The 144,179-nt window shown below is 40.9% G+C and overlaps 1 protein-coding gene, 1 non-coding gene and 6 pseudogenes across 2 annotated transcripts; 2 read left to right on the top strand and 6 right to left on the bottom strand.

Moving 5' to 3' along the window:
• Window positions 1-18,451: 18,451 nt before the first annotated feature.
• On the bottom strand, window positions 18,452-19,376 carry LOC150068269 (olfactory receptor 7E178-like; annotated as a pseudogene).
• Window positions 19,377-24,610: 5,234 nt separating this feature from the next.
• Window positions 24,611-42,664, bottom strand: LOC150068267 (olfactory receptor 7E178-like; annotated as a pseudogene).
• On the bottom strand, window positions 40,341-40,447 carry LOC150068268 (U6 spliceosomal RNA). Its single transcript, XR_016538627.1, has one exon. It is a non-coding gene; the product is annotated as a U6 spliceosomal RNA (small nuclear RNA).
• A 29,233-nt stretch (window positions 42,665-71,897) lies between the features above and the next one.
• On the bottom strand, window positions 71,898-72,823 carry LOC150068266 (olfactory receptor 7E178-like; annotated as a pseudogene).
• Window positions 72,824-78,112: 5,289 nt separating this feature from the next.
• Window positions 78,113-81,188, bottom strand: LOC150068265 (olfactory receptor 7E178-like; annotated as a pseudogene).
• Window positions 81,189-84,209: 3,021 nt separating this feature from the next.
• On the top strand, window positions 84,210-91,399 carry LOC150068264 (olfactory receptor 7D4-like). Its single transcript, XM_090355848.1, has 3 exons — window positions 84,210-84,228; window positions 86,492-86,583; window positions 90,437-91,399. Exons 1-3 carry the CDS (start codon window positions 84,210-84,212, stop codon window positions 91,397-91,399), a joined length of 1,074 nt encoding a protein of 357 aa, XP_090211974.1.
• A 20,229-nt stretch (window positions 91,400-111,628) lies between these two features.
• Window positions 111,629-112,652, top strand: LOC150068263 (L-lactate dehydrogenase A chain pseudogene; annotated as a pseudogene).
• Window positions 112,653-121,319: 8,667 nt separating this feature from the next.
• LOC150068262 (olfactory receptor 7D4-like) lies at window positions 121,320-122,267 on the bottom strand (annotated as a pseudogene).
• Between the last annotated feature and the right edge of the window lie 21,912 nt (window positions 122,268-144,179).

Raw genomic sequence — 144,179 nt, 5'->3', positions numbered from 1 at the left:
GTTTAATATCTGGATCTTCAGTTCTATTCCATTGGTCTTCAGGCCTGTTCCTGTGCCAGTACCAAGCTGTTTTGATAATTATAGCTCTGTAATAGAGTCTAAAGTTTGGAATTGAAACTCCTCCAGCGCTGTTCTTTTTGCTAAGAAACCAACACTACAGAGAATTCTCAAAGATGTTCTATACATAGAAAACCAAAATAAATTCAATATAGGGAAAGAAATGGCACCTACACAGCATACCATCTAAGGACCACAAGAACTGTCAAGACACAGGCCCAAATACAAGCTTTTAAATATGGTAGGACCTAATAAATATCTCTCATTACTAACTCTCAATATCAGTGGACTTAACTCTCCAATTAAATGGCATAGGCTGTCTAGTTGGATCAAAAAGGAAGAGCCATCGTTCTGCTGTCTTCAAGAGACACATCTTACCCAAAAAAACAATCATCTCTTGAAAGTGAGAGGTTGGAATAAACTCTCTAAAGCTAACAGACTGGAGTTGCCATCCTCATATCAGATAAAATAGACTTCAAATTAAAATTAGTAAGAAAAGACAAAGAAGGTTACTACATCCTACTAAAGGGATCTTTCCTCCAGGAAGACATAACCATCCTAAATATATACACACCCAATGCCGGAGCTCCAAACTTCATCAAGCAAACTTTACTTACACTAAAACCATACATAGAACGAAATACAATGATTGTCGGTGACTTTAACACACCACTCTCAGCTATGGACAGATCAACAAGGCAAAAACTCAACAGAGAAACCTTAGAACTGAACAACTATATAGACCAACTAGATCTAACAGACATCTGCAGAATATTCCACCCAGCAACAACACAATATACGTTTCTCTCGGCAGCACATGGAACGTTTTCCAAAATAGATCACATCTTAGGCCATAAAACAAACCTGGACAGATTCAGAAACACTGAAATTATTTCATGCACACTCTCAGACCACAAACGCATCAAACTGGAACGGAACACACATCTCCACCAACGAAAACCCTGTAACTCATGGAGACTGAACAACACATTGTTGAATCACCAATGGGTCATCGAAGAGATCAGAACCGAAATCCAACAGTTTATGAAATTTAACAGTAAGGAGCACACAAAATACCAACTCCTTTGGGACACAGCATAGGCAGTACTCAGAGGAAAATTTATAGCGTTGAGTGCCTACAACAACAAGTTGGAAACATTGCAAACCAACAAGTTAATGTCTCACCTTAAGCTCCTGGAAAAAGAGCAAAAAAGCAACCCTACTCCCAGTAGAAGGAAACAAATAATTAAAATCAAAGCAGAATTAAATGATTTGGAATCCAAAAAAACTATAGAAAGAATCAACAAAACAAGGAGTTGGTTCTTTGAAAGAATTAACAAAATTGACAAGCCCTTAGCAAATCTTACCAAAAAAAGAAGAGAGCATATCGAAATAAACAAAATCGCAGATGAAAATGGTAATATCACGACAGAAATTACCAAGATCCAGAATATCATGAGGGAATACTTCTCAAACCTTTATGCCAACAAATTTGAGAATCTAGATGAAATGGATGAATTCCTAGCCAATATTAACATACCCACACTGAACCAAGAAGAACTAACCCAACTCAACAGGCCTATTTCAAGCTCTGAAATAGAAATGGCAATTAGAGAACTTCCACCTAAGAAAAGCCCATGGCCAGATGGATTCACAGCTGAATTCTATAAGGTCTTCAAAGCAGAGCTCACACCAATACTCCTCAAGCTCTTCAACAAAATTGAAAATGAAGGTTCCTTACCAAACTCATTCTAGGAAGCCACTATAACCCTCATCCCCAAACCAGACAGAGATTCATCAAAGAAAGAGAACTATAGACCTATATCTTTGATGAACATCGATGCAAAACTTCTCAACAAAATAATGGCCAACCGTCTACAACAACTCATCAAAACAATTATACACTATGATCAAACTGGATTCATCACGGGGAGGCAAAGCTGGTTCAACATACGCAAATCAATTAATATAATTCAACACATCAACAGGAGCAAAGACAAAAATCACATGATTGTCTCAATAGACGCGGAAAAGGCATTTGACAAGATCCAACACCCCTTTATGTTAAAAGCTCTGGAGAAACTAGGAATCCATGGAATATTCCTCAATGTAATTAAGTCTGTGTATGAGAAACCCACTGCTAGTATTACACTTAATGGTGAAAATCTAAAGCCATTCCCTCTAAAATCAGGAAGGAGACAAGGATGCCCACTATCTCCACTCCTCTTTAACATAGTACTAGAATTCCTAGCCAGTGCAATATGGCAAGAAGCAAGCATAAAGGGGATCCAAGTAGGGAAAGAGGAAATAAACCTATCCCTCTTTGCAGATGACATGATTCTGTATTTAAAGAATCCTATAGACTCTACTCCAAAGCTCCTTCAGCTGATTCAAAGCTTTGGAAGAGTAGCAGGCTATAAAATCAACCCTCAAAAATCAACTGCCTTCCTTTATGACAACAGTGAGAGGAACGAGGCAATAATCAGGAAAGAAACTCCTTTCACAATAGCCTCAAAGAAAATAACGTACCTAAGAATTAGATAACTAAGAATGTAAAGGAAAAGGACCTTTTTGACGAAAACTTTAAAACCCTAAAAAAGGAAATTAAAGCCGAACTAAGGAAATGGAAAAACCACCCATGCTCCTGGATTGGAAGAATCAACATTGTGAAAATGACAATCTTGCCAAGAGCTATCTACAAATTCAATGCAATACCCATCAATATCACAATGTCAATCTTTAACGAAATAGAAGAGGCAATCCAAAATTTTATATGCAATAATAAAAGATTTTAATTTCAGGCTGAGTGCCAGTGGCTCACGCCTGTCATCCTAGCTACTGAGGAAGCTAAGATCTGAGGATGGCAGTTCAAAGCCAGCCCAGGAAGGAAATCCCCTGAGACTCTTTTCTCCAATTTAGCCACCAAAAAACAAACAAACAAAACAAAAACTGGAAATGGAGATCTAGCACAACTGGCAGAGCACAATAGCGCAAGGTGCCCAATCCCTGAGTTCAAGCCTCAGGACTGGCACCAAATTTTTTTTAAAGATTTTAATTTCAGGGGCCGGGAGATAGGCCTAGTGGTTAAAGTGCTTGCCTAGCATGCATGAAGACCCGGGTTCGATTCCTCAATACCACATATAGATAAAAACCGGAGGTGGTGCTGAGGCTCAAGTGGGAGCTCTAGCCTTGAGAAAGTCCAAGGACAGTGCTCAGGCCCTGAGCTCAAGCCCAAGAGTGGCAAAAATTTTAATTTCAAAATAGAATTTTCTCCCTGAGTAACATATTAGTGTTACAGGAAGTCTCAACAGCCTTGACTTTCAGGATCCCATTTGTACCAAAAATGAACTGTATGAGAAATAACCCATAATCACCATCTTACAATGAGCAACCACAGTTCCTCTGGCTCTGCTACTGAGCCATCAAGCATATTGAGGACTAGAAATGTCTTTAAGGACTTAGGCGGTGCAGCTCATACAGGTGCTAGCATCCTGGAAGTAGGAAGACAAAATGTGAATGAATTTGAGGAATGAAGTATCCGTGCAGAAAGTAGAATATAAAGTAAAAGCAAATCCCCCCCGTGCCAAAAATGAGGCAATACCCCCAAAGAAACCATACAGCAATGCATGTGTTTCATGTTATGCACATTATGGGGGTGCAGTGTGTGTGTGTGTGTGTGTGTGTGTGTGTGTGTGTGTGTGTGTGTGTGTGTGTTCCAATCCTGAGCCTTGAACTCAGGACCTGATTGCTGTCCTTGAACATTTTTGCTCAAGACTAGTGCTCTAAAACTTGAGACATGTCTTTCTTTCTTTTGCTGGCTAACTGGAGGAGAGTCTTATGGACTCTCCTCTCCTGGGCTGGCTTCCATCTGTGAAGCTCAGATCTCAGCATTTTTGAGTAGCAGGTTACAGACATAAACCACCACTGGCGCTTAGATAAAGGAATACTTTTTATTGTTTATGTTTTTTGTTTTTCTTACCAGTCCTGGCGCTTGAACTCAGAGCTTATCTTGAGCTTTCTTAAGGCTAAAGCTCTACCACTTGACCCAAAGCACCACTTCTGGCTTTTTCTATGTATGTGGTACAGAGAATCAAACCTGGGTCTTTGTGCATGCTAGGCAAGCACTCTACCACTAGGCCAAACTCCAGGCCCCTTTTTTATTGTCTATGGACATAATTTATCAATGTATGATTCATCTATCAAGTAATTCACCCCTTTGAATAATGGCCTATTGTATAAATATTTCTTGTTTTGCCTATCTAGTCATCAGTTAATGGGCATTTTGGATTATTTCCAATTTGATGCTATTATACTTCTGCTATCGATCAATCCTTGAGGGCTAGACATTCTCTAAAGTCTTGGCTTCTTTTGGAATGGATGAATAATGAATGTAAGGATCAAGTTCTTAAATTTCTCTCTGTCTGTCTGTCTGTTTGTCTCTCTCTCTCTCTCTCTCTCTCTCTCTCTCTCTCTCTCTCTCTCTCTCTCTCTCTCTCGTGTGGGTCATGGAGCCTAAGCCTTGTCCCTGTGCTCTTTTTGCTCAAGGATAACACTCTTCCATTTGAGCCACAGTGCCACTTCCAGTTTTCTAGTGGTTAATTGGGCATAAGAGGCTCACAGACTTTCCTGCTTGGGCTGGCTTTGAACCATTATCCCCAGATCTCAGCCTCTTGAGTAGCTAGGATGGCAGTCATGAGCCACTGGTGCAAAGTAATATTTCTTGACCTGGTTCAAAATTATTACACAGGCCCTTGCCAACAGCAAGCACAACTGTTCACTGAGCCTTGGACACAAGATCCATAGAGAATGGGTAGTCAAGATCGCTTTGCGTTCCCACTTCAGACCCAAGTGGGAATGCATTTAATAGCATCAAAAATGACTTAGTCAGACACCAGTATTCATACCTGTAATGCTAGCTATCCAGGAAGCTGAGATCTGAAGATCATGGTTTAATGTCAGCCCAGGCAGAAAAGTCTGTGAGATTCTTATCTCCAATTAACTACCATAAGTCTGAAAGTAGGGCTATGGTTCAAGTGACAGAGTGCTAGCCTTGAGAAAAAAAACCCTCAGGAATAGTGCCCATTCCCTGAGTCCAAGCCCCAAGACCTGCACAAAATACAAAATCCTTCAATTACATTTGACCACATTATAGGCAAATATAGATGAATAGGAACAAATAAACAATTGATAAAGTTCCATGAATGTCAAAAAGGGTGAGCTACACACTAAGTTGGAAAACAGATTTTAGCAAAAATAAGTTTAATGGGAAGGTTGCTAGTTGGGGCCAGGACAGGTGGATGAATCAAAAAAGAACAAAGTGGCAGGGAGTTTGTTTTAGTGGTAGAGTACTAGCATGCATGAAGACCCAGGTTTGATTCCTCAACACCACATACATAGAAAAGCCAGAAATGGTGCTGTGGCTCAAGTGGTAGAGCTCTAGCATTGAGGATAAAGCCCAAGGACAGTGCTCAGACCCTGAGTTCAAGCCCCAAGGCTGGCAAAAAAAGAACAACAGACAATATGGATCTGTGATAACAGAAGTGGGAAACCTCAAATTAATTTTTTGTGGGGGAATAGTCAAGATGGGAAGAATGATGGTGAAGGTAGCTGTGATGAAGTACTGGGCAGGTCAAATTTAACACTAAGTAGAAATGAGTACCAGTGGTTTAACACCTGTAATCTCAGCTACTCAGAAGGCTGAGACATGAAGATCAAGGTTCAAAGCTAGCCTGGGCAAGAAGAGACTCTTATTTCCAACTAGCCAGCCAAAAGCCAGAAGTGGTGTTGTGGTACAAGAGGTATGTGACTTCAGGAGAGCTCTGAATCTCAGATGAGTGAACAAACCCCTATCTTGCGAGGAACGATGGTTCACACCTGTAATCCTAGCTACTCAGTAGTCTGAGATCTGAGGATGCAGGCCTGGAGAAGCACAGATTTGGCATAGGATGATAAGCATAAAAAGCCAAAAATAAATACCTTGGACAGTGCAACAAAGGTAGTGAATGTCATTGGACTAGTCTGCCCCCCGCTTAAATAAAGCAGACTTGATGTCCCTGTTCCTCAGGCTGTAGATGAAGGGGTTCAAATAGGGTGGCCACAGCATACAGCACCAAATCTTTAGGAGACTTTGATACTGTTGACCCACACCAGTGGCGCTTTTATAAAATAAGCACACCACAGAGAGATGAGAGCCACAGGTGAAGAAGGCTTTGTATTTCCCACCTGAGAAAAGGCCTCATGATGGATGAAATAATTCTATTATCGGAGAAGAAGATTCTTGACATGGGGCAGAAACCACAGAGAACAACTAGAAAATCGTTGACAAGGTGACTAAAGAAAAGTGTCAACACAGCTGAGATGAAGAATTCAAGAAGGGTCACAAGAGAAATTTGAAATTTCCACATGCTTGAAGTTTTTAAATTGCATCACAAGCATATTGTGTAAAAAGCTAGGATTACAGGTGTGAACCACCAGGGCCCTGCAAGAAAGATAATTTCTTGCTATCTGATAAAAAAACATACAGCAAGCTAATTAAAATTCCTACGTTTCAGGACAGCGCTTATGGGCTTACATAAGTGCTTTTGGTTACATTCGAAGGGTTTATTTGTAAGAACCTCTCTTTCTTGCTCCATTTGTGAATGGAAGCAACTGAGAATAGGATTCACAGAAGTGGAGCTGTGGCTCAAATGGTAGAGCATCAGCCTTGAGTGAGAAGGTACCCATAAAAGAGACAGTGCCCAGGCCCTGAATTCAGTCCTCCCAAGATATGGCATATACATGCATACACACAAAAATGCTTTACTTTTGCTACTTAAAGGTAACTCAGATTGATTATTTGGTTTCCTTTCACTATGGTTTAACTGAGAAGAGGTAAAAGAAAAAAATGCATGAATACTTGAAAACACATATGGGCAACTTCTTATTGGGAAAATGAGGGAAAAAATATCTAGCACAGGAGCATTGTAGTAAGGATCTTTAAAGTTTTTAAATAGCTTAACTAGTGGTTCTAACTCTCATGTATGCATATATCCACTTGTCTACATTTTCAAATACTCACTGGACTGTGATAGCTTATAACTGTAACCTAGGGATTCAAGAGCCTGAAATCTAAAGAACATCATTCAACGTCAGCCCAGGTAGAAAAATGCATGCGGCTCTTTATCTCCAATTAGAATAATAAAGCCCAGAAGTCCAGCTGCAGCTCAAGTAGTAGATTACTAGACTTAAGCGAAAGAAAATCATCCCTAGGATCTGAGTTTAAGCCCTAGAACTAACACTAAACAAACAAAAGCAAAGAAACAAGTATATATGTCTGACTTTACTAAATACCCCAATATAAACAAAGAACACAACCATGCAAAAGAATAAAGAACACAGATGCCATCATTTACCATAGCAAAGATAGGTGCCCCTTAGTGCATGATTGGATCAAGAAGATGTGGTATCTATACACAATGGAATTCTATGCTGCCATCAGAAAGAATGGCATCAACCCACTCAAAAGGAAATGGAAAAACTTGGAAAAAATATTAAATAAAGTAAGCCAGACCTAAAGGATCATAGCTCCCTGGTTTCCCTCAATTGCAAGAAATAGTACACATCCAGGATTCTCCTAGCTGAGGGTCACAATAGCTCAAAAGCTACGTGCATATGGCCATACAGGATGAGGATACGCAAAATGAATTCCAGGATATGGAAACAAGAGGTTTATCTTTGTGTTTGTTGTTCTTAACCTACCTATGAATGTATTTCTCTTCTCCTTCTCTCTCCCTCCCTCCCTCCCTCTCTCAATATGATTTATCTTATGTTGTTACTGTATCTGACTTTGGTACCTGGTATTTTGCATAAATGTTTATTTGTTTATTTGAAATGGGAAGGGAAAGGGGGAAAATCAAGATAACTGGGAGAGGGTGGAGGGGGGAAGCTGGGAAAAAATGGGAAGGGGTATCAATCTTCAAGAAGTAACGTACCTGCTATCTGTAACTCCTCCATACATCACCCTAACGATAAAATACAATTTAAAAATAGAAATAAACAGGGATGCCAGTAGCTCACGCCTCTAATCCTAGCTTCTCACTAGGCTGAGATCTGAAAAAAAAAACATAGTTTGAAACCAGCCTGGGATGGAAAGTCTGAGAGACTCAGATCACCAATTAACCACCAAAAGGCTGGAAGTAGAGCAGTAGAGTGCTAATCTTGAACAAAAGAAAATCAGGGATAGCATTCAGACCATGAGTTCAAGCCCCAGGACTGGCAAAAAACATCACCCAAATAAGCTGGGTGTGGTGGCTCACACCTGTAATCCTAGCTATTAAGGAGGCGGAAATCTGAGGATCAAGGTTCAAATCCAGCCCAGGCACAAAAGAACCAGAGTCTCTCTCTCTCTCTCTCTCTCTCTCTCTCTCTCTCTCTCTCTCTCTCTCTCTATATATATATATATATATATATATATATATATATATATATACATATATATATACATATATATATATTATATTTAAAATGAATTTATTTTACTTTTTTATCTACTTTTTATTTTTTATTGTAATTAGTAAAAGGGTTACATGATATTTGCCAGATAGAAGGTGCATTAATTCACATACATTGATACCCTTTCACATGTCTTGGTACCCGTTTCCCTCCCCTCCACACCCCCCACCCATCTTGGTTTCCCCCCTTCCCTATCAAATTTCAAATATTCAAATACAAATAAATTCAATATATTAGATAACAAAGTGAGATACTATTCCAATATGAGATAAGCAAGGGACAGCAAAGGAGATGAGAGACAACATAGTACATTAAGGACAACAATCATTCATTATATGACTTTTGTTTCACTATCCTGGAGGTCCTTTCAATTAGCTTCACATTATATGTTCTTATGTATCAAGATTTTGCTCTATTGCAAATCTCTGCTAGTAGAGCCCAAGGTTTCTACTGATTATGATGAATGAGGGAAACCATTGCGCCTAAGTTCCTTTCAGTCTGGCTTACTTCACTTAATATGATTTTTTCTAAGTCTTTTCATTTCCTAACAAATGGGGCAATGTTCTGACAGCAGCATAGAATTCCATTGTGTACAAATACCACAACTTGTTGATCCACTCATCAACTGAGGGACATCTAGGTTGGTTCCATATCTTTGCTATGGTGAATAGTGCTGCAATGAACATTGTTGTGCTAGTGGGTTTAGTATGTCCTTGTTTCTGGATGGTTGGGTAAATGCCAAGTAGTGGAATTGCTGGGTCATAGGGGAGTTCTATGTTTAGCCTTTTGAGGCACTGCCACACTGCTTTCCATAGTGGTTGAACGAGTTTGCACTCCCATCAACAGTGCAGTAGTGATCCCTCCTGGCCACATCCCCTCCAGCATCTGTTGTCATTCATTTTCCTAATCCTGGCCATTCTAGCTGGAGTGAGGTGGAATCTTAGAGTTGTTTTGATTTGCCTTTCTTTTATGACCAGAGATGTTGAGCATTTCTTCAGAGAAGACTCTCTTTAAGTCTTTGGCCCATTTTAAATGGGATGGTTGTTACTTTGGAGGTTAGTTTTGGAGTGATTCAATTTTTTGAGTTGTTGATATATTTTAGATATGAGGCCTTTGTCCGTTGTTTGCTTGGTGAAGATCTTCTCCCACTCTTTAGGCTTTCTAATTAATTTACTAGCTATGTCCTTTGCCATAGAAAAGCTCCGCAGTTTAATGCAGTCCCACTTATCCAGCCTTTCTCTGATTTGTTGTGATTCTTGGTCCTTATTAAGAAAGTTTCGACCTGTGCCAAGGAGGCCTAGTGTATCTCCTATTCCTTCCTGTAGAGTTTTCAGTGTGTCAGCTTTTACCTCCAGGTCTTTGATCCATTTGGAGTTAATTCTAGTGCAAGGTGACAAAGAAGGATCCAACTTTATTTTTCTGCAGGTGCTTAACCAGTTCTGCCATCACAACTTGTTGAAGAGGCTGTCTTTCTTCCATTCTATTTTGTTGGCTCCCTTGTCAAAGATTAGGTGGCCATAGGTCTGTGGTTTAATATCTGGGTCCTCAGTTCTATTCCATTGGTCTTCGGGCCTATTCCTGTGCCAGTACCAAGCTGTTTTGATGATTATAGCTCTGTAATAAAGTCTAAAGTTTGGAATTGAAATTCCTCCAGCGCTGTTCTTTCTGCTAAGAAGAGTTTTTGCTATACGGGGTCTTTTATTATTTAATATGAAATTTTGGATTGCCTCTTCTATTTCTTTAAAGAATGCCATTGGGATGTTGATGGGTATTGCATTGAATTTGTAGATAGCTCTTGGCAAGATTGTCATTTTCACAATGTTGATTCTTCCAATCCAGGAGCATGGGAGGTTTTTCCATTTCCTTAGTTCGGTTTAATTTCCTTTTTTAGGGTTTTAATGTTTTCATCAAAAAGGTCCTTTACATTCTTAGTTAAGCTAATACCTAGGTACTTTATTTTCTTTGAGGCTATTGTGAAAGGAGTTTCTTTCCTGATTATTGCCTCGTTCCTCTCACTGTTGTCATAAAGGAAGGCAGTTGATTTTTGAGGGTTGATTTTATAGCCTGCTACTCTTCCAAAGCTTTGAATCAGCTGAAGGAGCTTTGGAGTAGAGTCTATAGGATTCTTTAAATACAGAATCATGTCATCTGCAAAGAGGAATAATTTTATTTCCTCTTTCCCTACTTGGATCCCCTTTATGCTTGCTTCTTGCCTTATTGCACTGGCTAGGAATTCTAGTACTATGTTAAAGAGGAGTGGAGATAGTTGGCATCCTTGTCTCCTTCCTGATTTTAGAGGGAATGGCTTTAGATTTTCACCATTAAGTGTAATACTAGCAGTAGGTTTCTCATACACGGGCTTTATTATATTGAGGAATGTTCCATGGATTCCTAGTTTCTCCAGAGCTTTTAACATAAAGGGGTGTTGGATCTTGTCAAATGCCTTTTCCGCGTCTATTGAGACAATCATGTGATTTTGGTCCTTGCTCATGTTGATGTGTTGAATTATATTAATTGATTTGCGTATGTTGAACCAGCTTTGCCTCCCTGTGATGAATCCAGTTTAATCATAGTGTATAATATTTTTGATGAGTTGTTGTAGACTGTTGGCCAGTATTTTGTTGAGAAGTTTTGCATCGATGTTCATCAAAGATATAGGTCTATAATTCTCTTTCTTTGATGAATCTCTGTCTGGTTTGGGGATGAGGGTTATAGTGGCTTCCTAGAATGAGTTTGGTAAGGAACCTTCATTTTCAATTTTGTTGAAGAGCTTGAGGAGTATTGGTGTGAGCTCTGCTTTGAAGACCTTATAGAATTCAGCTGTGAATCCATCTGGCCATGGGCTTTTCTTAGGTGGAAGTTCTCTAATTGCCATTTCTATTTCAGAGCTTGAAATAGGCCTGTTGAGTTGGGTTAGTTCTTCTTGGTTCAGTGTGGGTATGTTAATATTGGCTAGGAATTCATCCATTTCATCTAGATTCTCAAATTTGTTGGCATAAAGGTTTGAGAAGTATTCCCTCATGGTATTCTGGATCTTGGTAATTTCTGTCGTGATATTACCATTTTCATCTGCGATTTTGTTTATTTCGATATGCTCTCTTCTTTTTTTGGTAAGATTTGCTAAGGGCTTGTCAATTTTGTTAATTCTTTCAAAGAACCAACTCCTTGTTTTGTTGATACTTTCTATAGTTTTTTTTGGATTCCAAATCGTTTAGTTCTGCTTTGATTTTAATTATTTGCTTTCTTCTACTGGGGTTAGGGTTGCTTTTTTGCTCTTTTTCCAGGAGCTTAAGGTGGGACATTAACTTGTTTGTTTGCAATTTTTCCAACTTGTTGTTGTAGGCACTCAACGCTATAAATTTTCCTCTGAGTACTGCCTTTGCTGTGTCCCACAGGAGTTGGTATTTTGTGTGCCCCTTACTGTTAAATTTCATAAACTGTTGATTTCTGTTCTGATGTCTTTGATGACCCATTGGTGATTCAACAATGTGTTGTTCAGTCTCCATGAGTTACAGGGTTTTCATTGGTGGAGATTTGTGTTCAGTTCTAGTTTGATGCCTTTGTGGTCTGAGAGTGTGCATGGAATAATTTCTGTGTTTGTGAATCTGTTCAGGTTTGTTTTATGGCCTAAGATGTGATCTATTTTGGAAAATGTTCCTTATGCTGCTGAGAAAAACGTATATTGTGTTGTTGCTGGGTGGAATATTCTGCAGATGTCTGTTAGATCTAGTTGGTCTATATAGATGTTCAGTTCTAAGGTTTCTCTGTTGAGTTTTTGCCTTGTTGATCTGTCCATAGGTGAAAGTGGTGTGTTAAAGTCGCCGACAATCACTGTGTTTCGATCTATGTATGGTTTCAATGTAAGTAAAGTTTGCTTGATGAACTTTGGAGCTCCGGGACTGGGTGTGTAAATATTTAGGATCGTTATGTCTTCCTGGAGGAAAGATCCCTTTAGTAGTATGTAGTAACCTTCTTTGTCTTTTCTTACTAATTTTGGTTTGAAGTCTATTTTATCTGATATGAGGATGGCAACTCCAGCCTGTTTATGGGGGCCGTTAGCTTGATAGAGTTTATTCCAACCTCTCACTTTCAAAAGATGCTTGTTTTTTTGGGTAAGATGTGTCTCTTGAAGACAGCAGAACGATGGCTCTTGTTTTTGATCCAACTAGACAGCCTATGCCATTTAATTGGAGAGTTGAGTCCATTGATATTGAGAGTTAGGATTGAGAGATATTTATTAGGTCCTACCATTTTTAAAAGCTTTTATTTGGGCCTTTGTCTTGACTGTTCTTGTGGTCCTTAGGTGGTATGCTGTTTAGGTGCCATTTCTTTCCCTATATTGTATTTGTTTTGGTTTTCTATGTATAGGACATCTTTCAGAATTCTCTGTAGTGTTGGTTTTGTTGCGACATATTGTTGCAGCTTTTCCCTGGAATGGAATGTTTTTATTGTTACCTCAGTTATGAATGAGAGCTTAGCTGGGTACAGGATTCTTGGTTGGTAGTTATTTGACTTAAGTGCATGACATATATGCTTGCAGTCACTTCTTGCTTGCATTGTCTCTGCTGAGTAATCTGGGGTTATTCTGAGTGGTTTTCCTTTATAGGTTACTGAACCCTTTTCCCTGGCTGGCTTTAGGATCCTTTTTTTGGTTTCTACTGATCCAGTTCGGATTACGATGTGGCGGTGAGATGTTCTTTTCTGGTCAGGTCTGTTTGGGGTTCTAAAAGATTCTTGTACCTGGATGGGTCTGCCCTTCTGGATATTTGGGAAAATCTCTGAGATGGTTCCCTGAAGTATATTTCCCATACCCTTGACCTCTTTCTCCAGACCCTCCTCAATACCAATTAGCCTTAAATTAGGCTTCCTAATTGTATCTTGGACCTCCTGATGCACTCCCTCATTTTTCCTAGATTTGGATTGACTCATTTTCTGTTCTTTCTCTATAATAACTAAATTATCTTCAGCCCCGGAAATTCTCTCCTCTGCATTGTCTAACCTGCTATCAAAGCTATCTACTTTATTTTTCATCTCCCTTGCTACTAATTGGTCATTTTTGATGCCTTGCATCTCTTCTTTTAGATCATGTATGGATTTCTTTATCTCCTTGATTTCCATTTGGGTGGTTAGCTCAGTAGCTTTATTTTCTTTGAACATTTGCTGGAGTTCGGTCACCTTTTTATTTGTGGATTCTATGAATTCATCCATCTTTCTTTGAACAGCCTTTATTATGGCTTCCTTTATGGCTCCTTCTTTTTCACTTATCACCTTGTTTATGGTTTCCTCTTGTTCAGCTATGGCTTCTTCCCTTATCTATTTATTTATATTTTCCCATTTTTCATTAATGATGTTTATCAATTGCATTTGTGCAGCACTTGGAAGACTCTCCTCTAGGTTTGCCAGTGACTGCTCCATTGGCTGTTTACTTTGGGTGTGGTAGGTGGGAGATGTTGTTTCTTGATTTGACATTTTTCTTGGGTTTTTTGTTCTGCCCATTTGAAAATGGGAGCAAGATTAATACTAAAAACGATTATAGTTTTTCAGATAAAACCAACCTACACATCTGTAGCTGGCAGACTCTAGATGTTCACAAGTTTTGATTGGTGTTATCACTCTTTCTTTTTGTGCAGTTACTGACTAGTCTAATTATTCACTGATAAGCGATTTATATCCAAAACAATAAGCCTCTCAATCCAATCTCTATTGTCTTTAAGTCCCTCTGAGCATAGAGAATAATTAAACACCTAGATATACAATGTTGCTCAACAGCCATCAAGTGTAGATCCATGCAGTATAAGGGTTGAAAGAGGAGCAGAGGTCCAGAGATAGAAAAATAGAATGAGAGAGGTCAGGGGGTAAGTAGGTAGAGTATTTGAGTACAAAGTTTAGAAAGTATTAGAATAAAACTTATGTGTTGCTGCACGACTAGCTCTTAGCCCAGCCAGTGGCCTCACCATGGACCATGGGATGGATCTGCGAGCTTCCGTCTGAGCATGGTTGGCGGACGTTTTCCTGTGCTGCTTCCAGGGGTGGCCCCAAGCCAAGGGTCCGGGGATTGAGAGTTTCAGGAGCTCTCAGCAGGACCAGCAGGAGGCCCCTCTGTTCCCAGGGGCGGGGCCCAGCTGGGGACTTGGGCTCCAATGGTGGAGCCGTGCCTTTTTGGTTCTCAGAAGGGGAGCTTGGCTGCTGGTCAGCCCTTCAGATCCCTGCTGTGTTTCCACTGCTTTGTCAGAGTCTGTGACTGGGGGGGGGGGCCCTCGGTGGTGTCTTGCTCAGGATTCCCAGCTGGAGGATGCCCCACTCGAGATTTGAGGGGGGGCAGATGTTGGCTCCTATTTACCCGCACCCCCTGCCCACTGTTGTAAGGCAGGGTACGAAAGCCCTCCACTCTCCAGATCCAGTGACCTGGGTGAGGAGCCTGGTGGGTGGGTGGGAGCTGGGACAGCTCCGCCTCCCCTGGTGGGGTGCTGAGTCTTAGGGTCCGCCCGCTTGTCAGTCTCCAGTCAGAGGGCTGGGGGTTGAGCCCGTTGGGCGGGTGGGAGTTGGGACAACCCCGCCTCCCTTGGTGGGGTGCTGGGTCTTATGGGTAGCCCGCCTGTCAATCTCCAGTCAATGGCCTGAGGGAGGGGGCTGTTCAGGGGAGGGACAGGATTCTAAATTCCTTGACTCCCTGCTCCCGCCAGTCTTTCTCGGGCAGTGTGTTGGGGTCTGAGTTAAGTTCTATTGCTTGCCACCCGCTCGGCTTTCCCCATGTGTTTGGGGATGTGCTGTATTACTCATGCCTCTGCGTCCATCTGTGGGTGCTTCACGGTGGTGGGGAGTCTTTCACTCCCCTCGGGTCTCTGCCACCGCCTGTGTTCTGCGTCTGGGTTCCACTGCTTGCTGTTCTGGTTCCGCGTCTGGGTTCAGCTGCTTCTGCCTTTCGCTGGCCCGGTTCTATGCTGGTTTCTGCAGCCGTTGGGCTCCCAGCCTGGTGCCCTCCACTGCCGCCGCTTTTCGTGGATTAGAGCCGGTGCCCGCGCCCGCCGCATGCAGCCGGCGCCCGCTCAAGCCGCTTTTCCTGGCTTGGTCGGCACCAGCTGCCGCTTATGGCAGCTTTCCGCGGTTTTGGGCAAGAGGTGGGGGAGGGGTTCTCATGTTCCGAATTCTTTGAGAAAGTTGGATGTGAGCTTTATCTGGATTTCTTTTCCGGTTTGAGTCCTTCTCCGTTGCTTTTTGAGTTTGTTGTTTTGGATTTCTTTAGATAGTTGGCTCGTGGGACTCCCTGGTTCTCTCTTTTTGTCAGAGGAAGCTAGGCAGCGTCCCTATTGTCTCGGTGCCATCTTCCTTCTCGAACCAGAGTCTCTTATCTCCAATTAACCTCTAGAAAATTGAAAGTGGGGCTTGGCTCAAGGGTAGAGAGGTAGCCTTGAGCTGAAGAGCTCAGGATTACAACGCCGAGGATGAGTACAAGCCCCATTACCCATCAAAAAAGAACAATCTTGCAAAATGAAAGGGTGGGGGCAAACGCAAACCACGTCAAGAAATACATTAAATTGTTGAGAAAATATTTATGTTCTTCCCACCTATTTTAATAAAAAGCATCCATCAGTTATAAAGAAGGTTCGATTTCACATGTCCACATGAGAAGATGAGGTAGCATGATCAAAATCAGCCCCACAAGAACTCTCTCATCTGTTCCTCTTCTGAAATCAATCTCAACAAGCTTCATTGTCCCATTTTCACAAATGTACATAAAAAAGTATCAAGTCTTCCTTAAAGAAATAGAGATCTCTAACTTATCTGACAGCAAGTTCAAAATAACCATCTGAAAAACTTCCTAGGTGAGATCAGGAGTTTGGCCCAGTGGTAGCATGCTTGTCTACCATGCACAAAGACCCAGGTTTGATTCCTTGGTACCACATACATAGAAAAGTGCCAGAAGTGGTGCTGAGTCTCAAGTGGTACAGCTCTAGCCTTGAGGAAGAGGCCCAAGGACAGTGCTCAGGCCCTGAGTTCAAACCCCATGACTGGAAAAAAAAGACCCACCGAGGGGCTGAATACAAGTACACACAAACATCAAAAAATGATGCTTAAAAAAATAAGAGTAAAAATTTAGTCTGGCGCCTGTGTTTCACACCTGTAATTCTAGCTACTTGGGAGGCTGAGATCTCAAGATCATTATCTAAATCCAGCCTATGCATCTCTCAGTGTAAATCAAGATACCATGAAAATATTACAGGAAGAGGTAGGGAAAGCACTAGGTTCCTAGGCACAGGTCAAAACTTGTTAAGAAAGATCCAGTATGACAAGAAACAGAAGATCGCATCAAACTGAAGAGTTTCTGCATGGCCAACATGGCTAACAAGATATATAGAAAGCCCACAGAATAGGAGATTTTTACCAGCTATGCTTCAGACAAGAAGGGTCTCATATCTAACATTTACCTACTGCTCAAAAAATTAAACCCTCAAAAAAATCTTCAGATAAACAACTACCCATTTAATAAGGAGGTAAAAGAATTAAAAAGAGGCCCGGAGTTTGTCCTAGTGGTAAAATGCTTGCCTAACATGCACAAACATGCAGATTTGATTCCTCAGTGCCACATACATGGAAAAAACCAGAAGTGGTGCTGTGGCTCAAGGGTAGAGCTCTAGCTTTGAGAAAGCCCAAAGACAGTGCTCAGGCCCCAAGTGCAAAGGCCAGGACTGGCAAAAAATAAAGAATTAAAGAGAGACTTCTCAGAAGAAGTAAGAATGGCCAATAGACACATGAAGAAATGTTCAACATCTCTTGCCATAAAAGAAATGCAAATAAAGACAACATTGAGATTCCACCTCACCCTAGTTAGATGGTTATTATCAAGAAATAACAATAACAGATTCTGGTGGGAATGTAGCCAAAATGAAACTCTGCTACACAGTTGGTGGGGATGTAAACTTGTTCAACCTCTCTAGACAACAGTATGGAGGTTCCTCAAAATAATATGACCCAGCAGTCCTAGTCCTGGTCACCTATCCAACTGGCCACATACAAATCCACCCTAAGGCTACCAGGGCAACCATATTGGTTCCAACATTGTTTGCCATAGCCAAGATATGGAATCAACCCAGATGCCCTTCAATGGAGAAATGGATCAAGAAAATATGGTGCTTATATATACGCAGTGGCATTCTATGCTTCCATCAGAAAGAATGACTTTGTGCCATTCATAATAAAATGGAAAGGCTTATAACAAATTATATTCAGTGAAGTAAGCCAGATCCAATGAAACATGGGTTGCATGGTTTCCACCATTTTTAATCATTAGAATGTGCCTATAAGTCTACAAGTAAACACACTGGATGATAAAAGACAAAGACACATTTGAACATGATAAATTTACAGGACTATACACATTCACACAGTGAGACCAAAGAAGGCTATTCTTAGGAGAGGATCTCAAAGGCTCAATAGCTCTGTGCATACGGTCATATAAAATGATATTTATAGACATGAACTCCAAGAAATGGAGACGAAAGGGTTTTTTTGTCTTTGTTTTCTATCTGTTGCTATTTTTGTTTTCTGTGCCTTTTGTCTTGCTTATAAGTTTACCTGTTTGCAAAGGGTAAGCGGGAAGCACTAAAATGGTAGGACAAAAGATGAACTAATTCAGCAGTGATACTCACTACACACTATGCTGAAAATGAACTCTACAACTTGTGGATGGTGGGAAGGAAAGGGAAGGGTTTACGATGTCCAAAAAGAAAGGTGTTCATTACCTGACTTACCTGACTGTAACCTCTCCATACATGACCTCTACAATAACAATTTTTTAAACATGAATGACATGGTCAGCGACGGGAGATGTTTGTTGTTGTTGTTTTCTGAGTCTCAATGTGGGCTTGCTGCTTTCTCCAGATGGAAGACTCTGATCCCACTGAGATTAGACTTTCCTCAGCAGTCTCCCTATGGCCCGTTTGATGTCCCTGTTCCTGAGGCTGTAAATGAAGGGGTTCAGCATGGGGGTGACCACTGTGTATGCCACAGAAGCCACTGCCCCATCCTGAGAGACACTGACACCGCCGAACTGAGGTACACCCCAAGTCCTGTGCCATAAAACAAGCACACCACACACAGGTGAGACCCACAGGTGGAGAAAGCTTTCCACCTCCCGCCTGGTGATGACACACTGAGTATGGAAGAAACTATTCTAGAGTAGGAAAAAAGGACTCCCGAAATAGGGAGGAAACCAGACATGGCACCCACAAAATACATGACAAGGTCATTGGTGAAGGGGTCAGAGCAGGCAAGGCTGAGGAGCTGGAAAGGATCACAGAAGAAATGAGAAATGGCCACACTTCTGAAGAAAGTGAGCTGTAAGACCATAGAGTTTTGTAACTTGGGCACCAGCAGGCTGATGACAACAGACACCACAACCAGTGAGCCACAACGTCGAGGGTCCATCATGACCTTGTAATGCAGGGGGTGACAGATGGCCACAAAGCGGTCATAAGCCATGACGGTCAGAAGCAGACTGTCCAGACAACCAAAAAGCATAAAAAAGGACATCTGAGTCAGGCACCCACTAGAGGAGATGGCTCTGTTGTGACTCCGTGTGTCCACCAGCATCTTGGGGACCGTGGTGGAGGTGAAGTCAATGTCAGCCAAGGAGAGGATGGAGAGGAAGAAGTACATGGGGGTGTGGAGGTGGGGGGCAAGGGGACGGCCAGGATGATGAGCAGATTTCCGAGCACAGTGATCAGGTACATGGACAGGAAGAGCCCAGAGAGGACGGGCTGTAGCTCAGTGTCATCTGAGAGGCCCAGGAGATGGAACTTGGTGACTGGGGTCAGGTTGTGGGCATCCATGTTGCCTGGGCACCTTTTGTAGATTGAAAAAAAGGTGTCAAAAGAAAGAAATGTAAGTATACCAGAGTGTGACACTAAAACTACATTCAGATTAAATCAATCCAACAGGGAAGTTCTCAAGGGAGGAAAATCTCGTCCAAAATATAGATTTCTGACAAATCCCATCGTCCACAAACAGCTTATGAATACAATGCATCTTGACCAGTGTCACCCCTGTCAATATTTTCTAATTCCCATGAATCTTTTTTTGTTGTAATTAGTAAAAGGGTTACATGATATTTGCCAGATAGAAGGTGCATTAATTTACATACATTGATACCCTTTCACATGTCTTGGTACCCGTATCCCTCCACCCCACACCCCCCACCCGTCTTGGTTTTCCCCCCTTCCCTATCAAATTTCAAATATCCAAATACAAATAAATTCAATATATCAGATAACAAAGTGAGATACTATACCAATATGTGATAACCAAGGGACAGCAAAGGAGATGAGAGACAACATAGTACATTAAGGTGACTCATGCCTATAATCTCAGAACTTCAAATACTGACATAGGAGAATGAAAGGTTCAAAGCTTGGCTACCTGCTAAGACCCTACCTCAAAAATAATAAAATAGAATCCTGGAGTTTGGCCTAGTGGTAAAATGCTTGCCTAGCATGCGCGAAGACCCAGGTTCAATTCCTCAGTACCACATACATAGAAAAGTGGTGCTGTGGCCCAAGTGGTAGAGCAGTAGCCTTGAGGAAATCCCAAGGACAGTGCTCAGACCCTGAGTTCAGTCCCCAGGACTGGTATAATAATAATAATAATAATAATAATAATAATAATAATAATAATAAAAAATGAAATTTTTTAAAAAATTGTTAATGACACAAACAGCACACAAATTATATATAAATTTGGAGAGTTAGATAAATATCAAGAATTTTTATGCATTCTTATGCATTCTTAGTTTTATCTCTAAGTAAAATTTCTTTTTCGTGGTTGTGGTTTTTTTGTGTATGTGAATGACAGCCCTGGGGGTTAAACTTGGGGTCTGGGCACTGTCCCCAGTCTTTTACTCAAGGCTAGTAGTCTACCATGTGAGTTACAGCTCCACTTCTGGATTTTCTGGTGGTAAACTGGGGACAAGAGTCTCACAGACATTCCCACTCTGGCTGGCTTTGAACCACAATTCTCACATCTCAGCCTCCTGAATAACTAGATTAGAGGTGTGAGCCACCAGTGCCTGAATCACAGTATCATTCTTAAATTTTTGTTTTATCCTATGAAAGTATTTACACACAGGTTTTATATTTCTATACAGTTATATAACCAGTTTAAATGAAATTCACACCCAGCATTACTCTTTCTTTCCCTCCTCCCTTATCCTTCCTTCTAGAATCTTCATGGTTTCAATTGTGTTATTTTCATAGCTACAATCTGTTTCAATACTATTCAGATGTGCATGTATATAGCATCTGCATGTGCCATAGTAGACAAATCTTGATACTTGTCTTTCTTCTTTTTATCTGTGTCTTTCTACCAGACTTTGTTAACTTTCTTAGTAGCATCAATGAGTCATGTATATACAAGGCTGTTTCATTTTTACACACTTATTGGTGAACACAATGCATCTTGATATCTGTCCTTGTTTCACTGAACAAGATAGTCTTTAGTTCTATTCACAAAATAATGATATCCTTCTTATAGCATTGTGTATATGTACCACAATTTTTATATCCATTGAACAGCATTGTGTATATCCATTTTTATATCCATTTTTATATCCATTGAACAGCATTGTGTATATGTACCACAATTTTTATATCCTGAACAGATTCACAGCTTAACTATTGTGAACAGGGCCCTGATAAACTTGGGTGTGCCTGCGTCTATATGCCAAGTTACATTCCTTTGCATGTATTCTCAGGAGTGGTAGATAAGATTGTGATCTGAGGTTTGTGTTTGCTTTTCCTGCAGTACTAGAGATTGGACTCCAAGCCTGGTACTTATTTAGCAAGTGATCTGCCATGAAAAACCATGTGTCTGTCCTGTGGCTTTTAGCAGGTAGGGTCTCATGTTTTTGCCTGGGGTATACATTTTTCCCTCTGGGTATGGTTTACTTTGCTTTTACTGCAGAGGTAATGTACAGGGGAGTTATATATGTTATGCATTGAGTACATTTCTTTATGAACAGTGTCATCTCTTCCCTCATTTTCTCCTGTTTTTGTCCCTTTTGACCACAAGTTTTATAGTTCATTTCCAACATTGTGTCTAGCAAGTATCAATACTGAATTAGTTCACTCTTTGTCCCATCATCTCTGTGCTTCCCCTTTCCCTCCCCAAAGCAGATAAACTTATAATCAAGATAAAAGTATAGAAATCAAAAAGTGAGAAAAGAGGAAAAACAGGAGGAGGGAAAAAGCCCACAAAAAGTAAAAAATTTAAAAAAACTTCATTTTGGCTAGGAGATTGGCATAGTGATAGAATGCTTGCCTAGCATGAACAAAGACCCAGGTTCAATTCTTCAGTACCAGATACACAGAAAAAAAGCCAAAATTGTGCCAAGGCTCAAGTGTCAGAGTGCTAGCTTTGAGAAAGCACAAGGACAGTGCTCAGGTTCTGAGTCTGAGACCCAGGACTGGCAAAAAAATTTTCATTTCTATTTCTTGGAGTTCATTTTGATAAACATGAAATGATATTATTATATGTGCCTAAATATTGAGCCCTTGTGATTCTCTCCTAAGAATATCCTCATTTGTTCCCACTGTGTGGATGTTTAGAGTCCTATTTAATTAATCATGTGCAAGTATCATTTTTTGTTTTTTCCTATCCATTGGGTTTACTTCTAAATTTACAGGCATATTCTGATATTACAAATGAGGGAAAACACCAGTCATGGTGGCTCATGCCTGTAATCCTAGCTATTCAGGAGACTGAGATCTGAAGATTAAGGTGCAAAGCCAGCCTGAGCACAAAAGGACCAGAGACTATTATCTCCAATTAACCACTAGAAAATGGGAAGTGTGGCTTGGCTCAAGTGTAGGGTGGTAGCCTTGAGTTGAAGAGCTCAGTGAAAATGCCAAGGCTCAGGGATAGAGTAATGGCCTTGAGTTGAAGAGCTCAGGGACAGCACCTAGGCTGAGTTCAAGCCCCATGACCCACAAAAAAAAGAAAAAGAAACCATGAAGCCTATGCTTCTTTGGGTCTGGCTTACTTTGTTTAATATAATTTTCCCTAGTCTTTCCATTTCCTTACAAATGGGGCAATGTCATCCTTTCTAATTGAAGCATAGAATTCCATTGTGTATATACACATATACCATATTTTCTTGATCCATTCATCCACTGAGGGGCATCTGGATTGATTCTATATCTTGGCTATTGTAAACCTTAACATGGTTGTGCCGGTGGCTTTAGTACAGCCTGGTTATAGTCATTTGGGTAAAATATCCAGGAATGAGATTGCTGGGTCATAAGGAAGTTCTATGTTTATTCTTTTGAGGAATCTCCATATTGCTTTCACAAGTGGCTGAATAAGATTACATTCCCACAGTGTAGTAATGTTTCCCTTTTGGCCACATCCCCACCAATATCTGTTATAATTTGTTTTCTTGATAATGGCCATTCTAACTGGAGTGAGATAAAATCTCAATGTGGTTTTTATTGACAAATGTTTTATGGCCAAAAATGGAGAACATTTATTTGTGTATCTATTGCCTCTTCTTATTTCTTCATCAGAGAAGTCTCTCCTTAAATGTTTAGCCCACTTATTAACCAGGTGCTTGTTGTTGTTCTTTGAAGGACTTCTTTTCATTTTTTGGCCAGTCCTGGGACTAGAACTCAGGACTTGGCTCAGGAGTGAGCTTCTTTCTTTTGCTCAAGGCTAGCATTCCACCACTTGAACCACAGCACCACTTCTTGGCTTTTTCTGTGTATGAGGTACTAAGGAATTGAACCCAAGCTTGGTGCATGCTAGGCAAGCACTCTACCACTAGGCCATGCTCCTGGCCCTTTCAAAAATTTCTTTGGGGTTGGATTAATTTTTTAGCTCTAAGTATATTTTAGATATGAGATTCTTGTCTAATGTATAGCTAGTAAAATCTTTTCCCATTCTCTTGGCTTTCTAGTTATCTTGCTATCACCCAATCAAGAAGATACAACTTTATCATTAATGTTCAAGAGGTAAACTTTTTTCCTATGTGGGGCTTGATCTCTTTCTATCTTTTTGTTAACACACACTTTGGAAATCATTATGATGATCCTTATATGTGTGAAAAGGATTGTGTATATAATTAATCGCAATAAAGAAAAAAGCATCCATCTCTTTTCATGAACCATTTTTAGTCTGGTAAAGTACACAGAGAAAAAGAACTAACATTCTGACCCATTTAAATTTTTATTAGAGGGTGTGGGGGTGAGGGTAATGGGTACCAAGACAAGTGAAATCATATCAATGCATGTGAATTAATGCACCTTCTATCTGGCAAATATCATGTAACCCTTTTACTAATTACAATAAAAAATAAAAAAAGAAATTTTTATTACATATTAGTTATTATTATAATATGGTATGGTATTTTATTACAACATGGTATGTTTATTACACTTCATCTCAGGAAATTTTCTATCTGAAATTTCTACACCTTTCATACCTTTCATAATGTGTATAAAGGAATGTACATTAAAATAGAACATTTATACATACCAAATAAATGCATCATTGAACGATGTCATTAAGGAGTGAACATGATCAGCAATTATAACCAAAACATGATTTTTTTGAAATTATATGTGTACATATTCATCTTTTCTTTTCCAAAACAGGATTTTTACTGTCTGGCTGAATTTAGAGGTCTGCATGCACAGATAGATTCACTTTTCAAAAAAAACACTGCAGGTGATGCTTTACACCTGTATTCTTTCTCACCCAAGAGGCTGAGATCTGAGGATCCCAGCTGAAATCCAGCATCAATAGGGAAATCTGTGAGACTCTTATCACCAATTAATCACCAAAGTTTAGAAAGTGGAGGAACGGTTCAAGTGGTAGAGGGACAACCACGAGCATAAAAGCTCAGGAACAGTGCTTAGGTGCTGAGAACAAGTCCCAGGAACAACACACACACACACACACACACACACACACACACACACACACACACACACGCAGGCACACACACACACACACACACACACACACAAATGAACAGCAAGAAAACCAACAACATAACCAAATGTAACCTATCTTGTCACCAGCTTGCTGCCTTGTAGAGTCTCCTCAGGGCTCTTTTAATGTCCCTGTTCCTCAAGCTGTAGATGAAGGGGTTCAGAAGAGGAGTGACCACTGTGTACATTGCTGAGGGCACTGCAATATTCCTGGGAGAATGTGACACAGCAGATCCAATGTAGACTCCAATTCCTGTCCCAAAGAATAAGCAGACCACAGACAGGTGAGAGCCACAGGTGGAGAAGGCTTTGTACTTCCCTCCTGATGTTGGAATTCTCAGTAGTGAGGTAGTAATTTTATAATAAGAGAAAAGAGTCCCTAAGGTGGGAAAGAAACCAAATAATGTACCTATAAAATATTTAATGATGTTATCTGTGAAGCTGTGAACACAGGCAAGATCCAGGACTTGAGAAGGGTCACAGAAGAAATTCAGGATTTCCACCTCTCTGAAAGTGGTGATCTGTAATGCCATCAACACATGAAGTTGAGATTCCAAGATGCTGGCTACAAATGATATCAGAACCAAGGAGACACAGAGACGAGGGTTCATGATGAGAGGGTACTTCAGGGGGTGACAGATGGCCACAAAGCGGTCATAGGCCATCAAAGTAAGAAGCAAAACTTCCATACTGCCAAAAATGAGAAAAACAGATATCTGGGTGAGGCAGCCCACATAGGAGATGGTTCTGCTGAGACTCTGAATGTCCACCAACATCTTGGGGACCGTAGTAGAGGTGAAGCCAATGTCAACACAAGACAAGATGGAGAGGAACAAGTACATGGGGTGTGGAGGTGGGGGTCAGAGGTGACTGCCAGGATGATGAGCAGATTTCCAAGCACAGTGATCAGGTACATGGATAGGAAGAGCCCAAAGAGCATAGGTTGTAGCTCAAGGTCATCTGAGAGTCCCAGGAGATAAAATTCTGAGATGTGTGTTAGATTACGCAGCCCTATATTTATTGGACACCTTTGATGCAAAAAAGAGAGCAATAACTACTGAAGAACTCAGAATTCAGCAATAATTTTGAATTCAAGTGTTTTAGTTGAGGACTCTTTTGAGTCCATCAATAATAGTTTCCGTTGTCATCTACCCAGTCATCCTGGATTTCTTCTTTCTCATATACCCCTTTTATAAATGCATTTTAGATACTCAACTACGTTAGAACATTACAGGAAGTGCTTTCTTATCACAGAAAATATAGCATATTCTTGTAAGATTATTACAAGATATTCCACAGTGGTCTTCTTTCTTTGTGAGATTCATTCTCATACATTCTATAAAGAAACATTCTTGCTGGACATGGTGGCTCACACCTGTAATCCTAGCTACTCAGGGGGCTGAGATCTTAGAATCAGCCCGGGTGCTAAAGTCCATGAGACTCTTATCTCCAATTAACCACCAGAAAACCAGAAATGGCACTGTGGCTCAGGGGTAGGGCTGTAGCCTTAAGCTGAAGAGCTCAGAGACAGTGCCCAGGCCCAGAGTTCACGTCTCCCAACCAACAAAAAGAAAGAAAGAAACATTCCTACAAACTTTATTTTATCATAAACAAATACTAAAGTCATGAATAGTGAAATTTCTAGAGATATGCTACTTAAAACACTTCATAAAATATACACAACTGAATTATCAAACATTAATTTCATACAAACAAATCAGGTCTAGAAAATATTGTACAGCACCTGTTCTCCCAGGAAATTTCTTCCTCATTCTTTCATTTATTAATTTCCATCTTGATATTCTGTGTGTGTGAGTGTGTGTGTGTGTGTGTGTGTGTGTGTGTAAAAGAGAGAGATAGAGAGAGATAGAGAGAGAGAGAGAGAGAGAGAGAGAAACAGAGAGACAGAGACAGAGACAGTGAGTCCTAGAATTTGAATCTTTCCTTCCTGCCCAAAGTAGTGCTCTTCCACTTTAGCCAAAACTATACCTTTTTTGGGAGTTCAATATCTGTTGTTTAATTGAGAAATGAAAACAATGTTTTTCCATAAACATTCAGGTCTTCATTTCTTTGTAGACAGATATAATAGACATTGCTTTAGATTGGCTCTAAAGAGAGCCAATCTGATGCACAGCTCCACTTTTGACTTTCAAGTGACTAAATGGAGATAAGAGCCTCTGGGGTTCTGCTACCTGGGCTGGCTTTGCACTTGAATCCTCAGAACCTCTCTCAGCCTCTTTATTAGCTAGGATTGCAGGGGTAAGCCACCAGTTCTGGGAATAAAGTATGCATTTTTAACTCTTTGCATTTTTCTGAACATGACTAAATCAATACCTGATGTTATATCTACTTTTCCCTGAACCAATTTCAGGAATTTAGGAGTATGTTGATATGAGCAATGGTGGTTGACATTTAGTCCTTCCTGTTCTGCCATCGATCGAACCTTGCACTTCCTGTACTGATTTCAAGCCATGACTCCTGCTTTTCTGTTTTGTGACCAATTAGGAATCTCCCAAAGAAGAAATCAGCAACCTCTTCTTGGATGTCAGAGAGAAGTGAGACAGATGCTCTGGTTTCCACTGTGTACCTATCAAAGTCTTTAACAAATCCCACTTTCCAAAATTTGATATTCTGTGTCAATAGACAAACAGAACTATGGCTTCACAGTTTTCTTTTTTTAACCTTACCATCTACCACAGCTTCTATAAGAGTAGTGTGTTCAAGCTGGGCACAGTGGCTCCCACCTGTGATCCTAGCTACTCAGAGGGTTGAGATCTGAGGATCACGGTTCAAAGGCAGCCTAGGCTTGAAAGTCCCTGAGACTCTTATCTCCAGTTAGCCACTAACAAAAACAGAAGTGACACTGTGTCTTTAGGGCAGTAGCCTTGAGCTGAAGAGCTCAGGGACAGAACCCAGGCCCAGAGTTCAAGCCTCATGACCGACAAAAAGAAAAAAGAAAGAATACTGTGTTCAATCATACTCTATTAGGAAACATTTTCAACTACAGGAAAAACAAAACACAGTAGAAAGCTTTGAAGTCAGATTTCTGTAACCTTCAGCAGAACAAAAGTCCTAAGAAAGTTCTCATTACTGCTATTCCTCATCCTCCTCCAGTTGCATATTGCAACTGCTGGCTTGTCCTTGTTATGTAGCAATAGCTGTTCTACTCTCTAGTTAAGGACAGAAGACATAGAACTGTGTTTTTCTATATTAATGAAACCTGTGGATCACCAGGAAAGTTATACAAAGCATGCTTGCATATTTACTGTGATATCACTCTCTACTTACTGGGTTGAACTGCTTCTCTGTTGGGTCATGGTCATGAAGTACAGATCAGAAGATCCCTGGGTGCCTGAAGTATAATAAAATCTCAGCCCCACTCCTCACAATCAATCTTATGTACGTTGACACAGGAGAAATTTCAGCTGTAGAATAATATAACATTGGAGATATTTATGGAGATGTCAGAGGACAGGCTGATAATCAGCTTTCCTTTGATCTTAGATGCTTAATTCCCAGAGCTCACAATTAAACAGATTGTTTCTAGGCATACAAATCTCTATGGACTCACTAAAGTGGAAAGAATGTCCAAAAGAATAGATTTGAGGCTCTTCCTCTGATAAGAAAAGCTTGTGTGTTCTATACATAGATGAGAGGATGAAAAGTATGGTTCAGAATGGAAGATGCAGGAATGCAGTGGTGTATTGTAAGGCCTTAGAACAGCTCCCAGACATTTTAACCAAAGACATACATAGAGGTAGGAAGATGGCGCCAAGGCAATAGGGACACTGACTAGCTCTCTGTCACAAAAAGAGAGAACCAGGGAGTCCCACGAGCCAATTATCTTAGGAAATCCACAACAACAAACTCAAAAAGCAATGGAGAAGGACTCAAACCGGAAAAGAAATCCAGGTAAAGCTTGCATCCAACTTTCTGAAAGAATCTGGGTCGTGAGAAACCCTCCCCACTGGCTCCAAGTCGAGAAAAGCTGCAGCGGAGGGCTCTAGGCTGGGCAGCCCGACTGCTGGAGAAACCACCACAGGTCCAGACCAGACAGCCATGGAAGCAGCGGAACCCAGACGGAGAACCAGAACAGCAAGCAGCGGAACCCAGACAGGGAACACAGGTGGCTGAGGAGACCCAAGGGGAGTGAAAGACTCCCCACCACTGTGGAGCACCCACAGATGAAACGCAGAGGCGTGAGCAATACAGCGGGTTCCCAAACACATTGGGAAAGCAGAGCGGGTGCCAAGCAATAGAACTTAACTCAGACTCCTCCACCCCGCCCGAGAAAGACTGGCAGGAGGAGGGGGGCAAGGAATTTTGAATCCTGTCCCTTCCCTCAACAGCCCCCTCCCTCATGCCATTGACTGGAAATTTACAGGCGGACTACATAAGACCCAGCACCACACCAAGGGAAGGGGAGCTGTCCCAACTCCCACGCACCCAACGGGCTCAACTCCCAGCCATCTGACTGAAGACTGACAGGCGGGCGGAACCTAAGTCCCACAGCCCACCAGGCTGTCCCAGCTCCCACCCAACAACCAGGCCCCTCTTAGGTCAGTTATCCTTACGCTATACCTTTTCTACATTGCTATAATATTCTTACACTACTACGTTAATCCTCTTGTACTTCCCTGACATCTCTCATTCTATTTTTCTATCTCTGATCCTCTGTTCGTCTTTCAACCCTTATCATGCATGGATCTACACTTGATGGCTGTGAAGCAATACTGTATATCTAGGTGTTTAATTACTCTCTAGGCTCAGAGGGACTTAAAGACAGTAGAGATTGGATTGAGAGGCTTATTGTTTTGGGTATAAGTCACTTATCACTGGTTTTATTAGACTGGTCTGTAAGTGCACAAAAAAAGGGTGATAACACCTATCAAAAATTGTGATCATCTAGTGTCTGCCAGCTACAGAGGTCTAGGTTGGTTATATCTGAGAACTATAATCGTGTTTAGTATTAATCTTGCTCCCATTTTCAAATGGGCAAAACAAGAAACTCAAGAAAAATGTCAAATCAAGAAACAACATCCCCCACCCAATCTAAACAGACAATGGGGATCAACTCCCAGGCCTCTGACTGGAGACTGACAGGCGGGCAGAACTTAAGACTCAGCACCTCACCAGGGGAGGAGTAGCTGTCCCAGCTCCCACCTGCCCACCAGGCTTCTCTCCCAGGCTACTGGATCTGGAGAGTAGAGGACGCTGGGACCCTGCCTTACAACAGCGGGTAGCATGTGAGGGAAAAGAGGAGCCAGCATCTGTCCCGCCTCAATACTTGAGCGGGGCATCCTCTAGCTGGGAATCTTGAGCAAGACAGCACCGAGGGGGCCCCCCACAGTCACAGACTCTCTGACAAAGCAGTGGAAACACAGCAGGGATCTGAAGGGCCAACAAGCAGCCAAGCTCCCTTTCTGATAATCAGAAAGGCGAGGCTCCACCCTTGGAGCCCACATCCTCAGCTGGGCCCCTCCCCTGGGAACAGAGCAATCTCCTGCTGGTCCTGCTGAGAGCCCCGGGAAACTTTCAAACCCCAGACCCTTGGCTGGGGGCCGCCCCTGGAAGCAGCACAGGAAAACGTCTGCCCAGCTCGCTCAGAATGAAGCTCGAAGATCCATCCCATGGTCCACTGTGAGGCCACGGGTTGGGCTAACAACTAGTCATGCAGCGACACATAAGTTTTATTCTAATACTTTCCAAACTTTGTACTCAAATACGCTACCTATTTACCAACTTACGGCAGTTATCCTTATGCTATACCTTTTCTACATTACTATAATATTCTTACACTACTATGTTAATCCTCTTGTACCTCCACTGACCTCTCTCAGTCAATTTTTCCATCTCTGGTCCTCTGTTCATCTTTCAACCCTTATAATGCATGGACCTACACTTGATGGCTGTTGAGCAATACTGTATATATAGGTATTCAATTATACTCTAGGCTCACAGGGACTTAAAGACAATAGAGATTGGATTGAGAGGCTTATTGTTTTGAGTATAAGTCGCTTAACAGTGGTTGTATTAGACTGGTCTGTAAGTGCACAAAAAGAAAGGTTGATAACACCAATCAAATATTGTGAACACCTACTGTCTGCCAGCTACAGAGGTCTAGGTTGGTTATATCTGAAAAACTATAATTGTGTTTAGTATTAATCTTGCTCCCATTTTCAAATGGGCAGAACAAGAAACTCAAGAAAAATGTCAAATCAAGAAACAACATGCCATACCCAATCTAAACAGACAATGGAACAGTCACTGACAAACCTAGAGGAGAGTCTTCCAAGTGCTATACAAATGCAATTGATAAACATCATTAATGAAAAATGTGAAAATGTAAAGAAAGAGATAAGGGAGGAAGCCATAGCTAAACAAGAGGAAACCATAAACAAGGTGGTAAGTGAAAAAGAACAAGCCATAAAGGAGGCCATAATAAAGGTTTTTCAAAGAAAGATGGACAAATTCATAGAACCCGCAAACAAAAAGTGACCGAACTCCAGCAAATGTCCAAAGAAAATAAAGCTATTCAGCTAACCACTCAAATGGAAATCAAGGAGCTAAAGAAATCCATACATGATCTAAAAGAAGAGATGCAAGGAATCAAAAATGAGCAATTAGAAGCAAGGGAGATGTAAAATAAAGGAGATAGCTTTGGTAGCAGGTTTGACAATGCAGAGGAGAGAATTTCTGGGGCTGAAGATAATTTAGTTATTATAGAGAAAGAACAGAAAATGAGTCAATCCAAATCTAGGAAATATGAGAGAGTGCTTCAGGAGGTCCAAGAAACAATTAGGAAGCCTTATTTAAGGCAAATTGGTATTGAGGAGGGTCTGGAGAAAGAGGTCAATGGTACTGGAAATATACTTCAGGGAATCATCTCAGAGAATTTCCCAAATACCCAGAAGGGCAGGCCCATCCAGATACATAAGCTTTTAGAACCCCAAACAGACCTGACCAGAAAAGAACATCCCACCACCACAGTGTAATCTGAACTGGATCAATAGAAACCAAAGTAAGGATCCTAAAGGGAGAAAGGGAAAAGGGATCAGTAACCTATAAAGAAAACCAATAAGAATAACCCCAGATTTCTAAGCAGAGACCATGCAAGTACGAAGTTACTGGAAGCAAATATATCATGCCCTTAAGTCAAATAACCACCAACCAAGAATACTGTACCAGCTAAGCTCTCATTCATAACTGAGGGAACAATAAAAACATTCCATTCCAGGGAAAAGCTGCAAAAATATGTCGCAACAAAACCAACACTACAGAGAATTCTCAAAGATGTTATATACATAGAAAACCAAAATAAATGCACGGTAGGGAAACAAATCGCACCTAAACAGCATACCATCTAAGGACCACAAGAACTGTAAAGACACGGGGCCTAACAAAAGCTATATAAGGAATGATTGTTGTCCTTAATGTACTATGTTGTCTCTCATCTCCTTTGCTGTCCCTTGGTTATCTCATATGGGTATAGTATCTCACTTCGTTATCTGATATATTGAATTTATTTGTATTTGGATATTTGAAATTTGATAGGGAATGGGGGGAAAACCAAGATGGGTGGGGGCTGTGGGGGGGGGAGGGAAATGGGTACCAAGACATGTGAAAGGGTATCAATGTATGTGAATTAATGCACCTTCTACCTGGCAAATATCATGTAACCCTTTTACTAATTACAATAAAAAATAATAATTCAAAAAAAAAACATTGCATTCCAGGGAAAAGCTGCAACAATATGTCGCAACAAAACCAACACTACAGAGAATTCTCAAAGATGTTCTATACATAGAAAACCAAAATAAATGCAATATAGGGAAAGAAATGGCACCTAAACAGCATACCATCTAAGGACCACAAGAACTGTCAAGACACAGGCCCTAATAAAATCTTTTAAAAATGGTAGGAACTAACAAATATCTCTCAATCCTAATTCTCAATATCAATGGACTTACCTCTCCAATTAAACAGCATGGACTGTCTAGTTGGATCAAAAAGCAAGAGCCATCGTTCTGCTGTCTTAGGAACACATCTTACCCAAAAAACAAACATCTTTTGAAAATGAAAGGTTTGAATAAACTCTATCAAGCTAACGGCCCCCATAAACAGGCTGGAGTTGCCATCCTCATATCAGATAAAATAGACTTCAAACTAAAATTAGTAAGAAAAGACAAGGAAGGTAATTACATACTACTAAAGGGATCTTTTCTCCAGGAAGACATAACGATCCTAAATATTTACACACCCAATCCCGGAGCTCCAAACTTCATCAAACAAACTTTACTTACACTGAAACCATACATAGATCGAATCACAGTGATTGTTGGTGACTTTAACACACCACTCTCACCCAGGCACAGATCAACAAGGCAAAAACTCAACAGGGAAACCTTAGAACTGAACAACTATATAGACCAACTAGATCTAACAGGCATCTGCACAATATTCCACCCAGCAACAACACAATGTACGTTTTTCTCAGCAGCAAATGGAACATTTTCCAAAATAGATCACATCTTAGGCCATAAAACAAACCTGGACAGATTCAGAAACACTGAAATTATTCCATGCACGCTCTCAGACCACAAAGGCATCAAACTGGAACTGAACACACATCTCCACCAACGAAAACCCTGTAACTCATGGAGACTGAACAACACATTGTTGAATCACCAATGGGTCATCGAAGAGATCAGAATAGAAATCCAACAGTTTATGAAATTTAACAATAAGAAGCACAAAAAATACCAACTCCTTTGAGACACAGCAAAGGCAGTATTCAAAGGAAAATTTAATCCTCTGAGTGCCTACAAAAACAAGTTGGAAAAATCACAAACCAACAAGTTAATGTTTCACTTAAAGCTCCTGGAAAAAGAGCAACAAACCAACCCTACTCCCAGTAGAAAGAAACAAATTATTAAAATCAAAGCACAATTAAATGATTTGGAATCCAAAAAACTATAGAAAGAATCAACAAAAAAAAGGAGTTGGTTCTCTGAAAGAATTAACAAAATTGACAAACCCTTAGCAAATCTTTCCAAAAAAAGAAGAGAGCATATCGAAATAAACAAAATCGCAGACGAAAATGGTAATATCACGACAGAAATTACCAAGATCCAGAATATCATGAAGGAATACTTCTCAAACATTTATGCCAACAAATTTGAGAATCTAGAAGAAATGGATGAATTCCTAGCCAATATTAACATACCCACCCTGAACCAGGAAGAAATAACCCAACTCAACAGGCCTATTTCAAACTCTGAAATAGAAAAGTCTAAGAAAAGCCCAGGGCCAGATGGATTCACAGCTAAATTCTATAAGGTCTTCAAAGCACAGCTCACACCAATACTCCTCAAGCTCTTCAACAAAATCGAAAATGAAGGTTCTTTACCAAACTCATTCTATGAAGCCAGTATAACCCTCATCCCCAAACCAGACAGAGATTCATCAAAGAAAGAGAACTATAGACCTATTTCTTTGATGAACATCAATGCAAAACTTCTCAACAAAATACTGGCCAACCCTCTACAACAACTAATCAAAAAATTATACACTATGATCAACTGGATTCATCACGGGGACACAAAGCTTGTTCAACATACGGAAATCAATTAATATAATTCAACACATCAACAGGAGCAAGGACAAAAATCACATGATTGTCTCAATAGATGCGCAAAAGGCATTTGACAAGATCCATCACCCCTTTATGTTAAAAGCTCTGGAGAAACTAGGAATCCATGGAACATTCCTCAATATAATAAAGGCTGTGTATGACAAACCCACTGCCAGTATTACACATAATGGTGAAAATCTAAAGCCATTCCCTCTGAAATCAGGAACGAGACAAGGATGCCCACTCTCTCCACTACTCTTTACCATAGTAGTAGAATTCCTGCCCAGTGCAATAAAGCAAGAAGCAAGCATAAAGTGGATACAAGTAGGGAAAGAGGAGGTCAAACTATCTCTCTTTGCAGATGACATGATTCTGTATTTAAAGAATCCTATAGACTCTATTTCCAAGATCCTTGAGCTGATTCAAAACTTTGGAAGGGTAGCAGGCTATAAAATTAACCATCAAAAATCAACTGCCTTCCTTTATGCCAACAATGAGACGAATGATGCAATAATCAGGAAAGAAACTCCTTTCACAATAGCCTCAAAGAAAAGAAAGTACCTAGGAATTAGCTTAACTAAGAATGTAAAGGACCTTTTTCATGAAAATTTTAAAACCCTAAAAAAGGAAATTAAAGCAGAACTAAGGAAATGGAAAAACCTCCCATGCTCCTGGATTAGAAGAATCAATATTGTGAAAATGACAATCTTGCCAAGGGCTATCTCCAACTTCAATGCAATACCCATCAATATCCCAATGTCATTCTTTAAAGAAATAGAAGAGGCAATTCAAAATTTCATATGGAATAATAAAAGAACCCTGTATAGCAAAAAAAACACTTCTTAGCAGAAAGAACAGCACTGGAGGAATTTCAATTCCAAACTTTAGACTCTATTACAGGGCTATAATTATCAAAACAGCTTGGTACTAGCACAAGAACAGGCCTGAAGACCAATGGAATAGAACTGAGGACCCAGATATTAAACCACAGACCATTAGCCACCTAATCTTTGACAAGAGAGCCAAAAAAATAGAATGGAAGAAAGACAGCCTCTTCAACAAGTTGTGCTGGCAGAGCTGGTTGAGCACCTTCTTTGTCACCGTGCAGTAGAATTAAATCCAAATGGATCAAAGACCTGGAGGTAAAAGCTGACACAGTGATAACTTTACAGGAAGGAGTAGGAGATACACTAGGCCTCCTTGGCACAGGTCGAAACTTTCTTAACAAAGACCAAGAATCACAACAAATCAGAGAAAGGCTGGATAAGGGGGACGGCATTAAACTGCGGAGCTTTTGTACAACAAAGGCCATAGCTAGTAAATTAAGTAGGAAGCCTACACAGTGGGAGAAGATCTTCACCAACCAAACAACGGACAAAGGCCTCATACCTAACGTATATCAACAACTCAAATAATTGAATCACTCCAAAACTAATCTCCAAAGTAACAACCATCCCATTAATAAATGGGCCAAAGACTTAAGGAGAGTCTTCTCTGAAGAAGAAAAAAAAATGGCCTATAGACACATGAAGAAATGCTCAACATTTCTGGTCAGAAAGGAATGCAAATCAAAACAACTCTAAGATTCCACCTCACTCCAGTTAGAATGGCCAGGATCAGGAAAACGAATAATAACAGATGCTGGAGGGGATGTGGCTAGGAGGGATCACTACTACACTGTTGGTGGGAGTGCAAACTCGTTCAACCACTGTGGAAATCATTGTGGCAGTGGCTAAAAAGGCTAAAAATAGAACTCCCTTATGACCCAGCAATTCCACTACTTGGCATTTACCAAACCATCCAGAATCTAGGGCATACTAAATCCACTACCACAACAATGTTCATTGCAGCATTATTCACCATAGCAAAGATATGGAACCAACCTAGATGTCCCTCAGTTGATGAGTGGATCAACAAGTTGTGGTATTTGTACACAATGGAATTCTATGCTGCTGTCAGAAAAAGGGACATTGTCCCATTTGTTAGGAAATGGAAAGACTTAGAAAAAATCATATCAAGTGAAGTAAGCCAGACTCAAAGGAACTTTGGCTCAATGGTTTCCCTCATTTGTCATAATCAGTAGAAACCTTGGGCTCTACTAACAGAGATCTGCAATAGAGGAATATCTTGATACATAAGGCAATAAAGTATGAAGCTAATTATAAGGACATCCAGGATATTGAAACAAAAGCCATATAAGGTATGATTGTTTTCCCTAATGTACTATGTTGTCTCTCATCTCCTTTGCTGTCCCTTGGGTATCTCATATTGTTACAGTATCTCACTTTGTTACCTGATATATTGAATTTATTTGTATTTGGTTATTTGAAATTTGATAGGGTAGGGGGGAAAACCAAGACGTGTGGGGGGTTGGGAGGAGGGTAATGGGTACCAAGACATGTGAAAGGGTATCAATGTATGTGAATTAATGCACCTTCTATTTGGCAAATATCATATAACCTTTTACTAATTACAATAAAAAATCTGAGCCCTGAAGCCAGGCTCTGGTGTCCCACTTTGTAATCCTAGCTACTCAGGAGCTGAGATCTGAAGATCATGGTTCAAAGCCACCCTTGGCATGAAGTCTGTGAGATGCTTATCTCCAATTAGACATCAGAAAACCAGAATTGGCACTGTGGTTCAAGGAGTAGTGCAGTAGCCTTCAACTGAAGGCTCAGGAACAGCCCTCAGACTCTGAGTTCAAAGAGAACAATCCAATCTGATCTCAGAGATAATCACATGGCATTCTGTCAACCATGGCTCATTGTTGTGTGGTGTTCCTGTCACAGACAGCAGCAGCAGCCTCCACCACCTCCTCCATCTCGTCGTCGTCATCATCATTATCATCATCATCATCACTATCATTATCATCATCATCATTATCATTATCATCCACATCCTCTCAGTAAAGCTGTCCTCATGGTCCACAAAACACACCTCCAAATCCCTTCTCCATCCACCCTCAGAACTCACTCGCTGAAGCTGCCTTTCTCTTCAACCATGACCAAGTGGACAGGTCTGAGGACCACAGACTTGCCGTGTAGCACCAATTCAGCCTCTGTCCTCAGAGTGGATATGAAGACACCATGGAAGCAGAGCTGGGGGATGTTGACAAGGAGGAGGCGGGTCCTGCAGGCAGTAGAGTGAAGGGCAGGGAGCACAGGCTCCCCCTCCAATTCTAGGTGGCCTTGGAGGACTGAGGCCCACAGCTCCCAACTAGCCAAGTTGAACAAATCAATGACCAAGTCTCTGTGCACATTTCAAACAGAGAGCTGATAGGACCTAAAGGAAATCCATGCTGGTTCAAGACTCTCTGCCTATGCAGATGATTAATATACTAAAACTTCTATCACTTATGCTTATCTGATAGAGAGAGGGCATGGACTTTTCACAGTCCTTATAATTGATCTCCAAACTGGGGTGACTTTTAATGAATTTTCATTGTTCTCTATCCATACCATATATCTTCAGAATTATTATGATTCCAACTTCAAAGTTTACATCTTTTCTAATTTTATTTTGTTTTATTATTCATATAAACATTTAATCAAACATTTTCTTTTCTTCCCACCCCCAAATGCCTACAGAAAACATTACGGGATATGTAAACACTGAAGCAGTATAAACCCTGAAATTACAAATACAATAAAGACAACGAGTTGAGAAGTTGGGTATTAATTTTCCAGGTCTGTCTATTCCCTTACAAACAGTACAATGTATTTTTTTCTGATGGGTGTATACAATTTCATTGTGTTTATAGACCACATTTTCTTGATTCACTCATCCACCGAGGGGTATCTCGGTTGATTGCATATCTTGGATAAGTAAACAATGCTTCCATGAAAATGGTGGTACTGACAGTTGCAGTGGGGAAATGTTTGTAGTGGATTTTTATCAAATGACCCAGAGTGGGAATGGTGGGTCATAGACAATCTCTGTTCAGTCTTTTAAGGAATCTCCATAGCTTTCCAGAAATTTTACCAAGAACGTAGGAATGTCCCTTTCTGGCCACATCCCCACCAGCATCTGTGATTATCAGTTTTCTTCATAATGGTCATCTAACTGAGGTTTGGTGGAATCTTACAGTTTTTTGATTTGCATTTTTTGTCAGTCCTGGGGCTTGAACTCGGAGCCTGGGCACTGTCCTTAGACACTTTTTAGTACTCTGCCATTTGAGGCACAGTGCCACTTCCAGCTTTTTCTGTGTGTATGGTGCCAAGGAATTGAATCCAGGGCTTTGTGCATGGAAGGTGAGCACTCTGCAATTGGGCTACGCTCACAGCCCCACTTCCTACTTTTTCTGTGCATGTAGCACTGAGCAGTTGAACCCAGGGCTCTACACATGCTGGCTAAGCACTCTAATATCAAATTAACATTTGTCCATTTAATACCATCTTCACCGTTACCATACATCTGCTGTGGTGACGAGTGCAGGAATTCTCTCAGATGTAGGAGATGTTGTGGCAGATCCTAAGCAGATGGCAGGGAAATGAGGTAGAGGCTAAAGCTTTACGCTTCTCACATGAGGAAGGAAAGAAGTTGTTTTCCGATACACAACAAATCTACATAGGGACCTAGAAGTGGACATCCTTATGTGTTGAAGAAAGACAACAAGACTCTGACCTTCAATTAAACACCAAAAAAGTTGAAAGTGTTATTATGTCTGAATGAAAAGAGGGCCAGCCTTGACAAAAAGAGAAAAAAATCAGGAACAGGGTAAGGTCCAGAGTTCAAGACCCAGAAAAGAGGATTGTAGTGCTAAATTTCAGAAATCTAAACAGATTTAGTTTTGAAATCTCACTATTTGAGATCTCATAATCTCGGAGTGTTCTTTCTTTTCCCTTTTTTCAAAATTTTACTATGGTTAAAAGCTGTACCAGAGAGTTCAACTTGTCATGTTTATTTATGAACTCTATGATCAAAGTCATTCATTCCACAGTTCTTCTAGACTCTCTCATGCCCTACCCATCCCCTCAGTTTGTCTGGATCCCTTTCCATATATGTACATGAGCAAATGCAGTCATGATATTCTTTTGAACTCAGGGTCTGGGTGCTGCCCTAGTGCTGGTTTTGAACCATGAGCCTCAGGTCTCAGCCTCCTGAGTAGCTAAGATGACAAGCATAAGCCAGCATCACACAGCTTTATTTCCCTTTAGTGTTTCCTGATGTTTTTAACCATTCTGAGCACATTTTATTTTGTTTATACCAATTTCAATAAATAATGATAATCCCAACTATGTGTCAAATATACCTGTAGCTCCACTATACATTACAACAAATAATAAATAGAAACTTTTAAAAAGTGGACACAAACAAATCATTTTTGTTTGGTAGCACTGGTGTTTGAACTCAGGGCTTTCTGTTTTCTTGGCAAATGACATATAACATGCTTTCTTTGTTTTTAGTAATTTACAGATGGGATCTAGGATTTTTGGGTTTTTTTAAGAATTTATTAATGTTGATTTTTTACAGCATATTTTAAATGACAAGTTTAACAAAAAAGTGTTCAAGTAGGGAATCTCTATTTACAATCACTGGGACTTAGTATGTAGAACTTAATCAAAATTAGGCTAAGGGTTCGCATGTCATAGAAACATACTAATTTAAGAAATAAGACATTATGTCTACAGAGTCATAGATTTTTATGTCTATATAGTTATGTTTATATTTCCATTACCATGTCCATAGCATTGGATATGCAAATATTGTGTCCATACTCTTGTACTCTTTGGATTTAATAGCCACATATTAGGGATACCATGCACCTTTTGTTCCTTATGTCTTGACTTGTCTCACTCAACATGATTCGCTCCAGGTTCATCCATTTCCCTGCGAATACCATTGTTTTATCTTGTCTGTTGGCTATGTAGAATTCCATTATGTATATATACCACATTTTCTGTATCCATTTATCTGCAGTAGGGCATCTGCATTGTTTCCATCACCTGGCTATTGTGAATAGTGCAGAGATGAACGTAGCTGAGCAGGTGTCCTTGTAATATCTTGGGTTATGATGTTTAGGATAGATGCCCAGAAGTGGTATGGCGGGATTGTAGGGAAGTCTATTTTCAGTTCTTTAAGAAACCTCCACACTGATTTCCAGAGTGGCTGAACTAAACTGCATTCCCACCAGCAGTGTAGTAGGGTTCCTTTTTCTCCACAACCCCACCAGCAACTGTAAAAATATGGAATGCTTCACAAATTTGCACGTCATCCTTGCGCAGGGGCCATGCTAATCTTCTCTGTATCATTCCAATTTTAGTATATGTGCTGCTGAAGTGAGCACAATCTAGGACTTTTTAATGCACAGGTCTGCCCAGATGCTTATATCTCAGTGATGAGCCTCTAACTGCTGGCTCTTAAAAGCAAAGTGGATGATTTTTGTTGTTTGCTTGCCTCTTTGCATCTTGGTTTGTACCATTCTTGGGGTTTGAACTCAGGATGTGGACACTTTCCCTGATTTTTTTCCTCAGGACTATTTTTCTCCTTCTTGAGCCATAGCTTGACTTTTTGCTCTGCGTGTGTGTTGTAATTGAATTTAAAACTCATAGGTGATGATGGGAGGGAAGAACTGGGACAGTGGGAAGGTAGGAATTACCTTATCCAGAATGAAATGCACTCTTTGCCTCACTTATGTAATGGTAGCCCATTTATATAACACCTTTAATATAACAAAAGTCATCAGGGGAAAAAATTAAGGCACTAGTTTATAATTTTTAAATTAACTCAAGCTAAAGGACAGGACGGGATAGCTGGCTAGAAAATAACATGTTCTGACTTCAAAGTCTGTCCAATAGTATTGAGGTAAAATGTACATATTACAAAATTTGCCACTCAATCCTTGCAATATTTTTTGTTGGTACTAACATCTGTAAACATCCATCATTCTTTAAAAACTAACAATTTAAACATTACAATTCTCCTTAAGGAATCCATCCTGACATAGCCAGAATGGTTTTCCACTGCTAATGAATTATACTAATTAAACCAGACACATACAATATTCAGACAGGTAGAATTTATAGGACTGTATGCTGAAGATTCTTGCTTCTGTCAAAACCACATAACAAATGAACTTCCTACCTCCTGATGTCAGCTCCTGGTTTGTACAACCTGCTCAGGGCATTTTTGAGGTCCCTGTTCCTCAGACTGTAGATAAAAGGGTTCAGGCGAGGAGTGACCACTGTGCACATTGCTGAGAACACAGCGCTGCCCTTGGGAGAATGTGACACAGCTGACTCAAAGTAGACACCCAATGCTGTCCCAAAGAATAAGCAGGCCACAGACAGGTGAGAGCCACATGTGGAGAAGGCTTTGTACTTCCCGCTTGAAGACGACATTCTCAGTACAGAAGAAATAATCTTGTAGTAAGAGAAAAGGATCCCTAGGAAAGGAAGGAAACCGTATATGGTACCAATAATGTATTTTAAAAAATCATTTGTAAATGTATGCTCACAGGAAAGATTCAGCACTTGAGAAGGGTCACAGAAAAAACTTGGGCTTTCCAATTGCTTGAAATCGGTCATCTGTAACACCATCCACACATGCAGTTGTCCTTCCAAGGTGCTGGCGACAAATGACAGCAGAATCAAGAAGACACAGAGATGAGGGTTCACGATGAGTGGGTAATTCAGGGGGTGACAGATGGCCACAAAGCTGTCATAGGCCATGGCAGTAAGAAGCAAAACATCCATACAACCAAAAATGAGAAAAATAGACATCTGTGTGAGGCAGCCCCCATAGAGATGGCTCTGCTGTGAGTCTGGATGTCCACCAGCATCATGGGAACTGTGGTGGAGGTGAAGCCAATGTCAGCTAAGGACAGGTTGGAGAGGAAGAAGTACATGGGGGTGTGGAGGTGGGGGTCAGAGGTGACAGCCAGGATGATGAGCAGATTTCCGACCACAGTGATCAGGTACATGGACAGGAAGAGCCCAAAGAGCATGGGTTGTAGCTCAGGGTCATCTGAGAGTCCCAGGAGGTAAAATTCTGAGATGTGTGCTAGATTACACATCTCTGCATTAGTTGGAGATCTTCGATATAAAGAGAGAGCAATACTTAATGAAGAAGTCAGAATTCAACAATCATTCTGAACTCAAATATGCACAGTTCATAACAACATTCTGTCCGATACTTTTCAGTTATCACAAACCCAATCATCCTAGATTTTTTTCTTTCTCATTGATTCCCTTTCATGCATTCATTTTAAATACTCAACTGTGTTATGACATTATAGATAGTGTTTTCTTATCAGAGGAAATACAGCTTATTCTTTATTACAGTCGACTTCACAGGTGTGATTTTTTAATTTGTGAAATTCATTTTCATCCAATCTGTAAAGAAGCATGCATACATGCTTCATTTTATGATAGGGAAATAGTGAATAGGGCCATGGTGAAAAATTCAAATTGTCCTACTTATGAAAACTCTGTAAAATATACAGAGCTGCATGATCCAAAGCAATTTCACATCGAGAGTCCAGGACTAGAAAATCCTCTACCATGCCTGCAATACCCCAGGAGATTTCTTCATCCTTGCTTTTTTTCTAAGTTTCATCTTTTTTCCCTCCATCTCCTCTTTTTCTCTCTGTCTTTCTCTGTCTCTCTCTGCCTTTCTCTGTCTCTGTCTCTGTCTGTCTTTCTCTGTCTCTCTCGCTCTGTCTCTGTCTCTCTGTCTCTGTCTCTGTCTCTGTCTCTCTCTCTCTCTCTCTCTCTCTCTCTCTTTCTCTCTCTCTGAATTTGTGTCCGTGTGTGTTCTAGGATTCTGATTCTAGGCCTGGGTACTGACAGTGAGGCTTTCCTGCCCAAAGGAAAGCTCAAACACTTGAGTAAGAAACTCCACTTTTGGCTTCCTGGTAGCTAATCGGAGATGAGAGCTCACAGGTTTTGCTGCCCACGCTGACTCTGAACCTCTATCCACAGAACTCAGCCTGTTGAGTAGCTAGGATTCCAGGTATGAGTCATCAGGGCTTGGACTGTAGCATAATTTAAAAAACCCCACGAACTCTTCAGTCTCCTACATATAAATAAATCAAGATCTCCAATATGACATCTATTTCTTCCTGAAGTAATTTGAGGAATTGAGGAATTTTCTGACAGTGGAACAAGGGATTCCTTGGATGTAGGCAATGTTGGTTGACATTTAGTTACTGGGTTTCTTCCTTTTCAATCATCTATCTGATGATTGCACTTCCTATACTGGTTGCTAGCTGTGACCCCGGTGGCTGTTTTGTGATCAGTCAATAATACCCTAGAGAAGAAATTAGTGTTCTCTTTCTGGAAACCAGAGAGAAATGAGACAGATGTCCAGATTTTCACTGGGGGACTAACAAAGCCTATCACACCACTTTCCAGTATTTAATATTCAGTGACAATAGACAAATAGAAAGTTAGATTCACACTGTTTTTTATCTAACCATCTACCAGCACTTCCATGTAAATTGAGTGTTCAGTCATATCCTGTTAGATAACTAGACAGACAGCAGTAAACAATAAGAGATTTTAAGTAAGAATCCTGTGACATTCTATAGAACAGATTAATAATTTTTACATTCTTCACTACTGTTATTCCTGAGACTCCTCTAACAGGATACCAAATTACCAGCTTGTCTTCATTATATTCATTATGTAGAAGCAGTCCTTGCAGCTGGTAGCTCTTTAGTTAGGAAACAAGGCATTTGACTGTATTTCTTGACAAGAAGGAAAACTCTAAATCACGAGGAATCTTGCAGAAAGCACACTTGTATGAATTGTGTGGTACACTCACTACACACTTGGTTGTGTTGCTTCTCTGTTGGGTCATGTTCATGAAGTACAGATGAAAAGAGTGTTCCATGCCTGAAGTGTATGAAATCCTCAGGCTCAGTCCTAACACTGGACCATGAGTAGGGCAACACAGGAGAATTTCCAACTGTGGCTAATATTGCATTGAAGATATTTAGGGAGATGTCAGGGGACTGGCTGGTAATAGGCTCTTCTATGATTGTGGATGCACAATTCACAGAGATCACAATTTGTCAAAATGATGCTGAAGAAATCATCTCTAGGCACTCCATAACATGGAGGGGGTGAGGCAGAAAAAATGCCTTAAAGTATAGTTTTGAAGCATGTCCTTTGGTAAACAAAACTGGTCTGTCTATGCAAAGATGACAAGATGAAAAGTATGGGTAATTATAGACTATACAGGAAGGCTATTCCGTATTGCAAACCCTTTGGACAGTTCCCAGACAGTTCATAAAGGAAATATTTAGAATATCAGTGACCTGATTACGGGACTAGCAGGAAGGAATAAATCACATGGAATCATTGAACAGACAGTGAGAGAATTTTGTCACCATACTCAATGTGCATGCATAAAAGGAAGTGTGGATATTAATGTGGCAGGTCGGGAAGGGAAATAGGGAGTATTTTGGAAGATGTTATTGGGTTTAAGATGCGTTGTACATGTACATGAATGTCTTAAATAGAAAGTTCTGTCTACAAACAAGTGAAGAATTAATATCTCCAAAACGAGGCTGCACTGCTGGCTCACATCTGTGATCCTAGCTACTCAGGGTGCTGTGAGTGAAAGATCAGGTTTTTTTAATTAAAGAATTTATTAACATTGATTTTTACATCATATTTCAAATAACAAGTTTAACAAACAAATGTTCAAGAAGGGAATCTCTATATACAATCACTGGGACTTAGTTTTTAGAATTGAATCAAAATTAGGCTCAGGGTTTGTACATCATACAAACATTAATTTATGAAATAAAACATTATGTCTATAAAGTCATAGGTTTTTATGTCTATGTAGTTGTGTTTATATTTCCATTACCATGTCCATAGCATTGGGTATGCAACTATTGTGTCCTCGCTCTTCTACTCTTTGGATCTAATAGCCACATATTAAGGACACCATGTGCCTTTTATTCTTTTGGTCTTCACTTGTCTCACTCAACATGATTCTCTCTAGATTCATCCACTTCCCTGCAAATGCCGTTATTTTATTCTGTCTGTTGGCTATGTAGAATTCCATTGTATACATATATATAGAGAGATATATAGAATATATATATCACATTTTATGTATCCATTCATCCGCTTAGGGCATCTGGATTGTTTCCATCACCTGGCTCTTGTGAATAGTGCAAAGATAAACATAGCTGAGCAGGTGTCCTTATCATATCTTGGGTTATGATGTTCAGTGTAGATGCCCAGAAGTGGAATGGCAGGATCGTAGGGAAGATCTATTTTCAGTTTTTTAAGAAACTTCCACACTACTTTCCACAGTGGCTGAACTAGTTAACAATCCCACCAGCAGTGCAGTAGGGTTCCTTTTTCTCCACAACTCTGTCACCAATTGTCATTGTCTGAGTACAAAATCTTGGCCATTCTTGTTGTGGTAAGGTGGTATCGTATGGTTGTTTTTATTTGCATTTCCTTTATGACCAGGGATGATTAACATTTTATCATATGCTTTTCTGCATTTTAATCTCTTCTTCTGAGAAGTCTCTCTTTAGTTCCCTTGCCCATTTGGTGAATGGTTTGTTGGGTTTCGGGGGGATTAGTTTCTTGAGTTCCCTGTAGATACTGGATATTAAGCATTTGTCCATTGTATTATTGGTAAATATCTTTTCCCAGTTGGTTGGTTATCTCTCTTCTTTTGCGACTATACTTATATCTGTACAGAAACTTTTATTTTTTTATTTGCACTCTTCTTTTCCGCATATTTTTTATTTAAATTAATAGAAGGTTTACATTACATTCACCAGAGGGAAGGTGCATTACTTCACATACATTGATACCGTTTCTCATGTCTTGGTCCCCATTTCCCTCCCCTCCTCACCCCACCCTCATTTTATTTTCCCCCCTTTCCTATACAATTTCAAATAACCAAATACGCATATATCCAACACATCAGACAACAAAGTGAAATACTATAACTTTATGAGATAACCAAGGGACAGCAAAAGAGATGAGAAATAACATAGTACATTAAGTACAACAATCACTCATTGTATGGCTTTTCTTTCTATGTCCTGGAAGTACTTTCACTTAGTGTCATCCTATATGACATTATGTATCTAGGTTTTACTCTATGTAAATCTCTGCTAGGAGAGCCCAAGGTTTCTGATTATGACAAACAAGAGAAACCATTGAAGCTATGTTCCTTTCAGTCTGGCTTACTTCACTTAATTGGATTTTTTCCAAGTCGTTCCATTTCCTTCCAAATGGGGAGATATCATTCTTTCTCACAGCAGCATAGAATTCCATTGTGTACAAATACCACATCTTGTTGATCCACTCATCAACTGAAGGGCATCTGGGTTGGTTGCATATCTTTGCTATGGTAAATAGTGCTGCAATGAACATTGTTGTGCTAGTGGATTTAGTACGCCTTTGTTTCTGGATGAATGGGTAAATGCCAAGTAGTGGAATTGCTGGGTCACAGGGGAGCTCTATGCCATACTGCTTTCCATAGTGGTTGAGCGAGTTTGCACTCCCCCCTGCAGTGTAGTAGTGATCCCTCCTGGCCACATCTCCTCCAGCATCTGTTGTTATTAGTTTTCCTGATCCTGGCCATTCTAACTGGAGTGAGGTGGAATCTTAGAGTTGTTTTGACTTGCATTTCTTTTATGACCACAGATGTCGAGCATTTCTTCATGTGTCTATAGGCCATTTTTGTTTCTCCTTCAGAAAAGACTCTCTTTAAATCTTTGGCCCATCTTTTGATTGGATGGTTGTTTCTTTCGAGATTAGTTTTGCAGTGATTCAATTTTTTGAGCTGTTGATATATTTTAGATACGAGGCCTTTGTCTGTTGTATGGTTAGCAAAAATCTTCTCCCATTCTGTAGGCTTACTAATTAAATTACCAGCTATGTCCCTTGCCATACAGAAGCTCTGCAGTTTAATCAGTCCCACTTATCCAGCTTTTCTCTGATTTGTTGTGTTTCTTGGTCCTTATTAACAAAGTTTGGACCTGTGCCAAGGAGGCCTAATGTGTCTCCTATTCCTTCTTGTAAAGTTTTCTGTGTGTCAGCTTTACATCCAGGTCTTTGATCCATTTGGAATTATTTCTACTGCAGGGTGACAAATAAGGACCCAACTTTAGATTTCTGCAGGTGCTTAACCAGTTCTGCCAGCATCAATTATTGAAGAGGCTGTCTTTCTTCCATTCTATTTTTTGGCTCCCTTGTCCAAGATTAGGTGGCCATAGGTCTGTGGTTTAATATCTGGGGCGTCAGTTCTATTTCATTGTTCTTCAGGCCTGTTCTTGTGCCAGTAACAAGCTGCTTTGATAATTATAGCTCTGTAATGGAGTCTAAAGATTGGTATTGAAATTCCTCCTGCGCTGTTCCTTCTGCTAAGAAGTGTTTTTGCTATACAGGGTCTTTTATTATTCCATATGAAATTTGGATTGTCTCTTCTATTTCTTCAAAGAATCACATTGGGGTATTGATGGGTATTGCCCTTGGCAAGATTGTCATTTTCACGATGTTGATTCTTCCAAACCAGGAGAATGGGAGATTTTTTCCATTTCCTCACTTCTGCTTTAATTTCCTTTTTCAGGATTTTAAAGTTTTCATCAAAAAGGTCCCTTACATTCTTAGTTAATATAATTCATAGGTACTTTATTTTTATTAAGGCTATTGCAAAAGGAGTTGCTGTCCTAATTGTTGTCTCATTCCTCTCACTGTTGGCATAGGGGAAGGCAGTTGATATTTGAGGGTTAATTTTATACCCTCTTACCCTTCTAAGTTTTGAATCAGCTCAAGAAGCTTGGGAGTGGAGTCTACAGGATTCTTTAAATACAGAATCAAAAAGCAAGATCCATCGTTCTGTTGTCTTATTGAGACACATCTTGCCCCAAAACAGAATCATCTTTTGAAAGTGAGAGTTTGGAACAAAATTTATCAAGGTAACGGCACCCATTAACAGGCTGGAGTTGCCATCCTCATATCAGATAAAATGGACTTCAAACTAAAATTAGTGAGAAAAGACAAAGAAGGTTACTACATACTAATAAATGGATCTCTCCTCCGGGAGGACATAACTAACCTAAATATCTACACACCTAATCCCAGAGCACCGAACTTCATCAAGCAAACATTACATTCTTTGAAACCATACATAGATCAAAACACAGTGATTGTTGGTGACTTTAATACACCACTCTCACCTATGGTCAGATCAACAAGGCAAAAACTAAACAGAGAAACCCTAGAATTGAACAACTGTATATACCAATGAGGTCTAACAGGTATCTGCAGATTATTGCAACCCGTAACAACACAAAACACGTTTTTTTCAGCAGCACATGGAACATTTTCCCAAATAGACCACATTTTAGGGCATAAAACAAACCTGGGCAGATTCAGAAACACTGAAATTATTCCCTGCACTCTCTCAGACCACAAGAGCATCAAATTGGAAGTGAACACGAGTCTCCACCAATGAAAACCCTGTAACTCATGGAGATTGAACAATACACTGTTGAATCAACAATGGGTCATCGAAGAGATCAGAACAGAAATCCAACAGTTTATGAAATTCAACAAAAATGAGCACACAAAATACCAGCTCCTTTGGAACACAGCAAAGGCAGTATTCAGAGGAAAATTTAACCTCTGTGTGCCTACAATAACAAATTGGAAAAATCATAAACCCCCTATTTAACGTGTCACCTTAAGCGTCTGGAGGAAGAGCAACAAACCAACCCTGATCCCACTGGAAGGAAGCAAATTATTAAAATCAAAGCAGAATTAAATGAATTGTAGTCCAAAAAAACTATAAAAAGTATCAACAAAACAAGGAGTTGCTTCATTAAAAAATTAACAAAATTGACAGGCCCTTAGCAAATCTTACCAAATAAAGAAGGGAGCATAGCGAAATAAACAAAATCACAGATGAGAATGGTAATATCACGACAGAAATTACCAAAATCCAGAGGATTATGAGTGAATACTTCTCAAACCTTCATGCCTACAAATTTGAGAATCTAGAAGAAATGGATGAATTCCTAGCCAATATTAACATACCCACACTGAACTAAGAAGACCTAAACCAACTAAATAGGCCAATTTCAAGCACTGAAATAAAAAAGGCAATAAGAGAACTTCCACCTAACAAAACCCCAGGGCCAAATGGAGTCACAGCTGAATTCTCTAAAGTTTTCAAAACAGAGCTCACACCAATACTCCTCAAGCTCTTCAAAGAAATTGAAAATGAAGGCTCTTTGCCAAACTCATTCTTTGAAACTTGTATAACCCTCATCCCCAAAACAGACAGAGGTCCATCAAAGAAAGAGAACTACAGGCCCATTTCCTTGATGAATATGGATGCAAAACGTCTCAACAAAATACTGGCCAACCATCTCCAACAACTCACCAAAAATTATACACTATGATCAAACAGGATTCATCACAGGGAGGCAAAGCTGGTTCAACATATGCAAATCAAGTAATATAATTCAACACATCAACAGGAGCAAGGACAAAAATCACATGAATGTCTCAATAGATGCAGAAAAGGCATTTGACAAGATCCAACACCCTTTTATGTTAAACGCTCTGGAGAAATTAGGAATCCATGGAACATTCCTCAGTATAATAAAGGCAATCTATGACAAACCCACAGCTAGTATTATACTTAATGGCGAGAAGCTAAAGCCATTCCCTCTAAAATCAGGAACGAGACAAGGATGCCCACTCTCTCCACTCCACTTTAACATAGTATTAGAATTCCTAGCCAGTGCAATAAGGCAAGGAGCAAGCATAAAGGGGATCCAAGTAGTGAAAGAGGAAGTAAAATATACCTCTTTGCAGATGACATGATTCTGTATTTAAAGAATCCTATAGACTGGGGCCGGGAGTTTGGGATAGTGGTAGAGTGCTTGCCTAGCACGTATGAAGACCTGGGTTGGATTCCTCGGTACCCCACATACATAGAAAGAAGCCAGAAGTGGTGCTGAGGCTCAAGTGGTAGACTGCTAGCCTCGAGAAAGTCCAAAGACAGTGCTCAAGCCCTGAGCTCAAGCTCAGGACTGGCAAAAAAAAAGAATCCTATAGACTCTACTCCCAAGCTCCTCGAGCAGATGCAAAACTTTGGAAGGGTAGCAGGCTATAAAATTAACCCCCAAAAATCAACTGCCTTCCTCTATGCCAACAGTGAGAAGAACGAGGCAACAATCAGGAAAGCAACTCCTTTCGCAATAGCCTCAAAGAAAATAAAATACCTAGGAATTAGCTTACATAAGAATGTAAAGGACCTTTTTGATGAAAACTTTAAAACCCTGAAAAAGGAAATTAAAGCAGAACTGAGGAAATGGAAAAACCTCCCATGCTCCTGGTTGGAAGAATCAACATCGTGAAAATGACAATATTTTTAGGTAGTCCCATTTATCGTGTCCCTCCAATCTGTTGTGACCCTGGGATTCTGTTCAGGGATCTTTTGCCTTTGCCTATGAGTTCCAGTGTCTCTCCTACTTTATCATGTAGCAGTTTCAGTTTCCAGTCTGACATTGAGGTCTCTAATCCACTTTGAGTTAATGCTTGTGCATGGTGAAAGGCTAGGGTCAATTTTTAGTTTTCTGCATGTGGCTACCCAGTTTTCCCAGCACCAATAATTGAATAGACTGTGTTTGTTCCACTGTATATCTCGGCTCCTTTGTCAAATACAAGTTGACTATAGGTATGTGGTTCTATTTCTGGGTCTTCTATTCTGTTCCACTGATCTTCTGGTCTGTTCTTGTGCCAATATCAAGCGGTTTTTGTTATTATGGATCTATAGTAGAGTTTAAGTCTGGTTGTAATACCACCTAGAATTGTTTTGGCTATTCTAGGTCTTTTCTTGTTCCATATGAATCCTTGGATTATATCTTCTATTTCAGTAAGAATGTCTTTGGCATTTTGATGGGGATTGCATTGAATTTTATATCAATTTTGGCAGTATAGCCATTTTCATTATGTTGGTTCTCCCTATCCATGATCATGAGATGTCTTTCCCTTTCCTAGTGTCCTCTTTAAATTCTTTCATCATGCTTTTATAGTTACAACATCAGGCTTGTAAGCCAGCATGGGCAGGAAAGTCTGTGAGACTCTGATCTCCAATAAACAACTCAGCAATGGCTGGAAACGGCACTGTGGCTCAAGGTGTAGAGCACTGGACTTGAGCCAAAAAGCTCATGGGCAGTGTCTAATCCCTGAGTTCAGCCAGAAGGACCAGCACAAAAAAGGTTAAAAACAGAATGTAACATATTTAACTCTCATCAATGACTCGTGTGAAATGCAAAATTTTATTTAGAATTATCAGTTAAATGCACGTGGCAGTATGCTATAGCAGATTCCAGAAGTGGAATCAGGACACACATAGCCTCCCCATAATTAAAAACTATGAACTATGAGGCACACATATCATATGATTTATTTTAGGCCGTTTCATTTGTTTCAACCATATTCTACAGGCCCATGAACTTTCTGTCATGTGAGAGAGTGTTTTTAACATTTTTCTAGGTAAATTTGCAAGGAAAGGTCATTTATTATTTTTTTCCTGACCCAAAACACTAACAGCCAGGCTCTGTTGGACCATGGTTGCTACCCTAGCTGCTCACAAGGAAGAAATCTCACTATTTGCATTTTGAGGTCAGCCACAGTTGGAAATCCCATAAAACTGCGATTTCCAACTAAACACAAACACACACACACACACACACACACACACACACACACACACACACACAAACAGAGACAGAAGTGGAGTATAGTTCCAGTGATAGGTCACCAGTCTTCAGGAAATAAATTTATGGATAGTAACAAGTCCTGAGGACTGGTACAAACAAATAACTAATTCTCCACCCCAACGTATGACGCAACTTTTATTAACCATGAGAAAGAGGCTCACATGCGCAATGGTAACATCAGAGCATCTGGCCAGATCTGTAGATAAAGGCTTTTAAGGTTTCAGATTGAGTTATTCGGTGTATAAGTGACCATTGAAGTCAGCATGGAAATAACCACACTCCTTTCAAGGAATAGTTTTATTGTTTTTAAGTGGATGTCAAAGTGTTCACAATTTAGTATGTCACTTTATGTATATGGGTCCACGTCACAACTTACATCATTCCACCCCATATCTCTCAACCCTATACATCTCCTGATTGTCCTACTTTTATTTTCACATATAGTGGATAATATTGAATATGCTTACTGAGTATCATGAGTGTTTTCTCCCTTACCATTCAATCTTCACCCTTCTACAGCCTTCCTCTTGGTTTGATCCCCATCCCCAACACTTCAAGTACAAGCTACTTCATATTTTTTAGGTTACCTAATAAGTTCATGGCTCAAAAAATCACACCATTGGCATCATCTCCTGTATAGTCCCTTGTTTGTCAATGCATTTGTTCATAGTCACCTGTGATCCAGCAGGTCTTTATATGTATATTTGTAAAATGGTACTCTATTCCACATTCCTCATTTCAATCAACTTCTAGGTACTCATGTTAGACATTCAACTATATTAGAACAGAAGGGGCTGGGCATGTGGCTTAGGGGTAGAATGCTTGCCTAGCAAGTAGGAAGCACTAGGTTGACCGACTCTGTACCACATACACAGAAGACTCTGCAAGTGGTGCTGTGGCTCCAAGAGGTAGAGTGCTAGCCTTGAGAACAGAGAGGCTCAGTATAGAGCCCAGGCCCTGAGTTCAATCCCCAGGACTATAAAAAAACAACAAAGAAACATGAAAGAAAAAGAAAGAGAGACAAAAAGAAATAGAGAAAGAAAGAAAGAAAGAAAGAAAGAAAGAAAGAAAGAAAGAAAGAAAGAAAGAAAAAAAGAAGGAAAGAAAGAAAGAAAGAAAGAAAGAAAGAAAGAAAGAAAGAAAATGAACATTATATGGAATGTTTTTGGATCAAAGAACAATAGAGGCTCCTCTTTCAAGATCACTGGAGAAAAATCCACAGAAGGCATCCTGGTTGGTAAAACTCAATCTCATCCAATCTATAAAGAAACACCCATGTATACTTTCTTTATTAATAAAGAAATAGTGACATTTTCTGAAGATGTGATCCTTGTAAACGTTCTGGAAAACATAGACAATTGGTTTCTCACCCTTAATTCATACCTATGATTCAGCACTAGAAAATACTATGCTGAGCCATCTATCTCTAAGGAGATTTCTTTTCTTCATCCTGGTTCTTCTTCCAGGTTTTCTAATTCCCATCCTGGTTCCTTCCTTTTCTTCCTTTCTTCCTTCTTTCCTTCCTTTCTTCTTTCTTTCTTTCTTTCTTTCTTTCTTTCTTTCTTTCTTTCTCTCTTTCTTTCTTTCTTTCTGTGTGTATGATACCTCAAGGACTTGTATTCAGATTCTGGGAACCTTACTGAGATTTTTCTTCTCTTTATACCCCTGAGTCACACCTCTACTTTTGGCTCTTTGATGGTTAATTGGAGATAAGATTCTCATGGCCTTTATTGCCTCAGTTGGCTTTGAACTGGGATTCTAAGATCTCAGTGCCTTGAATAGCTAGGAACACAGGTGTGAGCCATAGGTACCCAAAACAAACTATACTTTAAGAAAACAATCACTCATTATATGGATTTTTTCCTATATCCTGGAGTTCCTTTCATTTAGCGTCAAAATATATAGCCTTATGTATCTAGGTTTTGCTCTATTGTAAATCTCTGCCAGGAGATCCCAAGGTTTCTACTGAGTATTTCTCATCTCTTTTGCTATCCCTTGGTTATCTCATATTGTTACAGTATTTTACCTTGTTAGCTAATATATTGTATATATGTTTAGTTAGTTATTTGACATCAGATAGGGAACAGGGCAAAAAAGATGAGGGGTGGAAGTGGGAGGAGTGAAATGGGGACCCAGACATGAAAAAGGGTATAAATGTTTGTGAAGTAATGTACCTTCTATCTGGTGAATATAATGTAACCCTTCTTTTATTTACAATAAAAATATATAAAATGTAAACAAAACTTTTTTCCAGTTTACTCAACCTAAATTCTTCAAGTGGGAGAGCACTGTTCTTGAGAATAAGAGGATCAGGGACAGTGCACAGGCCCCAAGTTTAAGCTGTACAGCTGAACAAAAAACACAGCTTTCTCTCTTCAGAATGGATTATGCAGGGCTAGGAGCATGCTTAGGTGGTACAGTGCGTGCCAAGCATGCACAAAGCTATGGGTTTGATTCTTTGATACCACATTGAGAGAAAAAGGAAAAAGTGGCTATGTCTCAAGTGGTAGAGCACTAGCCTTGAGAAAGCCCAAAGACAGTGCCCCAGCGCTCAGTTCAGGCTCCAGGATTGGTAAAGAAGAAAAGACAAGAAAAGAAGAGGAAAAATAATCTCACAGAATGTATTCTGTATAGGTGGACATGGAGGATTTCCAGCTGCAGGATCATATGGTGTTGGAGATTTGATGAGATGCCAGAGGACAGGCTGATGACAGGCTCTCCTACCATCATGGAACCTGATTTGCAGAACTCAAAATTTGAAAAATTAATCCAAAGCTTACAAATCCCAATCAAGTCACTAACATGGATGAGAGGTAAAAAATGTCCCAAACATTAGATTTTATATTTGTCCTCTGGAAAGCAAAGCTTCCAAGTTCTATGCCTAGATGACAGCATCAAAAATATGGTTAATTGGGACCAGGAATTTGCCCTGGGGGTGGACTGTATGCCTAGCATACACGAAGATCTGGGTTTGATTCCTCAGTAGAAAAAAAAAGTTGGAAGTGGTGCTGTGGCTCAATGGGCCTTGAGCTCTAGCCTTGACAAAGCCCAAGTACAGTGTCCAGACCCTGTGTTTAATACCCAGGACTGGCAAAAAATTTGGCTAACTATAGCATATAGAGGAATGCAATTCCAAGGTGTAAGATTTTTGAGTAAGACAATTTAACAACAGAAATATTCTGAATATCACTGTCCTGAGTGGGGTTCCATTAGGAGGTATGAGAATGAATGGAAACCAGGAGCCATAGGAGAATGCAGTCATGATAATCCATGTTCATGTGTGTAAAAAATGAAATTTGGATCTCAATGTGCACATTGGTGAAAGGGTAGGTGGAAGAGAAGAATAATGGAAGAGGTGAATCTGATGAGGTTACTTTGTACAAGTGTATGGACTTGCTAATGTGAAATGTGTTTCTACAAGGAAGTTAAGAGAAAAGTGTTAAAGAGAAAAAGTAGCTTAGTCAAATTATTAAATGATATAGTCTTTAACTATCATCAGTGACTTCTTTGAAATACAAACTATTGTAAAACTGTTTCAGTTAAGTATGTGTGGAGAGGCAAGCACACAAATGATATCAGCACACATTCTTCTCCCAATAATTAAAAAAATACATTTTACAGTATTGATCTTACATCATATTATTTGTCTCAAACATATTCTCTAAATCAATAAACCTTCTGTAATGTAAGATAGCTTATGTACTCATTTTCCTACCCAGTCACAAATGATAATCATTTATTGGTTTCTATGGAGTAAAACAGGTTTAGCTGTGTACCTGTAGTTCACACAGAATATCCAAGAGACTCAGGATCAGAAACCTGAGAATTTCAGTTTCAAAGCCATCTAGGGCTGGAAAGTCCATCAGAATTTGAGTTCCAATTAAAGATACACACACACACACACACACACACACACACACACACACACACACACACAAACACAAACCCAAAAGTGCAGTTATGCATCAAGTAGTAGAAGAATAGACCTGAGCAAAAAAGCTCAGGGACAGTGTCCAGACGCTGAGTTCAAGCACCAGCACTGCTTCAAACAAACTAAAAAAAAACAAGGAAACCTCAAAAATAATACCCATCTTACTTTTGTTAGTCAGGAAGTAGAGCCTCACCCCTGAAATCTGGGCATATGGCCGGTCCTGTTCTGTAACAAGCACTAGATCCTAGCCGTTGGGGTGGCTCAAGCCGGTAATCCTAGCTACTCGAGTGGCTTAGATCTGTGGATTAAGGTCCAAAACCAGCCTGGGCACAAAAGGACTTGAGACTTTTATCTCAAAGTTACCTCTAAAAAATGTCAAGTGGGACTATGGTCAAAGGTGGGCTTGGACTTGATCTAAAGAGCTCAGGGAACGCACTCACGCTGAGTTCATCCCCCTGAACCACAAAAAAATCCCTGGAACCTATGTATAAAATAACTAAAAACAATGTGTAGGTCGTAAATCATTTGCCAAGAAATGAGAAAGCCCAAGTTCAAACAGCAGTGTTACCAAAACCAAAATAATCTGTTTTTCTCCACTTTTATTGAGGTAAAATATCAATGACAGAAACGTCATATCTAAACCACTGTAAAATTCAGTTGGAATATCATTTCCAGGCATGTGTCATCTTTGCAAACTAAAATTTTATGCATTTAAATCAGTTGAATCCTGACTATTAATATCCTTGACATGGCCAGCAATTTTCTCTACTGCTCCTGTGTCATCAATTATATTGATGATACCAGACAAATACAAAGAATGTGCACAGACAGGTAGAATTTACAGGAATGTGAGCTAAATTTTCTTCCAATGCAAAACCATATTACAGATGGATTTCCTAACTCCTGGTGTCAGCTCCTTGTTTGAACAGCCTAATCAGGACACTTTTGAGGTCCCTGTTCCTCAGGCTGTAGATGAAGGGGTTCAGGAAAGGAGTGACCACTGTGTACATCACTGAGGACACAGCACTGCCCCTGGAAGAATGTGACACAGCTGATTCAACATAAACACCCAATGCTGTCCCAAAGAATAAACACACCACTGACAGGTGAGAGCCACATGTGGAGAAGGCTTTGTACTTCCTTCCTGATGATGGAATTCTCAGCACTGAAGAAATCATTTTATAGTAAGAGAGAAGGATTCCAAAGATTGTAGGAAATCCATAAATGATAGCAACAACATATTTGAAGACATCATTTGAGAATGTGTCTCTACAGGAAAGATCCAGAATTTGAGAAAGGTCACAGAAGAAATTTGGGATTTCCATTTCCATGAAATGGGTTATCTGCAATGCCATCCACACGTGCAGCTCTCCTTCCAAGAAGCTGACAACAAGAGACAGCAGAACCAAGGAGAAACAGAGATGAGGGTTCATGATGAGAGGGTAATTCAGGGGGTGACAGATGGCCACAAAGCGGTCATAGGCCATCACAGTAAGAAGCATACCATCCATGCAGCCAAAAAAGATGAAGAGGCACATCTGTGTGAGGCAGCCTACACAGGAGATGGCTCTGCTGTGACTCTGCAGGTTCACTAGAATCTTGGGCACGGTGGTGGAGATGAAGCAGATGTCATCTAAGGAGAGGATGGAGAGGAAGAAGTACATGGGGGTGTGGAGGTGGGGGTCAGAGCTGATGGCCAGGATGATGAGCAGATTTCCCATTTCAGTGATCAGGTACATGGACAGGAAGAACCAAAAGAGCATGGACTGTAATTTTGGATCCTCTGAGATTCTCAGGAGAAGGAAATCAGTAACATGGGTTAGATTTTGTGCCTCTTTATCACCTGGACATCTGCTCAAAAACAAAACTGTTTTGGTACAAAGGAAAACATATATCCAGGTATTTTCAGCTCTAAATATTTGAAACTCAAAGTATTTACAAGTTTGAACCATGCACCATCTATGAAGTACATTGTTCTAGTGTTTGTGAATTGTTGCAATGATTTACTTCTACAATTTTCTCATTCTGTGATGCCTATTCCTGTCTTTTGAGTACAAGTCTGCCCAGTGACACACAGCTGCGTTGGAAAGCCAAGAACATAAAGGCTGGCTAGAGGAAGATCACCTGACAGTACAGCCCACCCTTTTGTAGTGTGGGGGAGCAGGTTCCAGGGCAGCAGAAGGGATCTAAGAGTTTTACATGTTTATGCTGCATGTCTCTGTCTAGAGGCCTATTTTTTGGAGCCAGAGGCCTGCCCTAGGTTTTTGGAAGGCCATCCACTGACAGGGTGGGAGAGTGAGCTTTTATGTGTAGATTGAGATTCTGGATTGTAAACTGGGCTGGAGGATTTCAGGAAGATTCTCCTGGAGGCAGGGCCAGCAGTAGTTCAAGCCACTAGAGCAATATTGAGTTAGGAGAACAAAGCAGTTTCCCATCCATTAGTGCAGTGAATATTTTTATCCCACTGAAAAGAAAATCCAATCCCATGGACAGTCACTCCTTATTCATTTCTATTTTTTCATCAGGCAGGCAGGAATCTACTTCTGATTCCCCTAGACTTGCCTCTTCTGGTGTTATGGCATTTGTAGGTAAATGGGCAGGCCTGAAAATGTGGTATTGAGTGAAATGTCAGGCTCGGAGAAACAAAAGGTATTTGTCCTTCTCTAAACCACAGAAATTAAATCTCAATTTTCAGGATATATGAGTACACATTGGGTCATGTGGATCAATGAACACACAAATTGAGTAAAGTGTGGCAGAAAAGGATTCTGATGGAACAACTCCTCTCTATAGTTTAACCACATGAATAGGAGGAAACTGAAACAACCTGCTCTTCAGAAATACACAGTGTTGGGGCAGGGAGTTTGGCCTAGTGGTAGAGTGCCTGCCTAGCATGCACGAAACCTGGGTTCAATTCCTCAGTACCACATACACAGGAAAAAGCCAGAAGTGGTGCTGAGGCTCAAGTGGTAGAACTCTAGCCTTGAGAAATCCCAAGGACAGAGCTCAGTCCCTGAGCTTAAGCCCAGGAGTGGCAAACAAATAAATAAATAAATAAATAAAAATAAAAAACATTCTTAAAAAATACACAGTGTTCCAGGGGCAGGTGGCTCACACTTTTAATCCTAACTATTACAGAGGCTGAGGTCTGAGATTCACAGGTGGAAGCCAGTCCGTGGCAGGGACAAGAGTTTTTGAGAAACTCTTGTTTTCAATTAACTAGCAAAAAGCAGGAAGTTAGGAGGAGGCAAAATGAAAGGACCTCCAGGAACTTAGGAAAGTGTTTTGAACCATTTATATGCTGCTACATTTGGTGACCCACAAATGAGAATGAAAAGCACAGTAGCTATAGAATTCTCCATTACATATACTGGTACCCCTAAATTTAAACCCCTACCTGCAAATTCACTGACATACACTTTCCAGACTCCTTGTGTGTAAGGTTTTACAAGAGCATCCTCACCACCTGTGATGCCCAAACCATCCTACCTGTCTTCATGCTCCAGAGAAAACATTCCTTCACCACCCATCCCACCCCATTCTATTGTTTAAGCTGCTACCCTCTTCAGCTATGGCCGAGGTAGACAGATCTGAGCACCCCAGATCTGGTGCCCAGCATAAGTCCAGCCTCTGTCCTCAGGAAAGAGATGAAGACACAGAAGGAGCAGAGATGGTATTGATGAGGAGACAGATATAGGACCAGTTTTCTGGAGATAGGAAAGGGATGGTTCATCCTGGCTTCTACATGGCCTTGAAGGATTAATACCCACAAGTCACAATTAACCAAACTGTGTGTATTAATAGGCCAAGTCTCTGGACATTTCCAACACAGGGATAGCAGAATCATGAAAACAATACATGACATGTGGCCAGGAGTGTAGCCTAGAGTAGTGACCTCGCCTGTTATGCACAGAGCCCTACATTCGATTCCCTTGAAACTCATAAAAAGAAAATAAAAACCAGAAGTTGTGCTGTGACTCAAGTGGAAGAATAGTGTCATTGAGAAAAAATGTGTTCAAGGACAATGCCCAGGCCCTGAGCTCAAGCCCCTGGAATGGCAAAAAAAAGAATAGGATTTTATGTAGTTGTGCACTGGTTTCTTCATTACCATATTAATATTAATTTGTTGTACCAAGATGATACAGTTCAACATATCAGTTTGTGAGTACAATGTATTTTGGTTGTTGATACCCTTTCTGTCTCCCCAACTGTCCCAACATCAACAATGTCTTCAATATTCTATTTTTTAAAAAAGATAAACATTTGAATTACATTAAAGTAATTGTCCAAGGAGTTTCCACTCAATAAAACAGTTGATGAACACAATGCATCTTGATCCTTATCAACACTTTCATTCTCCTTCATTCTACCCAAACTCCCCTCCCTTAAATTGTCTTCATTTTGAAGGGTATGTATAAAATCTTTAATAACATTTCCCCCCTTCTGTCTTCATTCTTCTACCATCCTCTGTCCTACCCTGTAGATTTCCATTACCTCATTTTCTGATACTCAGAAACATAATGATAAAATCTTCATTTTGTAGAAATAAATAAGGGGTTTTATTAAGACATATGTCACTGTCCTTCTACTATAATATGAATATGTGCTCTCAAATTTGACCTTAATATGGGGGAGAAGTCAAAGCTTTGTGTTGTATGATTTCTCGCAGTGAAATGGAAAGAAGCAGATGGGTCATTAAAATGTTCAGGGCGAGGAGAGAGTGAAGGCATGAGTAGGGGAAGGTGACATTTTTGGAGAAGTGATATTGATGGAGATATATTATATTCAAAAACTCCTTTGGTAACTGTCAAATCCTTAGTACAACTATTAAAATAATACTAATACTAATAGAGATAAAAGAACTTGTCAGTGGCAGAAGATGGCTACGGTTTAGTGTGAGTCTTTCTGTGCTCTCACCAAGATACCAGTTCTAAAATCATAGGGGAAAGTTCATACCCAAAGATCAACATTAAGTAAACTTAAGCACCACAGTGGTCTCAGGCAGAGAGGAAAAAGGCAGAAAACTGAATCAAGAAGACAGTGTGGATCGCCGCCAGCCGCTCAGAGCCACCTTGGAGACAAAGCCTTTCTCCTGATCCTGAACCAGAAAACTGGAAGCAGTGCTGTGACTCAAAGTGGTAGAGTGCTAGCCTTGCACACAAAAGCTCAGGAACAGTACCCAGGCTGAGTTCAAGCCCCACATCTGACCAATTTCTCCCAGGAATTTAAATGTGCATCACTCTTAAGATATAAATATGCATTAACAAACAAAAATAAATAAATATGCATTACGTGTTCAGGTAAATATATCTACTTCAGTACAATAGAAATCAAAATTTACATCTAATTTTTTTTGCCGATCCTCAGCTTGAACTCAGGGCCTGAACCCTGTCCTTGGACTTTCTCGATGCTAGAGCTCTACCACCTCAGCCTCAGTACCACTTCTGAATTTTTTCTATGGATGTGGTACCGAGGAATCAAACCTAGGTCTTTGTGCATGCTAGGCAAGCACTCTACCAGTAGGCCAGACTCCCAGCTGTTGTCTGTAATTTTTAATGCCACCTGCAATTGCCAATGTGCATGAGAAGGGAGAAGCATGCATGCAGACATTCAAATGGAAAAGATCAAGACGCCCATTTAAAATGATAAATAATTGGGGCCAGAGCACAGACTAATGGTAGAGTGCTCACCTAGTACACATGGCGCCTGGGTTCAATTCCTCAGTACCACATACACAGAAAAAGCTGGAAATAGCGCTGTGGCTCAAGTGGCAGAACATTAGCCTTGAATGTCCAAAGACAGTGCCAAGGCCCTGAGTTCAAGTCCCAGGATTGGCAAATATGTATCTATGATATACAAACCCTCAGCCTAATTTTAATTATGTTCTAAAATGTAAGTGGCAGTGATTAATAGAGATTCACTTCTTGAATATTTATTTGTTAAATACATCATTTGAAATATGATGTAAAAATCAATGTTAATAAACTCTTTAAGAAAAAATAGATAAGATAAATAATTTGATTTTCATATGAGGAATAACATTCCACTGAACATAGAAACATTAAGAAATGGCAGTTTAAAAAAATTCAGTGTTAATTGAATACTATGCTGCTGTCAGAAAGAATGACATCGCCACATTTGTAAGGAAATGGAAAGACTTAGAAAAAATCATATTAAGTGAAGTAAGCCAGACTCAAAGGAACATAGGCCCAAAAGTCTCCCTCATTTGTCATAATCAGTAGGAACCTAGGGCTCTCCTAGCAGGGATTTAAAATAGAACAAAATCTAGAGACATTAGGCCAAATAGTACAACACTAAATGTAAGGACCTCCAGGATAAGGAAACAAAAGCAATATAATGAGTGATTGTTGTCCTTGATGTACTATGTTATCTCTCATTTCTTTTACTGTCCCTTGGTTATGTCATGTTACAATACTTCACCTTGTTATCTGATATATCTTATATATGATTAATTGGTTATTTGAAATAGGAGAGGGAAGGGGGGAAATCAAGTTGTGAGGGGGAGAGGGGAGGAAAATGGGAAAGAGGACATGAGAAAGGGTATCAATATTTGTGAAGTAATGCACCTTCTATTTGATGAATATAATGTAACCCTTCTATTAATTACAATAAAAAATATATGGAAAAAGTGCAGTGTTCCCAAAAGAAAAAATGCAGAGTATTTTTAATGAATTCCAAAATGAACACATCATTCTTTCTTCAGATGTACACATGAGCATTCGGAAGGAGGCAGAGAGCCCTGAAATCTGAAAATGGCAGTCCTCTGTGGGTCTATCGTTGTTCATTAAAGTTATTCATGCTAACAAACCCCTTAGAGCCACACGTTCCCAAATTCAACCATGCAGAAATGACTTTAAGAGCTCATTAAAAATCTGAGTCTGACTCCAGGAGTTTCAGACTTAAAAGATCTGTGAAAGGAGCCAAGAATTCTCGTGTTTAATAAGCACCCAGGGAGGCTTGTCTTGCTAATTTGGAGAAGATACTTTAGAAACTTTGGACCTTTATTGGGTCCCTATTGCTTCCATTTAATTTTCATTTACTTCTAAATAAGCTCTTGCAATTATAAGACGCATCACTTTCAGACTGCATCATAGAACCCTGTCTGACACGTCTCCTTTCCCCCTGGTAACTTTTTCCAACAAACAAAACAATCAAGCTCAAGGAGATATCCCCCTTAGGTAATCCCTAAGCCTTAAGAGTCCCCATGTTTTCTTTGGGGATATTTCCAAGACCTTGAGAAAAGAGTTCTCAGAGCAACTCCTTCATTTAATTGTTCTTTACTTTAAAGGGGAGACAGAATAAATGTCTTGCCAGCCACCTAAATCTCTAAAGACAGATACATTTGTTTTCTCTAATTTTTTTCTTTATCTACTATGTTTGATCATTTTTAGTTAATATGATCAATGCCCTGGAGATTTTTAACCGCCTTTCTCATTCTAAACAAGAAGTTTCCCATGACTGTTTATCAAACTTCACTAATTGCTGTCTCCCATTAAAAATTTTAATTTCAGGCTGATTGCCAGTGGCTCACACCTGTCATCCTACCTTCTGAGGAAGCTAAGATCTGAGGATGGCAGTTCAAAGCCAGCCCAGGAAGGAAATCCCATGAGACTCTTTTCTCCAATTTAGCCACCAAAAAACAAACAAACAAAACAAAAACTGGAAATGGAGATCTAGCACAACTGGCAGAGCAGTAGCCTTGAGCAAAATAGCTCAAGGTGCCCAATCCCCGAGTTCAAGCCTCAGGACTGGCACAAAAAAAATTTTTACGATTTTAATTTCAGGGGCCAGGAGGTTGGCCTAGTGGTTAAAGTGTTTGCCTAGCATGCACCCGAGTTTGATTCCTCAGTACCACATATAGAAAAAATCCGGAAGTGGTGTTGAGGCTCAAGTGGAGAGCTCTAGCCTTGAGAAAGTCCAAGGACAGTGCTCAGGCCCTGAGCTCAAGCCCATGACTGGCAAAAAAAAGATTTTAATTTCAAAATAGAAGTTTCTCCCTGAGTGACATATTAGTGTTACAGGAAGTCTCAACAGCCTTGACTTTCAGTATCCCATTTGTACCAAAAATGAACTGTATGAGAAATAACCCATCATCACTACAGTTCCTGTGGCTCTGCTACTGAGCCATCAAGCATATTGAAGACTAGAAATGTCTTTAATGACTTTGGCAGCCCACACAGGTGCTAGCATCCTAGAAGTGGGAAAACAAAATGTGAATGAATCTGTGCAGAAAGTAGAATATAAAGTAAAAGCAAGTCCCCACCCCACCAAAAATGAGGCAATACCCCCAAAGAAACCATACAGCAATGCATGTGTTTCATGTTATGCACATTATGGGGGTACAGTGTGTGTGTGTGTGTGTGTGTGTGTGTGTGTGTGTGTGTGTGTGTGTGTGTGTGTGTGTGTGTATTCCAATCCTGAGCCTTGAACTCAGGACCTGCGTGCTGTCCTTGAACGTTTTTGCTCAAGGCTAGTGCTCTAAAACTTGGCACATGTCTCTCTTTCGTTTGCTGGCTAACTGGAGATGAGAGTCTCATGGACTCTCCTCTCCTGGGCTGGCTTCCATCTGTGAAGCTCAGATCTCAGCATTTCTGAGTAGCAGGTTACAGACATAAACCACCACTGGTGCTTAGATAAAGGAATACTTTTTATTGTTTATGTTTTTTGTTTTTCTTACCAGTCCTGGCGCTTGAACTCAGAGCTTATCTTGAGCTTTCTCAAGGCTAAAGCACTACCACTTGACGCAAAGCACCACTTCTGGCTTTTTCAATGTCTATGGTACAGAGAATCAAACCTGGGTCTTTGTGCATGCTAGGCAAGCACTCTACCACTAGGCCAAACTCCAGGCCCCTTTTTATTGTTTATGGACATAATTTATCAACGTATGATTCATCTATCAAGTAATTCACCCCTTTGAATAACAGCCTATTGTATAAATATTTCTTGTTTTGTCTATCTAGTCATCAGTTACTGGACATTTTAGATTATTTCCAATTTGAGGCTATTATACTTCTGCTATCGATCAATCCTTGAGGGCTAGACATTCTCTAAAGTCTTGGCTTCTTTTTGAATGGATGAATAATGAATGTAAGGAACAAATTCTTAAATTTCTCTCTCTCTCTCTCTCTCTCTCTCTCTCTCTCTCTCTCTCTCTCTCTCTCTCTCTCTCTCTCTCTCTTTTGTGTGGGTCATGGAGCCTAGGCTCTGTTCCTGTGCTCTTTTTGCTCAAGGATATCACTCTTCCATTTGAGCCACAGTGCCACTTCCAGTTTTCTAGTGGTTAATTGGGCATAAGAGGCTCACAGACTTTCCTGCTTGGGCTGGCTTTGAACCATTATCCTCAGATCTCAGCCTTCTGAGTAGCTAGGTTTGCAGTCATGAGCCACTGGTGCAAAGTAATATTTCTTGACCTGGTTCAAAATTATTACAGAGGCCCTTGCCAACAGCAAGCACAACTGTTCACTGAGCCTTGGACAGAAGATCCATACAGAGTGGGTAGGCAAGATCGCTTTGAGTTCCCACTTCAGACCCAAGTGGGAATGCATTTAATAGCATCAAAAATGACTTAGTCAGACACTAGTATTCACACCTGTAATGCTAGCTATCCAGGAAGCTGAGATCTGAAGATCATGGTTTAATGTCAGCCCAGGCAGAAAAGTTTGTGAGATTCTTATCTGCAATTAACTACCGTAAGTCTGAAAGTAGGGCTGTGGTTCAAGTGACAGAGTGCTAGCCTTGAGGAAAAAAAACCCTCAGGAATAGTGCCCATTCCCTGAGTCCAAGCCCCAAGACCTGCACAAAATACAAAATCCTTCAATTACATTTGACCACATTATAGGAAAATATAGATGATAAGGAACAAATAAACAATTGATAAAGTTCCATGAATGTCAAGAAGGGTAAGTTAAACACTAAGTTGGAAAACAGATTTTAGCAAAAGTAAGTTTAATGGGAAGGTTGCTAGTTGGGGAGAGGGCAGGTGTATGAATCAGAAAAGAACAAAGGGGCTGGGAGTTTGTTTTAGTGGTAGAGTGCTAGCATGCATGAAGACCCAGGTTTGATTCCTCAACACCACATACATAGAAAAGCCAGAAATGGTGCTGTGGCTCCAGTGGTAGAGCGTAGGGGTTTTTAGCACTCTTTGCCTCCTGACCAGCAGGAAGGGCAAAGAGAACATGCCCCGACTAAGACGAGACCGAGAAAGGATAGGGCCGGCTGGCTGCCTTCACCCAGCCCTCCCTTCTCCAGAGGGAAGACACAGACGCGCCAGGGAGAATGTCACAGCAGACTCGTTTAATGGGAAGATACCAGGGGCTAAAGTAAGAAGCAGGAATCTATTAACATAAAAGTAGGCAGGACAGGGGGAGGTAGGTGAGGTCAGAGAGGGCAGCGGGGCCAATCCATGGATTCGAGGTAGCCTTATTTTACATCACAAACCATAGCCAAACCTCCCAACCAGGAGACAGGCAGGTTGGACCTCCAAAACCAGGAAGTGAGCACTGGGCCATGAGGTGGGCCTTTTACCTTTGATGTGACGTGCCCCGCAGTAGAGCTCTAGCCTTGAGGAAAAAGCCCAAGGACAGTACTCAAACCCTGAGTTCAAGCCCCAAGGCTGGCCAAAAAGAACAACAGACAATGTATGTCTGCGATAACAGAAGTGGGAAACCTCAAATTAATTGTTTTGTGGGGGGAATAGTCAAGATGGGAAGAATGATGGTAGAGGTAGCTGTGATGAAGAACTGGGCAGGTCAAATTTAACACTAGGTAGAAATGAGTACCAGTGGTTTAACACCTGTAATCTCAGCTACTCAGAAGGCTGAGATATGAAGATCAAGGTTCAAAGCTAGCCTGGGCAAGAATAGACTCTTATTTCCAACTAGCCAGCCAAAAGCCAGAAGTGGTGTTGTGGTACAAGAGGTTTGTGACTTCAGGAGAGTTCTGAATCTCAGATGAGTGAACAAACCCCTATCTCTCCAGGCACGATGATTCACACCTGTAATCCTAGCTACTCAGGAGTCTGAGATCTGAGGATGCAGGTCTGAAGAAGCACAGGTCTGGCATAGGATGATAAGCATAAGAAGCCAAAAATAAATACCTTGGACAGTAGAACAAGGGTAGTGAATGTCATTGGACTAGTCTGCCCCCCAGCTTAAATAAAGCACACTTGATGTCCCTGTTCCTCAGGCTGTAGATGAAGGGGTTCAAATAGGGGCCACCACACTCTCTTTATGAGACTTTGATACTGTTGACCCGCACCAATGGCACTTCCATAAAATAAGTACACCACAGAGAGATGAGAGCCACAGGTGAAGAAGGCTTTGCATTTCCCACCTGAGGAAAAGCCTCATGATGGATGATATAATTTTATAATAGAAGAAGATTCCTTACATGGGGCAGAAACCACAGGGAACACTAGAAAATCCTTGACAAGGTGACTAAAGAAAAGTTTCAACACAGCTGAGATGAAGAATTCAAAAAGGGACACAGGAGAAATTTGAAATTTCCACCTGCTTGACAGTTTTAAATTGTATCACAAGCATATTGTGTAAAAAGCTAGGATTACAGGTGTGAACCACCAGGACCCTGCAAAACAGATAATTTCTTGTTATCTGATAAAAAACATACAGCACGCTAATTAAAATTCCTACCTTTCAGGACAGTGCTTATGGGCTTACATAAGTGCTTTTGGTTACACTTGAAGGGTTTATTTGTAAGAACTTCTCTTTCTTGCTCCATTTGTGAATGGAAGTACTGAGAATAGAATTCACAGAAGTGGAGCTGTGGCTCAAATGGTAGAGCATCAGCCTTGAGTGAGGAGGTACCCAGAAAAGAGACAGTGCCAAGGCCCTGAATTCAATCCTCCCCAGATATGGCATATACATGCATACACACAAAAATGCTTTAATTTTGCTACTTAAAAGTAACTCAGATTGATTATTTGGTTTCCTTTCACTATGGTTTAACTGAGAAGAGGTAAGAGAAAATGCATGAATTCTTAAAAACACATATGGACAACTTCTTATTGGGAAAATGAGGGTAAAGATTATCTAGCACAGGAGCATTGTAGTAAAGATTTTAAAAGTTCTTAAATAGCTTAACTAGTGGTTCTAAATCTCATGTATGCATATATCCACTTGTCTACATTTTCAACTACTCACTGGACACTGATAGCTTATAAATGTAACCTAGGGATTCAAGAGCCTGAAATCTAAAGAACATCATTCAAAGTCAGCCCAGGTAGAAAAATGCATATGGCTCTTTATCTCCAGTTAGAAAAATAAAGTCCAGAAGCCCAGCTGCAGCTCAAGTAGTAGATTACTAGACTTAAGCAAAAGAAACTCAGCCCTAGGATCTGAGTTCAAGCCCTAGAACTAACACTAAACAAACAAAAGCAAAGAAACAAGTATATATGTCTGACTTTACTAAATACCCCAATATAAACAAAGAACACAACCATGCAAAAGAATAAAGAACACAGCTGCCATCATTTACTATAGCGAAGATAGGTGCCCCTTAGTACATAATTGGATCAAGAAGATGTGGTATTTATACACAATGGAATTCTATGCTGCCATCGGAAAGAATGGCATCAACCCATTCATAAGGAAATGGAAAAACTTGGAAAAAATATTAAATAAAGTAAGCCAGACCTAAAGGATCATAGCTCCCTGGTTTCCCTCATTTGCAAAAACTAGTACACATCCAGGATTCTCCTAGCAGAGGATCACAATAGCTCAATAGCTGTGTGCATATGGCCATACAGGATGAGGATATGCAAAATGAATTCCAGGATATGGAAACAAGAGGTTTATCTTTGTGTTTGTTGTTCTTAACCTACTTGTGAATGTATTTCTCTTCTCCTTCTCTCTCCCCCCTCCCTCTCACCTTATGGTTTATCTCATGTTGTTACTGTATCTGACTTTGGTACCTGGTATATTGTATATATGTTTATGTGTTTATTTGAAATGGGAAGGGAAAGGGGGAAAATCAAGATAACTGGGAGGGGGTGGAGGGGGGAAGCTGGGAAAAAATGGGAAGGGGTATCAATGTTCAAGAAGTAACATACCTACTATCAGTAACTCCTCTATACATCACCCTAACGATAAAATACAATTTTAAAAAAAAGAAATAAACATGGATGCCAGAAGCTCACGCCTGTAATCCTAGCTTCTCAGTAGGCTGAGATCTGAAAAATACAAAAACAACAAGAACAACAACAAAAACATAGTTTGAAACCAGCCTGGGCAGGAAAGTCTAAGAGACTCAGATGACCAATTAACCACCAAAATGCTGGAAGTAGAGCGGTAGAGTGCTAATCCTGAACAAAAGAAACTCAGGGATAGCATTCAGACCATGAGTTCAAGCCCCAGGACTGGCAAAAAAAACATCACCCAAATAAGCTGGGTGTGGTGGCTCACACATGTAATCCTAGCTACTGAGGAGGCTGAAATCTGAGGATCAAGGTTCAAATCCAGCCCAGGCACAAAAGAACCAGAGACTCTTATCTCCAATTAACCTCTACAAATTGGAAAGTGGGGCTTGGCTCCAGGGTAGAGAGGTAGCCTTGAGCTAAAGAGATCAGGATTACAATGCCCAGGATGAGTTCAAGCCCCATTACCCACCAAAAAAGAACAATCTTGCAAAATGAAAGGGTGGGGGCAAACGCGAATCAAGCCAAGAAATACATTAAATTGTTGAGAAAATATTTATGTTCCTCCCACCTATTTCAATAAAAAGCATCCATCAGTTATACAAGAAGATTCCATTTAACATGTCCACATGAGAAGATGATGTAGCATGATCAAAATCAGCCCCACAAGAACTCTCTCATCTGTTCCTCTTCTGAAATCAATCTCAACAAGCTTCATTGTCCCATTTTCACACATGTACATAAAAAAGTTTCAAGTCTTCCTTAAAGAAATAGAGATCTCTGATTTATCTGACAGCAAGTTCAAAATAACCATCTGAAGGACTTTTAAGGTGAGATCAGGAGTTTGGCCCAGTGGTAGCATGCTTGTCTACAATGCACAAAGACCCGGGTTAGATTCCTCGGTACCACATACATAGAAAAATGCTAGAAGTGGTGCTGAGGCTCAAGTGGTAGAGCTCTAGCCTTGAGGAAGAGGTTCGAGGACAGTGCTCAGGCCCTGAGTTCAAACCCCACGACTGGAAAAAAAAGACTGCCAATGGACTGAATAGAAGTACACACAAACATCAAGAAAATTATGCTTAAAGAAAAATAAGAGTAAAAATTTAGTTAGGCGCCTGTGCCTCACACCTGTAATTCTAGCTACTCGGGAGGCTGAGATCTCAAGATCATTATCTGAAGCCAGCCTAGGCATCTCTCAGTGTAAATCAAGATACCATGAAAATATTACAGGAAGAGGTAGGGAAAGCACTAGGGTTCCTAGGCACAGGTCAAAACTTGTTAAGAAAAGATCCAGTATAACAAGAAACCAAAGATCGCATCAAACTGAAGAGTTTCTGCATGGCCAACATGGCTAACAAGATATATAGAAAGCCCACAGAATAGGAGATTTTTACCAGCTATGCTTCAGACAAGAAGGGTCTCATATCTAACATTTACCTACTGCTCAAAAAATTAAACCCTCAAAAAAATCTTCAGATAAACAACTACCCATTTAATAAGGAGGTAAAAGAATTAAAAAGAGGCCCGGAGTTTGTCCTAGTGGTAAAATGCTTGCCTAACATGCACAAACATGCAGATTTGATTCCTCAGTGCCACATACATGGAAAAAGCCAGAAGTGGTGCTTTGGCTCAAGTGGTAGAGCTCTAGCTTTTTTGAAAGCCCAAAGACATTGCTCAGGCCCTGAGGGCAAAGGCCAGGACTGGCAAAAAATAAAGAATTAAAGAGAGACTTCTCAGAAGAAGTAAGAATGTCCAATAGACACATGAAGAAATGTTCAACATCTCTTGCCACAAAAGAAATGCAAATAAAGACAACATTGAGATTCCACCTAACCCCAGTTAGATGGTTATTATCAAGAAATAACAATAACAGATTCTGGTGGGAATGTAGCCAAAATGAAACTCTGCTACACAGTTGGTGGGAAAGTAAACTTGCTCAACCACTCTAGACAACAGTATGGAGGTTCCTCAAAATAATATGACCCAGCAGTCCTACTCCTGGTCATCTATCCAACTGACCACATACAAATCCACCCTAAGGCTACCAGGGCAACCATATTGGTTCTAACATTGTTTGCCATAGCCAAGATATGGAATCAACCCAGATGCCCTTCAATGGAGAAATGGATCAAGAAAATATGGTGCTTATATATACGCAGTGGCATTCTATGCTTCCATGAGAAAGAATGACTTTGTGCCATTCATAATAAAATGGAAAGGCTTATAACAAATTATATTCAGTGAGGTAAGCCAGATCCAATGAAACATGGGTTGCATGGTTTCCACCATTTTAATCATTAGAATGTGCCTATAAGTCTACAAGTAAACACACTGGATGATAAAAGACAAAGACACATTTGAACATGATAAATTTACAGGACTATACACATTCACACAGTGAGACCAAAGAAGGATATTCTTAGGAGAGGATCTCAAAGGCTCAATAGCTCTGTGCATACGGTCATATAAAATGATATTTATAGACATGAACTCCAAAAAATGGAGACGAAAGGGGTTTTTTGTCTTTGTTTTCTATCTGTTGCTATTTTTGTTTTCTGTGCCTTTTGTCTTGCTTATAAGTTTACCTGTTTGCAAAGGGTAAGCGGGAAGCACTAAAATGGTAGGACAAAAGATGAACTAATTCAGCAGTGATACTACACACTATGCTGAAAATGAACTCTACAACTTGTGGAGGGTGGGGAGGAAAGGGAAGGGTTTACGTTATCCAAAAAGAAAGGTGTTCATTACCTAGCTTACCTAACTGTAACCTCTCCATACATAACCTTTACAATAACAATTTTTTAAACATGAATGACATGGTCAGCGACGGGAGATGTTTGTTGTTGTTGTTTTCTGAGTCTCAATGTGGGCTTGCTGCTTTCTCCAGAAGGAAGACTCTGATCCCACTGAGGTTAGACTTTCCTCAGCAGTTTCCCTATGGCCCGTTTGATGTCCCTGTTCCTGAGGCTGTAAATGAAGGGGTTCAGCATGGGGGTGACCACTGTGTATGCCACAGAAGCCACTGCCCCCATCCTGGGAGACACTGACACCGCCGAACTGAGGTACACCCCAAGTCCTGTGCCATAAAACAAGCACACCACACACAGGTGAGACCCACAGGTGGAGAAAGCTTTCTACCTCCCGCCTGGTGATGACACACTGAGTATGGAAGAAACTATTCTAGAGTAGGAAAAAAGGACTCCCGAAATAGGGAGGAAACCAGACATGGCACCCACAAAATACATGACAAGGTCATTGGTGAAGAGGTCAGAGCACGCCAGGCTGAGGAGCTGGGAAGGATCACAGAAGAAATGAGAAATGGCCACACTCCTGAAGAAAGTGAGCTGTAAGACCATAGAGTTATGTAACTGGGACACCAGCAGGCTGATACAACAGACGCCACAACCAGTGAGCCACAACGTCGAGGGTCCATCATGACCTTGTAATGCAGGGGGTGACAGATGGCCACAAAGCGGTCATAAGCCATGACGGTCAGAAGCAGACTGTCCAGACAATCAAAAAGCATAAAAAAGGACATCTGAGTCAGGCACCCATTAGAGGAGATGGTTCTGCTGTGACTCCATGTGTCCACCAGCATCTTGGGGACCGTGGTGGAGGTCAAGCCAATGTCAGCCAAGGAGAGGATGGAGAGGAAGAAGTACATGGGGGTGTGGAGGTGAGGGTCAGAGGTGACAGCCAGGATGATGAGCAGATTTCCGAGCACGGTGATCAGGTACATGGACAGGAAGAGCCCAAAGAGGACGGGCTGTAGCTCAGTGTCATCTGAGAGGCCCAGGAGATCGAACTTGGTGACTGGGGTTAGGCTGTGGGCATCCATGTTGCCTGAGCACCTTTTGAAGATTGAAAAAGGTGTCAAAAGAAAGAAATGTAACTATACCAGTGTGTAACACTAAAACTACATTCAGATTAAATAATCCAACATGGAAATTCTCAAGGGAGAAGAAAATCTCGTCCAAAATATTAATTTCTGACAAATCCCATCATCCATCATTTGTCCTTTCATGCATTCCATTTATTTTAGAGATACACCCAAGTGATGTGTATTTGAGCAATCCAGGTAAAGCTTTGAGTACAATAAAATACCTAGTGACTCCCACCTGTAATCCCAGCTACTCAGGAGACTGGCATCTCAGTATCATTGTTCCAAGCCAGTGGAACAGAAAAGTCCATGAGACTCTTATCTCCAAATAACCAGCAAAAGGCCAAAAATGGAAATCTGGCTCAAGTAGGAGAGTGCCAGCCTTGAGTACAAAAGCTAAAGAACAATGTGCAGAATGCTCAGAAATCAAGTCTCAGGACCAGAAAAATAAAACTAGATACAATAACAATTAATGACTTCAATACAGTGTTTTCAACATTGGATAGACCAATAAATAAAATAAAATCACAAAGATAACTGAAAGAATTAAACAGCACCATAGATAAAATAAGCTTAACAGATAGATACCTCCACAATACTCTATTAGCCTCCTGAGTAGCTCAGATTGTAGGCGTGAGTCACCAGCCCTTCTCAGGGACCCTTTGAACTTTCTATAAGTTAGATCACATTTCAGGCCATAAAGCAAGTCTTAACAAATACCAAAGTGAAAGAAAAGAATTCTCTATATCTTCAAGGATCCTAATGGGGAAAAAATGAGAAATTAATTAAAATATGCACACACATGGAGATAGCATGACAAAGTTTTGCATGATCTCTGGGCCGATGAAGAAATCAGAGAGGAAATTTAAAATGATTTCATATCAAATGAAAATGATCCAGGCACCCTTGGGGATGGGGGGCACTGGGTGGAAGGAGGGTGGAAGACTCTGCATTTGGGGCACAGCTTTTAGCTAGCTGCTCCATCTTTGCATCTTAATGGTAAGGTTCTTAATGCTACCCAGATCCAGCCTGCCAGGCTCACCCACAGCACTCACCAGACTATGCTACCATTACCAGGGAGAATGAGAAAGAAATGACTACCCATCCCCTCCGTGATCAGTGGTGTGTGATGGAGAGGAAAGCTCTGTCCTCAGGACCCACAGAATAACAGAATCCTGTGTGGACTCCTGACACAACCCTCAAGTCTGGATAGATATGAAGCAAGACAACTGGACTTGAATCAGTAAACTTCAAAACTGGAGAACACCAGCTGGTTATTTACAATCATCTAGGTTTGAGAGCTCAAGGCTGAACACTGATTATCAGGCAAATTAGCTCATGGTATCTCCGTCTCTAAGGACTTGTTAATGTTGATGAAAGAGGAACAAAATAAAAACCTATTATTTTTGGTAAGGCTTGAGACCTTTCACTCCTCAAGGGGGCTATGTCACCTGGATTCCTTTCTTCTGACCTTTAAGATACAAATCTTTATTTTCCTTTTTCTTTGCTCAAATTTATCTTTAAGTAGTTATGCAGAGGAGTTGCCATTTAACAAAACAGCTTATGAATACAATGCATCTTGACCAGTGTCACCCCTGTGAATATTTTCTAATTCCCATGAATCTTAATAAAATAAATTGTACACACAAAGGCAAGGTGACTCATGCCTATAATCTCAGAACTTAAAATACTGACATAGGAGAATGAAAAGTTCAAAGCTTGGCTACCTACCAGACCCTACCTCAAAAATAATAAAATAGAATCCTGGAGTTTGGCCTAGTGGTAAAATGCTTGCCTAGCATGCACGAAGACCCAGGTTCAATTCCTCAGTACCACATACATAGAAAAGTGGTGCTGTGGCCCAAGTGGTAGAGCACTAGCCTTGAGGAAATCCCAAGGACCGTGCTCAGACTCTGAGTTCAGTCCCCAGGACTGATATAATAATAATAATAATAATAATAATAATAATAATAATAACAATAATAATAATAATAATAACAATAAATAAAATCCAGCACATTTTTAAAAAAATTGTTAATGACACTAACAGCACACAAGTTACATATAAATTTGGAGAGTTAGATATATATGAAGAATCAAACATCATTTTCTATATTCTTAGTACTTTTATCTCTAAGTAAAATTTCTTTTTCGTGGATGGGATTTTTTTGTGTATGTGAATGACAGCCCTGGGGCTTAAACTTGGGGTCTGGGCACTGTCCCCAGTCTTTTACTCAAGGCTAGTAGTCTACCATGTGAGTTACAGCTCCACTTCTGGATTTTCTGGTGGTAAACTGGGGACAAGAGTCTCACAGACATTCCCACTCTGGCTGGCTTTGAACCACAATTCTCACATCTCAGCCTCCTGAATAACTAGGTTACAGGTGTGAGCCACCGGTGCCTGAATCACAGTATCATACTTAAATTTTTATTTTATCCTATGAAAGTATTTATACACAGGTTTTAAATTTCCATACAGTTATATAACCAGTTAAAATGAAATTCACACCCAGCATTACTCTTTCTTTCCCTCCTCCCTTATCCTTCCTTCTAGAATCTTCATGGTTTCAATTTTTTGTGTTATTTTCATAGCTACCATCTGTTTCAATACTATTCAGATGTGCATGTATACAGCATCTGCATGTGCCATAGTAGACAAATCTTGATACTTGTCTTTCTTCTTTTTATCTGTGTCTTTCTACCAGACTTTATTAACTTTCTTAGTAGCATCAATGAGTCATGTATATACAAGGCTGTTTCATTTTTACACACTTATTGGTGAACACAATGCATCTTGATATCTGTCCTTGTTTCACTGAACAAGATAGTCTTTAGTTCTATTCACAAAATAATGATATCCTTCTTATAGCTCAGTAGTTCTGCATTGTGTATATGTACCACAATTTTTATATCCATTGATAGGCACCTGAACAGATTCACAGCTTAACTATTGTGAACAGGGCCCTGATAAACTTGGGTGTGCCTGCATCTATATGCCAAGTTACATTCCTTTGCATGTATTCTCAGGAGTGGTAAATAAGATTGTGATCTGAGGTTTGTGTTTGCTTTTCCTGCAGTAGTAGAGATTGGAATCCGAGCCTGGTACTTATTCAGCAAGTGATCTGCCATGAAAAGCCATGTGTCTGTCCTGTGGCTTTTAGCAGGTAGGGTCTAATGTTTTTGCCTGGGGTATACATTTTTCCCTCTGGGTATGGTTTACTTTGCTTTTACTGCAGAGGTAATGTACAGGGGAGTTATATATGTTATGCATTGAGTACATTTCTTTCTGAACAGTGTCATCTCTTCCCTCATTTTCTCCTGTTTTTGTCCCTTCTGACCACAAGTTTTATAGTTCATTTCTAACATTGTGTCTAGCAAGTATCACTACTGAATTAGTTCACTCTTTGTCCCATCATCTGTATGCTTCCCCTTTCCCTCCCCAAAGCAGATAAACTTATAATCAAGATAAAGGTATAGAAATCAAAAACAGTGAGAAAAGAGGAAAAACAGGAGGGGGAAAAGCCCACAAAAAGTAAAAAATTAAAAAAACTTCATTTTGGCTAGGAGTTTGGCCTAGTGGTAGAATGCTTGCCTAGCATGAACAAAGGCGCAGGTTTAATTCTTCAGTACCAGATACACAGAAAAAAAGCCAAAATTGTGCCAAGGCTCAAGTGTCAGAGTGCTAGCCTTGAGAAAGCCCAAGGACTCAAGCTCAGGCTCTGAGTCTCAGACCCAGGACTGGCAAAAAAAAAAACAACTTTATTTCTGCTTCTTGGAGTTCATTTTGATAAACATGAAATGATATGATTATATGCGCCTAAATATTGAGCCTTTGTGATTCTCTCCTAAGAATATCCTCATTTGTTCCCACTGTGTGGATGTTTAGAGTCCTATTTAATTAATCATGTACAAGTATAATTTTTCTGTTTTTTCCTATCCATTGGGTTTACTTCTAAATTTACAGGCATATTCTGATATTACAAATGAGGGAAAACATCAGGCATGGTGGCTCATGCCTGTAATCCTAGCTATTCAGGAGACTGAGATCTGAAAATCAAGGTTCAAGGCCAGCCTGAGCACAAAAGGACCAGAGACTCTTATCTCCAATTAACCGCTAGAAAATGGGAAGTGGGGTTTGGCTCAAGTGTAGGATGGTAACCTTCAGCTGAAGAGCTCAGTGAAAACGCCCAGGCTCAGGGATAGAGTGATGGCCTTGAATTGAAGAGCTCAGGGACAGCACCTAGGCTGAGTTCAAGCCCCATGACCCACACCAAAAAAGAAAAAGAATCCATGAAGCCTATGCTTCTTTGGGTCTGGCTTACTTTGTTTAATATAATTTTCCCTAGTCTTTCCATTTCCTTACAAATGGGGCAATGTCATCCTTTCTAATTGAAGCATAGAATTCCATTGTGTATATACACATATACTATATTTTCTTGATCCATTCATCCACTGAGGGGCATCTGGATTGATTCTATATCTTGGCTATAGTAAACCTTAACATGGTTGTGCTGGTGGCTTTAGTACAGCCTGGTTGTAGTCATTTGGGTAAAATATCCAGGAATGAGATTGCTGGGTCATAAGGAAGTTTTATGTTTAGTCTTTTGAGGAATCTCCATATTGCTTTCTCAAGTGGCTGAACAAGATTACATTCCCACAGTGTAGTAACGTTTCCCTTTTGGACACATCCCCACCAATATCTGTTATAATTTGTTTTCTTGATAATGGCCATTCTAACTGGAGTGAGATAAAATCTCAATGTGGTTTTTATTGACAAATGCGTTATGGCCGAAGGTGGAGAACATTTATTTGTGTATCTATTGCCTGTTCTTATTTCTTCATCAGAGAAGTCTCTCTTTAAATGTTTAGCCCACTTATTAACCAGGTGCTTGTTGTTGTTCTTTGAAGGACTTCTTTTCATTTTTTGGCCAGTCCTGGGACTAGAACTCAGGACCTGACCACTGTCCCTGAGCTTCTTTCTTTTGCTCAAGGCTAGCATTCCACCACTTCAACCACAGCACCACTTCTTGGCTTTTTCTGTGTAAATGGTTCTAAGGAATTGAACCCAAGCTTGGTGCGTGCTAGGCAAGCACTCTACCACTAGGCCATGCTCCTGGCCCTTTCAAGAATTTCTTTGGGGGTGGATTAATTTTTTAGCTCTAAGTATATTTTAGATATGAGATTCTTGTCTAATGTATAGCTAGTAAAATCTTTTCCCATTCTCTTGGCTTTCTAGTTATCTTGCTATCACCTAATCAAGAAGATACAACTTTATCATTAATGTTCAAGAGTTAAACTATTTTCCTATGTAGAGCTTGATCTCTTTGTATTTTTTTGTTAACACAAGCTTTGGAAATCATAATGATGATCCTTATACGTGTAAAAATGATTGTGTGTATAATTAATCGCAATAAAGAAAAAAGCACCCATCTCTTTTCATGAACCATTTTTATTCTGGTAAAGTACACAGAGAAAAATAACTAACATTTTGACCCATTTAAATTTTTATTAGATATTAGTTACTATTTTACTATGGTATGGTATACTATTACAACATGCTGTGTTTATTATCCTTCATCTCAGGAAACTATCTGAAATTTCTACACCTTTCATACATTTCATAATGTGTATAAAGGAATGTACATTAAAATAGAACATTTATACATATCAAATAAATGCATCATTGAACGATGTCCTTAAGGAATGAATGTGATCAGCAATTATAACCAAAACATGATTTTTACTGTCTGACTGAATTTAGAGGTCTGCATGCACAGATAGATTCGCTTTTCAAAAAACACACTGCAGGTGATGCTTTACACCTGTATTCTTTCTCACCCAAGAGGCTGAGATCTGAGGATCCCAGCTGAAATCCAGCATCAATAGGAAAATCTGTGAGACTCTTATCACCAATTAATCACCAAAGTTTAGAAAGTGGAAGAATGGTTCAAGTGGTAGAGGGACAACCATGAGCATAAAAGCTCAGGAACAGTGCTTAGGTGCTGAGAACAAGTCCCAGGAACAACACACACACACACACACACACACATACACACACACACACACACACACACACACACACACACACACACACACACAAATGAACAGCAAGAAAACCAACAACATAACCAAATGTAACTTAACTGGCTCCAGCTTGCTGCCTTGTAGAGTCTCCTCAGGGCTCATTTGATGTCCCTGTTCCTCAAGCTGTAGATGAAGGGGTTCAGAAGAGGATGACCACGGTGTACATTGCTGAGGGCACTGCAATATTCCTGGGAGATTGTGACACAGCAGATCCAATGTAGACTCCAATTCCTGTCCCAAAGAATAAGCAGACCACAGACAGGTGAGAGCCACAGGTGGAGAAGGCTTTGTACTTCCCTCCTGATGTTGGAATTCTCAGTAGTGAGGTAGTAGTTTTATAATAAGAGAAAAGAGTCCCTAAGGTGGGAAAGAAACCAAATAATGTACCTATAGAACATTTAATGATGTTATCTGTGAAGCTGTGAACACAGGCAAGATCCAGGACTTGAGAAGGGTCACAGAAGAAATTCGGGATTTCCACCTCTCTGAAAGTGGTGATCTGTAATGCCATCAACACATGAAGTTGAGATTCCAAGATGCTGGCTACAAATGATATCAGAACCAAGGAGACACAGAGACGAGGGTTCATGATGAGTAGGTAATTCAGGGGGTGACAGATGGCCACAAAGCGGTCATAGGCCATCAAAGTAAGAAGCAAAACTTCAATACTGCCAAAAATGAGAAAAACAGATATCTGGGTAAGGCAGCCCACATAGGAGATGGTTCTGCTGTGACTCTGAATGTCCACCAACATCTTGGGGACCGTAGTAGAGGTGAAGCCAATGTCAACACAAGACAAGATGGAGAGGAAGAAGTACATGGGGTGTGGAGGTGGGGGTCAGAGGTGACTGCCAGGATGATGAGCAGATTTCCAAGCACAGTGATCAGGTACATGGACAGGAAGAGCCCAAAGAGCATAGGTTGTAGCTCAAGGTCATCTGAGAGTCCCAGGAGATAAAATTCTGAGATGTGTGTTAGATTACACAGCCCTATATTTATTGGACACCTTTGATGTAAAAAGAGAGCAATAACCACTGAAGAACTCAGAATTCAGCAATAATTTTCAATTCGAGTGTTTTAGTTGAGGACTCTTTTGAGTCCATCAATAATAGTTTCCGTTGTCATCTACCCAGTCATCCTGGATTTCTTCTTTCTCATATGCCCCTTTTATAAATGCATTTTAGATACTCAACTACATTAGAACATTACAGGAAGTGCTTTCTTATCACAGAAAATATAGCATATTCTTGTAAGATTATTACAAGATATTCCAACTAGTGGTCTTCTTTCTTTGTGAGATTCATTCTCAAACAATCTATAAAGAAACATTTTTGTTGGACATGGTGGCTCACAGCAGTAATCCTAGCTACTCAGGAGGCTGAGATCTTAGAATCATGGTTCAAAGCCAGCCTGGGTGCTAAAGTCCATGAGACTCTTATCTCCAATTGACCACCAGAAAACCAGAGGTGGAACTGTGACTCAGGGGTAGGGCTGTAGCCTTAAGCTGAAGAGCTCAGAGACAGTGCCCAGGCCCAGAGTTCAACCAACAAAAAGAAAGAAAGAAACATTCCTACAAACTTTATTTTATCATAAACAAATACTAAAGTCATGAATAGTGAAATTTCTAGAGATATGCTACTTAAAACACTTCCTTAAATATACAGAACTGAATTATCAAACATTAATTTTATATAAACAAATCAGTTCCAGAAAATATTGTAAAGCACCTGATATCTCCCAGGAAATTTCTTCCTCATCCTTTCATTTACTAATTTCCATCTTGATATTCTGTGTATGTGTGTGTGTGTGTGTGTGTAAAAGAGAGAGAGAGGGCCAAAAACAGGGAGAGATAGAGACAGAGACAGAGAGACAGAGACAGAGACAGTGAGCCTTAGAATTTGAATCTTTCCTTCCTTCCCAAAGTGGTGCTCTTCCACTTGAGCCACAGCTCTACCTTTTTTGGGAGTTCAATATCTGTTGTTTAATTGAGAAATGAAAACAATGTTTTTCCATAAACATTGAGGTCTTCATTTCTTTGTAGACAGATATAATCGACATTGCCTTAGATTGGCTCTAAAGAGAGCCAATCTGATGCACAGCTCCACTTTTGACTTTCAAGTCAAGTGACTAAATCAATACCTGATGTTATATCTACTTTTCCCTGAACCAATTTCAGGAATTTAGGAGTATGTTGATATGAGCAATGGTGGTTGACATTTAGTCCTTCCTGTTCTGCCATCGATCGAACCTTGCACTTCCTGTACTGATTTCAAGCCATGACTCCTGCTTTTCTGTTTTGTGACCAATTAGGAATCTCCCAAAGAAGAAATCAGCAACCTCTTCTTGGATGTCAGAGAGAAGTGAGACAGATGCTCTGGTTTCCACTGTGTGCCTATCAAAGTCTTTAACAAATCCCACTTTCCAAAATTTGATATTCTGTGTCAATAGACAAACAGAACTATGGCTTCACAGTTTTCTTTTTTTAACCTTACCATCTACCACAGCTTCTATAAGAGTAGTGTGTTCAAGCTGGGCACAGTGGCTCCCACCTGTGATCCTAGCTACTCAGAGGGTTGAGATCTGAGGATCACGGTTCAAAGGCAGCCTAGGCTTGAAAGTCCCTGAGACTCTTATCTCCAGTTAGCCACTAAAAAAAACAGAAGTGACACTGTGGCTTAAGGGCAGTAGCCTTGAGCTGAAGAGCTCAGGGACAGCACCCAGGCCCAGAGTTCAAGCCTCATGACCGACAAAAAGAAAAAAGAAAGAATAGTGTGTTCAATCATATTCTATTAGGAAACATTTTCAACTACAGGAAAAACAAAACACAGTAGAAAGCTTTGAAGTCAGATTTCTGTAACCTTCAGCAGAACAAAAGTCTTAAGAAAGTTCTCATTACTGCTATTCCTCATCCTCCTCCAGTTGCATATTGCAACTGCTGGCTTGTCCTTGTTATGTAGAAATAGTTGTTCTGCTCTCTAGTTAAGGACACAGGACATAGAACTGTGTTTTCTATAGGAATGAAACCTCTGGATCACCAGGAAAGTTATACAAACATGCTTGCATATTTACTGTGATATCACTCTCTACTTACTGGGTTGAACTGCTTCTCTGTTGGGTCATGGTCATGAAGTACAGATCAGAAGATCCCTGGGTGCCTGAAGTATAATAAAATCTCAGCCCCACTCCTCACAATCAATCTTACATACTTTGACACAGGAGAAATTCCAGCTGTAGAATAATATAACATTGGAGATATTTATGGAGATGTCACAGGACAGACTGATAATCGGCTTTCCTTTGATCTTAGATGCTTAATTCCCAGAGCTCACAATTTTACAGATTGTTTCTAGGCATACAAATCTCTATGGACTCACTAAAGTGGAAAGAATGTCCAAAAGAATAGATTTGAGGCTCTTCTCTGTTAAGAAAAGCTTGTGTGTTCTATACATAGATGAGAGCATGAAAAGTATGGTTCAGAATGGAAGATGTAGGAATGCAGTGGGGTATTGTAAGGCCTTAGAGCAGCTCCCAGACATTTTAACCAAAGAAATACCTAGAAAACCAGACTCTTCTATGGGAGGCTGGTAGAAGAGCCTGAAATGAATGGGAAGAGGGAGCTATGAGAGAATATAGGCGTAATACTGAAGGTCCATATGTGAAAAAAAATGAAGTGTGGTTCTTCATGTGTGTGATGGGAGAAGGAGTAAAAGAAAAGGGAGAGTGACGGGAGATCTGACTTGTCTTAACATGCAATGTACATCTACAGGGAGGTGTTAAGCTGAAACCTCCATCTATCAAATGTGAAAATAAGCAATTACTAAAAACAGAATGTAACTTAATCGTATTGTTAAATTATGTATTATTTAACTCTCACCAGTGACTTCTGTCAAATGCAAATTTTATATAAAAATGTGTCAGTGAAATGTGTCATTCCTCTTCAATATTGTAATTACGATTTCTAGCCAGAGCAATAAGGCAAGAAGCAAACATAAAGAGGACCCAAATAGGGAAAGAGGAAGTGAAACTTTACTTCTTTTCAGTTGACATGATTCTGTATTTAAAGAACCCTATGGACTCCACTCCCAAGTTACTTGAGCTGATTCAAAACTTTGGTAAAGGAGCAGAGTATAAAATTAACCCTAAAAATGACAGTGGCTGGTCCAGGAGTCTGGCCTAGTGGTAGAGTGCTTGCACAAAGACCCAGGTTCAATTCCTGGAAACCACATACATAGAAAAAGGCAGAAGTGGTGCTGTGGCTCAAGTGGTAGAGTGCTTGCTTTGAGGAAAGCCCAAGGACAGTGCTCAAGCCCTGAGTTCATACCCCAGAACTGGCAAAAAAATTCAACGATTTTCCTGTATACCAACAATGAGAAGAGCAAGGCAGAAATCAGGAAAGCAACTCCTTTTGCAATAGCCTCAAAAAAAATAAGAATTAACTTAGCCAAAGAAGAAAGGACCTCTAAGATGAAAATTTTAAAAACCTGAAAAAGGAAATTAAATGTGAATTAAGGAAGTGGAAAACCCCCCAATGCTCCTGGATTGGAAGAACTAACATAGTGAAAATAGCAATCCTGCCAAGGGCTATCTACAAATTCAATGCAATGTCCATCAATATCCCAATGTCATTCTTTAATGACATAGCATAAGCAATCCAAAAATTAATATGGAATAATAAAAGACCCCAAATAGCAAAAGCAATCCTTAGCAGAAAGAACAGCGCTGGAGGAATATCAATACCACGCTTCAGAGTCTATTACAGAGCTATAGCAATAAAATAACAGCTTGAAGCTGGTGACTGGAAGCTCAAGGCTCTAATCTAGCTACTCAGGAGGCTGAGATCTGAGGATTGCAAATCAAAGCCAGCCTGGGCATGGAAGTCATAAGTCCATGAGACTCTTATCTCCAATGAAGCACCAGAAAACCGGAAGTGGTGCTGAGACTCAAGAGGTAGAGTGCTATCCTTGATCCGAAGAGCTCAGGGACAGCCCCCAGACCCTGAGTTCAAGCCCCATGGACAAAAAAGAAAAACAGCTTGGTACTGGCACAAGAACAAGCCTGAAGACCAATGGTCTAGAACTGAATACCCAGAAATCAACCCACAGAACTATGGTCACCGAATCTTCAATAAGAAGACCAAAAAAAAGAGAAATAAGATGGAAGAAAGCCTCCTCAACAAATGGTGCTGACACAATTGCTTAAAGCATCTGTAGAAAACTAAAATTGGATCCTTATATTCACCCTACAGCAGAATAAATTCCACATGGATCAAAGACCTCGAGGTAAAAGCAAACACTCTGAAAACTCTACAGGAAGGAATAGGAGATAAACTAGGGATCCTTGGCTCAGATCAAAACTTTCTTAATAAAGGTCCAGAAATACAACAAATTAAAGAAAGTTTGGACAAATGAGATTTCATTAAACTTCAGTGCTTCTATATGGCAGAGCACATAGCTAGCAAGTTAAATAGAAAACACACAGAGCCAGAGAAGATCTTCACTTAGCCATACAACAGATATAGCTCATAGCTAAAATATACCTATGGTTCAAAAACTTAAATATCTCAAAGACAAGTTCTCAAAGAAACAACCATCCCATTAAAAGGTAGCCTAAAGACTAAAAAAGAGACTGCTCTAAGAGGAAATAAGAATGGCCAATAAACACAAGAAAAAATGCTCAACATCTCTGGCCATAAAAGAAATATGGAATAAAATAGAAGAAAATAAAGAAAAGTAGATAGAAAATTGAGCAATAACTACACTTCTGGTGGGAGTGCAAGCTCATTCAACTACTGTGGAAAGCAATACGGTGGTTCCTTAAAAGACTAAACATAGAGCTCCCATGTGACCTAGCAATTCCACTCCTTGGCATTTACCCACTCATCCAGAAACAAGGACATATTAAAGCCACTATTTTGCAGCACTATTTACCATAGCAAAGACATGGAACCAAACCAGATGTCTCTCAGTAGATGATTAAGGAGATGTGGTACTTCTACACAATGGAATTCTATGCTGCCATCAGAAAGAATGACATATCCCCATTCACAAGAAAATGGAAAGACTTGGAAAAAATCATTTTAAGTGAAGTAAGCTAGACCCATAGGAACATAGGCTCAATGGTTTCCCTCATTTTTAATAATCAACACACACCTAGGACTCTCCTAGCAGAGAATTACAAAAGCTCAAAACCTAGGTACATAATGTCATGTAGGATGAAGCTAAATGAAAGGAACTCTAGGATATGGAAACAAGAGCTTTATCTTATGTGATTATTGTTCTTAATGTACTGTTATTCTCTTCTCTTTCGTTGCCCTTTGGTTAATGTCATATTATTACTGTATCTGACTTTGTTACCTGAGATATTGTATATATGTTTATTTGAAATACGAAAGGGAAGGGGGAAATAAGTGATTGGATGGGGGTGGGGGAGGAAAATGGGGACAAAAACATGAGAAGGGATATCACTGTGTGAGAAGTAATGCACCTACTATCTGGCAAATGTAACTGTAACACCTCTATATATTACCCCAACAATAAAAAATAATAATAAGTGCCGGGAGTTTGGCCTAGTGGTGGAGTGTTTGCCTAGCATGCACAAAGACCCAGGTTCAATTCCTCAATATTACATACATAGTAAAAGCTGGAAGTGGGGCTGTGATTCAAGTGGTAGAGCTCTAGCCTTGAGAAAGCCCAAGGATGGCACTCAGGCCCTGAGCTCATGCTCCAGGACTAGTAGTAGTAGTAGTAGTAATGATGATGATGATGATAATAATAATAATAATAATAATAATAATAATAATAGAAAATTGAGCAATAAAAAGTATAACCAGAGGCCAGGAGTTTGGCCTAGTGGTGGAGTGCTTGCCTAGCATGCACTAAGACCCAGGTTAGATTCCTCAGTACCACAGAAAAAAGATGGAAGTGGTACTGTTACTCAAGTGGTGGAGCTCTGTCCTTGAGAAAGCCGAAGGAAAGTGCTCAGGCCCTGAGTTCAAGGCCCAGAAGTGGAATATATATATATATATATATATATATATATATATATATATATATATATATCCAGAATTAAGTATGCACACAACTAAAACTGGCCTAGGGCTCACTTTAGACTATATATCTAAGACTAAGCAGAATAGCAGATAGAAAAATAAACTAAGAAGAACAAAAAATATAGGTTCTCCAACTTTTTTTCACGGGTGGGGGGCATGTTGTTTCTCCCAACATCAGATATAAAATCGCTTACTGGAGTCTCTGCTTTTGTGCTGTGATTGGCTGTCCTTGTAAGACAACCGGAATCAGGGTGGGAGCATGGGGGTGGGGAGGAGAGAATTTCTTATTTCACAGGAAAAGGCCTCTGTGGTATTTGGGCCTACCATTCCTTTTCCATTCTGTAATCTACATGTTACCTCATGGGAACAAAACCGTTTGGAGACTACCAGAAAGACAACAGGACAATTTAGTTAATGAAGAGATCTGATTATAATTCACCTATGGAGATGCAAGAAACTTTACATGCGTTTCTTACTCCCTTCTCTGATTCCAGTCTTCATGAAAACTGTAGCCGATCTTCTGAGGATAAATTGGGGACAAGGGAAAGCTTTGGTGATAACCCAAAGACAGAACGGGGGTGTCCTGGTAAAGAAAGATGAAATATAAATTCATGACAAGAGTGAGGTAACAAGAAAACTGAGTAAGTACCAGGCAAACCCTTGGGATGATGAGATTGGAAAGGGCAGATGCCCACATCTGCCGGTGAGGTCCCAGGACTTCAAGGAACTTCTCATCCTTAATAAGCTTATGCTTTGCCAAGCTCTGATTTCCTTTCTTTCTCTCATTTTCTAGAGCCCAGAACATCTTTCCCCATAAAGTTCATTTCTGGAAAGTCTCTAGCTTTCCTCCACTCTTTCCCAAGAATCAGCCTGTGGGTCAGCTTCTCTGTGTCCAATTATGCAATCATTAACCACCCACAAAAGATATATTGGACACCAGGTATTGATTAGACTTTATTTTTCAGGTATGTTCACTAAATACTTTGCTGGCATATATGATTTAAGATGTATTGTTTGACTGGGCGGGGTTGGAGGGGGGCAAAAAAAGATGTATTGTTTGTTTCCACTTAGTGTCCATAAGAAAATCTACCCCCAATGGTTTTTTCTCTTTCTTTCTTTCTTTCTTTCTTTCTTTCTTTCTTTCTTTCTTTCTTTCTTTCTTTCTTTCTTTCTTTCTTTCTTTCTTTCTTTGCCAGTCCTGGGGCTTGAAGTCAGGACCTGAGCACTGTCCGTGGGCATTTTCCTCAACACTAGTGCTCTACCACATGAGCCACAGCCCCACTTGTGGCTTTTCTATACATGTGGTACAGAGGAATCAAACCCAGATCTTGTACATGCTAGACAAGCACTCTACCACTAGGCAAAATGCCTAGCCCATTATTCATAAAGCTAGTACTTAGAGGAATTCTAAGTGTGTGTGTGTGTGTGTGTGTGTGTGTGTGTGTGTGTGTGTGTGTGTGTGTGAAGGGCCCTGAACTCAGTGGCTGTGCCCTGTTCCTGAACTTTTGTGCTCTAGTATTCTATCTCTGGAACCTCAGCTGTATTTCCAGCTTTTGGGTACTTAATTAGGAATGAGTCTCACAGACTCCAGCTGGGGCTGGCTTTGACCCTGATTCTCAGATCTCAGCCTCCTGGGTAACTAAGATGGCAGATGTGAGCCGCTGACACCCAACTTCAGAGACTTATTTTTGCAGTGAATTTTGGTGTTAACCAACATCCTTATGTTCCGTGGGCTTCCATTCCTGAAGTTGTTGCCAACAAACTCTCTTATTGTTCTTCAACAGTTTTGAATGTCTTGTTTGTTTCTATTTGGTTTTGTCTAGATCTATATGTTAGGATTGTTATATGGTTGACAAGCTTGTCTGAGTTATCCTGGAAAAGGTGGCACTCAGGCTCATATCAGTTTCTTACACTTGATAGAAAAAGTGGTCTACAAACTAAGCCAAGGCCCCTCTACCTTCTTTTTCCAGGTAGAGTCTTATGCTTCTAGGCTAACTTTGAGCGACTATCCTCTAACTTTTGAGTATCTAGGATGATAGGGTTCTGTCACCATGCCTACCATGATCTTAACTTCTTATTACATAGCCGACATTTTCATTTCTTCTACACTTAGATTGTCACAGGACCCAAGTGATATCCACACAATCATAAATAGTGACACAAGAAATCCCCCACAACCCACAAATGGACAAAATTTACCCATGTAAAGGAAACATTAAGGATATGGAAAAAGAAATCTTTACAATGGGCCTTCTTCACCTTCATTCTTTGATCATCACAGCAACTTCTCAATTCCCCTCCTCTACCAGCCCACTGAATACAGAGCACATGCACATTCTCTTCTCTGTGCATAGAAGGTTTTTGAATCCACAAATATTAATAGGTAATGTCTAGAATAGCAATCTACCAGTATTTTATGCTTCTGAGACCACTAGCAACTACCACTTATCAGAATGTAAATGTACACTATTGTTTATGTCATAAACTATGTGCATATTCTTCTAATTGGGTTTTAAATTGCCATTATAACATATGTGGTAAGTTAATTGTACTAATACCAATAAACTAGTGTGAATAAGGAAAAAAAGAATGTTTTTAATCCATATGTGTGGGTTGTACATAGGGGTTTTGCTTTGGTACTTCAACAGCTTTTATTGTACTCTGAAATCTCACATGCGCATTGTAGTGTGTGTGTGTGTGTGTGTGTGTGTGTGTGTGTACATGTTCACGAATGCTCATATGCACCAGTCCTGAAGCTTGAACTCAGGGCCTGGATACTGTCTCGGAACTTTGTTACTCAAGGCTACAGCTCTAACACTAAGGCCACAGCTCCTCCACTTCAATCTGTTTTAGGGTGGTGCTTCAAACTGGAGGTAAGAATCACACAGACTTTTCTAGTCCAGGACGTTTTGGAACTTCAAACCTCAGCTCTCAGCCTCCTGAGTAGCTAGGCATACAGACCACAGGCACTAAGCTCATTGTGGGTTGTTTTATTGGCATAATACTGCTTTCTCCTCTTTTCTCTGTTGCTCATATGCTTTTTTTTCTCACTCCCTCATCTTGAAAGAGGTCACCTGGAAAGCATTGTCTGGGAGGAGCCATCCACAATCAGCCAGACTACATATTGCATTCGAGCCACACAGGTAACAGACTTACCGTGTTGTGTCGTGAAAACTGTTCTGTCCATCAACACTGCCTGGGTTTAAGACGATATGGCTGATGACAGCTAGGACCCCCACTTGTTAGGATGTTCCCAGCAAATCTTCAGATTTAGGAGACAGACGCTTGCTCCATGTTCTATAAACCCCACAGGACTGTTCCATGAGGACACCATTGCATTTCCCTATTCAGGCCTATTAGGTTGTGAATATTCCCGCTACATACACAAGTGGTAAAATAATTGTTGAAAGAACTTTCTGAGAGATGAGGTCCTGGGGAAGGGGAGGGAGGATGGATGGGGAGCAGGAAGGGTGGGGAAAAACAGTACTAATGTTCAATGAACAAGTAAGAAGCTAGAACCAGATAAACTTTGGAATGGGGAGAGCTGGGAGAGATGCGGAGAGCAAGGAAGGAGAGACTTTGATGAACTGGCATTTTGCTCACAAACTGATAGGGTGAATTGAAACCCCTTGGTACATCTACTTAAGGACAAGTTAAAACTATATTTAATATTAAAAGAATAACTTTCTGAGGGCTACTAATTAATACAGCCGAATAAATCAATGTCCTTTATGTCACTTAGGAGATAGCTATATAGGCAAACAAATAGACAGATAGGGATGATTTGAAATCTAAAAGTGGCTTCTACAAAAACTGTATTTAGATTAAAAAAATACTTCCATGAAAAGTGTCACATCAGAAAATAAAGATTGTTGCCATTGTAAATAAATAATACATCACTGTTACACACTTGATAGGATTAAAAAATATGGAGGATATCAAAAGTGGCACATGAAATCACTTTCCAATATTCTACAAGGTTGTAACAAAATCAATCTCTTTAAATTTCAAAAGGGAAATCAAAGAAAAGCACTGGTGATACACATGTCATCCAAGCTACTCAAGAGTCTGAAAACTGAAGACCATGGTTCAAAGCCACCCCGGTCAAGAGAAGTCTGTGAGACGCTTATCTTCCATGAGCCACCAAGGAGCTGGAAGTGGATCTGAATTAGCAAAATGCCTTAAGTAAAATAAACTTACGGGCAGCACTCAGGCCCTGAGTTAAAAGCCTCAGGAATACCACCAGAAAATAAAGACATCAAAAACTCAGGGAATATAAAACAAAGGATATTTACCCAAATACTATAATGTTAAAGTGATTGGATTTGCACAGCACTCCCGTGCGAAGCAATCAAAGAAAGAAAAAGGCATCCCTGGGTAGGCATGAGCACCTAAGCTACCAGTGGATATTGATTGAACTGTTGCTTTCTTGCCCCAAGGAAAACAGCCAGGGCTATGACTGCACAAACCACACAGGGGAATCACCATTGCTCCTCTTGGGCCTCTCAGACGACCCTCAACTCCAGCCCATGCTCTTTGGGATCTTCTTGTCCATGTACCTGATCACCGTGCTCGGAAATCTGCTCATCATCCTGGCAGTCAATTCTGACCCCCACTTCCACACCCCCATGTACTTCTTCCTCTCCAACCTGTCTTTTGTGGATGTCTGTTTTACTACTACTACCATCCCCAAGATGCTGGTGAACATCCAGACCCAGAGGAAAGACATCTCCTACCCAGAGTGCCTCACTCAGGTGTATTTCTTTCTGGTTTTTGCTGGAATGGATAATTTCCTATTGACCGTGATGGCTTATGATCGCTTTGTGGCCATCTGTCACCCACTGAACTACCCACTTATCATGAACCCTCACTTCTGTGGCCTCCTGGTCCTCGTGTCTTGGCTTCTCATTTTCTGCATCTCACTAATCCATGTTTTACTGATGAGGAAATTAACCTTCTCCCCAGGAACCACCATCCCCCATTACTTCTGTGAACTAGCTCAGGTTCTCCAGGTGGTCAGCTCTGACACCCTCATCAATGACATTTCTATGTATGTGGCTACTGTGCTGTTCTGTGTGTTTCCTGCCTTAGGAATCTTCTTCTCTTACCGTCAGATCCTCTCCTCTTTAATGAAGATATCCAACACGGCTAGCAAGCACAAAGCCTTCTCCACCTGTGGCTCTCACCTCTGTGTGGTCTCCTTGTTTTACGGGACAGGACTTGGGGTGTACCTCAGCTCTGCGGTGTCCTCCTCTGCCCACAGAAGCAAGATGGCCTCAGTGATGTACACAGTGGTCACTCCCATGCTGAACCCCTTCATGTACAGCCTGAGGAACCAGGACATGATGGGGGCTCTGGGGAGACTGCCAGGCAGAGTGGTCTCCTGTCTTGATGGATTGTGAACCACATAACAAAGTATTCCATTGGAAGAGAGAAGACAAATCGGCTGAATTTCAGCATGGTCAAAATTTTTCCTACATTTTAGGACTCAGTATATATTTTCCGTCTACAAAAGAGATATTAGGTCATGTTTTCTCTGCAAATCCCTATGGCTTTGTTTGTCAATGTGTATCCATGTCTTACAAAGAATTCTACATGCTATCTTTTTAAAATCTTTTTTTCTTTTCAATGTGAATTGTCCTTAATATACCCATTCAGGCATATTAAGGCATTTCTAAATTGAATATAGAAAGCACTTATCACAATCCAAACTTACACAGTATCCCCCCTAAGTTATCCTCTTCAATGTCAATTCTTCCTCTCAACATTCTGAAGAACTTCTTATCCTCTTCCTCCTCCTCCTCTTTTTCCTTCTCCTTTTCCTCCTCCTCCTCCTTCTCTTACTCCTTCTTCTGTGATAGCCCTGGAACTTGAATTCAGCCCCTGGGTGCTCTCCATTAGCATTTCTGGTCAGGGTATCCCTCTATCATTTGAGACACATCTACACAATCCCCTTTGGGGGAAGCTATTCACAGATGGAACTCTCATAGACTTTTGTCTGTGCTGCCTTTAAACCACTATCCTCAGATATCAGCTTCACACCCTCACAGCTGGGATTACAGATATCAGTCTCTGCCACCTGGCAAGATGAATTTTATTTATTTTTATTTTTTATTTTTTTATTTTTTTAAATTGTAATTAGTAAAAGGGTTACATGATATTTGCCAGATAGAAGGTGCATTAATTCACACACATTGATACCCTTTCACATGTCTTGGTACACATTTCCCTCCCCCCCCCACACCCCCCACCCGTCTTGGTTTTCCCCCATTCCCCATCAAATTTCAAATATCCAAATACAAATAAATTCAATATATCAGATAACAAAGTGAGATACTATACCAATACGTCATTTGTCATAATCAGTAGAAACTTTGGGCTCTACTAGCAGAGATCTGCAATAGAGCAAAATCTTGATACAAAATCTTGAATTTTATTTTTGACTTCGCAGAATCAGAATAAACACATACAAGAATCCAAGTAGAATTCCTACACTTTCTGAACAGCAATTATGGCAATACATATGAGATTTTAAGTCAAGGGTTTTATTTTTTCTTTGTTTTTTACTAATTTCTCTTTCCCACTCACGTATGAACTTATTTCCATGGTAACTATATAGGTGACATCCACACCAACAGTGTCTGAGGATGCCTGTTTCTTCTCAGCCTCACCACAACTAGTTGTAGATTTCCTTCATGATTGACATAATACAAAATCACAGTGTTTTATTGATTTGCACACCGTGTGTATCTAAAGAGGTTCAATATTTCTTCATGGATTTCTTCATAGCCAATTTTACCTCTCTTAAAGACTGTGTTAACAATCCTTTACTTCACTGTAAAATCAATTTAATTGTGGATATTTAATATTTGGTGTGGAATATCTGAGAGGCTTTCCTTCTCTCCTGGGACTGGGGCTCTTTGAAAGTGAATATCCACAAAGCACTTCTCTCATTCTCATCAGCATTTCCTGTGCTCTGAATAAAGTTTCGAATTATTGAAATCCCTTTTGTCAATTTTTCCTCCTATTTAATAAAATATTACAGAACTTTCCAAAAAGTACTAGTGTCGGCAATATCTCTCCTTACATTCTCTATGATTTCCTGTTTAATTTGAGCTACAGGTCTCACAGGCTGAAATGTGAGGATGGTTCTTCACAACCAGGTTGGGCAGGAAAGTCTGTGGCACTCTTATCTCTACCCATAAAACTGCTGGAAGTAAACGGGGCAACCTGTGCTCACACCTGAATTCTGGCTACTCGGGAGCCAGACATCTGAGGATCACAAATCAAACCCAGCCTGGACATGAAAGTCCATCAGACTCTTACCTCCAATTAAGCACCAGAAAACTGAAAGTGGTGCTGTGGCTCAAACAAGGAGAGTGTTAGCCTTGAGAGCTCAGAGATAGTGCCCAGACCTAGAGTTCAAGGCCCACAACAGAGAGAGGAGAGGAGGTGAACCCTCACTTGTAAGGGAACAACAAACAATGAGAAACCTGGAAGGTCCTAAGATCTAGATTAGACAGGAGCTTCCATTCATCCCTGTCACTCAGCAGATCAATCCATCAAGAGAAAGAAAAAGCTGCATCCAAAGTTGAAAAACAAATCTCAGAATGTCACTGTGTATTCAGGATGTGACTTCCACTAACGGAACAACAAAGATCAGTTCTGATGCCACTGGCTCAAGCCTGAACACCCAGACACTCCACAGGCTGAGATCTGAGGATGGAAGCTCACAATCATCCTGGGCAGGAAGTCCTCCAAGACCTTATTTGCAGTTAAATAAGAACAAGTGAGAAGTAGAGTCATGGTAAAAGTGGCACCAACCTTGAGCAGAAAAGGATAGAGAGAATTCCCAGGCCCTGAATTCTAGGCCAGGAACCACACACACACACACACACACACACACACACACACACACACACACACACACATGCACGCATACACAATATCCGCCTTCAATAGGATCATAAGGTGATCATATGTTCCTGGTTTTATTTGGGGGGGTTGGTTTCTTTTCCGGTGTGTGTGTGTGTGTGTGTGTGTGTGTGTGTGTGCTCTACTACTCGAGCCACAGCTTCATTCTGGCTTTTAATTGTTCATAGATGATAAGACTCACACAAACGTTTCTACCACAGCTTGAGTCTGACTCTAAATCCTCACATCTCAGCCCCCTAATTAACAAGGACTATAGGCCCGAGGCAGCAGCACCCAACTAATATTGTTTGCTTTTTTCTTTTTCCTTTTCCTTTTATGTCAGTCATTGGACTTGAACTCTGGGCCTGGGTGCTGTCCCTGAGCTCTTCAGCTCAAGACTACTGCCCTACTACTTGAGCCACAGCCCCGCCTCCAGTTTTCTGGTGGTAAATTGGAGATAAGAGTCTTAAGGCCTTTAGTGCCCAGACTGGCTTTGCACCAAGGTCCTCAGATCTCAGCCTCCTGAGTAGCTAGGATTACAGGAATGAGACATCATGCCCGGCAGTGTTTTCTAAGCTGACTTCATAGAAATCCATCAATTGGGTGGAAGGAAGATGGCTCCGAGGCAATAGGGACTCTGCCTATCTCTCTCTCACAAAAAGAGAGAAACAGGGAGTCTCATGAGCCAATTATCTTAACAAATCCACAACAAACTCAAAAAGCAACGGAGAAGGACTCAAACCAGAAAAGAAATCCAGATAAAGCTCACATCCAACTTTCTCAAAGAATTCAGAATGCGAGGACCCCTCCCTCACCCCTCGCCACCAGCGGCGGCAGAGGGCGCCGGGCAGGGCAGCCCAGACCTGCAGAAACCTGCATAGAACTGGGAAAGCTAGCAGCAGAAGCAGCGGAACCCAGATGCGGAAACAGAACAGCAAGCAGCAGAACCCAGACACAGAACACAGGTGGCGGAGGAGACCGGAGGGGAGAAAATGACTCCCCACCACCGTGGAACACTCACAGAGGGAACGCAGAGGCGTGAGTAACACAGCGCATCCCAAAACACATAGGGAAAGCAGAGCGGTGCCAAGCAATAGAACATAACTCAGACCCCTCCACCCCGCCGGAGAAAGACTGGCAGGAGCAGGGGGGCAAGGAATTTAGAATCCTGTCCCTTCCCTCAACAGCCCCCTCCCTCAGGCCATTGACTGGAGATTGACAGGCAGGCTACCTAAGACCCAACACCCCACCAAGGGAGGCGGAGCTGTCCCAACTCCCACCCGCCCAAGGGGCTCAACTCCCAGCCCTCTGACTGGAGAACCACAGGTGGATGGACCCTAAGACTCAGCACCCCACCAGGGGAGGTGGAGCTGTCCCAGCTCCCACCTACCCACAAGGTTCCTCTCCCAGGCCACTGGATCTGGAGAGGGGAGGGTGCTGAGACCCTGCCTTACAACAGCGGGTAGGGGGTGCAGGAAAATAGGAGCCAACATCTGCCCCCCCTCAATTCTTGAGCGGGACATCCTCCAGCTGGGAATCCTGAGGTGCCCCCCACAGTCACAGACTCTCTGACAAAGCAGTGAAAACACAGCAGGGATCTGAAGGGCCGACCAGCAGCCAAGCTTCACTTCTGAGAATCAAAAAGGCAACGCTCTGCCCTTGGAGCCCACATCCTCAGCTGGGCCACGCCCCTGGGAACAGAGGGGTCTCCTGCTGGTCCTACTGTGAGATCCTGGAAACTCTCAATCCCCAGACCCTTTGCTGGGGGCCGCCCCTGGAAGCAGCACAGGAAAACATCTCCCCAGCGCGCTCAGATTGAAGCTCGCAGATCCATCCCATGGTCCTCTGTGAGGCCACTGGTTGGGCTAAGAGCTAGCCGTGCAGCAACACTTAAGTTTTCTTCTAATACTTTCCAAACTTTGTACTCAAATAGGCTACCTACTTACCAACTTAGGTCAGTAATCCTTACCCTATACCTTTTTTTCATTACGATAACATTCTTTTTTTTTCTTTTTTTATTGTAATTAGTAAAATGGTTACATGATATTTGCCAGATAGAAGGTGCATTAATTCACATACATTGATACCCTTTCACATGTCTTGGTACCTGTTTCCCTCCCCCCAACACCCCCCACCCGTCTTGGTTTTCCCCCCTTCCCTATCAAATTTCAAATATCCAAATACAAATAAATTCAATATATCAGATAACAAAGTGAGATACTATACCAATATGAGATAACCAAGGCACAGCAAAGGAGATGAGAGACAACATAGTACATTAAGGACAACAATCATTCATTATATGGCTTTTGTTTCACTATCCTGGAGGTCCTTTCAATTAGCTTCCCATTATATGTCCTTATGCATCAAGATTTTGCTCAATTGCAAATCTCTGCTAGTAGAGCCCAAGGTTTCTACTGATTATGATGATAATGTTCTTACACTCCTACGTTAATCCTCGTCTACCTCCGCTGACCTCTCTCATTCTATTTTTCTATCTCTGGTCCTCTGTTCATCTTTCAACCCTGCTAATGCATGGATCTACACTTGATGGCTGTTGAGAAATACTGTATATCTATGTGTTTAATTATTCTCTAGGCTCAGAGGGACTTAAAGACAATAGATATTGGATTGAGAGGCTTATTGTTTTGGGTATAAATCACTTATCAGTGGTTGTATTAGACTGGTCTGTAAGTGCACAAAAAGAAAGAGTAATAACACTAATCAAAACTTGTGAACATCTAGTGTCTGCCAGCTACAGAGGTCTAGGTTGGTTATATCTGAAAAACTATAATCGTGTTTAGTATTAATCTTGCTCCCGTTTTGAAATGGGCAAAAGAAGAAACTCAAGAAAAATGTCAAAACAAGAAACAACATCCCCCACCCAATCCAAACAGACAATGGAACTGTCACTGGCAAACCTAGAGGAGAGTCTTCCAAGTGCTATACAAATGCAATTGATAAATATCATTAATGAAAAATGTGAAAATATAAAGAAAGAGATAAGGGAGAAGCCATAGCTAAACAAGAGGAAATAATAAACAAGGTGATAAGTGAAAGAGAAGAAGCCATAAAGGAGGCCATAAAAAAGGGTTTTCAAAGAAAGATGGATGAATTCATAGAATCCACAAACAAAAGCGTGACCAAACTCCAGCAAATGTCCAAAGAATATAAAGCTACTGAGCTGACCACTCAAATGGAAATCAAGGAGCTAAAGAAATCCATACATGATCTAAAAGAAGAGATGCAAGGCTTCAAAAATAAGCAATTAGAAGCAAGGGAGATGAAAAAAAAAGTAGATAGCTTTGATAGCAGGTTAGACAATGCAGAGGACAGAAATTCTGCGGCTGAAAATAATTTAGTTATTATAGAGAAAGAACAGAAAACGAGGCAATCGGAATCTAGGAAATATGAGAGAGCGCATCAGGAGGTCAAAGATACAATTTGGAAGCTTAATTTAAGGCTACTTGGTATTGAGGAGGGTCTGTAGAAAGAGGTCAATGGTATTGGAAATATACTCCAGGGAATCATCTCAGAGAATTTCCCAAATATCCAGAAGGGCAGGCCCATCCAGATACAAGAAGCTTTTAGAACCCCAAACAGACCTGACCAGAAAAAAATATCCCACCGCCACATCGTAATCTGAACTGGATCAATAGAAATCAAAGAAAGGATCCCAAAGGCAGCTAGAGAAAAGGGATCAATAACCTATAAGGGCAAACCAATAAGAATAACCCCAGATTTTTCAGCAGAGACCATGTAAGCAAGAAGTGACTGGAAGGATATACGTCATGCCCTTTACGCAAATAATTACCAACCAAGAACACTGTACTCAGCTAAGCTCTCATTCATAACTGAGGGGAAAAAAAACTATTCCATACCAGGGAAAAGCTCCAACAATATGTCGCAACAAAACCAACACTACAGAGAATTCTCAAAGATGTTCTATACATAGAAAACCAAAATAAATGCAATATAAGGAAAGAAATGGCACCTAAACAGCATACCATTTAAGGACCACAAGAACTGTCAAGACACAGGCCCTAATAAAAGCTTTTAAAATGGTAGGACCTAATAAATATCTCTCAATCCTAACTCTCAATATCAATGGACTTAACTCCCCAATTAAACGATATAGACTGTCTAGTTGAATCAAAAAGCAAGAGCCATTGTTTTGCTGTCTTCAAGAGACACATCTTACCCAAAAAAACAATCATCTTTTGAAAGTGAGAGGTTGGAATAATCTCTATCAAGCTAACGGCCCCCATAAACAGGCTGGAGTTGCCATCCTCATATCAGATAAAATAGACTTCAAACTAAAATTAGTAAGAAAAGACAAAGAAGGTTACTACATACTACTAAAGGGATCTTTCCTCCAGGAAGACATAACGATCCTAAAGATTTACACACCCAATCCCGGAGCTCCGAACTTCATCAAGCAAACTTTACTTTCACTGAAACCATACATAGATCAAAACACAGTGATTATCAGTGACTTTAACACACCACTCTCAGCTATGGACAGATCAACAAGGCAAAAACTCAACAGAGAAACCTTAGAACTGAACAACTATATAGACCAACTAGATCTAACAGACATCTGCAGAATATTCCACCCAGCAACAACACAATATACGTTTTTCTCAGCAGCATATGGAACATTTTCCAAAATAGACCGTATCTTAGGCCATAAAACAAACCTGGACAGATTCAGAAACACTGAAATTATTCCCTGCGTGCTCTCAGACCACAAAGGCATCAAATTGGAACTGAATACACATCTTCACCAACAAAAACCCTGTAACACATGGAGACTGAACAACACATTGTTGAATAACCAATAGGTCATCGAAGAGAACAGAACAGAAATCCAACAGTTTATGAAATTTAACAATAAGGAGCACACAAAATACCAACTCCTTTGGGACACCGCATAGGCAGTACTCAGAGGAAAATTTATAGCGCTGAGTGCCTACAACAACAAGTTGGAAAAATTGCAAACCAACAAGTTAATGTCTCACCTTAAGATCCTGGAAAAAGAACAACAAACCAACCCTAATCCCAGTAGAAGAAAGCAAATTATTAAAATCAAAGCAGAATTAAATGATTTGGAATCCAAAAAACTATAGAAAGAATCAACAAAACAAGGAGTTGGTTCTTTAAAAGAATTAACAAAATTGACAAGCCCTTAGCAAATCTTACCAAAAAAAGAAGAGAGCATATGGAAATAAAGAAAATCACATACGAAAATGGTAATATCACGACAGAAATTACCAAGATCCAGAATATCATGAGGGAATACTTCTCAAACCTTACGTCAACAAATTTGAAAATCTAGAAGGAATGGATGAATTCCTAGCCAATATTAACATACCCACTCTGAACCAAGAAGAACTAACCCAACTCAGCAGGCCTATTTCAAGATCTGAAATAGAAATGGCAATTAGTGAATTTCCACCCAAGAAAAGCCCAGGGCCAGATGGATTCACAGCTGAATTCTATAAGGTCTTCAAACCAGAGCTCACACCAATACTCCTCAAGCTCTTCAACAAAATTGAAAATGAAGGTTCCTTACCAAACTCATTCTATGAAGCCAGTATAACCCTCATCCCCAAACCAGACAGAGATTCATCAAAGAAAGAGAACTATAGACCTATTTCTTTAATGAACATCGATGCAAACATCTCAACAATACACTGGACAACTGTCTACAACAATTCATCAAAAAAGTTATACACTATGATCAAACTGGATTCATCACAGGGAGGCAAAGCTGGTTCAACATACACAAATCCATTAATTTAATTCAACACATCAACAGGAGCAAGGACAAAAATCACATGATTGTCTCAATAGATGCACAAAAGGCATTTGACAATATCCAACACCCCTTTATGTTAAAAGCTCTGGAGGAACTAGGAATCCATGGAACATTCCTCAATATAATAAAGGCTGTGTATGACAAACCCACTGCTTGTATTACACTTAATGGTGAGAATCTAAAGCCATTCTCTCTAAAATCAGGAATGAGACAAGGTTGCCCTCTCTCTCCACCCCTCTCTAACATAGTATTAGAATTCCTAACCAGTGCAATAAGGCAAGAAGCAAGCATAAAGTGGATCCAAGTAGAGAAAGAGGAATTAAAACTATCCCTCTTTGCAGCTGACATGATTCTGTATTTAAAGAATCCTATACACTCTTCTCCCAAGCTGCTTGAGCTGATTCAAAACTTTGGAAGGGTAGCAGGCTATAAAATAAACCCTCAAAAATCAACTGCCTTCCTTTACGCCAACAGTGAGAGGAACGAGGCAATAATCAGGAAAGCAACACCTTTCACAATAGCATCAAAGAAAATAAAGTACCTAGGAATTAGCTTAACTAAGAATGTAAAGGACCTTTTTGATGAAAACTTTAAAACCCTGAAAAAGGAAATTAAAGCAGAACTAAGGAAATGGAAAAACCTCCCGTGCTCCTGGATTGAAAGAATCAATATCGTGAAAATGACAATCTTGCCAAGGGTTATCTACAAATTCAACACAATACCCATCAATATCCCAATGTCATTCTTTAAAGAAATAGAAGAGGGAATTCAAATTTTCATATAGAATAATAAAAGACCCCGTATAGCAAAAACACTTCTTAGCAGAAAGAACAGCGCTGGAGGAATTTCAATTCCAAACTTTAGACTCTATTACAGAGCTGTAATTATCAAAACAGCTTGGTACTGGCACAAGAACAGGCTTGAAGACCAATGGAATGGAACTGAGGACCCAGATATTAAACCACAGACATATGGCCACCTAACCTTGGACAAGGGAGCCAAAAAAATAGAATGGAAGAAAGACAGCCTCTTCAACAAATTGTGCCGGCAGAACTGGTTAAACACCTGCAGAAAACTAAAGTTGGATCCTTCTTTGTCACCCTGCACAAGAATTAATTCCAAATGGATTAAAGACCTGGAGGTAAAAGCTGACACACTGAAAACTTTACAGGAAGGAATAGGAGATACACTAGTCCTCCTTGGCACAGGTCGAAACTTTCTTAATAAGGACCAAGAATCACAACAAATCAGAGAAAGGCTGGATAAGTGGGACTGCATTAAACTGCCGAGCTTTTGTATGGCAAAGGAGATAGCTAGTAAACTAGTCAGGAAGCCTACAGAGTGGGAGAAGATCTTCCCCAACCAAACAACAGACAATGGCCTCATATCTAACATATATCAACAACTCAAAAAGTTGAATCACTCTCAAGCTAATCTCCAAAGTAACAACCATCCCATTAAAAAATGGGCCAAAGACTTAAAGAAATTCTTCTCTGAACAAGAAACCAAATGGCCTATAGATACTTGAAGAAATGCTCAACATCTCTGGTCATAAAAGAAATGCAAATCAAAACAACTCTAAGATTCCACCTCACTCAAATTAGAATGGCCAGGATCAGGAAAACGAATAATAACAGATGCTGGAGGGGATGTGGCCAGGAGGGATCACTACTACATTGTTGGTGGGAGTGCAAACTCATTCAACCACTATGGAAAGCAGTATGGCAGTGCCTCAGAAGGCTAAACATAGAGCTCCCCTATGACCCAGCTATTCCACTACTTGACATTTACCCAACCATCCAGAACCTAGGGCATACTAAATCCACTAGCACAACAATGTTCATTGCAGCACTATTCACCATAGCAAAGATATGGAACCAACCTACATGTCCCTCAGTTGATGAGTGGTATTTGTACACAATGTAATTCTCTGCTGCTGTCAGAAAACCCGACATCGCCCCCTTTATTAGGAAATGGAAATTCTTAGAAAAAAGAATCTTAGAAAAATCTTAGAAAATCTTAGAAAAAAATCATATGAAGTGAAGTAAGCCAGACTCAAAGGAACTTAGGCTAAATGGTTTCCCTCATTTGTCATAATCAGTAGAAACCTTGGGCTCTACTAGCAGAGATCTGCAATAGAGCAAAACATGGATAAATTAGGCCATATAGTATGAAGCTAATGGAAAGGACCTCCAGGATATTGAAACAAAAGCCATAAAATGAATGACTTTGTCCTTAATGTACTATGTTATCTCTCATCTCCTTTGCTGTCCCTTGGGTATCTCATATTGTTACAGTATCTCACTTTGTTATCTGATATATTGAATTTATTTGTATTTGGTTATTTGAAATTGGATAGGGAAGGGGGGAAAACCAAGACGGGTGTGGGAAGGAGAATAATGGGTACCAAGACATGTGAAAGGGTATCAATATATGTGAATTAATGCACCTTCTATCTGGCAAATATCATGTAATCCTTTTATTTAATTACAATAAAAAATGTTTAAAAAAAGACATCCATCAATTGGGCTGAGAGGGATGATAACAGAAGGTAAGGAACTTGGGGCTGATATGGGAGAAATGAAGATCAGAAAATACAAATGTCCAGTTAGCAAGGGAGGATGCATTCATTAAATAATAATAATTAAATGATCATACATTTATTAAATCCACTGAAGGTGGCACTGAGCTATTCTTGTGATATTCTGAATGGATACTAAGGGTAAAATATATGAGGTAACAAATATAATTTTATAGATGGAAACTTTTGGTAGTGTGCTAGCTTCGCAGTGTCCATATTAAGCATGTGATTTCTATCACTTTAAAACATGAGATACTTTTAAAATAATGAATAAAAACCAAGAAATTGTTTTTCCCTATAGAGATCAAGTGATCTGTTACATGTCCAAATATTCTTCAAGACAGTGAAGAGACCTGTCTCCAGAGAGTAACAGGAAAGTAACAGTTCCTTTAAGGATTCCTTTTTATTTTCTTTAATCAAAACAAAAGGGAAAAAAAAACAAAAAGAACTATGTTCCCCTTGGAATAAATTAATTCCTCTCTCCCGGTAACAGCCTACAATATTGCAAGAAATTAACCTAAATCTGTTTATCCATGATGTCATCTTCACTTTAACTCATGGGAACAAAATGGTTTGGAGACTAGAAAGATATTTTATTCCATGAAGACAATTATTTCATGAAATACAATTCATTTGATGAGATCTTAGTATATTCATCGATTGACTTGCAAGAAACTGCACAAGCTTCTGACGCCCTTCTCTGAATCCAGTCTCCGTGAAAACCCTAGCTGACAAAGTTCTAAGAAGGAGTTGGGGGATAAGAAGTCTTCAGTGGTAAAAAAAAAAAAAAGAAGACAGAGCCACGGTAGCCTGATACAGACGGGCGAAATGTAAATTTATATCCAGTGAGGAGAAACAAGAGAAAAAGGACCAGAAGTGGGCTCACGTCTGCAGGTGAGGTCCCAGATCTACAGGTAACTTATCATCCTCATGGAGCTCATGCTTTGGAAACTCTGACTTCCCTTCTTTCTCCAGCCTATGGCACCTTTCTCATGAAGTTCCTTTCTAGAAAGTCTCTTGCTCTTCTCCAACAATCAGCGTTATCTGTCAGCTTTGCTTTATCCAATTATGTATTTATTAATCACCTGCTTAAAGATCCATGTGCACCAGGTATTGTCTGTTGGGTTCCATGCCACTGGACTTCTTTGTTCTCTAGGCGTGAGCCTTGAACTTGGCACTGTCCTAATCTCCTTTTACTCAAGGCTAGCACTCTACTACTTGAGCTACAGCTCCACTTCCAGGTTTTTCTGTCATTATTTGGAAATAAGGGTCTCGTGGACTTTCCTTTCCCATTAGTGTCCATAACAAAATCTAGCCAACAATGGAATTATTGATAAAGAAGAATTCACCTTCATGTGTGTCTGTGTGTGTGTTGTGTGTGTGTATTGTGTGTGTGTTGTGTGTGTGTGTGCTTGCATGTGCATGTGCCAGTCATGGGGCTTGAACTGTGTGTGTTGTGTGTGTGTGTGTGTGTGCTTGCATGTGCATGTGCCAGTCATGGGGCTTGAACTGTGGGTCTTTGCAGTGTCCCTGAACTTCTGAACCATACCAAGTGAACTACAGCTCACTTGTGGCTTTTTGGTAATTAATCAGGAATGATAATCTCATGGATTTCCCTGTCTGAGCTGACTTCACACCCTGATCCTTCAATTGCAGCCTCATAGTAGCTAGAATGCCAGCTTGAGCCACTGGCACTCAACTTCCCTCACTTAGTTTTGCACATGCACACTGGCTGTGTGCACAGAATGGTTTTCTATGTATTCCAACTGGAAAAGGGGGTTTTGCTGGGGTATTTCCACAAAGGCATATATTGTGTTTTGATCACACTAAACCCCTCTGTAGCTCTTTCTTTGGTCCATGGTACCTTCTTCTGATTTCAACAGGGTTTAGTGGATTTTATCTTCATCTTCACACATATTCTGTGTTAATCCCACCATTACTTCCCTCTCTCTCTGGCTTGTCCCCACAAACAACTACATTCCTGATATACTTACAGATAGATAGATAATATGTAGATTGATCACAGATAATAGAAATTAGATGCTAAGAAAAATTATAATTCTAAGAATGACATTTTCCTTACCTTTAATGATTCAAATAGAGTAGCAATTGTCTCCCTGTATAGAATCCTGAAAAGATTAGATTTCTTTAATGGGTAAACAAGTTTGAGATAAGCCTACTATTTATTATCTTTTTTGTATTTCATTCTAATTAATAGAAGGGTTACATTATAATCACCGATAGAAGGTGCATTACTTCACAAACACTGATGCCCATTCTCATGTTTTGGTCCCCATTACATTTGCCTCACCCCTGCCCCTCATCTTGTTATCCCCCCTTCCATATTAATTTTTACATCTCACTGTATAAATATCAAGTGTCTAGGTAGGAAATGACAACTGAAAACTACACATATTTCACAGTTAACTGTCAGTATGCCCATTGAGTTAGACATAAAATTTAAGATTTCATTGTAATTCATGAAACTTTGTAAGAGAAGATAGCATTAAAGATAAATGAAAAAGAAAAAAACAAAGATAAAAACTAACAAAGATACAGTTCAGTAGACAGATAGACACACAGACAGATAGATACACAGATAATAGATGGGCAATTACATAGATATATCAGAAGGTAATACAAAAACACATAGATAGATATATAACTAACCAAGAGACAGACAGGTAAGTACAAAGGTAGATAGATATAACACAGATAGATATACACAGGCATACATACATAGATAATAGTACACACATACACAGAAACTGAGATATCACAGTAGCCTGGTACGTACATGATAGACAGACACATACATACATAAATAATAGACATACAATGGGTTGGAAGGTGGGTAAGAAGGTAGCTAGCTGAGTAGGCAGACGAATAGATACAAAGATACAAAACTGTGAAGAAGAGAACACATGTACCATTTGTCTTTCTGAACCTGGATTATTTTGCTTCCAGTCATTTTCCTACACAGGATGGAATCCATTGTTCTTAAAGGCTGAATACTATTCCATTGTATGTCTGTTTCTGTTCTCCTTTCATCCACAGGACAGCCTGGCTGATTTCATTCGTTGTCTCAGCCTAAAAGGCCTGTGCCTTCCTTTCCTACTCCATCTTTCCTCCCCCCAGCACAAATGATTTCCATTTCCCAGAAGATTTTCCTCCCGAATGCTGTCATTCTGATTTACACAGCTTCCATTGCATGAGCATAAGAGATGTTGACACTTGTAATTGTTCTGGAGAAGACAAACACTAGTGTTCAAACCTTAAGATTTCTTTGTAAATGTTCCAGACAAACTGCTCTTTCAGAGCCTTCAGCATATGAATCATCTTCATCCAGTTTGCTATTACATGATCCATTAATTCTGCTGATTTCCACACAATATGTTCCTGCTCCAGAGCATGAAATCCCATGCAAGTGATGGATGGTGTGTGTGTGAGACTACTTACTCAAGGCTACTACGAGATCTACTGTCATCCTTTTAGTGCTACAAAAAGGAGATAAGACTCTGACAGACTTTTCTTACCCAGACTGACTTAAAACCCCAAACCTTAGCTCTCCACTTCCTGAGTAGCTAGGATTACCGGCATGAATTAAATGTGCTAAGCATAGCGTAGGTTATTTTAATGATGTTGTGTTTTTTTGTCCTCATTTCTGTGCAGCTGGTAGTCTCTTTTTTACCCTCTCTCATATTTTGCAATAAATAACCTAGAAGGAATTCTCTATCGGGAGGCATCCACAGCCATGTTGACCAGCCATGCTATATTCCATCCACACAAGTAACAGATGTGTTGTGTTGAGAACAGCTCAGCCTACGAACATGGCCTGGACTCCAGGCAATGAGGCTGAATGATATCAGGGACCTCCATGTACTGAGATCTTCCCCACAAATGCTCCCATTCCTGTGATAGATGCTCGCTCCATGGCCTGCACACACGGGAGGACAACTCAATCCTATTACATGGAGAACATTCCCGCCACCAGGAAAAGAGGTAAAAGAGTTAATTGTACCTGAGAGTTGAAAGCGCTTCCTGAAAGGTGAAGGCAGTGGAAAAGGTGGACAGAGAAATGGAGAGAAGAAAGGTGGGCAAAATCATTCCTAATATTCAGTGTACAAATGTGAAGCTTGAACTGAGTGAACTGAGGGAGGGGTTGGAGTGGGGGGAGTTGTGGTGACATGGATAAAATGGTCTTTTACTCAAAAACTGATTATTGAATTACAGCCCCATTGGACAAGTAGGTAAGAATAAGGTTTAGAAAAATACATTTCATAGGGATTGCAGCACGGCCTACTGATAGAGTGCTTGCCTAGCATGCACGAACACCCGAGGTTGAATCCTCAGTACCACACACATAGAAAAAACTGGAAGTGGTTCTGTGGCTCACTTAATAGTACTCTAACTTTGACAAAGCCAAGGACAGAGCCCAGGCCTTGAGTTCAAGCCTCAGGACTAGCAAAACACAAAATTTCACAGTCAGTGAATACAAGACAGGGATATGAAAGTGAGTGTAGCCAATCTTGGCTGTGCAGGTCAACCTAGGAAACAAAAAACGCATCTGGCAGGGGAAGGGCATGACCACCTGAGCTGGCAGTGGGCATTGATTGAACTTTTCCATACTTGCCCCAAGGAAAACAGCCAGGGCTATGACAGCACAAAACCACACAGGGGAATCACCATTCCTCCTGCTGGGCCTCTCAGATGACCCTCAGCTCCAGCCCATCCTCTTTGGGCTCTTCGTGTCCATGTACCTGATCACCGTGCTCGGAAATGTGCTCATCATCCTGGCCGTCATCTCTGAACCCCACCTCCACACGTCCATGTACTTCTTCCTCTCCAACCTGTCTTTTGTGGACATCTGTTTTACTACTACTACCATCCCCAAGATGCTGGTGAACATCCAGACCCAGAGAAAGACATCTCCTACCCAGAGTGCCTCAGTGAGGTGTATTTCTTCATGATTTTTGGAGGAATGGAAAATTTCCTATTCACTGTGATGGGTTATGACCGCTTTGTGGCCATCTGTCACCCACTGAACTACCCACTTATCGTTACCCCTCACTTCTGTGGCCTCCTGGTTCTGCTGTCCTGGCTTCTCATTTTCTGCATCTCACTACTCCATGTCCTACTGATGAAGAAATTAACCTTCTCCCCGGGAACCACCATCCCCCATTTCTTCTGTGAAGTAGCTCAAATTCAAAGAGTGGCCATCTCTGACACCCTCATCAATGACATCTGTGTGTACCTGGCTTTTGTGTTGTTTGGTTTGTTTGCTGCCTTAGGAATCTTCTTCTCATGCCATCAGATCCTCTCCTGTTTAATGAAGTTTCCCAACACGGCTAGCAAGCACAAAGCCTTCTCCACCTGTGGCTCTCACCTCTGTGTGGTCTCCTTGTTCTATGGGACAGGACTTGGAGTGTACCTCAGCTCTGCGGTGTCCTCCTCTGCTCACTGAAGCAAGGTGGCCTCGGTGATGTACACAGTGGTCACTCCCATGCTGAACACCTTCATCTACAGCCTGAGGAACCAGGACGTGATAGGGGCTCTGGAGAGACTGCCAGGCAGAGTGGTCTCCTGTCTTGACGGATTGTGAAGCACAGAACAAAGTAGTCCACTGCAAGAGGGAAAACTATTTGGCTGAATATCAGCATCATTGATTCATTTCCTTCATTATAGGACTCAGTATATATATATATATATATATATACATATATATATATGTATATACATATCCATCTAGAAAATATATATGAATTCAAGAATACCCTGCAAAGCCCCTATGGCTTTGTCTGTCTATATGTGGACATTTGTCTTTGAAAGAAATTTACTTGCTATACTTCGGAAAAACAATTTTCTTTTCAGTGTGAATTTTCCTTAATATTCCCATTTGGCGAGGTGTTATACAAATTCTTCTGGTCATTTCTAATTGAGCATAGAAACCACTTATCACAGTCCGAGGTTACACAGTATCCCCTTAAGTTATCCCCTTCTATATTAAATCTTCCTCCTAAAACAAAAAACTTCTTCTTCCTCCGCCTCCTTTTTCCTCCTCCTCCTCCTGCTCCTCTTGTACTTCTGCTTCTGCTGCTACTTCTGCTACTGCTTCTTCCTCTTCCTCTTCCTCTTCTACAGCGCTGGGACTGAATTCAGTGTCTGGTGCTGTTTGTGAGCATTTTTGATCAGGGTTATTCCTCTGTTATTTGAGATACATCTACACAATCCCCATATCAAGGAGCTACTCAAAGATAAGACCCTCATAGACTTTTGCCTGTGCTGGCTTTAAACCCCAGTCCTCAGATGCCAGTCTCCTGTGTAGCTGGGATAACAGATGTCAGTCTCCACCACTAGGCAAGACAAAATAACTTGATTTTTTACTTAGCAGAAACAGAATGAACACATACAAGAATCCAAATAAAATGTCAACACTTTCAGAACAACAGTTATGGCCTTACATGTGAGATTTTGTTTAAGTTTGAGGGAATATTTTTTACTAATCTCTCTTTCCACTCAGGTATGAACTTGTTTCCATGATAGCTATACTAAGTGGCATCCTCAGACAACAGTGTCTGAGCACGCCTGTTTCTTCTCAACTTCACCAGAATTGGTGTTGTAGATTTCCTTCAGCATTTACATAATACAGAATCACACTGTTTTCTTGATTTGCATATCCTATGTAGTTAAGAGGTTGAATACTTCTTTGTGGATTTCTTCATGGCCATTTTTACCTCCTTTAATGATTGTCTTGCTTGTGAGCATTGGCTCACACCTGTAATCCTAGCTACTCAGGAAGATGAGATTTGAGGATCACAGTTCAAAGTCAGCTTAGGCACTAAAGTCTGTGAGACTCTTATCGGCAATTAACCACTAGAATACCAAAAGTGGTGCTGTGACTCAAGGGGTAGGGCAGTAGCCTTGAGCTGAAGGGCTCAAGAACAGCAATCAAGCCCTGAGATCAAGCCCCATGACCAAACAAAAAAAATACATGAATAAATAAAGAAAATAAACATTATCTTATCCATCTTTTTCCTCATTGTGAAGTCAACTTAATTGTAAACCCTTAATATTTGGTGTTGAGTATCTGAGAGGCTTTCCTTCTAACTCCTGGGACTGGGGCTCTTTATAAGTGAATACCCCACACACATCTATCATTCTTATCAGCCTTTCCCATGCTCTGAATAAAGATTTGATTACTGCAATCCCTTTTGTCAATTTTTCCTCATATTTAATGAAATACTACAGAACTTTCCAGAAAGTACTAGTCTTGGCTATATCTCCAGTTATGTTCTCTATGGTTTCCTGTTGTAATTTCAGCTTCAGTTCTTACAGGCTGACATGTAGGATGGTGCCTCCAAGCCAGGTTGGCGAGGAATGTCTGTGACATTCTTATCTCTACCCATAAAACTGCTGGAAGTAAACGGGGCAACCTGTGCTCACACCTGAATCCTAGCTACTCGGGAGCCTGAGATCTGAGGATCACAGTTCAAACCCAGCCTGGACATGAAAGTCCATCAGACTCTTATTAACCACCAGAAAACTGAAAGTGGTGCTGTGGGTCAAACAAGGAGAGTGTTAGCCTTGAGAGCTCAGAGATAGCGCCCAGGCCTACAGTTCAAGCCCCACAAGAAAGAGAGAGAGAGAGGAAGAGAGAGAGGGGGGGGTAGGGAGGGGGGAGGAGAGGGAGGGGTGAGCTCTCTCTCTCTCTCTCTGGTAAGGGAACAGCACACAATGTATTGAATGGAGAAACCTGGAAGGTTCTCTCAAAGATCTAGGTTACAGAGGAGCCTGCATTCATCCCTGTCACTCAGCACTGTGTCCCAGCCAGAGCCATCCATCAAGAGAAAGAAAAACATGCACTAAAATTTGAAAAAATAATACATCCCAGAGTGTCACTGTGTGTACAAGGTATGACCTCCACTAAAGTAACTCCAAAAATCAGTTCTGGTGCCGGTGGCTCAAGCCCAAACCCCCAGCTACTGCACAGGCTGAGATTTGAGGATGGAAACTCACAGTCATAATAGGCCTGAAGTCCTCCAGGACCTTTTTTCCAGTTCAGTAGGAACAAGACAGAAGTGCAGTTGTGGCAGGAGTGATAGAGCACCAACCTTCAGCACAAAAGGTTAGGGGGAATTCTCCAATCCAGAACACCAGGCCGAGAACCAACACAAACACACACACAAACACACACACACACACACACACACACACACACACACACACACACACACACACACACACACCATCCATCTTTCAATAGGATCAGGAGGAAATGATATGTTTCCAGTTTTATTTAGGGGGTGTCATTTCTTTTCCTGTGTGTCTGTCTGTGTGTGTGGGTGCATGTGTGTGTGTGTGTTGTTCTTGGAGCTTGAACTCAGAGCCTGGGCATTGTCCATGACTCTTTTTGCTCAAGGATTCTACTCTTCTGCTTGAGCCACAGCTCCATTCTGCCTTTTTAGTGGTTCATTGAAGAGAAGACTCTACAGACTATACTGCCCCACTGGCTTCTAACTCTAAATCCTCACATCTCAGCCTCCTAAGTAATTTGAATTACCGGCCTGAGCCAGCAGCACCTAGCTGAGATTGTTTTCTTTTTCCTTTTTCTCTTTCTTTAGTTTTTTTTTGTCCATTCTTCAACTTGAACTCTGAGCCTGGACGCTGTCCCTGAGCTCTTCAGCTCAACACTACCTCCCTACTCCTTGAGCCACCGCCATACTTCTGCTTTTTTGGTGGTTAACTGGAGATAAGAGTCTCATGGATTTTAATGCCTGGGCTGGTTTTGAACCAAGATTCTCAGATCTCAGCCTCCTGAGTAGCTAGGATGACAGGAGTGAGCCACCATGCCTGGCGGGTGTTTTCTAAGCTGAGTTCATAGAAATCCAGCAATTGGGCCAAGGGAAGCAGTAACAGGAGGTAAGGAATTAGGGGCTGATATGAGAGAAATGAAGATCAGAAAATACAAATGTCCAGTTAACCAGGGAGGATACAAGCATTTAAATGATCATACACTGATTAAATCTACTGAACAGGGCACTGAGCTATTCTTGTGATATTCTGAATGGATACTAAGGGTAACATATATGAGGTACCAAATATAATTTTATAGCGTTCTGGGTGTCTCAGTGTGCTGCTGACCAAATAAAACGTGGTATTTTTATCTATAACTTCCAAGTATAAGACACTATTAAATAATGAATGAAAATCAAGAAATTGGATGGAGCGACTCTTGCTGAGTCCAGATCTGCCCGCCGTGCACTTCCAACTCCCGCCCATCATGCACCCTGGAGTTCCAGTCCTTCCAAGTACAGAATGGAAGGTCTCAAGGATCAGCTGATTGTGAATCTTCTTAAAGAGGATCATGTCCCCCAGAACAAGATTACAGTAGTTGCGGTTGGTGCTGTTGGCATGGCGTGTCTCATCAGGACTTGGCAGACGAGCTTGCTCGTGTTGATGTCATGGAAGACAAACTGAAGGGAGAAATGATGGACCTCCAGCTCAGCAGCCTTTTCCACAAAACACCAAAAATTGTCTCTGGCAAAGACTACTCTGTGACTGCAAATTCCAACCTGGTTATTGTCACAGCTGGGGCCCGTCAGCAAGAGGGTGAAAGCCGTCTTAATTTGGTCCAGCGCAATGTAAACATCTTTAAGTTCATCATTCCTAATGTAGTGACGGACAGCCAAAACTGCAAGTTGCTGACTGTTTCCAATCCAGTGGATATTCTTACCTAGGTGGCTTGGAAGATAAGTGGCTTCCCCAAAAACTGTGTCATTGGAAGTGGCTGCAATCTGGATTCAGCGCGGTTCCATTACCTGATGGGAGAGAGGCTGGGAATTCACCCCTTAAGCTGTCATGGATGGGTTCTCATGGAGACTCTAGTGTGCCAGTGTGGAGTGGAGTGAATGTTGCTGGTGTCTCCTTCAAGAATCTGAATCTTGATTTAGGCACTGATGCAGACAAGGAACAGTGGAAAGAGGTTCATAAACAAGTTGTTGACAGTGCCTATGAGGTGATCAAACTGAAAGGCTATACATCCTGGGCCATTGGACTGTCTGTGGCAGATTTAGCAGAAAGTATTATGAAGACTCTTCGAAGAGTTCATCCAATTTCCACCATGATGAAGGGTCTCTATGGAATAAAGGAAGATATCTTCCTTAGTGTTCTTTGCATTCTGGGACAGAATGGAATTTCAGATGTGGTGAAGGTCACTCTGACTCCCGAGGAAGAGGCTCACTTGAAGAAAAGTGCAGATACACTTTGGGGAATCCCAAAGGAGCTAGTTTTGAAGGCTTCTATGTACCACTTCACTGTCGAGGCTATAAGAGAATTTTAGTCGGGGATTATGCATGTTGTCCCACACTGATCTGTGACTAAAGCAGTAGCATTACAAAAAGACCTGAGAAAAGTATCCATTTCCTGAAATTAGGACTAGGACTGGTTCAGGAAAACATGCAGCTGTATTCTGATGGTGGATGGGTCCTGTGTAACTGTAAAACTGGTAACTGTAAACAATTTTACCTCTCTGAGACACCACTGCCAATGAATGGTGCATAGTCCCTAATTACCCTTCGAACCAGATATGTTACTGTGTGCTTTGTAAATCAGCAAAACACCTAGTTCCAACTTCTTTTCCCAATCACCCTTCCTGGGATGGGTTGTATAAATCCATTTTCGCATGTCACATACATCACTGTTTTAAAGGATATTTTATGTATTATATATCAATAGTGTGCATTGCATGGTATGTAATAAGCTACATATGAACAGGGCAAAAACTATCCAAATGTCATAGGAAAACACCAAATAAACCTTGAACAGTGAAAAAAATCAAGAAATTGTTTTTCCCTCTAGAGATCAAGTGATCTATTACATGTCCAAAGATTCTCCAAGGCAGATGCCAAATCGACATGGCTCCAGAGATTTCCTTCCTATAGAAATTAATAGGTCCTTTAAGAATTCATTGTTATCCTTTTTATCAAAACAAAAGAAACTGTGTTCCCCTTGGAATAAATTAATTCCTCTCACCCTTTTACAGTCTACAATAATGCAAGAAATTAACCTAAATCTGTTTATCCATGATGTCATCTTCACTTTAACTCATGGAAACAAAATGGTTTGGAGACAGGAAAGACATTTCATTTCATAAAGACAATTATTTCATGAAAGGCAGTTCATTTCCTGAAGAGATCTTAGTAGATCTTAGATCGATTGAGTTGCAAGAAACTGCACAAGCTTCTGACTCCCTTCTCTGAATCCAGTCTCGGTCAAAACCCCAGCCGACAAATTTCTAAGGAGGAGTTGGGGAGATAAGAAATCTTCAGTGATAACCAAAATACAGAACCATGTTAGCCTGGTAAAGACGGGAAATGTAAATTTATGATCAGTGAGGGAAAACAAGAGAAAAAGAAAATGGGGTGTGTAGCAGGCAATCCTCTGGAATAGTGAGGCTGGGAAGGGCCAGAAGGGAGCTCGTCATCTGCAGATGTGGTCCCAGAACTCTAAGGCACTTGGAGTTCAGGCTTTGTGAACTCTGATTTCCCTTCTTTCTCTCACTTTCTGCAACCTAGAGCGCATTCTTCATGAAGTTCCTTTCTGAAAGCTCTCTCGCTTTTCTTCACTCTTTCCCAATAATCAGCGTCATCTGTCAGCTTTGCTACATCCAATTATGTATTTGTTTATCACCCGCTAAAGCTCCAATGTGCACTAGGTATTGTCTTTTGGGTTCCAGGCCAGGGATGTGTGTGTGTGTGTGTGTGTGTGTGTGTGTGTGTGTGTGTGTGTGTGTGCCTAGACTTGGGCCTTGAACTCTAACCATGGCACTGTCCCTCAGCTCCTTTTGCTAGCACTCCACTATTGGAGTTGCATCTCCACTTCCATCTTTTTCTGTCATTATTTGGAAATAAGGGTCTCATAGCCTTTCCTGCCCACGCTGGCTTTGAACTGCCATTGTCAGATCTAAGACTCCTGAGCAATGATGATTAGAGAGATGAAACACCAGTACCAGCTTTGGTTGGAATTTTTTTCTTATCCTCTCCAATATTTTGCTGGCATATTTGACTGACAATGTATGGTTTGTTTCCCATTAGTGTCCATAACAAAATCTAGCCAACAAAAGAATTATTAGTAAGGAAGAATTCCCCTTCGTGTGTGTGTCTGTGTGTGCGTGTGTGTCTTTGTGTGGGTGTGTGTTTGTGTGTCTGTGTCTGTGTGTGTGTGCCTGCATGTACATGTGCCAGTCATGGGTCTTGAACTGTGCACCTGGGCACTGTCCCTGAGCTTCTGAACCATACCAAGTGAACTAGAGCTCACATGTGCCTTTTTAGTAATTAATCAGGAATGAGAATGTCATGGATTTCCCTTCCTGAGCTAGCTTCACACCATGATAAGGCAATTGCAGCCTCTTAGTAGCTAGAATGCCAGCTGTAAGCCACCTTCCCTCACTTAGTTTTGCACATGCACACTGGCTTCTGTGTGCACAGAATGGATTTCTATGTATACCAACTGGAAAAAGGGGTTTTGCTGTGGTATTTCCACATGGGCATATATTGTGGTTTGATCAAAATAAACCCCTCTGTAACTTTTTCGGCACATAGTCCTGCCGCGATTTCAAGGTTTAGTGGATTTTCATCTTCATCTTCACATATATTCTGCATTATTCAACCCCACCATTCCTTCCCTGTCCCTCAGGCTTGTCCCCATAAACATTTACATTCATTATATATATATGTACATATATATATATATATATATAGAGAGAGAGAGAGAGAGAGAGAGAGCACTGAGCATATGAATCAAATTCATTCAGTTTATTATTGCATGATCCATTAATTCTGCTGATTTCCATACAATAGGTTCCTGCTCCAGAGCATGAAATCTCACACATGGGTTGTATATTGTGTGTGTGTGTGTGTGTGTGTGTGTGTGTGTACGTGCCAGTCCTCAGGTTTAAACTCAGAGCTTCTGAGACTTCTTACTCAAGGCCATTGCTAGACCCACTGTCATCTTCTTAGTGCAAAAAATATAGATAATAATTTGACCGACTTTTCTTGCCCAGAATGACTTAGAACCCCAAGCCTTAGCTCTCCACTTCCTGAGTAGCTGGGATTAAAGGCATGAAGTAAATGCGCTAAGCACATTATGTTATTTTAATGATATTGTGTTCCTTTCTCCACAATTCTATATAGCTGGTAGTCTCTTTTTTTACCCTCTCTCATATTTTGGAAGAAATCACCTAGAGGAATTCTCTGTCAGAAGGCATCCACAGCCATATTGACCAGCCATGCTATATTCCATCCACATCCAGGAACTCCATGTACTGAGATCTTTCCCACAAATGCTCCCATTCCTGAGATAGATGCTCGCTCCATGGACTGCACACAACGAGAGGACAACTCGATCCTATTACAAAGTGAACATTCCCTCCACCAGGAAAATAGGTAAAAGAATTAATTGTGCCTGAGAGTTGAAAGCGCTTCCTGAAAGGTGAAGGCAGTGGAAAAGGTGGACAGACAAATGGAGAGAGGAAAGGTGGGCAAAATCATTCGTAATATTCAGTGTACAAATGTGAAGCTGGAACTGGGTGAACTGAGGGAGGGGTTGGACTGGGAGGGGTCGGGGAGATCATGGAAGGAGTGACATGGATGAAATGGCCTTGTACTCACAAACTAATCATTGAATTATAGCCCCATAGTGCCACTACTTAAAAGCAAGGTTTAGAAAAATACATTTAATAAGGACTAGAGCAAAACCTAGTGGTAGAGTGCTTGCCTAGCATGCAAGAATACCCGAGTTTGATTCCTCAGTACCACATATATAGAAAAAGCCGAAGTGGTGCCGTGGCTCAAGTACTAGTGCTCTAACTTTGAAAGGCCCATGGACAGTTCCCAGGCCTTGGGATCAAGCCTCAGGACTAGCAAAACACGAAATCTCCCATTAAATGAATACAAGACAGGGATATTTACCCACATATTACAATATGAAAGTGAGTGGAGGCAAATTTGGCTGTGCATGTCAAACCCGGGGCGCCATTAGGAAACAAAAAATGCATCGGGCAGGGGAAGGACATGACCACTTGACCTGGCAGTGGGCATTGATTGAACATTTCCTTACTTGCCCCAAGGAAAACAGCCAGGGCTATGACAGCACAAAACCAAACAGGGGAATCACCATTCCTCCTCCTCTCAGGTGACCCTCAACTCCAGCCCATCCTATTTGGGCTCTTCCTGTCCATGTACCTGATCACCATACTTGGATACCTGCTCATCATCCTGGCTGTCACTTCTGACCCCCACCTCCACACGCCCATGTACTTCTTCCTCTCCAACCTGTCCTTTGTGGACATCTGCTTCACCTCCACCACCATTCCCAAGATGCTGGTGAACACCAGACCCAGAGGAAAGACATCGCCTACCCAGAGTGCCTCACTCAGGTGTATTTCTTCATGATTTTTGTTGGAATGGATAATTTCCTATTGATGGTGATGGCTTATGATCGCTTTGTGGCCATCTGTCACCCACTGAACTACCCACTTATCATGAACCCTCACTTCTGTGGCCTCCTGGTGCTTGTGTCTTGGCTTCTCATTTTCTGCAACTCACTAAGCCATGTTGTACTGATGAGGAAATTAACCTTCTCCCCGGGAACCACAGTCCCCCATTTTTTCTGTGAACTAGCTCAGGTTCTCCAGGGGGCAAGCTCTGACACCCTCATCAATGACATCTGGATGTCCCTGGCTATTGTGCTCTTCGGTGTGTTTCCTGCCTTAGGAATCTTCTTCTTTTACCATCAGATCCTCTCCTCTTTAATGAAGATGTCCAACACAGCTACCAAGCACAAAGCCTTCTCCACCTGTGGCTCTCACCTCTGTGTGGTTTCCTTGTTCTATGGGACAGGACTTGGGGTGTACCTCAGCTCTGCAGTGTCCTACTCTGCCCACAGAAGCAAGGTGGCCTCGGTGATGTACACAGTGGTCACTCCCATGCTGAACCCCTTCATCTACAACCTGAGGAACCAGGACGTGATGGGGGCCCTGGAGAGACTGCCAGGCAGAGTGGTCTCCTGTCTTGATGGATTGTGAAGCACAGAACAAAGTAATCCATTGGAAGTGGGAAGACAAATTGGTTGAATATAAGATCAGTGATACATTTCCTCCATTATAGGATTCAGTGTATATGTATGTATAGACTCTTCCATCTAGAAAAGACATACTTATTCACGTGTGCCACCAAAGCCCCTATGGCTTTGTCGGTCGATGTTTGGACATCTGTCTTTCAAGGAAATTTACTTGCTATCCATAAGAAGAACAACTTCTGTTTTCAGGGTTAACTGGACATTTGTATTTTCTGTTCCTCATTTCTTTCATATCAGCCCCTAATTCCTTTTCTTCTGTTATTGCTCCCCTCGGCCCAATTGCTGGATTTCTATGAAATCAAGTTTAGAAAATTCCGCTAGGTTTTTTGCTCACTCCTATCATCTAGCTACTCAGGAGGCTGAGATCTGAGGATCATGGTTCAAAACCAGCCCAGGAACTAAAGTCCGTGATACTCTTATCTCCAATTAACCACTAGAAAACCAGATGTGGGCTGTGGGTCAAGGAGTACGGCGGTAGAGTTGAGCTGAAGATCTCAGGGACAGCGTCCAGGCTCAGAGTTCAAGTCCAAGAAAGGACAAAAAACTAAAGAGAGAGAAAAAAGGAAAAAGAAAACAATCTCAGCTAGGTGCTGCTGGCTCAGGCCTGTAATTTGAAATACTTAGGAGGCTGAGATGTGAGGATTTAGAGTTAGAAGCCAGTGGGGCAGAAAAGTCTGTAGAGTCTTCTCTTCAATGACCACTAAAAAGGCAGAATGGAGCTGTGGCTCAAGCAGAAGAGCAGAATCATTGAGCAAAAAGAGTCATGGACAATGCCCAGGCTCTGAGTTCAAGCTCCAAGAGCAGCACACACACACACACACACACACACACACACACACACACACACACACACGCAGGAAAAGAACTGACACCCCTAAATAAAACCAGAAACATATCATTCCCTCCTGATCCTATTGAAAGATGGATAGCGTGTGTGTGTGTGTGTGTGTGTGTGTGTGTTTATGTGTGTGTTGTGTGTGTGTGTGTGTGTGTGTGTGTGTGTGTGTGTGTTGGTTCTAGGCCTGGAGTTCTGGGTTGGAGGATTCTCCCATATCTTTTGTGCTCAAGGTTGGTGCTCTATCACTTGTGCCACAACTCCACTTCTGTCTTATTCTTTTTTTATTGTAATTAGTAAAAGGGTTACATGATATTTGCCAGATAGAAGGTGCATTAATTCACATACATAGATACCCTTTCACATGTCTTGGTACCCATTTCCTTCCCCCCCACACCCCCCACCCATCTTGGTTTTCCCCCGTCCCTATCAAATTTCAAATAACCTAATACAAATAAATTCAATATATCAGATAACAAAGTGAGATACCATAACAATATTTCTGTCTTATTCTTATGTAAGTGGAAATAAGGCCCTGGAGGACTTCCTGCTCAGGATGACTGGGAGCTTCCATCCTCAGATCTCAGCCTGTGGAGTAGCTGCAGGTTCAGGCTTGAACCACTGGTATCAGAACTGATTTTGGGAGTTACTTTAGTGCAGGTCACATCTTATACACACAGTGACATTTTGGGTTTTGTTTTTCCAATTTGGATGCACCTTTTTCTTTCTCTTGATGCATTGCTCTGGCTGGGACACAGTGCTGAGTGACAGGGTGAATGCTGGCTCCTTTTTAATGTAGATCTTACAACCTTCCAGGTTTCTTCATTCAGTACATTGTTTGCTGTTTCCTTACTACTAGGGAGAGATCACCCCTCTCTCTCTCTCTCTCTCTCTCTCTCTCTCTCTCTCTCTCTCTCTCTCTCTCTCTCTCTCCCTCTGTCTCTCTCTCTCTCCCTCTGTCTCTCTCTGTCTCTCTCTGTCTCGATCTCTGTCTCTCCCTCTGTCTCTCTGTCTCTCTGTCTCTCTCTCTGTCTCTGTCTCTCTCTGTCTCTCTGTCTCTCTGTCTCTCTCCCTCTGTCTCTCTCTCTCTCCTTCTGTCTCTCTCTCTCCCTCTGTCTCTCTCTGTCTCTCTCTCTCTGTCTCTCCCTCTGTCTCTCTGTCTCTCTGTCTCTCTCTTTGTCTCTGTCTCTCTTTGACTCTCTGTCTCTCTGTCTCTCTCCCTCTGTCTCTGTCTCTCTCTCTGTCTCTCTGTCTCTGTCTCTGTCTCTCTCTCTCTCTCTCTCTCTCTCTCTCTCTCTCTCTCTCTCTCTCTCTCTCTCTCTCTCTCTCTCTCTCTCTGTTGTGGGCCTTGAACTCTAGGCCTGGGTGCTATATCTGAGCTCTGAGCTCTCAAGGCTAACACTCTCCTTGTTTGACCCACAGCACCACTTTCAGTTTTCTGGTGGTTAATTGGAGGTAAGAGTCTGATGGACTTTCATGTCCAGGCTGAGTTTGATCTGTGATCCTCAGATCTCAGGCTCCCGAATAGCTAGGATTCAGGTGTGAGCACAGGTTGCCCCATTTACTTCCAGCAGTTTTATGGGTTGAGATAAGAGTGTCACAGACTTTCCTGCCCAACCTGCTTGGAGGCCCACCCTACATCTCAGCCTGTAAGACCTGAAGCTGAAATTACAACAGGAAACCACATAGAATGTAACTGGAGATATAGCCAAGACTGGTACTTTCTGGAAAGTTCTGTTGTATTTCATTAAATAGGAGGAAAAATTGACAAAAGGAATTGCAGCAAATCAAATCTTTATTCAGAGCATAGGAAATGCTGATGAGAATGAGAGAAGTGTGTGGGGTATTCACTTACAAAGAGCCCCAGTCCCAGGAGGTAGAAGGAAAGCCTCTCAGATACTCAACACCAAAAATTAATTGTCCACAATTAAGTTGATTTCACAACGAGGAAAAATATTGATAAAATAATGTTTATTTATTTACACATTCATTTTTTTGTTTGGTCATGGGGCTTGATCTCTGGGCCTGGTTGCTGTTCTTGAGCTGTTCAGCTCAAAGCTACTGCTCTACCCCTTGAGTCACAGAACCACTTCTGGATTTGTAGCGGACAATTGCAGATAAATGCCTAGGTTGGCTTTCCATTGTGATCCTCAATTTTGAAGCTCCTGAGTAGCTAGGATTATAGATGTGAGCCACTGGTCCCAGCCAAGACAATCTTTAAGAGAGGTAAAAATGGCCATAAAGAAACCCACAGATAAATATTCAACCTTTTCACTACATAGGATATGAAAATCAATAAAACACTTTGATCCTGTATTATGTCAATTGGAGAGAAAATCTACAACAATTCTGGTGAGTCTGAGAAGAAACAGACATCCTTAGACTGTTGTCTGTTGTCTGAGGATGTCACTAAGTATAGCTATCATGGAAACAACGTTCATATCTGAGTAGGAAAGAGAAATTAGTAAAGAAAAAAAAAGAATTGCCCTCAAACTTAAAACAAAATCTCGCATGTAATGACACAATTGCTGTTCTGAATGTGTTGGGATTTTATTTGGATTCTTGGAGGAGGAGGAGGTGGAGGAGGAAGAAGGGGAGGAGGTGAAGAAGGATGAGAAGGAGGAGAAGAAGAAGTAGTTTTGTGTTTGAGGAGGAATAATTAATATAGGATAGGATAATTTACAGGGATACTGTGTAAACTTGGATTGTTATAAGTGCTTTCTATGATCAATTGGAAATGCCCAGGAAAATTCTGCAACAGCAACCCAAATGGGAATATTAAGAAAAATCCACACTGAAAACAGAAGTTGTTCTTCTGATGGATAGCAAGTAAATTTCCTTGTAAGACAGATGTCCAAAAATTGACAGACAAAGCCATAGTGACTTTGGTGGTACTCATGAATAAGTATGTCTTTTGTAGATGGAAGAGTCTATATATACATATACACTGAATCCTATAATGGAGGAAAAGTATCACTGATCTGATATTCAACCAATTTGTCTTCCCACTTCCAATGGGTTACTTTGTCCTGTGCTTCACAATCCATCAAGACAGGAGACCACTCTGCCTGGCAGTCTCTCCAGGGCCCCCATCACGTCCTGGTTCCTCAGGCTGTAGATGAAGGGGTTCAGCATGGGAGTGGCCACTGTGTACATCACCGAGGCCACCTTGCTTCTGTGGGCAGAGGAGGACACCGCAGAGTTGAGGTACACCCCAAGTCCTGTCCCGTAGAACAAGGAGACCACACAGAGGTGAGAGCCACAGGTGGAGAAGGCTTTGTGCTTGCTAGCCATGTTGGACATCTTCATTAAAGAGGAGAGGATCTGATGGTAAGAGAAGAAGATTCCTAAGGCAGGAAACACACAGAACAGCACAATAGCCACATACATAGAAATGTCATTGATGAGAGTGTCAGAGTTGGCCACCTGGAGAACCTGAGCTAGTTCACAGAAGAAATGGGGGATGGTGGTTCTCAGGGAGAAGGTTAATTTCCTCATCAGTACAACATGCATTAGTGAGATGCAGAAAATGAGAAGCCAACACATGAGGACCTGGAGGCCACAGAAGTGAGGGTTCATGATAAGTGGGTAGTTCAGTGGGTGACAGATGGCCACAAAGCAGTCATAAGCCATCACGGTCAATAGGAAATTATCCATTCCAACAAAAACCAGAAAGAATTACACTTGAGTGAGGCACTCTGGGTAGGAAATGTCTTTCCACTGGGTCTGGATGTCCACCAGCATCTTGGGGACTGTGGTGGAGGTGAAGCAGATGTCTACAAAGGACAGGTTGGAGAGGAAGAAGTACATGGGCGTGTGGAGGTGGGGGTCAGAGGTGACAGCCAGGATGATGAGCAGATTTCTGAGCACGGTGATCAGGTACATGGACAGGAAGATCCCAAAGAGCAGAGGCTGGAGTTGAGGGTCATCTGAGAGGCCAAGGAGGAGGAATGGCGATTCCCTTGTGTGGTTTTGTGCTGTCATAGTCTTGGCTGTTCTCCTTGGGGTAAGAAAGCAAAAGATCAGTGAATGCTCACATGGTTGTATTTGAAGTTAGTTGTAAGTAGTTGTAGTCAGGGCTTTCAATTCAACATAGGACTTGTGAGTATATTGTCATCCCATCATGGTCTGTGACTCCCAGCCCCGCCCATCCCTCAGTTTACCCAGTTCTTGGTTCAGGTTTGTACATTGGGTATTAGGATAGTCCTTTCATCTGCCCATCTCTTCCCCTAACCTCCACAGTCAGAAAACGCTTTCAACTCGCAGATAGAATTGTGTTACTTCTTGTGGAGCTGGGTGAATATGAAGAGACATCAAAGGCCAAAACCGGGGAGTCGTCCTACCATGTCTGCAGGCCATGGAGCAAGCATCTATCTCAGGTTGGGGGCATTCGTGGGGAAGATCTCAGTACATGGAGTTCAGCAACATCGCCTGGAGTCCAGGCAGCGTTCCTGGACTGAGCTGCTCTCAACACGACACATCTGTTACCTGTGTGGATGGAATACAGCATGGCTGGTCAACATGGCTGTGGATGCCTCCTGACAGAGAATTCCTTCTAAAATATGAGCAATTGAAAAAAAGAATACCAGCCACATAGAACAACTGAGACAGCAACATCATATCACAAATACAGAATACATTAAGGAAATGCCCTTTGGTTTATGCCTGTCATCCTAGCTGCTCAGGAGGCTGAGGTGTGAGGTTCATGGTTCAATGCCAGCCTAGGCATGAAAGTCGGTGAGACTCTCAACTCCAATTTGAAGCACCAAAACGATGGAAGTGTTGGAGCTATGGCTTTAATGGTAGCCTTGACTAACAAGTCTCAGGGATACTGAGTTTAAGTCCCAAGACTGGCACACATAGGAACATATTATGTGGAAATCAGCAGAATTAAGGGATCATACAATAATAAACTGGGTGAACTTGTTTCATATGCTCAATGCTCTATCTATCTATCTATCTATCTATCTATCTATCTATCTATCTATCTATCTATCTATCATGAATATAAATGTTTATGGGGACAAGCCTGAGAGACAGGGAAGGAAGGGTGGGATTGAGTAATAGAGAATATGTGTGAAGATGAAGATAAAATCCACCAAACCCTGTTGAAATCAGGGGCAGAGATTATGGACCAAAGAAAGAGCTACAGAGGGGTTTAGTGTGATCAAAACTCAATGTATACCTGTATGGAAATACCACAGCAAAACCCCCTTTTCCAGTTGGTATACATAGAAAACCATTCTGTGCACACTGAAGCCAGTGCGCATGTGCAAAACTAGATGAGGGAAGTTGGGTGAAAGTGGCTCACAGCTGGCATTCGAGCTACTAAGAGGCTGCAATTGACGTATCAGGGTGTGAAGCCAGCTCAGGCAGGGAAATCCATGAGATTCTCATTCTTGATTATTACCATATAGCCACATGTGAGCTGTAGTTCACTTGGTATGGCTCAGAAGTTCAGGGACAGTGCACAGACCCACAGTTCAATACCCGTGCCTGGCACATGTACATGCAGGCACACAGACAGACAGACACACAGACAGACACATAGACAGAGACAAACACACAGGAATACTTCCTTATTAAAAATTCCGTTGTTGGCTAGATTTTGTTATGGACACTAATGAGAAACAAACCATACATTGTCAGTCAGATATGCCAGCAAAATTTTGGGGAGAATAAGAAAAAAAGTCCAATCAAGGCTGGCATTGGTGATTCATCTCTGTAGTCATAGTTGCTCAGGAGTCTGAGATCTGACAATTACAGTTCAAATCCAGATTGGGCAGGAAAGTCTATGAGACCCTTATTTCCAAATAATGACAGAAAAAGCTAGAAGTGGAGCTGCTGTTCAAGTATTAGGATGCTAGCCTTGAGCAAACGGAGCTGAGGAATGGTGCCAGGGTTAGAGTTGAAGGGCCAGGCGTAGACACACACACACACACACACACACACACACAGACACACACACACACACACACACACACACACACACACACACACACACACACACACACACACAAGTCCCTGGCCTGGAACCGAAAAGACAATACCTGGTGTACAGTGGAGCCTTAACGGGTGATTAACAAATACGTAAGCGGATGTAGCAAAGCTACCGTTTACACTGATTATTGAGAAAGAGTGAAGAAAAGCGAGAGACGTTTCAGAAGGGAACTTTATGCGGAAGGGGCTCTAGGTTGCAGAAAGTGAGAGAAAGAAGGGAAGCCAGAGTTCACAATGCCTGAACTCCAAGTTCCTTGCCATTCTGGGACCTCACCTGCAGATGTGAGCTCACTTCTGGCCCTTCTCATCCTCACTATTCCAGAGGATTGCCTGCTACTCACACCATTTTTTTTCTCTTGTTGCCCATAAATTTACATTTCCCCTGTCTTTACCAGGCTATCATGCCTCTCTGTTTTGATTATCACTGAAGATTTCTTATTTCTCCAACTCCTCCTTAGACCTTTGTTGGCTGGGGTTTTCACGGAGACTGAATTCAGAAAAGGCAGTCAGAAGCTTGTGCAGGTTCTTGCAACTCAATCGATGATGTCCTCATCAAATGAATTGCCTTTCATGAAATAATTGTCTTTATGAAATGAAATGTCTTTCTAGTCTCCAAACCATTTTGTTCTCATAAGCTAAGTAAAGATGACATCATGGATAAACAGATTTAGGTTAATTTCTTGCATTAGTGTAGGCTGTTACAGGGGAGAGGAATTAATTTATTCCAAGGGGAACACAGTTCCTTTTGTTATGTTCTTTTGGTTTGAGAAGAAGATAACAATGAATTCTCAAAGGAATTATTGGTTTATATAGATACTAAATCCCTGTAGCCATGTCGAATTGGCATCTGCCTTGAAGAAACTTTGGAGATGTAATAGATCACTTGATCTCTAAGGAAAAATATTCTTGATCTTTTTCATTATTAAAGTATCTTATGCTTTGAAATTATAGATAAAAATCCCATGTGTAATTTGGATAAAGGCACACAGCCACACCCAGCACACTATAAAATTGTATTTGTTACCTCATATATGTTACCCTTATTATCCATTCAGAATATCACAACAATAGCTCAGTGCCCTGATCAATGGATTAAATAAATGAACACAGTATCCCTATAAGTTATCCTCTTCTATATTAATTATTCCTCCTCAAACACAAAACTACTTCTTCTTCTCCTCCTTCTCCTCCTACTCCTCTTCCGCCTCCTCCTCGAAGAATCCAAATAAAATCCCAACATTTTCAGAACACCAGTTATGGCCTTACATGTGACATTTTGTTTTAAGATTGAGGACAAAGCTCAAAAAATTGAATCACTCCCAAACTAATCTCCAAAGTAACAACCATCCCATTAAAAAATGGGCCAAAGACTTAAAGAGAGTCTTCTCTGAACAAGAAACAAATATGGCCTATAGACACAAGAAGAAATGCTCAACATCTCTGGTCATAAAAGAAATGCAAATCAAAACAACTCTAATATTCCAACTCACTCCAGTTAGAATGGCCAGGATCCAAAAAACGAATAACAACAGATGGTGGAGAAGATGTGGCCAGGAGGGAGTGCAAACACCTTTGGTGGGAGTGCGAACTCGTTCAACCACTATGGAAAACAGTATGGCAATGCCTCAATAGGCTAAACATAGAGCTCCCCTATGACCCAGCAATTCCACTACGTGGCATTTACCCAACCGTCCAGAAACTAGGGCATACTAAATACACTACCACAACAATGTTCATTGCAGCATTATTCACCATAGCAAAAATATGGAACCAACCTAGATGTCCCTCAGTTGATGAGTGGATCAACAAGTTGTGGTATTTGTACACAGTGGAATTCTATGCTACTGTCAGAAAAAACGACATCTCCGCATTTGTTAGGAAATGGAAAGTCTTAGAAAAAATCATATTAAGTGAAGTAAGCCAGACTCAAAGGAACACAGGCTCAATGGTTTCCCTCATTTCTCATAATCAGTAGAAACCTTGGGCTCTACTAGAAGAGATCTGCAATAGAGCAAAACCTTGATACATAAGGCCATATAGTATGAAGCTAATTTATAGGACCTCTAGGATATTGAAACAAAAGCCATATAATGAATGATGGTTGTCCTCAATGTACTATGTTATCTCATCTCTTTTGCTGCCCTTGAATATCTCATATTGTTATAGTATCTCACTTTGCTAACTGATGTATTGGATTTGTTTGTATTTGGTTATTTAAAATTGGATAGGGAAGGGGGGAAAACCAAGACGGGGGGGATGGGTGGGTAATGGGGACCAAGACATGTGAAAGGGTATCAATATATGTGAATTAATGCACCTTCTGTCTGGCAAATATCATGTTACCCTTTTATTAATTACAATAAAAATATTAAAAAAATATTGAGGTCAATTCTTTTTTTCTTTACTAATTTCTTTTCCCACTCAGATATGAATGTGTTTCCATGAAAGTTATACTAATTGACATCCTCAGACAACAGTATGAGTCTGAGGATGCCTGTTTCTTCTCATACTCACCAGAATTGTTGTTGTAGATTTTCTTCACGATTGACATAATACAGAATCACAGTGTTTTATTGATTTGCATATCCTATGTAGTGAAAAGTTGGAATATTTCTCTGTGGATTTCTTTATGGCCATTTTTACCTCTCTTAAAGATTTTCTTGGCTGGGACCAGTGGTTCACATCTACAATCCTAGCTTGAAATTTGAGGATCACAATGGAAAACCAGCTAGAAATCCAGAAATCGTGCTGTGACACAATGGGTAGAGCAGTAGCCTTGAGCTGAACAGCTCAAGCACAGCAACCAGGCCCAGAGATCAAGCCCCATTACAAAACCAAAAAAATACATGACTAAATTAATAAATCAACATTATTTTATCCATCTTTTTCCTCATTGTGAAGTCAACTTACTTGTGGACCCTTAATATTAAGTGGTGAGTATCTGAGAGGCTTTCCTTCTATCTCCTGGGACTGGGGCTCTTTATAAGTGAATACCCCACACACTTCTCTCATTCTCATCAGCCCTTCCTGTGCTCTTAATGAAGATTTGATTTATGAAATCCCTTTTGTCATTTTTCCCTCATATTTAATGAAATACTACAGAACTTTCCAGAAAGTACTACTCTTGGCTATATCTACAGTTACATTCTATGTGGTTTCCTGTTGTAATTTCAGCTTCAGCTCTAACAGGCTGAGATGTGAGGATGGCGCCTCCAAGCCAGGTTAGGCAGGAAAGTCTGTGACACTCTTATTTCTACCCATAAAACTGCTGGAAGTAAACTGGGCAACCTGTGCTCACACCTGAATCCTAGCTCCTCGGGAGCCAGACATCAGATGATCACAGATAAAACCCAGCCTGGACATGAAAATCCATCAGAATCTTACCTCCAATTAACCACCAGAAAACTGAAAGTGCTGCTGTGTTTCAAACAGATAACACCCAGGCCTAGAATTCAATGCCCACAACAGAGAGAGAGAGAGAGAGAGAGAGAGAGAGAGAGAGAGAGAGAGAGAGAGAGAGAGAGAGAGAGAGAGAGAGAGAGAGAGAGACAGAGAGACAGAGAGACAGAGAGAGACCGAGAGACAGAGAGAGACAGAGAAAGAGAGAGAGAGAGACAAAAGTGACAGAGACAGAGAGAGAGAGACAGAGAGACAGAGAGAGACAGAGAGACAGAGAGAGAGAGACAGAGAAAGAGAGAGAGAGACAAAAGTGACAGAGACAGAGACAGAGACACAGAGACAGAGACCCAGAGACAGACTGAGAGAAAGAGACAGACAGGTGATCTCTCTCTAGTAAGGAAACAGCAAACAATGTACTGAATGGAGAAACCCGGATGGTTCTAAGATCTAGATTCCACTGGAGCCTGCATTCGCCCTGTCACTCAGCACTGTGTCCCAGCAGAGCAATCCATCAAGAGAAAGAAAAAGTTGCATCCAAATTGATAAACGAAATCCCAGAATGTCAGTGTGCATACAAGATGTGAACTCTACTAAAGCAACTCCAAAAATCAATTCTGGTGCCAGTGGCTCAAGCCTGAACCCCCAGATACTCCACAGGCTGAGAGGTGAGGATGGAAGCTCACAGTAATCCTGAGCAGGAAGTCCTCCAGGACCTTATTTCCACTTAAAGAAGAATAAGACAGAAGTGGAGTTGTGGCACAAGTGATAGAGCACCAACCTTGAGCACAAAAGGTTAGGGAGAATCCTTCAAACCAGAACTCCAGGCCTAGAACCAACACACACACACACACACACACACACACACACACACACACACACACACTATCCATTTTTCAATAGGATCAGGAGGTGATCATATATTCCTGCTTTTATTTAGGGGGTTTCATTTCTTTCCTGTGTGTGTGTGTGTGTGTGTGTGTGTGTGTGTGTGTGTGTGTGTGTGTGTGTCTGTGTCTGTGTCTGTGTCTGTGTTGCTCTTGGAGCTTGAACTCAGAACCTGGGCATTGTCCATGACTGTTTTTGCTCAAGGATTCTGCTCTTCTGCTTGAGCCACAGCTCCATTCTGCCTTTTTAGTGGTCATTGAAGAGAAGACTCTACAGACTTTTCTGCCCAACTAGCTTCTAACTCTAAATCCTCACATGTCAGCCTCCTAAGTATTTCAAATTACAGGCCTGAGCCAGCAGCACCTAGCTGAGATTGTTTTCTTTTTCCTTTTTCTCTTTCTTTAGTTTTCTTTTTTTTTTGGTCTATTCTTGGACTTGAACTATGAGCCTGGGTGCTGTTCCTGAGATCTTCAGCTCACCACGACCACCCTACTCCTTGATGCATAGACCCACATCTGGATTTCTGGTGGTTAATTGGAGATAAGAGTCTCACAGACTTTAGTGCATGGGCTAGTTTTGAACCAAAATCCTCAGATCTTAGCCTCCTGAGTAGCTAGGATGTCAGGAGTAAGCCACCATGCCTGGAGGTGTTTTCTAAGCTGAGTTCATAGAAATCCAGCAATTGGGCCAAGGGGAGCAGTAACAGAAGGTAAGGAAGTTGGGGCTGATATGAGAGAAATGAAGATCAGAAAATACAAATGTCCTGTTAACCAGGGAGGATACATTCATTAAATAATAATAATTAAATGATCATGCATTTATTTAATCCACTGAACAGGGCACTGAGCTATTCTCATAATATTCTGAGTGGATATTAAGGGTAACATATATGAGGTAACAAATATAATTTTATAGGTTGCTGAGTGTCTCAGTGTGCTGCTGTCCAAATAAAACGTGGGATTTTTTTTATTTTTTATTGTAATTAGTAAAAGGGTTACATGATATTTGCCAGATAGAAGGTGCATTAATTCACATACATGGATACCCTTTCACAAAAACGTGGGATTTTTGTCTATAGTTTCAAAGCAAAAGAAACTTTAACGAAAAAAAATTAAAAATTTTTTCCTATAGAGATCAAGTGATCTATTACATGTCCAAAGATTCTTCAAGGCAGAAGCCAAATAGACATGGCTCCAGAGATTTAGCCCCTGTTGAAATAAATAGATCCTTTAAAGATTCCTTTATTTAATCAAAACAAAAGGAAAAAACAAAAATAATATGTTCCCCATGGTATAAATTAATTCCTCTCACCCTGTAAGAGTCCACAATAATGCAAGAAATTAACCTAAAAAATTATCCATAATGTCATCTTCACTTTAACTCATGGGAACAAAATGGTTTGGAGACAGGAAAGACATTTCATTTCATAAAGACAATTATTTCATGAAAGGCAATTCATTTCATGAGGACATCTTAATACATTCATCGATTGAGGTGCAAGGAACTGCACAAGCTTCTGACTCCCTTCTCTGAATCCAGTCTCCATGAAAACCCCAGTCGACAAACTTCTAAGGAGGAGTTGGGGAGATAAGAAAGCTTCAGTGATAACCAAAATACAGAACCATGGTAGCCTGGTAAAGACAGGGGAAATGTAAATTTACGACCAGCGAGGGAAAACAAGACAAAAAGAAAATGGGGTGAGTAGCAGGCAATCCTCTGGAATAGTGAGAATGGGAAGGGCTAGAAGGAACTCACATGTGAAGGTGAGGTCCCAGAACTCTAAGGCACTTGAAGTTCAGGCTTTGTGAACTCTGATTTCCTTCACTTCTGTCACTTGCTGCAACCTAGAGCGCCTTTCTCATGAAGTTCCTTTCTGGAAGGTCTCTTGCTTTTCTTCACTCTTTCCCAATAATCAGCATTATCTGTCAGCTTTGCTACATCGATTATGTATTTATTAATCCCCCGCTGAAGCTCCATTGTGCACCAAGTATTATCTTTTGGGTTCCAGGCCAGGGACTTGTGTGTTTGTGTGTCTGTGTGTCTGTGCATCTCTGTGTCTGTGTGTGTATGTCTGGGTGTGTGTCTGTGTCTGTCTGTGTGTATATGTGTGTCTCTAGGCCTGGCCCGTCAACTCTAACACTGGCACTCTTCCTTAGCTCCTTTTGCTCTAGGTTACCACTCTACTATTTGAGCTGCAGCTCCACGTCCAGTTTCTTCTGTCATTTTTTGGAAATAAGGCTCTCAGGGCTTTCCTGCCCAGGCTGGCTTTGAACTTCCATTGTCAGACCTCAGACTCCTGAGCAATGATGGTTACATGGATGAACCACCAGTGCTGGCATATTTGACCAAAAATGCATGGTATGTTTCCCAGTAGTGTCCAAAACAAAATCTAGCCAACAACAAATTATTAGTAAGGAAGAATTCCCCTTCGTGGGTGTGTGTGTCTGTGTCTGTGTCTGTGTATGTCTGTATGTACATGCGCCAGTCATAGTACTTGAAATACGCACCTGGGCACTGCCCCTGAGCTACTGAGCCATAACAAGTGAACTGCAGCTCACGTGTGGCTTTTTGGTGATTAATTAGGAATGAGAATCTCATGGACTTCCCTGCCTTCTCCTTCAATTGCAGCCTCGTAGTAGCTAGAATGCAAGCTGTGAGCCACTGGCACCCAAGTTTCCTCACTTAGTTTTGCACATGCACACTGGCTTCAGTGTGCACAGAATGGTTTTCTATGTATTCCAACTGGAAAAGGGGGGTTTGCTGTAGTATTTCTACCAGGCATATATTGTGTTTTGCTCACAATAAATCCCTCTGTAGCTCTTTCTTTGGCCCATAGTTCCTGCCACTGATTTCAACAGGGTTTAGTGGATTTTATCTTCATCTTCACACATATTTTGCATTTCTCAATCCCACCATTCCCTCCTCTCCCTCAGGCTTCTCCCCATAAACATTTACATTCATGGTAGATAAATAATAGGTATAGAGATAATAGATAATACAAAGGCAGATGCTAACAAAGATGCAGTTACCTAGGTAGATAATGGATCAACAGACAGACAGATAGACACACAGATAATAGATGGTCTATTACATACATACATACATCAGGAGGTAATAGAAAAAGGTACATAGATATATAACTAATTGAGAGACAGACAGGTATGCACAAGGTAGATAGATAGTAGATACACACAGGCATACATACATAGACAACAGGAGACACTAATATTGATACTGAGATCACAGACAGTAGCCTGGTATGTATATGATAGGTACACACATATATACATATATAATAAACATACAGAGGGTTGGAAGGTACGTAAGAGGATTGGTAGCTGAGTAGTATACACATAGATATATGGATATTTAACTGTGAAGATGAGAACGCACGTACCATTTGTCTTTGTGAACCTGGGTTATTTTGCTTCAGATGACATGATCTACACTTCCAGTCATTTTCCTCCACAGGATGGAATCCATTCTTCCTAAAGACTAAAGAATATTCCGTTATGTGTCCATCTCTGTTCTCCATTCATCCACAGAAAGACAGCAGGGCTGATTTCATTGCTTGTCTCAACCTAGAAGGCCTGTGCCTTCCTTTCCTACTCCTACTTATAAGAATCCATCTTCCTTGGCGCCGAGACAATAGGGACGCTGCCTAGCTCTCTCTCACAAAAAGAGAAAACCAAGGAGTCCCACTAGCCAATTATCTTAAGAAATCCACAAGAACAAACTCAAAAAGCAACGGAGAAGAACTCAAACCGGAAAAGAAATCCAGATAAAGCCCACATCCAAATTTCTCAAAGAATTCAGAATACGAGGACCCCTCCCCCACCTCTCCCCACTGGCTCCAAGCCAAGCAAAGTGGCAGCAGAGGCCACCGGGCCTGCCAGCCCAAGCACTGCAGAAACCAGCACAGGACCGGGACAGTGAGCTGCTGAAGCAGCAGAAACCAGACGCGGAACCAGAACAGCAAGCAGCGGAACCTAGACGCGGACCACAGGCTGTGGAGGAGACCTGAGGGGAGTGAAAGACTCCCAAACACCTTGGAACACCGCAGGCAGAACGCAGAGGCGTGAGTAACACAGCTGGTTCCCAAACACATCTGGAAAGCAGAGCTCGTGCCAAGCAATAGAACTTAACTCAACCCCCTCCATCCTGCCCGAGAAAGACTGGCAGGAGCAGGGGGGCAAGGAATTTAGTATCCTGTCCCTTCCCTCAACAGCCCCCTTCCTCAGGCCATTGACTGGAAATTGACAGGCGGGCTTCATAAGACCCAGCACCCCACCAAGTGAGGCGGAGCTGTCCCAACTCCTACCCGCCTAATGAGCTCAACTCCCAGCCCTCTGACTGGAGACTGACAGGCGGGCAGACCCTAAGACTCAGCACCTCACCAGGGGAGGTGGAGCTGCCCCAGCTCCCACTCTCCCACCAGGCTCCTCTCCCAGGCCACTGGATCTGGAGAGTAGAGGGCACTGGGACCCTGCCTTACAACAGCGGGTAGGGTGTGCGGGAAAATAGGAGCCAGCATCTGCCCCACCCTCAAATCTTGAGCGGTGCATCCTCCAGCTGGGAATCCTGAGCAAGACAGCACCGAGGGGCCCCCCACAGTCACCGACTCTCTGACAAAGCAGTGGAAACACAGCAGGGATCTGAAGGGCCAACCAGCAGCCAAGCTCCTCTTCTGAGAATCAGAAAGGCACGGCTCCGCCCTTGGAGCCCATGTCCGCAGCTGGGCCCCGCCCCAGGGAACAGAGCAATCTCCTGCTGGTCCTACTGAGAGCCCCTGGAAACTCTCAAAACCCAGACCCTTGGCTTGGGGCCACCCCTGGAAGCAGCACAGGAAAACGTCTGTGCAGTGCGCTCAGACTGAAGCTCGCAGATCCATCCCATGGTCCACTTTGAGGCCACTGGTTGGGCTAAGAGCTAGTCATGCTGCAACCCATAAGTTCTATTCTAAAACTTTCCAAACATTGTACTCAAATAGGCTACCTACATACCAACTTAGGTCAGTTATCCTTAGGATAACTGTGAACATCTAGTGTCTGCCACCTACAGAGGCCTAGGTTAGTTATATCCGAAAAACTATAATGGTGTTTAGTATTAATCTTGCTCCCATTTTCAAATGGACAAAACAAGAAACTCAAGAAAAATGTCAAATCAAGAAACAACATACCCCACTCAATGTAAACAGACAATGGAACAGTCACTGGCAAACCTAGAGGAGAGTCTTCCAAGTGCTATACAAATGCAATTGAAAAACATCATTAATGAAAAATGTGAAAATATAAAGAAAGAGATAAGGGAGGAAGCCATAGCTAAACAAGAGGAAACCATAAACAAGGTGATAAGTGAAAAAGAAGAAGCCATAAAGGAGGCCATAAAAAAGGTTTTTCAAAGAAAGATGGATGAATTCATAGAATCCCCAAACAAAAAGGTGACCGAACTCCAGCAACTCTCCAAAGAAAATAAAGCTACTGAGATAACCACTCAAATGGAAATCAAGGAGCTAAAGAAATCCATACATGATCTAAAAGAAGAGATGCAAGTAATCAAAAAAGAGCAATTAGAAGCAAGGGAGATAAAAAAAAGTAGATAGCTTTGATAGCAGGTTAGACAATGCAGAGGAGAGAATTTCTGGGGCTGAAGATAATTTAGTTGTTATAGACAAAGAACAGAAAATGAGTCAATCCAAATCTAGGAAATATGAGGGAGCGCTTCAGGTGGTCCAAGATACAAGTAGGAAGCATAATTTAAGGCTAATTGGTATTGGAGGAGGGTCTGGAGAAAGAGGTCAATGGTATTGGAAACATAATTCAGGGAATCATCTCAGAGAATTTCCCAAATATCCAGAAGGGCAGCCCCATCCAGATACAAGAAGCTTTTAGTACCCCAAACAGACCTGACCAGAAAAGAACATCTCACCGCAACATCATAATCCGAACTGGATCAATAGAAACCAAAGAAAGGATCTTAAAGGCTGCCAGGGAAAGCAATCAATCATCTATAAATGCAAACCAATAAGAATAACCGCAGATTTCTGAGTAGAGACCAGGCAAGCAAGAAGTGACTGGAAACATATATGTCATGCCCTGAAGTCAAATAACTACCAACCAAGAATACAGTACCCAGCTAAGCTCTCATTCATAACTAAGGGAACAATGAAAACATTCCAGTTCAGGGAAAACCTGAAACAATATGTAGCCACAAAGCCAACACTACAGAGAATTCTCAAAGATGTTCTATACATAGAAAACCAAAATAAATGCAATATAGAGAAAGAAATGGCACCTTAACAGCATACCATCTAAGGACCACAAGAACTGTCAAGACACAGGCCCTAATAAAAGCTTTTTTAAATGGTAGGAACAAAATAAATATCCCTCAATCCTAACTCTCAATATCAGTGGACTTAACTCTCCAATTAAATGGCATAGGCTGTTTTGTTGGACCAAAAAGCAAGATCCATTGTTCTGCAGTCTTCCAGAGACACATCTTACCCCCCAAAAAACAATCATCTTTTGAAAGTGAGAGGTTGGAATAAACTCTCTAAAGCTAACAGCCCCCATAAACAGGCTGGAGTTGCAATCCTCACATCAGATAAAATAGACTTTAAACTAAAATTAGTAAGAAAAGACAAAGAAGGTTACTACATACTACTAAAGGGATCTTTCCTCCAGGAAGACATAACGATCCTAAAGATTTATACACCCAATCCCGGAGCTCCGAACTTCATCAAGCAAACTTTACTTTCATTGAAACCATACATAGATCCAAACACAGTGATTGCTGGTTACTTTAACACACTACTCACACCTATGGACAGATCAACAAGGCAAAAACTCAACAGAGAAACCTTAGAACTGAACAACTATATAGACCAACTAGATCTAACAGACATCTGCAGAATATTCCACCCAGCAATGACACAATATACATTTTTCTCAGCAGCACATGGAACATTTTCCAAATAGACCACATCTTAGGCCATAAAACAAACCTGGACAGATTCAGAAACACTGAAATTATTCCCTGCATACTCTCTGACCACAAAGGCATCAAATTGGAACTGAACACACATCTCCACCAACTAAAACCCTGTAACTCATGGAGACTGAACAACACATTGTTGAATCACCAAGGGGTCATCGAAGAGGTGAGAATAGAACTCCAACATTTTATGAAATTTAACAATAATGGGCACACAAAATACCAACTCCTTTGGGACACAGCAAAGGCAATGCTCAGAGGAAAGTTTATATCGCTGAGTGCCTACAACAACAAGTTGGAAAAATTGCAAACCAACAAGTTAATGTCTCACCTTATGCTCCTGGAAAAAGAGCAACAAACCAACCTTAATCCCATTAGGAGAAAGCAAATTATCAAAATCAAAGCAGAATTAAATGATTTGGAATCCAAAAAAACTATAGAAAGAATCAACAAAACAAGGAGTTGGTTCTATGAAAGAATTAACAAAAATGACAAACAGCTAGCAAATCTAACCGGATAAAGTAGAGAGCTTACCAAAATAAACAAAATCGCAAAGGAAAATGGTAATATCACGACAGGAATTACCAAGATCCGGAATATCATGAGGGAGGATATAAAATTAACCCTCAAAAATCAACTGCCTTCCTTTACGCCAACAGTGAGTGGAACGAGGCAATAATCAGGAAAGCAACTCCTTTCACTATAGCCTCAAAGAAAATAAAGTACCTAGGAATTAGCTTAACTAAGAATGTAAAGGATATTTTGGATGAAAATTTTAAAACCCTAAAAAAGGAAATTAAAGCCGAACCAAGGAAATGGAAAAACCTCCCATGCACCTGGATTGGAGGAATCAAGGTTGTGAAATTGACAATCTTGCCAAAGGCTATCTAAAAATTCAATGCAATACCCATCAATATCCCAATGTCATTCTTTAAAGAAATAGAAGAGGCAATTCAAAATTTCATATGGAATAATAAAAGACCCCGTATAGCAAAAACACTTCTTAGCAGAAAGAACAGCGCTGGAGGAATTTCAATTCCAAACTTTAGACTGTATTACAGGGCTATAATTATCAAACCAGCTTGATACTGGCACAAGAACAGGCTTGAAGACCAGTGGAATAGAAATGAGTACCCAGATATTAAACCACAGACCTATGGCCACCTAATCTTGGACAAGGGAGCCAAAAAAACAGAATGGAAGAAAGGCAGCCTCTACAACATTTTGTGCTGGCAGAACTGGTTAAGCACCTGCAGAAAACTAAAGTTGGATCCTTCTTTGTCACCCTGCACTACAATTAACTCCAAATGGATCAAAGACCTCAAGGTAAAAGCTGACACCCTGAAATCTTTGCAAGAAGGAATAGGAGATACACTAGGCCTCCTTGGCACAGGTCGAAACTTTCTTAATAAGGACCAAGAATCACAACAAATCAGAGAAAGGCTGGATAAGTGGGACGGCATTAAACTGTGGAGCTTTTGTACGGCAAAGGACATAGCTGGTATATTAATTAGGAAGACTAGAGTGGGAGAAGATCTTCACCAACCAAACAACGGACAAAGGCTTCATATCTAAAATATATCAACAGCTCAAAAAATTGAATCACTCCAAAACTAATCTCCAAAGTAACAACCATCCCATTAAAAAATGGGCCAAATTTGATCATAGTGTATAATTTTTTGATGAGTTTTTGTAGATGGTTGGCCAGTATTTTGTTGAGAAGTTTTGCATCTGTTGTCATTCCTTTTCCTGATCTTGGCCATTCTAGCTGGAGTGAGGTGGAATCTTAGAGTTGTTTTGATTTGCATTTCTCTTATTACCAGAGATGTTGAGCATTTCTTCATGTGTCTATAGGCCATTTTTGTTTCTTGTTCAGAGAAGACTCTCTTTAAGTCTTTGGCCCATTTTTTAATGGGATGGTTGTTACTTTGGAGATTAGTTTTGGAGTGATTCAATTTTTTGAGTTGTTGATATATTTTAGATATGAGGCCTTTGTCCGTTGTTTGGTTGGTGAAGATCTTCTCCCACTCTGTAGGCTTCCTGATTAGTTTACTAGCTATGTCCTTTGCCATACAAAAGCTCTGCAGTTTAATGCAGTCCCACTTATCCAGCCTTTCTCTGATTTGTTGTGATTCTTGGTCTTTATTAAGAAAGTTTCGACCTGTGCCAAGGAGGCCTAGTGTATCTCCTATTCCTTCCTGTAGAGGTTTCAGTGTGTCAGCTTTTACCTCCAGGTCTTTGATCCATTTGGAGTTAATTCTAGTGCAAGGTGACAAAGAGGGATCCAGATTTAGTTTTCTGCAGGTGCTTAACCAGTTCTGCCAGCACAACTTGTTGAAGAGGCTGTCTTTCTTCCATTCTACTTTTTTGGCTCCCTTGTCAAAGATTAGGTGGCCATAGGTCTGTGGTTTAATATCTGGGTCCTCAGTTCTATTCCATTGGTCTTCAGGCCTGTTCCTGTGCCAGTACCAAGCTGTTTTGAGAATTATAGCTCTGTAATAGAGTCTAAAGTTTGGAATTGAAATTCCTCCAGCGCTGTTCTTTCTGCTAAGAAGTGTTTTTGCTATACGGGGTCTTTTATTATTCCATATGAAATTTTGGATTGCCTCTTCTATTTCTTTAAAGAATGACATTCGGATGTTCATGGGTATTGCATTGAATTTGTAGATAGCTCTTGGCAAGATTGTCATTTTCACAATGTTGATTCTTCCAATCCAGGAGCATGGGAGGTTTTTCCATTTCCTTAGTTCGGCTTTAATTTCCTTTTTTAGGGTTTTAAAGTTTTCATCAAAAAGGTCCTTTACATTCTTAGTTAAGCTAATTCCTAGGTACTTTATTTTCTTTGAGGCTATTGTGAAAGGAGTTGCTTTCCTGATTATTGCCTCGTTCCTGTCACTGTTGACATAAAGGAAGGCAGTTGATTTTTGAGTGTTGATTTTATAGCCTGCTACTCTTCCAAAGCTTTGAATCAGCTCAAGGAGCTTGGGAGTAGAGTCTATAGGATTCCTTAAATACAGAATCATGTCATCTGCAAAGATGGATAGTTTTATTTCCTCTTTCCCTACTTGGATCCCCTTTATGCTTGCTTCTTGCCTTATTGCCCTGGCTAGGAATTCTAGTACTATGTTAAAGAGGAGTGGAGAAAGTGGGCATCCTTGTCTCGTTCCTGATTTTAGAGGGAATGGCTTTAGATTTTCACCATTAAGTGTAATACTAGCAGTAGGTTTCTCATTCACAGCCTTTATTACATTGAGGAATGTTCTATGGATTCCTAGTTTCTCCAGAGCTTTTAACATAAAGGGGTGTTGGATCTTGTCAAATGCTTTTCCGCGTCTATTGAGACAATCATGTGATTTTTCTCCTTGCTCCTGTTGATGTGTTGAATTATATTAATTGATTTGCGTATGTTGAACCACCTCTGCCTCACTGTGATGAATCCAGTTTGATCATAGTGTATAATTTTTTTGATGAGTTGTTGTAGACGGTTGGTCAGTATTTTGTTGAGAAGTTTGCATCGATGTTCATCAAAGATATAGGTCTATAGTTCTCATTCTTTGATGAATCTCTGTCTGGTTTGGGGATGAGGGTTATACTGGCTTCCTAGAATGAGTTTGGTAAGGAACCTTCATTTTCAATTTCGTGGAAGAGCTTGAGGAGTATTGGTGTGAGCTCTGCTTTGAAGACCTTATAGAATTCAGCTGTGAATCCATCTGGCCCTGGGCTTTTCTTAGGTGGAAGTTCTCTAATTGCCATTTCTATTTCAGAGCTTGAAATAGGCCTGTTGAGTTGGCTTAGTTCTTCTTGGTTCAGTGTGGGTATGTTAATATTGGCTAGGAATTCATCCATTTCATCTAGATTCTCAAATTTGTTGGCATAAAGGTTTGAGAAGTATTCCCTCATGATATTCTGGATCTTGGTAATTTCTGTCGTGATATTACCATTTTCATCTGCGATTTTGTTTATTTCGATATGCTCTGTTCTTTTTTTGGTAAGATTTGCTAAGGGCTTGTCAATTTTGTTAATTCTTTCAAAGAACCAACTCCTTGTTTTGTTGATTCGTTCTATAGTTTTTTTGGATTCCAAATCATTTAATTCTGCTTTGATTTTAATTATTTGCTTTCTTTTACTGGGATTAGCGTTGGTTTGTTGCTCTTTTTCCAGGAGCATAAGGTGAGACATTAACTTGTTGGTTTGCAATTTTTCCAACTTGTTGTTGTAGGCACTCAGCGCTATAAATTTTCCTCTGAGTACTGCTTTTGCTGTGTCCCAAAGGAGTTTGTAGTTTGCGTGCTCCTTACTGTTAAATTTCATAAACTGTTGATTTCTGTTCTGATCTCTTCGATGACCCATTGGTGATTCAACAATGTGTTGTTCAGTCTCCATGAGTTACAGGGTTTTCGTTGGTGGAGATGTGTGGTCAGTTCCAGTTTGATGCCTTTGTGGTCTGAGAGTGTGCATGGAATAATTTCTGTGTTTCTGAATCTGTCCAGGTTTGTTTCATGGCCTAACATGTGATCTATTTTGGAAAATGTTCCATGTGCTGCTGAGAAAAACGTATATTGTGTCATTGCTGGGTGGAATATTCTGCAGATGTCTGTTAGATCTAGTTGGTCTATATAGTTGTTCAGTTCTAAGGTTTCTCTGTTGAGTTTTTGCCTTGTTGATCTGTCCATAGGTGAAAGTCGTGTGTTAAAGTCGCCGACAAATCACTGTATTTCGATCTATGTATGGTTTCAGTGTAAGTAAAGTTTGCTTGATGAAGTTTGGAGCTCCGGGATTGGGTGTGTAAATCTTTAGGATCGTTATGTCTTCCTGGAGGAAAGATCCCTTCAGTAGTATGTAGTAACCTTCTTTGTCTTTTCTTACTAATTTTGGTTTGAAGTCTATTTTATCTGATATGAGGACGGCAACTCCAGCCTGTTTATGGGGGCCATTAGCTTGATAGAGTTTATTCCTACCTCTCACTTTCAAAAGATGCTTGTCTTTTTGGGTAAGATGTGTTTCTTGAAGACAGCAGAATGATGGCTCTTGCTTTTTGATCCAACTAGACAGCCTATGTCGTTTAATTGGAGAGTTGAGTCCATTGATATTGAGAGTTAGGATTGAGAGATATTTATTAGGTCCTACCATTTTTAAAAGCTTTTATTTGGGCCTGTGTCTTGACAGTTCTTGTGGTCCTTAGGTGGTATGCTGTTTAGGTGCCATTTCTTTCTCTATATTGCATTTATTTTGGTTTCTATATATATAAAATCTTTCAGAATTCTCTGTAGTGTTGGTTTTGTTGTGACATATTGTTGCAGCTTTTCCCTGGAATGGAATGTTTTTATTGTTCCCTCAGTTATGAATGAGAGCTTAGCTGGGTACAGGATTCTTGGTTGGTAGTTATTTGACTTAAGGGCATGACATATATGCTTCCAGTCACTTCTTGCTTGCATGGTCTCTGCTGAGTAATCTGGGGTTATTCTGATTGGTTTTCCTTTATAGGTTACTGAACCCTTTTCCCTGGCTGCCTTTAGGATCCTTTGTTTGGTTTCTACTGATCCAGTTCGGATTACGATGTGGCGGTGAGATGTTCTTTTCTGGTCAGGTCTGTTTGGGGTTCTAAAAGCTTCTTGTATCTGGATGGGTCTGCCCTTCTGGATATTTGGGAAATTCTCTGAGATGATTCCTTGAAGTATATTTCCAGTACCATTGACCTCTTTCTCCAGACCCTCCTCAATACCAATTAGCCTTAAATTAGGCTTCCTAATTGTATCTTGGACCTCCTGAAGCGCTGCCTCATTTTTTCTAGATTTGGATTGACTCATTTTCTGTTCTTTCTCTATAATAACTAAATTATCTTCAGCCCCGGAAATTCTCTCCTCTGCATTGTCTAACCTACTATCAAAGCTATCTACTTTATTTTTCATCTCCCTTGCTACTAATTGCTCATTTTTGATGCCTTGCATCTCTTCTTTTAGATCATGTATGGATTTCTTTAGCTCCTTGATTTCCATTTGAGTGGTTAGCTCAGTAGCTTTATTTTCTTTGAACATTTGCTGGAGTTCAGTCACCTTTTTATTTGTGGATTCTATGAATTCATCCATCTTTCTTTGAACAGCCTTTATTATGGCCTCCTTTATGGCTTCTTCTTTTGTACTTATCACCTTGTTTATGGTTTCCTCTTGTTCAGCTATGGCTTCCTCCCTTATCTCTTTCTTTATATTTTCACATTTTTCACTAATGATGTTTATCAATTGCATTTGTACAGCACTTGGAAGACTCTCCTCTAGGTTTGCCAGTGACTGTTCCATTGGCTGTTTACATTGGGTGGGGGAGGTGGGAGGTGTTGTTTCTTGATTTGACGTTTTTCTTGAGTTTCTTGTTCTGCCCATTTGAAAATGGGAGCAAGATTAATACTAAACACGATTATAGTTTTTCAGATATGTCCAACCTAGACCTCTATAGCTGGCAGACTCTACATGTTCACAAGTTTTGATTGGTGTTATCACTCTTTCTTTTTGTGCAGTTAGGGACTAGTCTAATTATTCACTGATAAGCGATTTATATCCAAAACAATAAGCCTCTCAATCCAATCTCTATTGTCTTTAAGTCCCTCTGAGCCTAGAGAATGATTAAACACCTAGATATACAATGTTGCTCAACAGCCATCAAGTGTAGATCAATGCAGTATAAGGGTTGAAAGAGGAGCAGAGGTCTAGAGATAGAGAAATAGAATGAGAGAGGTCAGGGGGTAAGTAGGTAGAGTATTTGAGTACAATGTTTGGAAAGTATTAGGATAAAACTTATCTGTTGCTGCACGACTAGCTCTTAGCCCATCCAGTGGCCTCACAGTGGACCATGGGATGGATCTGCGAGCTTCCATCTGAGCATGGTTGGCGGACGTTTTCCTGTGCTGCTTCCAGGGATGGCCCCAAGCCAAGGGTGTGGGGATTGAGAGTTTCAGGAGCTCTCAGCAGGACCAGCAGGAGGCCCCTCTGTTTCCAGGGGCGGGGCCCAGCTGGGGACAAGGGCTCCAAGGGCGGAGCTGCGCCTTTTTGGTCCTCAGAAGGGGAGCTTGGCTGCTGGTTGGCCCTTCAGATCCCTGCTGTGTTTCCACTGCTTTGTCAGAATCTGTGACTGTGGGGGGGTCCCTCGGTGGTGTCTTGCTCAGGATTCCCAGCTGGAGGATGCCCCGCTCGAGAATTGAGGGGGGGCAGATGCTGGCTCCTATTTACCCGCACCCCCTACCCACTTTTGTAAGGCAGGGTCACAAAGCGCTCCACTCTCCAGATCCAGTGGCCTGGGTGGGGAGCCTGGTGGGAGGGTGGGAGCTGGGACAGCTCCGCCTCCCCTGGTTGGGTGCTAAGTCTTAGGGTCCGCCCGCTCGTCAGTCTCGAGTCAGAGGGCTGGGGGTTGAGCCCGTTGGGCGAGTGGGGGTTGGGGCAGCCCCGCCTCCCTTGGTGGGGTGCTGGGACTTATGGGTAGCCCGCCTGTCAATCTCCAGTCAATGGCCTGAGGGAGGGGGCTGTTGAGGGTAGGGACAGGATTCTAAATTCCTTGCCCCCCTGCTCCCACCAGTCTTTCTCGGGCGGGGTGTTGGGGTCTGAGTTAAGTTCTATTGCTTGGCACCTGCTCCGCTTTCCCGATGTGTTTGGGGATGCGCTGTATTACTCACGCCTCTGCATCTGTCTGTGGGTGCTCCACGGTGGTGGGGATTCTTTCACTCCCCTCGGGTATCCGCCGCTGCCTGTGTTCTGCATCTGGGTTCCGCCGCTTGCTATTCTAGTTCCGCGTCTGAGTTCCGCTGCTTCCACCGTTCGCTGGCCCGGTTCTGTGCTGTTTTCTGCAGCCGTTGGGCTCCCAGCGTGGTGCCCTCCACTGCCGCCGCTTTTCTTGGGTTAGAGCCGGTGCCCGCCCCCAAGCAGCTGTTCGCGGCTTGGTCTGGCGCGGCTTTCCGCGGCTTTGGGTGAGAGGCGGGTGAGGGGTCCTCGCGTTCCGAATTCTTTGAGAAAGTTGGATGTGAGCTTTATCTGGATTTCTTTTCCGGTTTGAGTCCTTCTCCCTTGCTTTTTGAGTTTGTTGTTGTGGATTTCTTTAGATAGATGGCTCGTGGGACTCCCTGGTTCTCTTTTTGTTAGAGAAAGCTAGGTAGCGTCCCTATTGTCTCGGCGCCATCTTCTTTTCCGTCTGTTCAGTCTTTTAAGGAATCTCCATAGCTTTCCAGAAATTTTACCAACAACATAGGAATGTCCCTTTCTGGCCACATCCCCACCAGCATCTGTGATTATCAGTTTTCTTCATAATGGTCATCTAACTGAGGTTTGGTGGAATCTCAAAGTTTTTTGATTTGCATTTTTTGTCAGTCCTGGGGCTTGAACTCGGGGCCTGGGCACTGTCCTTAGACACTTTTTAGTACTCTGCCACTTGAGGTACAGTGCCACTTCCAGCCTTTTCTTTGTTTATGGTGCCAAGAAATTGAATCCAGGGCTTTGTGCATGGGAGGTGGGCACCCTACCATTAGGCTATGCTCACAGGCCCACTTCCTACTTTTTACGTGCATGTGGCACTGAGCAGTTGAACCCAGGCTCTATGCATGCTTGCTAAGCAACCTAATATCAGATTAACATTTGCCATTCA

This window comes from Megascapheus bottae, chromosome 1 (assembly GCF_031878675.1).
Source record: "Megascapheus bottae isolate mThoBot1 chromosome 1, mThoBot2.hap1, whole genome shotgun sequence".
NCBI lineage: Eukaryota > Metazoa > Chordata > Mammalia > Rodentia > Geomyidae > Megascapheus > Megascapheus bottae.
This window is presented reverse-complemented; position numbering and strand designations above follow the sequence as displayed.

What these genes read in the sequence shown, in the direction of transcription:
- LOC150068264 (XM_090355848.1), top strand. An exon ending in GACAGAACGGGGGTGTCCTG is followed by an intron (nt 86,584 to 90,436) that starts GTAAAGAAAGAT and finishes TCTTGCCCCAAG; the next exon opens with GAAAACAGCCAGGGCTATGA.